General features: G+C 36.7%; 1 protein-coding gene across 1 annotated transcript; it reads left to right on the top strand.

The window, feature by feature from the left end:
* The first annotated feature begins 51,908 nt into the window (after positions 1-51,908).
* On the top strand, positions 51,909-141,049 carry Macc1 (MET transcriptional regulator MACC1). The gene is made up of 5 exons (XM_028773206.1): positions 51,909-51,996; positions 113,601-113,723; positions 115,457-117,498; positions 120,441-120,629; positions 139,407-141,049. Exons 2-5 carry the CDS (start codon positions 113,609-113,611, stop codon positions 139,617-139,619), a joined length of 2,559 nt encoding a protein of 852 aa, XP_028629039.1. The 5' UTR covers positions 51,909-51,996; positions 113,601-113,608; the 3' UTR covers positions 139,620-141,049.
* The last annotated feature ends 3,130 nt before the right edge of the window (positions 141,050-144,179 follow it).

Genomic DNA, 144,179 nt, shown 5'->3' with positions numbered 1-144,179 from the left:
TTCTGAAAATAAATAGAGAGGTCTGACAGGATAGGAAATCTGCTTTAATCTTTGCCTCCTTGCTTTTAGAATTGTACCTAGAACTTTAATGATTGTTCTTGCTGTTTGTTGAAGTATAACCTAATAATGGGAGTGAAGGAAAGTAGAATAAAGCAGCTGGAAAAAACAGTCCATTAAGGAGCAAGTGATGCATCTGAAAATAACCCAGACAGACACAACATTAAGCAAAAGCAGAGTATACACGTAAATTTTTTAGTGATAATCTAAGTGTATGCCTATCTGGGCAAATATTTCTTTATTTTATATCATGCCATAAGAGATGAGGTGGCTCCATAGATAAGAGCACCAGCTGCTCTTGTAAAGGTCTCAGGTTCCATTCACAACACCCATATGGAGGCACACTGCCATCTGTAATTCCAGTTCCCAAGGATCTCTTTTGGTCCACATTTGCACAAGGAACACTCATCGTGCATACACTTACATGTAAGTTAAAAAATCCCATGTGGATAAGATTAATGAATTGAGAAAAATACAATAATTTATTAGAATATTTTATGAAATATGTTTTGTTAACATGGAGTCACCAAATACAAAGCCCCAGATGACATGACATTTTTATTATTTATTTATTTATTTAACTTATTTATTTATTATTTTCTTTTATAGAAAATAAATTTTTTCCCACATAATATATCTTGATTATAGTTTCCCCTCCTTCTATGCCTCCCAGTTCCCCACCATCTCTTCTTTCATCCTGATCCACCCTCTTTCTGACTCTAATTAGAAAACAAACAGGCTTATGAGAAATAATAATAAAATAAAATGAAATATAACAAAATAAATATAATAATAATAATAATGATAAAGAACAAAAACTGACACATAAGAACTGGACAAAATTCACAGAAGAGGGCTCAAAAGAAGGCATGAGAATCAGAGAACTAGTTGCTCACACATTCATGAATCCCATACAGTAAACTGAAAACCATAATATTGATGCAAAGGACTTCTAGGGTAAAAAAGGAGAAGAAAAACTAAAAATAGAAGTATAAAGTTAGAAAAAAAAAGGAAAAGGAAAAGCCTCAACATGACTTTGTGAGACAAGGACCTCTGAAAATACCATTGAGTTTGTTTTTGTTGGATATCCACAGCTGGGCTAGCAGTCTACCCTTAATAGTAATGCCTTCCCTCCTGGAAATGGGCAAAGATACACCTTTTGGTGGTATTATTCTTATATCAGTTGGGAGCAGATCAGATGGCATCCTAGCTTGATGCCTGACTTGGTGGCCAAAGCTATTTTATGCTTTGGACTCAAAATAATTAAATAAAATTAAATCAAATCAAACCAAATTCAGACAGAACAGCGTGTAAAGAGGAAGACAGACAGAGACTTGTGGACTGCTATGCCACCCACAGACCAGCCCTCCGGCTCATGGCACAGACTATAGACACCCACTTGCTGTCATGACAAACAACTCAGACAAAGGATGTCACCCAAGGGCTCACCAGCCACATGGCTAGCTTGCACCAAGAGTGACCACAAGATAGGAGAGAAAGAGAAAAGGAACAGCTTAAGCATATGAAAAGAGACAGAATTGGAAACTCAAGTGTGGAAAAGAGTAGCCTGTTGTGGGTGGCCAGACCTGCTATCTGGGGCCATGGTGAGGTCCCAGCCTGAGCTGCCGCAGAAGACCATGTCTGGGTACATGGCTACACTGTAGCAGGGGTTGATGTTTGTGGCTATTACCACTAAAGAACATGGGGTTTGTCCCTAGTCAGAGCAGCTACCAGGGACTAAGTGGATGTTCAGGAGCTGAGCAGAATTGACTCTACTTCTCACCAAAGGCAGCACTCTAGAAAGCTGTCCCTGAGCTGCACCAAGACAGTGCAGTGGTAGGGATACAAGTCAACTAGCCCAGAGTGCCAGAATATGGGAGAACTGGCCCCACCACTTGTCTTGGGAGGTGGCATGGGTGTGGGGTGATGTCCCCACCATACCTTCAGTGGTCTGGAGAGCTGATGCTGGGGTCATGAGAGCAGAAGTGCAGGCCCTATACCTTGTCTGAGTGGCACAGTATGCAGGTGAGCCAGTGAGGGAGAGCTAACCCTGCCACTTATCTGCCATAGGTGGTGTGGGTGTAGGTGTGATGTCCTCACCCTCCCCAAGGTCCTGAGAACAGGAGATCTGACCCTGCCTGCTGCTGATGGCAGCAGTGGGTAGCTCATCCAAAGTAGTGCTAGAGAGCTAGTCCTGGTGGTGAGGATAAAGGAGAGCTGATAGGATGGCCAGTTCAGCTACAACTAAGGCCCAGATTCAAGGTTCTGAGTTGGCCTACCCCAAAATCTTTATCATTTGCACACTGTTGGGACTTGTGAAAGGGCCAGTTCTGCTGATCCAAAGCTGCAGGATCTCCATGACACAGGGCAACAACAGGATAACCAACAGTAGTTCCTATGAGGATCCAATGTTAATGGTGTCACAGAAGACAGAGATCTCCAGTCAGATCAATGACTCATTGCAATGAATATTTTTAAATGAAAAAGTGTGAACAGAGGAATATACTATGGGACACACTGTGGTATACTACAGCTTCCATGCTGAGATGTTTTCTATGTGGTATGTGGTGTGTGTGTGTGTGTGTGTGTGTGTGTGTGTGTGTTTGTGTATGTGTTGTTTTTGGGGGAGGTTGCAAGGGCAAAAGGTGGATATGAGGGGATGGGGAGATGGGTGGGACTGGAGTACACGAAGTAAAACTCAAAAAAAATCAACAGAAAGTTAACAAAATAGAGTAGTTCTCTACCTGTGAGACTCTCTTGGAGGAACCTAAGTTTTTATTTGCAAGTGATTATCAATGAGAGATTGCTTCTAGAATAGGCATGGGGGCGTGCATCCACTTCTTTCAGCTCTAGGGTCACACCTCTAGGGTCTTATGTATGCATCCTCAGTTTTATGAGTTTATGTGTTTGTTGACCATGTTGATATAGAGGGCCTTGTTTTCTTGGTGTTCTCCATGACTTCTGGCTCTAATACTCTTTCTGCCTCCTCTTCCACCAGTTTCCTTGAGCCCATGAGGGGAAAAAATTGATGGAGACATCCCATTTAGAGCTGAATGTTCCAAGGTCTGTCTCTCCTTCCCCCACCCCTCTTTCTCTTTGTGTCTGCAATAATTTCTGGTTGTGGATCTTTGTGTTTGTTACAATCATTTACAGGAGAAAGCTTCTCTGATGATGGTTGAACAAGACACCACTCTGCTTCTCTGGCTGGAATGTAGTGTCATTTATTATAGGACCTTATAAAACATTTATTATGGACAGTTTATCTTAAGAAATACATTTAGTATAGATAATGACACACACATGTTTATCTAATAAACTCACTTTCTAACTAAATAAATCATATTTTGGAACCTTTGGATAATTCTTTGAGACATCCAATTTAGTGTATGATAGCTGGGATAGAGGCCTATGTCATGTAGTAAATATTCTAATTGTGTCTTGGGTAGCATTTAACACCTGCCTGCGTTTGACTATGCTTCCAGCCTATAAATGAAAATAATCAAATTTGACCTCTGCCATCCTCTCAAGGGTTTAACTATAAGGGTTAAACTCTAAGGTTTAATAAAATGAGTAACAAACTTAAAAGAGAATGGTATCTTTTCTTCTATTGGATCTTTGAAGAGAAGAAGCTCCATAGTAGTCTTTCTCCTGTCACCTTTCAAATTACTAAAATACAAAATCAGAATCTGAGTCTATTTCAATGACTAGTGTGTTTTAAAATGAACTTTAGAGACCGGAGGCAGATGCACAAGTCCACCTGGAAGGAAAAAGCCAGAAGGAGAGACAGTACCAGTGTGGGTCATCCCTCTGGCCATTTCTTTCTAACCCTCCTGTTGTTTTCAACTTCAGTTTCTTTCAGAGATTGTCTGAGGACTGAAGCAAGGGGTCACCTTGAGTAACATTCTCCTGAAAGGAGAAAGCATCTTTCCCTGGGCCTCTCACGTCCTGCTGAGCCACTTTCTCTGAAGAGGCAGCTTTTCTATTATAAGCCTGTCTATTCACCAGTCAAGGGCTGAAGTACTGCTGAATTGAGTAGGAGTCAGACGCCACTAAATCCCCAGTAATGACAACTAAGCACAGAGTGTAAAGAATAAGGTTAGAACTGAAAGTACAGCACTTATTGGAATTGTACAGAGGGGTGGGGGGCATTTTTCTCAACCCTCCACATGAAGAGTTTGAAGCACTGCCATGAGCTTGCTTCAGTCACACATTGAGGGCATTTTTCATGTCAGCAATGAGGCCCATTGTAGCTCTGTTGGCAACTGAAAGTCTTTATCTTCTTGCCTTTAAAAATGGAGCTAGTGATTCATCCCTTGCAGAGCTGTGAAAACTAAAAGGGGGTAAAGATTAAAATAGGGTCATGCGGTGACGTTCCTTTTAGATTCCACAGAGGTTATCAGATAAAATACTTCTGCTACAACGCTTGTCACAGCTCTGAAATTAAATAGCTCTTTAACAAAAGAAAAATAGACTTCTGATCCTTTCAGGGATTGCCTGGAAATTTGTAGTAATTCTCTGGTGACTAGTACATTTTCTTTTTCCATAGAGTTAAGATTAATCTTATATGCTTATTGTACTCATTCTTGTAGTATGAGCTTTCCTTTTAGTCTATCATGTTTAGAAGTACAGCTTTTATTCAAGTTTTTATATTAATATTTATTAATTGTTTCATTGTAGTATTGTCCAGCTAAATTATGCTTTTACAATTGACAAAAACACATGTCTTACATGGAATAAAGGCTACATCTTGGGCCTCCAGAATCCTGCCATTCACTTGCTATGTGGAGGATCTTTAAGAGGTTAAAGTTAGATTTTGTTTTTTGTCTTCACCTTGAATGTTGAGTCTGTCCAGTGCATGTACTTCTGTGGAAGAAGACATGCACCACAAAGTGGTAAATGTGAGAGAGGAAGACATGCAGAGATTAGAGATAGTGAACCATTCCATCTTACTTCCAACTACCCTGTTTCTAATTCTCCAAACCACTTTGGTCAGCAGCATTCAGCAAAGGCAGGGACTTAGAATACATTGGCTTTAATTTAAAAACTGATTCCCTACCCCCTGTAGTCAGAAGCCCCTTTAAACAAAGAAAATGTTTGGCTTGACTGAGAACTGGATACTTGACTTCCTCATAGCTCCATAATCAGACATCCAACTTGAAGATCAGGTAATTCATCAGTGGAGCCATGGGAAAACACAGTGTAAAAGCAAGGTTCTTCTCAGAACCTGAAGGAAGAGAAAATCCCAACCCACCATAAATAGAGCCCAGAAAGAGAAAAATATTTATGTATGATCCACCAGAATCAAATCAATCAATCAATCAATCAATCAATCATCAAAGGAGACTTTGCAGTTCTAAGATCATCAAGCCTGTTTCTTTCTTTCCTAGGTAGAAACTAGGAAAATGACAGTTTTAGTAAGAGCCCTCACACCTCTGAAATGCCAGGTGATAAAGGATGCATGAGATTGAAGTTTAGAGACTTAACCCTTGAACCTCATCAGTGGTAATGGGATAAATTCTGAAAGCTAGGCAAGACGAGGGCATTCCCTGTTCACGCAGTCACATCTGTATAGAAGATATAATGGCAGAGGCTGTTACCCAGACAGCAAACATGATAGGATAGATTACCTGGAAACATGTGTCCCACCTGCAGGGGTGAGGACTTGCCAGCTTCATTCTACATACAGATACTGTATCTACATCAGCACAAGAAGTATTTTCAAGTAGTGAGAAAACTGTAGTGTAATATTAAAAGAATCTGCATTTGATCTTTCACAGAAAGAAGGGACTGTGGAATAGACAGAACCAAACATTAGCTATGAAATATACTAGCATTGGTAATATCTTTAATATGTACACACTAAATACATATGTGTCACACAATGAAAGAGATCCATGAAGTCTGGCCAGACTCTTAAAGATAAAATTCTTTGAAAAAATAGACTTTATTAGTACAGCATGAATGTCCTTGTGCCTACAGATCTCCAAGAAACCAGGAATGTTAAGTACACAGGATAGTCTTTCCAATGGAAAAGATATAAAACCTGTTTTTGAAAGAAATGACATGTAAACTGAGTCAAGTTTTGATGTAATTATGCGTCTCTGCAAGTATATGAATCCTAAAATATGGAATCTTAACTATACCAATGTTCAGATCTTTTATTGTTTTATTGTTTGATTTTATTGTTTGCCAGTGTAACACTCTAGAAGCCCTTTAGGGATCCTCCACCCACGGAATCTCCCAGACTTCTTTCTGCTCCATCTTTAAAAGAAGCCCATGCTTTTTACTCATGAGGGTCTTCATGTAACTATCCCTGTGACAGTGGTTAGGAGTGCCCTTTTGTGTTCTCTTGTCCAACCTTCTGAGTTATAGGATAGGAAAAATAAAGAGTGATTGTTAGCCTAATATGCAGTTGTCCCCAGGTCTGGGTTTTCAGAAAGAGCTAGGACCTATGGTCTAGTTAGGCTTAGAAAGTTTGGAATACAATGTACCTATGTATATAGACAGAGGTACATCAAGAGGGCCATGCTATAATGAGGTTAAATGACCAAGTATTAGGGAAGCATAACGCTTTTGGAGGAATGCTTTTGATCCACTTACTCTGAATTCATGTTACAATTTCTTCAATAGATTCTACTCTACATGAGTATTTTTGGACAGTGAGCATATGCTCAAATTTAGTACAAAGCAAAGGGTAACCTGAGGCAATGAACTTTAATTTGCTTCAGCAAATTGATTGACAATTTTCTACCTAGTTGCTCCCCTAACTCCCATTAAGAGTAGTTACCCATTTTATTTATCTTCTAGAGCTATTTTTTTTAAATGTCATTATTGGTGAATTCTCTCTGCAAATTCAGCCTAATCCTGTCCATGATCTGGTGGCAGCAGTGCCATTTAAACTAATGAGTGCTGCAGTATTCAAATTAAACTTTTAATGAAAGGAATAAAAAAAATCAATACATAAATTTGTAATTGCTATTACAGACAAAAATTAACAGTATTTTATTTTTCAAAATTTTATTTAAATGGTAGAAACAGATAAGCCAATGACTGAATGTCAATTACTTCAAACCCTTTACAGAGTGTGAACCCACCTCTGTTTTTCAGGAAGAGACTTTTTTATAAACACTGTGCTAGTTTGGTCACTTGTATTTTTTTTTTCCCTCATTGAGTATAGAAAACAAGAAGTCATAGTTCTGGTGCTTCCTTACAGGCTCCCATAGACCACACAGGAGTTATCTGACTTGCCAGAACAGCCAGTTGGAAAGAGAGACCTTTGGAGAAAGGGAGGGAGAGTGAAGCTGACAGTGGTGTCAGTCAGGAGAGAGGAGTGTTAATGGTCTGTGCTGCTAAATTCCTCACAGTCTGTAGTAGAAGCAGCTAGAAAGGGAATTGATTGGGTTAAGAAAGGAGGGAGGAAGGGAGGGAGAGGGAAATGAGAGAGGGAGGGAGACAGAGGAGGGAGGGAGGGGGTGAGGGAGGGAGGGAGGGAGGGAGGGAAAGAGGGAGGGAAGGGGAGGTTGGGAATGAGGGAGGGACGGACAGATAAAGGGATAGTCTTCTATTTGATGGTAGCGTAAGATAGCAGTTTTCATTCAAGCCATGGAGGAGAGTGAGGTATGATATTTATGACCTATCATAAGATGTTTTAAATATCCAATACCACTGCTTCCCAGGATCAAGACTATGTAAAATAGTGCTGTCTGCATACAGATCCAAATCAAGTCCCAGTTTAAAAATGAAACAAAGCAGCACTAGCTGCAAGAGAGCTGGATGTACAGATTTTTTTTTCCAGAGCAATGCTTTTGATCCACTTACTCTGAACTTATGTCACAATTTTAATATTATAATAAAGCTATTTTTCTGTTACCAGAGATGATTTAAAAGCATACCATTTTTACAATTGTTAGAAATAAAATTAATTTCGAATATGTCTTAATTGTGTGATGTATCAACATGTGCACATATCTCAATTCTTCAAACTCTATAAAATTAAACACACAATCCATTGTGTGACATTGTTTTAAGTTAGCATCAATAAGTAGAATGTTGATTCTTAACTTAATATATTGTATCTCTATGGGCTACTATCCTAATTTCTCAAGACCCTATGGAACCTTTCTGTCTGGAACTACATTTTTTGGTGTTATTGTAAATTCTAGATTGGATTCCTCTGAGGTTTCCTATTTTGATTTAAAGGGTCTTTCAACCTCTGTTTTATGGTCTCTACTCTAGTATCTAATTTCTCAGTCTCTTCTTTCTCCAAATCTGTCTTATTCTGATCTTTCCCAAAGAGGACTTACAAAACTGTAATTAAAAAAAATAACCATTCGTATGATGATACATGAAGCAAGATTATATGTAATCCAGACACAGTGTGTCTTTGTGCTTCCCTCCATTCCAAATAGGGAAAACATTTTTCCTTTTTAATTGAAACACTTCTCCCTAAGAACGTCATTTTTACCAATTTTAAATTTAATACTTTACCAGTTCAGGCACCTTTTGTTTTTATTTTGTACCTTGTTTTGTTGCTAGCCCAGCCTTAGCCATTCAGACAGCTCAGGGCTCCTGGTTTTGTCTTATGCTGGTCCTGGCCAGGCCTTTCCCAATTGTTGTGCTTCTGGGATTCTTTAGGCTGTCCAACTTTAGGCCTAGTTCTCTCTGCTGCAGTTGGTAGAAGTTGCAGCTACTGAGCCCTCAGAATTTGGTCTTGTTTTGTTTTTGTTTTTGTCTTTAAATAGACCAGACCTCTTGTTTGGGTAGCCTTACTTTTCCCTACCTTTCACTGGGCATTTTTAGGCTGTAAGCTTGGGTTCTAATTGCCCCAAGTTAGGTGCCATTTGTCTGATTCTTCCTCCCAGCCCCGTGTTCCTAGAAGTAAGTCTCAGACTCAAAATATATTTACAAATACCTTGGCCATATATATAGACTTTTCTCTTATTAGACAATAACTTAAATTATCCCATTTAATCTACATTCTATGATGTGGGTGATTACTTGTGCTCAGGGTTCATCTTGTCACATCTTCCCAGGCAAATCGCCCCCATCTGGCTCTATCTCAGAATTCTTTCTCCTCCTGCATGTCCCGCCTTCTATTCTACCCTTTCCTATAGGCCATAGGTTTTTGTAATTGATAGGTGGTGCATCCATTTAATGCATAAGATATTCTGTCTACATGAGGGGATATAAGTAAAAGTAAATAGATAAATTTATTGATAATAAAAAAATAGTATTTCTCTGATCCAGACTAAAGGCACAGTGATGGATCATGTTCATAACATGGTTAAAATGTTAAGAGACTGGCAATACTACTACATGCAATTAGAATGTGAGACAACAGTTGAGATTCACAAAAGAAGAGTCACAAAGCATCTATTGGCTTTGCAAGAAAAAAAGAATTAATTTCTTAATTAATATATAGATTCAACATTTGTATCAGTCTCCTTCTTATATCACTAAGACTTGAGGAGTATTGAGGCAACAGAGAGATTGTAAGAGCTGGAGAGAGAAGGTTGCTATGAAATGCTGTTCTCTGAACATGACATGACAGTAGTGCATATAAACTTACAGGAGCTAGGGATATCTGCATGAGACCTTTATAAGGTTACATCAGTTAAAAATTACAGTAGGAACTTGGGAGAGAGACTAATGCATCACTGGCAAATGGTAGCTGCTGAGAAAGTCAGAGTCTTCTCTGGGGCTTAGGGAGTGAGATGGAGTTCTTACCAGCTGCTCTGAGTGCAGTGGCTCCTCGATGACTCAGGATTCAGTTTCTTCACAGGACAGGAGCAGACCGACTCTGTGTCTGCTCCAGCCCAAAGGACCAGGCAGGGGCGGAAGGGCCAGAGTCCCTTTTCTTTGGGTGATGGCTACTGATAGTTGCCCAGGCCACAGTGGATAACCAAACACCCATGTATATACAAGCAGCATTGATTGGACTCAGGGAGCTGTAAAAAAAGAGAGGAAAAAAAAGTTGAGAAGAGTATGTTTGTTGGAGTACTTGAAGCAAATTAAAAGAAGGGAGTATAGGGAGAATATTATCAAGATATAATGTGTCAAACAATTTTAAGGCTGAGTATGACACACACAGAGGTTGTGCTAATATTCTCTGTATTAGTTCAAGTTTATGATTCAAAGTGAGCACTATATATTACTTTATCCAAGAAGTTTACCTACTTACAGCCCAAGTTACTGTAAAAAATTGAATTATATACATATCCCCCTTTAAGTGATTGGTTATGTTTGTCTATTTAGTTGTCTTTTTCTGAATGAGTCATTTTTATTATTGGTATTAATTTGACTATGTGACTATTTGTGTTTATTGTCTTGCTTGTCCCTTGACTATTTGCATATATTATATTGCTAGACCCTCAACCTAGAACTGACCTTAATACTTGCATGTAATTAAAATGGTATGAAAGCAAAAGGAGGAGGGGGATGGGATAGGGGGTCCTAGGGAAGGGAAATGGGGAAAGGGGATGACATCTGAAATGTAAATAAATAAAATATCTAATAAAAAATGAAAAAAAAATAGGAAAGACTATGTACCATGACAGAATTTTGAAAAATGTGTTATGTAACACAACTGTTTATGTATAAGCAAAATGAAATTTTAAAGGAGTGATTAATATTTACTATCTCTCTATTAACTAAAAGATCCTAAGACAGTCAGATATTTGAAACAGAGAGAGGTAAATCCTCAATCTAACCTTGAAGCATGACCTACAACATTTTTTTGTTATTTGTTTATTGAGACAGAGTCTTTCCATGTAGCCTAGTCTGTTTTGGAATTCATTGTGCAACCCAGGCTTCCCTGAAACTCATTATTTCCCTGCTTCTGCATCTGGAGTTTTAGGGCCACAGATATACCACCACACCTGTTTCAACTCTCAAAATGCTGTTTGTAATGCTCTAATAAATGATGAATTGTAGTTTTTGCAAGTTTTTGTCACAGTTGAAATTCAGTGTGCTATGATAGGAAGAAATTAACTGTTGAACTTAGATGGGCTGGCTTGAATTTAATTCAGAATTTTTCAACTTACTTCTTGGGTACCCCTTTTCCATTCTTGAACATTAATTTAGTTATAAAGAATAGAGATTACCTTATTGTCTTGAGATAATTAGGAAATTTACAAGGCATGTATAGAATGCTTAGTATCCAGTACCCATGATTCTTATCAGTCATTACATAATACGCAGCATAGTGAAAGAATACTGATGTTCACCTAGACTTTTGGGGTTGCATGTCTGCACAATATGCATTGGCTTAGTTCCTAAGGTAAGTAATTTTTTTTTTTTTGGCTTTTTCGAAACAGGGTTTCTCTGTGTTGCCCTGGCTGTCCTGGAACTCACTCTGTAGACCAGGTTGGCCTCGAACTCAGAAATCTGCCTGCCTCTGCCTCCCAAGTGCTGGGATTAAAGGCATGCGCCACTACTGCCCGGCGTGTCTAAATTTTTATAGACTCTTACAAATTTGTAAAATAGTAGTAACCTATTTGTTTTGAGGATTAAACTAGACAATATCTAGAACAATTGATGGTATGAGTCAGAACCCCATAAATATAGGGTTGAAATCTAATTTTTTTGGAACTCTAATGTAAGATACATGATATCACTAAAATTACTTCCCAGAGGGAGATATAACATTTGCCCCTTCTCCTAAGGTTCCAACAACAAAACAAGGCATGTTTCCTCTAAAGTTCACTGTAGGGAACCAATGAGTTTATTGGGCTTCCTACCAGAGCACAGCTAAGGGGTCGCTTAGAAGTATATGGATGTTCCTCCTTCAGTAGACCACAGCTGAAAAGCCTTTACACAGCAAAGATGAGGGCTTTCCTATAACCATCTAGAAGGAGCCCAATCCTGGACTATATAATCTATCACCTTCCCGAGGTCATGTGCAATTGAGGCAGAGCTACATACAGCAGGTGGTAGGAAGCAGCTGAATGTTCTCATGAGGTCTTGTGACCTTTTCTACCCCTCCATGAGAGGACGTAAACAGTCAACAAACCCAGCTGAAAAAAAGTGCCCAACAGAGTGATTGCTTGGTTCAAAAGACAGTCATGACAACTCTAAGTCATTAGAATTTCAATATATGTGTTTTACTTACCAATGTTTTAAAATACAAAGTTAGCTTAAGAAACAAGAAACAGCATGATCATATTTTAAACTTTTCTTATTTTATCCAGCTGCATTCACATCAAAAATACCCGATAACTAGTCAGATGGATATTCCAGGAGCTACTTCAGAATTCCACACCAAAAGCTTTATTATGCCTTATTAAATTTGTATGGCAGCCTGTAAGACAGGGAGACAGAAGGCAATGTGGGCAATGTATTGAAGAATCCTACCAGACTGATCACTTCTTTTGACAGCCACTCTTTCTTTGTAACTTTGATAGTAAGCAGCTGAATTAAGCAGATGTCAAAATAAACTTGAAGCTTGAGGAACTCTAGCTCTGTGAAAACATTCAAAATGCAAATTAAAATGACATTGTACATAATGGAAATATTTTTCCAATTTACATTTATTATCAAAGGCAATAAAGATATATTTATAGTCACACATAATAATGAAGTAAAATAAATAACAAAACAAATTCACAATAAATAAAATATTGTTTGGAAACTAGGAAGCAAACTATATGAAAATAATACATAATAATAAAGCCATATATTTCAAAGAAGTGCACATGAACATATTAACACTTTGCCTATGACAATGCTTCACATGTTCTAAACATTTGAATCAGAAAATAATATGTCACATGGTTTATTCATTTGTGGCTGAGACAAAATAGCACAGGTAGTATCAGTTGAGAGCTTACATTTCTACATAGGACTCTTTCTACCTGCAAATGTAATTTTTCCGATTTGAGGTTCTGTGGTTGGATGCCAAATGTGTTGGCCAAAATGTGTTGAACCATGTTGGAAGTGTGACATTTTTATTTGTGAGGTTTTATTTTATTACAGTTAATTTAGGAAGTATTTTTGTATGATTTTCCCCTTCTTGACTGGAAAATCATATTTGTTTAATACAAAAGAGCATTAGCTAGATAAAAATTATCAGATGAATAATGGAATTATAACTGTGTTATGCATCAACATGTTGGCAGCCAAAGTACATAACTTGAAACTGAAAATGGACCGCCAGACAGAGTTATTAATTTAACAGGCTGGCAAGCCAAAGGTGAGTAAGATTCTGTACAGAGCCTTATCAACATAAGACATAAGTGCATTACTTTTGATAATGCATATTCCAAGACGTGTAAGGAAGGCATTCTTGGCAGAACGACCTAAGACAGGCTCAGTCTTGTTTATGAAAAAGGGGAAGATATGGAGAGCTTTGGGGGCTGCTTCCCAAGAATCTGACATTGGCCAAGGGCAAGGAAATGGGCTCAGGTGGGAATCTGACATTAGGCTAGATCAAAGAAGTAATTTCAGGCAGGAATCTAAATCTTAGGCTAGAACAAAAAAGTTGGCTTCAGGCATGAAAATGACTTTGGGCTAGGACAGAGAAGTTTGCTCAGTTATTTTGGTCATCCTGATAAGTCCTTAGAAACAGTGATCATGGGAGTGATCATAGAACTTTGTTTATTGCCTTGCTTATTCTCTAACTATTTGTGTTTATTGTCTTGCTTGTTCCTTGACTATTTGCATCTATTGTATTTTTAGTACCTCAACCTAGGACTAATCTTAATACTTGCATGTAATTAAAATGGTATAAAAGCAAAAAGCAGGAGGAAGGATGGGATAGGGAGTTGGGGGAGGGGATGGGGAAAGGGAATAACATCTGAAATGTAAGTAAATGAAATATCCAATAAAAAAGAAAAATAATTACTGTTATGTAGTAGAAACCTTTGCATCATATGTATAGTTCCTAAGTTTTATAATTGCTTTCTATAGAAAACTTATTTTGATGGTTAGGCAATATTTCTAGAAGTGTTGCTAGTGTGGGATTGTATGGCAATAATATGACAAACTTTGACCATTTTAAGGCAGAAAATCTATACTCAAATCTTCTTTAGGTACAGATTTGCTAGAAACATGATTTGCATATGAACATCCATACATTCACATGCCAATCTGTTCTACAGATACATTCACATACCAATCTGTTCTATTTGATTCTAAGAAGAGAATTATCTTTGTCATGCTAATATTTTAAAAAGTGGAATTTTATTACTGAATTCAGTTAGTATGATGAATTCAGTTAGTTTTACACAAACATATGGAAAGCTTAGCTTCTCCTTTTTTGGTTCATTTCAATGACCACTTTTTGTGAACCAATTTAATCTTAAGTTCTCAAAAATGATGTATATCTATTTAAAACCTAAAGTTAATGAATTTATTGTAAAGCATCTGAATAAACTTTAATGATTCTGTCTCATTTCACAAGAATAAAATTTGGGTGTAGTCAGACATTGTAATGTGCTTTGTCTAGCCCAGTGTCCATGTTACTTTTTCTCTTGAAAAAAATAGAATCTTCACTTGCTTATGGACAGCCACCTTCTCTGTATAATTTCCAGAAGTGTGTGCTCCACAATTGGTTAAGATGCTGTTAAGAAAGAACTCTTATTTTGGCTTGGCTAAGGTAGAATAAGCCACACTTGAAAGTGCTGAGGTCATATCAATACTTATATAATAAGTATCCTTAGGAATAAATTCAACACAGAATAGGGAAGGCTAAAGGTAGGATTATACATATTCTCAGTATGAGTGCTTGACATCAATTGTGCCTGATTTTCTTCTGACTTTAACAATATGAGCCTATACATCACAGTTTTTTATGCATAAGTCTGTCTGAATTAGGTTTCTGGGTTTTGTCACCATAAAAATGTTAACAAAACAAGCAGGTGGATGATGAAATTTTCACTTTTTCAGTATCACTGCACTCAAAGTCAACAACCTTGGAAAATCTTTTTATAATTGTATTGAACCTCAAGTATGTACAAAGGGTTTAGTAGTTCTTGTGACATAATAATGACTCCATATTCAAGCCTATTTAACTAGATAACATGGATACTTACGTTGTGTGCTGTTTAGTGTCACAAAAAGAAAAATAAGACTGCATTCTCAATAATACTAAGCTCAAGGTCTTGCTTTGAACAAACCAATACAAAAAAAATATATTTCCATAAAGAGGTCCAGATTTGTACAAGACTTTATGAATTTCATTGTAAGCAATTAGAGTTATAGACTTAGACTTACTCCCCTCAAGCTGGCAGCCTTCATGTTCTGCCTCATAGCCTCTTCTTTCTTCTAGTCTACTGCCCACTTTCTCTCCATGAACCTTCTTGATAGCCCAGTTTGTGTTAGATACCAGGCCAAATGTACGAAGGTTGGGAGTAAACAAGTATCATGTGGGTTTAGAGATAATGCTAAGTTTTATTATAAAACAGTTATGAAAAAAAACTAGACAGCTATTTCAGGGTTTGGTTGCTGGATAAGAAATGTTCCTATAAGCTCATAGATTTGAACACTTGGTCCCTAGTTGTTGGTGCTGTTTTGGAAAGTTATGGAACCTTTAAAAGGTGGCATCTTGCTGGAGGAAGTATGTTACTAAGGTGGACTTTGAGGATTTAGAGCTCTCGCTCTCTCCTGTCTCTGTCTCTCTGTCCTCTCTGACTCTCTCTCCCCTCCCCATTTTTCAAGTATAGATGAAAATGCCATTGGCTAACTTCTTGTTCCTGCTGCCATGCCTTCCCTATTATTATAGACTATATCCTCCTGAAATAAAATTCTTTCTTCCCAAGTTGTTTTTTGTCAGAGTAGTCACAGAGAAAGAAAAGTCACTGATACACAGCCTCTTCCAATGTTATGTATAGTTCTTTTCTTCAGGAAAAACCATTTTGTAATTACTTTTTCCTAGATCATGAAGTAGACAATGAAAACTTGCACATTCATCTATGTCAGGTTAAGAAGTGGATCATTAGGGAATCTGTTTGCAATGAAGTGGGAATTTGTGTTATCTTCTGCTTCCTTTGGCACAAAGTAACACTTCAAACACTAGTCTCTGGTCCTTATCTCTGATTCATAAACTTCTCCTCCTACATGAACAGTTCTAGACCCTAGAATATACTACTGGGGCACATGTGAGAGTGAAAATCGATGGCCCTGAAAAAACACATGTGCAAACTTCCTCAAAGAGGAGTGCTGTTCTGACCTCTTTTACCATTCTTCTTTAGGTAGATATTTTTTTCTTTATGATAACATATCACTACCTACTTTACATAAATATCAGATACTGAAAAACAATATTCCCTCTGGCTTTTTAAAGGAAATTCAAAATGCAAACAAAGAGATATGAGCTGTCAAACAAAAAATAGTTATTATGTTGTGATTTTTTAAATTAATAATATATACTATTTTTAGAAAGAATCATAGTAGTTATCATGCTGTTTAAGAACCACACAGAGAAGTTATGGTTAGAATTCTCATTAGTTAATAGAATAAGTAGTCTCTCTCTCTGATTGTTTTCAGGTATTAAGTTTCTTATAAATCAGGCTCTCAAAGATTTCCTGTGGAAATTACAACCTCTTAGGAACTGATTTTATATACACTGGGCCAAAACTATACCAACTAACCTTCACCTAATCCTGAGTAAAAGAGCATTTGCTAATTGCCTTGTTTACATCAGGACTTCTTACCACATTAATCATGTGACTATAAACCACCAATATACAACAGGAACAGTATATAGCTTTTCCAAGCTTATTTGATCACTGATTGATTACTTCCATGGAATATCTTAAAATCAACATTTTGCATCCAGTTACTGTGACATTAATTGAATGAGCATTATATTTGCTGAAATAAGTCAACAAATTCCATAGCAAACAATAGCATCATGAGTACTACAATGATTAATTTGGAATAAGTAAAACCTCTATAAAAGAAGCAACCAGTTTCTTGAGCAAGGTAGACTGACTGAAATAACTGTTTATTTATTTTTTATTTGCGATCCATCTGGTGCCATCCCCCAGTTCCCCTCCCATAGTTTCTCATCCCATTCCTTCTCCCTCCTGTGAAATAACTGTTTATTAAGCTGAACAAACACTGATAGGGTCAGGGTTTGGTGCTTGCACATGGGATGGATCTCAAGTTGGGCCAGTCACTGGACGGCCTTTCCTTCTGTCTCTGCTTCATTTTTGTCCTTGCATTTCCTTTAGACAGGAACAATTCTGGGTCAAACATTTTGTTAAAGTTAAAGAACACATGTCATTTTATCATGATCTAGTGACATATGCCCTTCAGATTCTATGCTGAAGATATCTTAAGCTCCTTGAACAATGGCCTTAATTTTCAGCTATGTACACAATATTTACGATAGTGCCTACCACAGGGACACTGCTCAGTAAAGTTTTAATGATATTTTTTCTAGAATTACAGTTAATGGGTGACAGATTGACCTTTGACTACTCTGCTAAAGATCTCATCCGATTATGTTGAGTAACAACTCCTCATACACACATCTAAGCATAGTTATTAAAACCTTGCCTTGAGTTTATTGCATGGTACAAACTGACACTCCGTTAGGAAAAGATCCATAATGTAAAAAAAATAATGAGAAATCCTCTCATCAAAGGGTGACATAAGAGCATGGCATTAGGTATTTCTGCAGTGTGGTTTGGCCCAGGAATGGGCCTTGCTGCATTTCTCACTTGACAGAATTGCAGGAGTGCTTCAGATCCAGCCACATGGAGCCATCAAATCATGAGTAAGCTGCATATCCTTCTCTGCCCCCAATCTAACTATGTACTCCCCACAAACTGCATCTGAAACTTGGCAGCCTGTGCAACTGTGTTAGCATAAGTGAACTGTCATGTGCTGTTTCTGATAATGGAAAGAGTAGTGTGTTAGATCATTTCACTTCAGTATATTTTAACTGAATTTTCATTCTGGGATGTAGTCTGTAATGTATTTATGCTACAGGACAAGGGGCCTTTCAGGCTCAGCTGCATTGATGAATTATTCAAGAGTGTCTAAGAATTTTTTTTAAACTTCTTAATCATTTTGATGTTCAGTGATAGTCCTGGTAGAGAGATACAGCTGAGGGGAGACACAAAGAATATGACAATAGCTCTCACAGCTGTGCAGAAGGTTTGACAATCTTCTGGATTTTCACAGCTGCACAGATTTATTCTCTATGCTGTGCTGAAATGTGTTTGTAATTCTGATGACATGTAATTCTGCACACACACACACACACACACACACACACACACAGAGTCCATTTATTTTAATTGATTATTCCTTGTAATGGATTTCCTGTCTGTAAACCTTGCTGTTTTTAGGCTGTCAATCAAATGATATTTACAAAATAATTGAGTTAACATTTTAAGTGAAAGTTTTAGACTGAAAATCCATATATTTGATTTTTTAAAATTAGGTACTCTTTATGAGTTGCCTACGGAGTGCTGCTGCCTGCCTGCTCTATTGCTTATAAGGATCGTTGAGTCCTACACTACAGATTCCTCCTAATAGGTTCTCTTTCTGGTCCTTTCCCTCTGAGCTTTTGACATCTTGAGTAAAGTATTCTAATTTGTATACATAATGGTGAGTTTGTTAGAACCTCCAAAGAAAGTCTATTGTGTTTTTGTATTGAAAACAGAATTTCATGTGTCTCAGGCTGGCCATGAGTAGGTGCCATCACACCCAGCAGAGTCAGTGTTCAAGATCAATTAGCTGTTGAGGGTTTTAGTACAACTTTTTTAAGTGCTGGAGAATGTTATGTTTTATTCCAAAGTAGGGATATATAAGTGATCACATGAACAGTGCTATTTGCATGGTAATTGACTCAAAGCAATAAAAATTTATGAAGCCCTGTGCACAGTATCTGTTTTCAAGTAACTTAGGAACTTTATTTTGCTGTTATTCATCAACTCCGACAACCCATGGATAGCACTTTGGTTTGAAAGAGAGGAGAATCTAATCTTTATACAAAGCATTGGGAAAAGAAAATTAGAAGCTTGGGGTTGGAGAAATGGCTCAGCAGTCAATGGCATACCCTCTTCTTGCAGATAACCTGGGTTCAATTCCCAACACTCACATGACAGCTTATAAATGCCTAGCATTATAGTTTCAATAGATCCAATGCCATCTTCTGGAGATCATGGGGACCAAGCATGCATGTAGTATACATACATACATGTAGGTATTCACACATACACATAAAATAAAAATAAAATAAATCTTTAAAAATAAAATTAAGTGCCTAGTTAGAATTGTATTAGTTTGTACATAGATATGCTTCTCACCAGATTAAAAGATACTAGTTTTAAGAAATGTGTTCTGTGGGTAAACATTTTCTTCCTAGGAAAAAAGATCCTATGAAACACATGCTGGAGAGTTGCCCCAGCAGTTAAGAGTCTTTGTTGATCTTGCAGAGGACTCTAATTCTAATCCTAGCATCCACATCGTGGCTTGCAATCATTTATAACTCCAGTCCCAGAGGATCCTGAACCCTCTTCTGACCTCCTTGGGAAATAGACATGCAAGAGGTACACAGTCACATATGCCTACAGTACACTCATGCACATAAAATAAATACATCTAAAATTAAAAAGGAAAGAAAGGTTTACTTGTTCACATCTAAGCATAGCCATAGAAAATAGGTCATTTTTTTCCTTCAGCAAATTAACTAAATGTGTTGGCCCTTGAACGTTAACCACATTTGAATGCTAGAGTATCCATAGTATTCTATTTCTAGTTGGTAAATAGCTATTTCTATGGTTCTTTGTCCATTTTGTTGTTTTAAAAATGATACAGGACTTCTGCTTCAAAGACAGTGAGGAGATTGGCCCATCTTGGCTAAGATATGCATGTGGCACAGGGACTTCAAAATTTCTCATTCATCTGATCTCAGTTGCTACAAGGGTGCCACCATAAAAGATAAATCCAGATTTAAGTGAATAGACAAAGTTATAAATTGGTTATATCATACTTAAACTACATCTTTTTTTTCCCCACCACTCTGTTAAAGGCACCATCTTTGACTGAGGTCTCCAAAGAGGAACAGCATATTGCTGGATCCACAAGTTATTCCTCAGTCTTTGTCCTGCTTCATCTCCCTGTACTATGTGACCCTCTTATGGAAAGTTCTGTCATCCTGTACGATTCTCTCATAGTTTCACCTCCTTCCTACCCAGCATACCCAGTTTCTTTCACAGCATTCTCTTTCCCTGCATTGTTTTAAAAAATAAAACAAATCAATTATAGTGTGTTAATCCATTTCTTGAGTGATCTGCTTTTCACTTCCTGATGAAGACGCATTCCTGTGTGCCAAGCTCTCAAGGCACTGTCTTCACTCTAGATCTTTTCTTCTTAGTACACATAGGAAAGAAGCAACTGAGAGGAGAAGGTTTATTCTAGCTCACAACTCAAGGTAAAGTCATCATGGAGGAGAGTCAAATTGGAGGAGCTTAGAGCAGCTGGTCAAATGAGTCTGCAGTCAGAAGAGAGCAGAGTAAAATTAGTTTGTGCTATTGCTCAGCTTACTTTCCCCATCACTTGTACAGGGAATGTTCCTATCCATATTCAGTGTGGGTGTTTCTGTATCAGTTAACGTCATCAAGGCAGTCCCTTGCATGTATGTTCATAAGCCATTACACACATTGTAGATTCTGTCATGTCAACAATGCTAAACATCTCATCTCCATTAGTAAACAAGACATGGATAAGAGCAGACGTTCAAAGGGTAAAGCCTGCACTACTAATTTTGGCTTTCACAGTCTTGAGTCTAATGATTCATTACAGAAAAACAAAGATGAATTTCAAAGACCATCACCTTTTTGTTTCCGTAACAGTTATCTATCTCTTTACTGCATCATGGTGTAACCCTTTGAATCTTTTCCTTAGGTAAAGTAATGTTAGGGCATGATCTCAGGACCCTCCATTCTTGAAGAGCTAGCCAATAACTTCATTAAATGTCAATCTGTTCTTATCTGTGGCTCTGTATCTATATCAAAGTTTAGAAAAAATCTTTTCATAGAGAAAATATATCATATATAGGGTTGAGGCCTCTAGAGCTCTTTGGTGTGTTTATTGTTTTTGTCCTTGTTCAGCTCATGTATTGATACTCATGTTAGTGAAACTTTATGGGTGTCTCTTCTGATATTACTAGGAGACCCAGTCTCACAGCAAACTCCTTAATCCTCTGGCTCCTACAATCTTTCTTCTCCCTCCTCAGCAATGTTTTAGGTGGGGTAGTTGTTTTGTAGATATATCCATGGGGACGGCCTTATCTAATACCAAATGGTTAGCTCTGAAAATATGCACACAAGTAACATTGTACCAACTGAGAGGGCTACATTTAGACATATGAAATTAAATGAAAAAATGAAAAAGGAAGCCATGAATCTGAAGGCAAAGAGGGGCATATGAGAGAGTTTGAAGGGAAAATTGTAGAGCTATATTAATTTCAAAAATAAAAGAAATAATTAAAAATAAAATAAGATAGATAAAAATATTACATAAAAGTCTATGTAGATAAAGGCTAGGAAGCTTTTATTTCTCAGCATTCTCTGAAGCATCACTACTCTTTGTAATCTGAAGAACTGGCTTGTGTTATGGAATCTAATCCTTCCAGTCACCCAACAAGTTCAAGGCTATCTTAATAAAACCCTCCCTATTATAATCTGTTCCCTACCACATCAATATTCCTATCTTTCTCTAAACTGGTTTCTCTCAAAATGGCCCTTGCTACAACTCTATCCTTTTGTTGTCTGAATAGTGACTGGTTACATGTACACATAATTTAACTCATTGCTCAGAAACATAGCTCAAGGCTCTCTATACCTAAACACCATTCTCATAAAAATATTTGTTGTTCCTAATTTTGAAAACCACGGTCCTTTTATTCATTTACTTTATTTTAAAGATCTTGCAAATATAAAATAAGCCACAGCACTGGATTAAAATAGCCACTCAAGTTTTTTTGCAAACCAATAGTTCACACATCTCAATGAATGTCTGTATAGTTGGAATGGCCATTCTGAAGGCATGAAACTTCACTTTGGATTTTACAATTTCATTATCAATTATAGCTTTTATCCTAGATTTCTGACAAGAAATTGGCTGAGTCTGACTTAGAACTCATGGCTACAATGTTTGCCTAGAATCTTTCTAGCATATGTCAGTGTCTCTCATGCAAGTGGTCAAGGCCAGAAAGAAATAATGTCATCCAAGAGTCTAAATTTCTTTTCAATGATGCTTGCTTATACAGGATGCCCTCTTGTTATTTGTCTCACCATTATTGATAAGTATGAATCTCTATGGAAAAGTCATTTCCAGTTCCTTCTTAAGGTTGCAATCTTGTCATGCATGAATTTTGATGATGCAGTTTATAGCACAGCACTAGTATCATAAGTTACAGTTAAAGTTATTTTGACCAGTGTTATAACAAATAAGTATTTATTGTTTAAAACGAAGCATGAAATCTACACTACAATGTTAATTTCTACTTTGTTTTTCCCAAGTGAAATTAATCCTTAGGTTTTTTTCTTAATTATTTTAAGTCTTTGGTTATTAAGCATTTCAGAAATGTCATTTTCTTTTCTGCTGACCAAGTATACTGTGGTTCAATTTTGGTTCATCATAGGCATAGATCTGTGGCTAACTATGAGAAATTAGGATTCTAGTGAGGAAAACACACCAAGAACCAAGACAAAGTGAGGTCCTTTCTGATTGAGACTGGGGTATAATATTATAACTTTATTTCAAAGTATTGCAATTTTAGTTGATATTTCAGTATCAATATTCTGTGTAAATAGTTTTAAAGGATGCAACTAACATCAGATTTACAATTTTTCACTGTATAGTATTAATTAATGTTAGATCTCCAAATATTTGAATAACAACTGAATATGCATCATTAGCAATTAATCACAGTGACATTAATGACATACTTCTATTGTGGAAGAGAAATGGCTGCAATCAGTACATATATATACATGCACACGCACACTCTCACACACATATTCTCTCTCTCTCTCTCTCTCTCTCACACACACACACACACACACACACACACACACACACACACAGTTTTCATTGATCCTTTGAGTGAAGAAAGCCCATTATTAAAACCTATTATAATCTAAATTAATAAATAATGGAAGAAATTGAGTCTATCCTTGCCTATGGTTAAATTTATGTTTCAGTAAGGTTTAATAAGAAGCCTAACTCACAGCAGTTCAAATTAGAAACTGGCAATCAAGTTTTGAAAGACCTGAATTGTAAACAACAACTTTATTATTTCCTACAATTTTATTCACATTATGCCCTGAGCTATTATTACCAGTTTTATTTTGCAGAACAGAGAAAGAAAGAAAAATTATTTTTGTTACTGTTTCTTCATAACTAATATTATTGCCCACAGTCTCATGTTTAGAAGATGTATCTCTGGCTCAAGGGCTTTTGTGAAGGAATTGGATCTGAAGGGTTCTGATCTTATTAATGAATCCTTGTGCTCTTGGTGGGTTCATAATATGCTGGCATCATTGGAATTTGGTGAAATGTAGGAGGAATGGACTTAATGGAAGACATAAACTACTAAAGACATGCCCTGGAAATATATATCCAGTTGCCTATTAACTCTCATCCCTCTGCTTCCTGGCCACCATGGGTTAAACAGCCTCTCTTATCACATGACTTCCACCCCAGACTTTCTGACTCACAAATTCTTAGCAACAAAGCAAGCAAACAAAGGACTAAGAACTTAGAAACCATGGGCTAAAAGAAACCTTTCCACTCTGTAAAATGTTTCACTTAGGTATTGTGTCACCATTATGAAAAGTCCCATTACTCATGCCATTCCCAGTCCCCCAGAGTCCTTCCCACAAAACAAGTCTGCTAGTGTTAATTTTAGTGTACTAAATCAAGACTGGCAGGAAAACCTAACCTTAGCACAGTGTTGCTGATTGTATGAAAGTCATGCTCTTTCCAGGTAAATTTTCATGTTTCATTGCAAAACCAAGTCTGAAACCTAGGCTAAACTTTGTACCATGTAACTTTGTTGCTTATACTGAATTCCACCAGTGATTTCGCTAGAGTCTGTGCTGTGCATACAGATGTATGCTACCTAAGTATTTCTACAGGTACCAAGAGATATTGTTTCATTCCATGAATATTTATTAAGAAGCTAATATTTCCTGAAGATGTAGTTGTAAATGAAATTTACAATTTCTTTGCTTTCATGGTACTTAAGTTCTAGTAGGGGGGCCAGGCAACAATTAAGCTGACAGATCTATAATATGGTAGTTGATACTCAAAGTAGTTTCATGAGATAAAAAATTTTGGATAGTAACTATATGGATCTTCTGTATTAAGCTTTCACATGAAGACTGGATTGAGATATTAAAAAGAATATTGATAGTCCTATCTTTCATTATCTCTGGAAAGAATCTGTCTGTCTGATTTCACTTGTTATAGTGTCTTCCAGGCACATCCATGTTATGACAAATAGGATGATCTTGTGTGTACGTGTGTGTGTGTGTGTTTAAAGAATTAATAACATTCTATTGTAACTGTGTGTGTATATTTATATATTTATATATACATTATACACATAACATTTTTTTATCACTCATAAAATTAATTTTTAAAAATAACATAAATTCAGACAATTCTTGCCTTCACTTGGCAAGTCAGGCAGAGAAGAGATGGATGGGAGTTGCTGCTCAGAGGAAACAAAACAGTATGTCTGTAGGATGCATGGTTCAGGAGTTGTAATTACACATGAAAACTTAATGAAATTATGATGCCTCTAGGGTTTCGTTACTTGGGTAGATTTTAGCAGTTCTTGTGGTGAAATGATAAATAAGTTAATTTACCTCACCATAGAGATCACTTTATCATTTCTGTGTATCCCACAATGATGTATTGCAAACAAGAATTTTACACTATAAAATTTGTAGTTTAACTTAATAATGTGCTATTTAGAGCTTATGAATGGCTTCAAGTCACAATATCAATATCCCCTCTACCACACAGCCTTGCATCACATAATTCAGGGTTTTTCGCTAGAGTTGAAAAAAGACGATATCGCTAATAATAGATAAGAGCCAATGAATGTCAAAGATACTACAGTCTAGGTACCTTGGCTAAGTGTCTTGCATAAAATTATTAAATATTCGTTGAATTTTATTTAATAAAAATGTAAATATCATGAACTAAATATTATAATGTTTGTATTATGGACAGAAACTACAAAGATGTTAAATGTGTTACCTATGCTTACAAATGCATCAAGGAAGTTAGGAATGGGCTCAGGTCTCGCTTCTTTTTTTTTTTTTTCAACATTTTTTTATTGGTGATTTTATTTATTTACATTTCAAATGTTATCCTCTTCCTGGTTTCCCTTCAGCAAACTCCCTCCCCCTCCCTCTGCTTCTATGAGGATGCACCCCACCCACCCACTCAGACCTCACTGCCCTAGTATTCCTCTATGCTGGGGCATCTAGCCTCCATAGAACCCAGGGCCTCCCCTGCCACTGACACCAGATAAGAAAATTCTCTGCTAGATATGCAGCTAGAGCCATGGGTCCCTCCATGTGTACTCTGGTTGGTAGTTTAGTCCTTGGGAGCTCTGGTGGGTGAGGGTCTGGTTGGTTGATAATTCTTCCTATGAGGTTGCAAACTCCTCAGCTCCTTCAGCTCCTTCAGCAGCTTCAGTCCTTCCCCTAACTCCTCCATTGGGGTCACCATGCTCACTCTGATGGCTGGCTGTGAGCATCCGCATCTGTATTGGTCAGACTCTGGCAGATCCTCTTAGGAGACAGCTATATCAAGCTCCTGTCAATTTTTTGGCATCAGCAATAGTGTCTGGGTTTGGTGTCTGCATATGGGATGGTTCCCCGGGTTGGAAGTCTCTGGATGGCCTTTCCTTCAGTCTCTGTTTCACTCTTTGTCCCTGTATTTCCTTTAGACAGGAGCAATTCTGGGTTAATATTTTTGAGATGGGTGGGTAGACCCATCCCTCAACTGGGGGCCAGTGCCTAACTTGTAGGTATGGTCTCTATAGGTTCTCTCTCTCATTTGTTGGGTATTTCAGCTAATGTCATCCCCGTTGAGTCCTGGGAGCCGCTTGCTTTCCTGGCATCTGGCACTTTCTGGTGGCCACCCCCAGTTCCCCATCTCCCACTGTTAAACACCTCTATTCAATTTCCTAACCCTCTATACATATTCCTGGTCTCCACCCACACCTAATCCTTCCCCCCTTTCACCCTTCCCCTCCTTTTTCCTTCCCAAATCCCTCCCTCCTTCTACCACCTGTGATTATTTTGATTCCTCCTTCTAAGTAGGACTGAAGCATCCACACTTTGGCCTTCCTTCTTCTTAAGCTTCATTTGGTCTATGAGTTGTATCCTGGGTATTCTGAGCTTTTTGCCTAATATCCACTTATCAGTCAGTACATACCATGTGTGTTCTTTTGTGATTAGGTTACCTTACTCAGGATGATATTTTCTAGTTCCACCCGTTTGCCTGAAAGTTTCATGAAGTCATTGTTTTTAACAGCTGAGTAATACTCCATTGTGTAAATGTACCACATTTTCTGTATTCATTCCTCTGTTGAGGGACATCTGACTTGTTTCTAGCTTCTGGCTATTATAAATAAGGCTGCTATGAACATAGTAGAGCATGTGTCCTAGTTATATGTTGGAGCATCTTTTGAGTATATGCTCAGGAGTGGTATAGCTGAGTCCTCAGATAGTACTATGTCCAATTTTCTGAGGAATCACTAGACTGATTTCCAGAGTGGTTGTGCCAATTTTCAATCCTACCAGCAATGGAAGATTATTCCTCGTTCTTCACATTCTTGAGGAATTTTGAATGACTGAGAAGCACCTAAAGAAATGTTCCACATCCTTAGTCATCAGGGAAATGCAAATCAAAATGACTCTGAGTTTCTAACTCACATCAGTCAGAATGACTAAGATCAAAAACTCAGGTTTCATCTCTTCAACACATCCATCTATGCATCTATGAATAAAGTATACATTTTTACCACTTCTAAGTGGAAAGTAGTAAATTTTAGGCTAGAAGTCATGGACTATCTTTCTGAGTGTGGTTATTGGCCTTAATTAGTTAGAAAGAAGTCCAGTTGCTGAAAACAGTTCTCATGTCTGACTATTTTTCCTGAGAGTGATGGTAAAGGCCACAACAGAGAATCTATTGAACACACAGTATAGGCTGATACAAAGGAAAACTATGAGGAAAATGAAATAACTTTTCTCTGCCAGAGTATTTCAGTAGGACTCTTATTGAAGTATTTGTAAGGTGTTTTTGGGAAGACCAGGGAAAAGACTTTCAATATCACAGACTCAAAAAGGTACTTTTGGTTAGTGGATACCTGGACTTTACTGCTTTTGACTTTTGGGGACTTGATGCTTATCTGTCTTATGACTTTCTGTCTCTTTATGCATGTTAAAAGTAAAATTATGCTCAACCAATGACTGGCCCAACTTGAGACTCAACCCCTGCAATGCTTGCAGACAGGAATCTAGCATAACTGTTAAAAATGAAAGGTTTCATCTAGCCCCTGATGGAAATGGATGCAGTGACCCACAGCCATATATCAGGCAGAACTGGAAGAGTCTTGTGGAAGAGTGTGTGGCAGAATTGAGTGACACCACAAGAAGCCCTAAAGAGTCAACAAACCTGGGTCCATGGGGGCTCACAGAGACTTTACCATCAACCATAGAGCATGCAGAGGCTGGAGCTAGGGTCCCTGAATATTTGGAGCAGATATACAGCTTGGTTTTCATGGTTAGAGAACCCCAACAATTGGTCTGGGGTCTCTGACTCTATTGCCTGCCATTGGGCCCCCTCCCCATACCTGGACTGACTGGCTGGGCCTCAGTGCCAGAGGATATCCTTATTCTTGCTAGCACTGGATATTCCAAGGTGGGGTATTCCCAAGAGGGGCTTCCCCTTCTCTGAGGAGAATTGGAAAGGATAATGGAGGAGGAATTTGTAAGAGTAGAATGGAAGAGATGAGGAAGCAGAGCTGTGATTAGATATAAAGTGAATAAATACACACAGTAATGAAAACACTTTTTTAAACATGCAAAAAAGTAAAACTATTAACGTTTGCAATTACTTCTCTGATCACTCATAAATTCATCTAAGCAGTATTGATTGAGAATGCCTTTTTGTCAAGTACTGGTTAGAGAGTTGATGTATTGGTCTATTTATCTCACTAAAATGTGCTCTATTATTGTAGACTTTACTACCGTTAGTGTAACCAAAGGCTATGTAAATGTGTAAAGAAATTTGTAACTTTAAATTTTTCAAATCCTATTTTTAATGATGGTTCTTAAATGTTGTAATATCTCTTTTAGCCCACCACCCTCCAGAAAGAAAGGATATGAGGGAAGTGGACCTGTTTAGAAAGGTTCTTGGGAGCAACTTGCATCGGTGTTGTCTGGAAATTGCAGTTCAGTTCACAGGTCGGCAGCAGCAGCTCGATCCACTGGCAAACACTTCACAGAAAGACCAGAAATCGAGTTCCATAGAGTCAGGAATAGCAAACAGAAATCAGCAGCAATGGCACTACCTAACATAGACAGCCAGGCCTCAGCCTCGGCTCAAGTCAGCAGGAGGGACCAGGAGGAACATTTCTTCATGTGTTTGCCCCAGTGAAACACCATCCAAAACAACTTTCCAAAGACACCTTAAATTTCTATTTCAGAAATTTGTTTAGCTCTTAGCTTTAGAAGTCTAAGGATGAGGTGCTGTATTTGGCATTTACCTTACTGATCAAGCTCTAAAGTAGCATAGGGCACAATGTAGCAAAGAATGGAAGCTTGTATGTGTACAACGTGTTTACATGCACATATGTCCTGCAGTCAGTCTCCCACTCAAATCTGCTCAAATTGACCAGCTTTTTAAGATTGCAGAGAATAAATTTTAGTTCTAGGGAATTATTGACTCTTCATAGAATAATGTAGCAATATAAACATCTTAGGCCACAAAATGCAACAGAAAATAAGAGGCTGGTTTTCAACAGTAAATTGAAAATTGGGAACATTTTTATTTGATTTATTATGAATCATCAATTAAAATACTTTATTGAAAGTATGTGGTATGACAATACTCCTATTTATAGTTTCATAAAAGTCATTGCTGAGGTCAACATCTAGGAAAAAATGATATGATTTTGTGTCATGTCAAAAAATGCAGAAATAAGTATTTTACTAATAAAAATTTACTTCCTTGTTTTAATAAGGTACTTTTTAAACCCATTGTCACTCTACTGTCTCTACTGTCAGCTACTCCAGCATAGCTGACTGAATTCCTTGGATCAGCGGAGGGCTGAGGGCGAAAGAAAGGAAGATGAGGAGTCATCTGGTAAGGAACCAAATGCTATATTTTCAACTGCATAGCTCCCTTTTGTACTCCCCACAAGACAGGAACACAAACAAGAACAGGAATAAAAACAGGAACAAGGATCAAAACAGGAACAAGGAGATATACTCGGCAGCCTACCACCCAAGCTTGGATTTCTCCTTGAGCAGTCTTCTCAGGGAAATGCATAGAGATAGGGGAACGGGCACAACAGCACAGGTGCAGAGGATGGTGACTCACACTCTACAGTGCTGACACTTTATTACTTGGCAAATTTGTATGGTTTTCAAATCTCTAATCCATTCATTGTCATTCTTTCTAGGACTGCTTAAAAATTAAGTTGTGAAGGAATTGTTTCCATGTGACTGAAAGTCTGTGATTGGCAGCTAGGTGATCAAAGGTGGTTAGAAGAATCTAGTATCTCTTCCTTCCCACCCATCCCCAACCATGCTCTCATTAAGATCTCATTGGCAGAGCATTCTCCAGCTATTCAGCCATGTTTTGTGTCACTTATTCTAAGAATGAACACAACTGTTATACTTGAAAACTCTAGCAGGGGAGAAAGGAAGAATGCCAGGCTTAGCATCCTCAGATCATAATTGTTCTAAATAAACCCCAGGTCAGAATATTCTTCTCATTGAATTCAAAGAACATATTTTATCACTCTCGAGGGTTGCCTGGTATATCTGTGCTCCAAAATAGCTAGTTCCAGGAATCCAAAGTGGATAGCCACCTAGACAGGTCTTGTTCACTTGTACTTCAACTCTCTATGCCATATTGTCCATCACAACTTTTCAATTTGATGTTCCCATAGTCTTTGTTCTTAAGATGAGATCCTAAATCAGCAATTACTTGTTAGGAATGCAGATGTAAACACTCATCTCTAGGTGAATTATTATCCATGCTTTTTACCAGAAGCTTAACTTGTGTTGGGGTCTTCCATATCCATACATGGTCTGGTCTCCCCTCCTTATCAAACCTGTGACCACATGGCATATTTGTTTATTTGCTTTAATTGTAGGTTTATAATTTTTAGAGACAGGTTTTTCTATGATTAGTATATCTCAATTAATTTTTGGTTACCCTGAAATATATGCAGAATTTTAGTTTCACTTCTAGAGTGCATTCTTTCACTCCCACTATACCTGATGGATTGCCTCTTTTCCCTTCTTAGCCAAGACTGTTGGCAAAAGCACATGACCACAATAAATCAAATAGCCTATCACATTACTCCTGGCCATGATGACTAGAGACTACAAAAGGATGGGCTTGTGACCATGTTGATTAAATGAGAAATAAGCATATTGGTCTGGGATTTCTGGGGAGAAAAACTTCTTACTTTTATTTTTGAGGGGTTTCAAGATGATAGATTTTTGGGTTTTGGAGTACTTCTTACACTCATTTCTAACTTTAGACCCAGGCAGAAGTGACCTGGTGTTCTGTCATTTCCTCCAGCTATTCTACTTCTCATTGATGAAGAACCCCCCAAGGTCATAGGGAAAGTGGAATATGTGTACATCAAGTTTCCCCACTGACAGGGGGAAACTTTCTATAACTGTTGTGGTCTAAGCTCAAATCTGTAGAGTATACAAGACTCTGTCATTATCAGGATGTAACTGGGATGGAAGAGAAGTAGCCTCTACCGACCATTTTTCATTTGTTGTTCATAGCTCATGAAATGTAGCCTCTAAGTCAGTTAAAAGTTTGCTGTTAGCTATGCCCTACCACATAGACTGAGTTATTTCCTTTTCTGTGCTTCCTTTTTTCTACAAATTTTGTCTATACTTAATCATTATGGTATTATGATTCCTTAAAGAACATATTTATCACTTTATTTTTCCAGAGATCCATTCACATTATTCATCTGTCAATTCATGGACTCTTCAGAGGATCAATTCTATAATTCTTATAGATACCAAAGTCTGAATGTGCTCTTCTCTTGTATAACATGCCAGAATATTTGTGGAAGCCTTGAAGATATTCTCCTTAATACTTTAAACATTTCAGGGTTATTTAAATACCTTGAACAATGTCACTGTTGTATATATGAATAGCAGTCATACTATTTATGGGATGATAGTAAAAATGAAAATCTGCACATGTTCAGTTAAGACACAATTAAAAAATATGTCCTATCTTTGCCTAGTTGAATCCACAACTGACGAACCAGTAAGCAAGTAAGGCTATTACTTTATTGATAAATATTTAATACATAGATGAAGGAAACACTTGAAAATCTCACCATTTAATCTACCTTGTGGCTCTGTTCTTTTTATATTCTCCTTCTCTACTTCTTTCTCCTTCTCAAGGAGCTGTTTTCTCTCTTTTTCTCATCTACTGTTTTGTATTTACCACAGAATAATACTTTTATCTTCCTTTCAGAGAACACTTGAGTTTCTAGAACTTAATCCATTTCTCCATTAATGATTTAAAAAATATTTATTTTCAGGAATAACTTAGTGCTTTTCTCAAAAGGGTTCACTCAAGGTTAGTTAGTTGTTTCAAGTTCCTTGTTTATTGGCTTTGCGAGAATCTTACACAACATCGAGAGAGGAAGAAAAGAGGATCAAAGACTGTGTACATTTTCAAGTAAACCCTGGTACTTAATTATAGGGTGATTTTCAAATAGCTGTGAGTCAGAAATGCTTAGCCGTTTGCTAATGTTAGTTATTTTACCTTAGTAGGTGTTTTTCAAGGCAGGTAGATTTATTATTGCACGTTACAGATTAGTATCATGAGGCTTGGAGAGAGAATTTTCTCGCAGCTACTAGCTAAACCCAGAACCTGAATTCTATCATGTGTCCATCTTCTTCAACATGAATAAGCTAGAAGGATATATAGTGTTTGTCTTTAGCAATAAGCACTTTGTGACAACTCTATTTTTTATTCAGAGAAAGTTGGGCCTGCAATAGACTTTACCTTCCTATGGCCATTCAGTAACTTGGGCCATCTAGGAACTCTCATTGCCTCTTCAATAAGCTGATACTCATAAGAAAACCTTAATTCTAAATTTAACAATACTTTTGTCTTTCTTATATATACCAAAGCATTTTCTAAGTATAAAGATTTGTAGAAAAACAACTTATTAAATGTCATAGATAAAATTTTGTTATGTGATTCCAAGCAGGACAAGAAGTCTAGACTGGGCTCCTGTTAATGCTAAGATTCACAGGAGAGTAGCCAATGCCACCATTTTGGGCCAAATTTGAAGAAAGCCTTATTAAATATTAAATACTGACCAAGAGATAGACTTTGGTCAGGACCATTCCCTGGAATTTCCTAGCTGAGTGGCCCTGAGACATGTGTTGCAGGGGTTTATAAAAACAAACCACAGGTCACTGTATTTTCCCATGAGACTTTTGTTCCAAGAACTACAACTCCCAGTAGGTACCTGTACTTGGGCAACTGGGGCTTACAGGTTAATTTTGGGTATTACATTCTATAGCAGCCTTGCCTTGAAGAGAAGGTGAGCCAGAGATTACCTCATCATGTTGATAATTCTTACAGAAGAGAAACCTATGAACTGACTGTAAATTATACTCCTCAGAAAAAAGGGCAGAACTGTGACTTAAAGTAAATCATTCCATATACATTTCAAAGGCTTTGAATTAATAGTTTTGATCATCCATTTCCTTTTAATCTATTAAAGAAAAACCAACTGAATTTTGTAATGGGTTATGACTGAAAATGCCGGGGTGTGTTTGCACAACAATGGATTTGAGGGTGCCTTTGCCATGGGTATAGCAGAAGAAGCTGCTATATTGATTGTGTTTTACTAAATAAAGATACAAGCTATGCTCACTGCCAACTTTAGAGCTGGTTTTCTTACAAAGAGTTATATGTGAGTATTTATGTATATTTTGAAAAGTTCTGGAAATTAAAATACCAGAAGAATAATTTTGGCTCCTTGACTAGATGTGCAATCTTGGACAAATTTACTTTGTTTATATATGAGTGGAAGGTATCAGAAGTACCCTTTTGGTAGGATATTATGAGGATTAAATAAAAATATTCACGTAAAGTGGATGAAGGGGTCTCTCCAATGCAAAAGTGTCACTTGGTAGTACTGAGCAAGTTGTGCCCCTGAGATTGCACTGTCTAGGAAAATATAAGAGATCTGGAGCTTTGTCATGAGTCACATTTGATAATGATGAAGATATTGACTATATGAAATGTTAACCTTGCAATGGACTAGAGTACCAAGAGAAAGTAACTTGGACTCTGCTCCCATCACATAACTTTGCTCTGCATCATCTTTCTAACTTAACCTTTTTTTCTGATGGTCATAAAGGCCATCATAATAATCTCACATTTTTGAAACCAGATGGCTATTGTTCCTAAGATAAGGTAGGGTCTGGATTTAAGAGCACTTGTGGTTACCAATAGAAGCTGTACAGCTGATTCACAGGTTCTCTTATGTAACTGACTTCCAGAGGAAGAGGTTAGTGAGTGCTTACTTCTGAAAAGCAAAGTTAACAGCTCAAAGTCAAGTAAGACCTCAAGGCAGTGAAGCCAGAGCATAATTTCAGAAATGTTTTCAGTGTTGAAGTGATCACAGCTTCCTAAGGTGTTGTATTATAATTGGTTGTAGTTCCTAAAGGGCCAAAATTTCCTATTTAATTTCTTTCCTGGCTCACTAGGATAATGAATTTACAAACTCAATTGAGTTTGGTGAGAAAAGTCTGCATATCAGTTTATTTGATGCCTGTTAAGACTTAACAAGCAAACCTCTTATAATCCACTCTCCTATGTAATCTATTTTTCAGAATATTCAAAAAATAGGATCAGTTTTCTACTATTATTCCAAGAAGACTTTCTTGGTCATTTTTTATAGAGACAGAAGAAAATAGCCATCTTTTCCATAAAATATGCTTAACTAACATTATATCTTTAATGATACTAAATGATACTAGTGGGAGACAAAATCTCATTCATTTATTCACTAAATCTTTATCATCACTAAAGTGGTGTACTTAATATAATGGGTTCTGTAGCTTAGACAGGGTTCAAATTCTGCATATTCTCTTTTTTCTTGTGAGGTGATTATAAGCCAAGCAATGATTAAAAGTATCTATTATTTCAAATATTCTTTTAAATCCTAAAATGTAAGAAACTGAGACATAAATATTCAGTAATGTGCTGAATAGAGGAGGTAAAATCCAAAGCTATACTTGTTTTATTTTGAAGTTCAAGTCCTTTAACTGTTCTGTACAATCTCACAACCATGAAGTATGACAAAGCAGAGATCATACCCACTACCACCCAGAGAAAGCTTGGCTCAGATTAAATGTCTCAGATCGATGTTGTATAGTTTAACACCTGGAAAAGCTAGAGTAGGAATCCAGGTGCTTGAATTCTTGCTTCACTTGCTTTTTCGACTAGGCAGCATTGAAAACATTCTCAAGCACCTGAAGAATGGTTGGAAATATTGACTAATTGCTTAAACTATTTAAACTTACTGCCTTGTCTGGCCTTAGTGTGAAAGGATGTACCTAATCCTGTAGAGACTTGATGCCTCATGAAAAGAGGGTGGTGGGGGAGTGGGGGAGTTGGGGTAGATGGGTGAGGTGGGTAAGTGGGTGGGGGGAGCACCCTCTCAGAGGTAAAGGGGATAAGGGATTAAATGAAGAACTCTGGGAGTGGGGACAGGGAAGGGGGACAACATTTGGAATGTAAATAAATAAAATAATCTAATAATAAAAAATTAAATTAAAAAACTATTTAAACTTTACCTTATTACTCTATAACTAAGTTACATACGCTCTTAATGATCTGTATCACCTCTATGTGCTGATCAGTTCTTTTGGAAGTTAAATGCTGCATCCCAAAGAAAGAGTAGCTGAACTAGAGATTGGATTCATAGGATAGCTAACAAAATTTCAACCCTCAGGACATAGAAATTCAATTATAATGACTGCTTGGTTTTGTGGACTTATGTAAGGAGATTTTTCTTTCTGAGACAATCTCAATCAAATCAGTAAAAGTCATGTTCAGTTGGAAGAAGAAGGTAAATACAGAGAGGACCACATTGTTATTCAATGGATCATTCATTAGTCTATAAAGCTGATTTTTCATCCTCCTACAATAATTCCACAGCAATATAAGCATACAAGTATCTGACTTTTATATGAGAACAGTAGCTGTATTATCTAATGTTAGGTTATTGAGGTACCAGTCTGATTCTAAATCCTAAACACTTTAGATAGTGATTTTCTTGGAATTCACTTTTCTACCTTTTAAAATATAATAGTTCATTGTAGCCTCGACAGATACAATGATGTTGGGAAAGTCTGCCAGGAGAACGATCAAAGGGCAAATCAATATCAACAGCATAAATACGAAATGAAATTGTGTGGTGATACCACAACTACCTTTGTAAGAACCTTAAATTTGTAGCGAATTTTTTTTTATTATGTGGCTTACCTTTAGGCAAAACAATACATGCAAATGAATCCCAGGGCTCTCTCACATTTCAGAACTCTTACTTTCATCACCTCACTAGTAAAAATGAAAGGGACTTTTCTCAGTTTAATTTCTTCTTTGGAATCCTGAAATTTTTCCCTAAAATACTGTAAATATTTTTTTGTAATCAGCTTCACACTAAATGGTGCCTTTAAGCCATTTATACAAAATATTTATTTTAAAATATACAGAATAGCTCCTGGAGTGTTGAAACACTAGGGATTCCAGAAAGAAGGTGGTATCAAATATCACGGTAGTAAAGTTGACCAAATTAGGACCATGATAACATGTGTCTAGTTAATTGCACCTACTGCAATTAACCTCAAAAGACATATTGGGTTCTTTGAGTAGTAACAGAATATCTTTGCACCTTGATTGTTTCAGATCTCAGAATATCACACCTCAAAGCATGGGCCCTTTTCTTGCTGATTTCCAGGATGTAGTGGAAGGCAGCTCTCTTTGGCCTTCTCTCGCCCCTGTTTTCTCTCTTTCAGTTCTCTTTCAAGCAGACCAGAGAAACTAGAAGTTCAGTCCCCTAAAATGAATCACAAAAACTGAAATTCCTTTCTGAAGTACAATTTATAAAAGCTATACAGTTCACGTTCTGATTTTTCTCTGCCTTTAAGTATGAGACATGGTCATTAGAGAATTCACTTACCTACCCTGCCTGAAAGCATAGCCTCATTCCTGAAGAGTTCCGTAATAGACCCAGCAGGGAGGAAAAAGCTGCACAGAACGGCCAGAAAGAATCTGAGCAGACAGGAACTGCAGAGTTCCCCTAGGTGATTACCATGAGGTCATGTTTCCATTGTGTCTACTTACACTTCTGCATGACTGGGTATTCTTTACGGCTTCCAAGCAATGTTCTCTGAGCTTTGGGTCTATGATTTGGAAGAATTATGTATCAGACATGAGCTTTTATTGTCTCTTGTTTTACTCAGTGACCTGTACCAATCATGACCCTTGTCAATGTCTTCACTCCTACAAACTGACAAATACATGCTGTCCACATGTTAAAGGTAGTCTTCAGCACAAAGAATGTCTAGATAACCATTCAATCATAAGACTCTTCCTTTAAAAAAATGTTATAATTAAATTATATTCTGAAAAAGAAAAAATGAATTATACATTTTTGGAATGTTGCTGTTATGAGTTTAAAAATTAGTAATTAAAAGAAGTGAATGAAAAAAATCTTCCATTAAAGTCTCTATGCCAGTATTTCTAATTATCTTCATAATACATAGATATCTGTGAATGGCTCTGACACCATTAAAAATTAGTGACAAGACCAATTTCTAAGAAATTAATGTAGTTTTAGTACATTTTTGTAAGGGTGCATATGATAAGAGCAAGTCTGCTTTCTAGATTCAGATAATGTCTCCTTTATAGGTATAGATAATGGGAGCACATGACTTTCATATAGCAACAACAAAATTCATTCATTAGGTGTCTTCAAAAAGTTAATACCTTAAGAAGCTAAGGAGTGTTGAAAGAATTTAACTACTCAGAGAAGTTAACATAAATAATATTCTAAGTTTTAGTCTTAGACTTTGCTATTGGATCTTTCCTATAATGAAACTTTTAGTCACGTTATAAAAGTCCTGACAAATGATATATGTGCTTCAAACATTGATTTTGATCTTTAAATTTTTAAATGGGGGCTGGTGAAATGACTAGGTGTTAAAAGAACATGCTGAGAATCAGAGTTTGGTTGTTAGCACCTGTTTCTAGTGGCTTACAACCATCTGTAAGTCCAGGACTAAGGAATCAATGTCTTCTTTTGGTCTCTGCATACACCCATACACAAGTAGCATTCACTTACACAGAGACAGACAGAAACACACACACACACACACACACACACACACACACACACACACACACACACACTTTAAAATTTAAAATGTGCAATTCTTATATTACCATTGGGAAATTAATTGGTAAGTACTAGAATGTGAAGTATACCATTTATTAAGAAAAATATATTTGTTGATCAATGTTTTAAATGCATTCAAAGGAATCCGAGTAACTTAACTTGACATAATTCCAAATTTGAATGAGTTATTTCCTTCTTACTGGCAATATTAATCTGGGGTGTAACTATCTAAAATTCCCAGTTTGGAACTTACAATGATGTATTACCTCAATTGCTTGAGAGTAGGATTAGTTTATTTTATTTCCCAGAAGCTCAGTAAAATTTGAAAGATAGTATTTATTTAAGATGACTTTATACTCTGACTTAGGCAATGCATATATTTCTTCTGAACTATCAAGGGAGAAAATTTTGCAGCAAGATACCAGTTATCTTCTCTTTTTTTAATCAATGGCTACACACACTGGGAGGCATGTCCAATCATTACATTAAATGTCATGCATGAGGAATGCTCAAGAGATATGATAGGAAGATATGAGATGGCTGTGTTGTTTTGTTTATCACTTGGACCATACTTAACCTGTCATTAATAAGTGAATATTGACAAACCCTTATCTGTCTTGAAAATCATATTTATAATTTTCTCTGTAAATACCTAATATACATACTACTTTTTATTTTTAGAGCAGTTTCAACAAATATATCAATTTTATTCCCATAAAAATATAATAAAGAGAATGTGGTATCTGTCATTCAATAATATACTTAGATTATATTTAGTGGAGGTTCATTTTATCCTGATTCTGTCTTAACAACTGGAAAGATAATGATTAAGAAACATGATGACATCCTGGCTTCAGGGAACCAACCAAAAGTACAAATGAGTTTTTCACTAAATTTGTCATGAATTTTTAAACTTTACAAAATTTCCTGAGGGATAGACATAATCCAAAGAATAAGAAAAATATTTCAGTGAGAGAAAGAAATTTCTGGAATTGAAATAAGTGTCCTATGGGGCATCACAAATCATCAAGGTTGATATGTGAAGAGTGGAGGGATAGAGAGCAACTCGAAAGAACTTGGAAGGCCTCATTAGCCAAATAAGAATCACAGCCTTTCCTGAAAGCAAAGGAAAACTATTTGAGAATTTTAAAGTTGAAACAATGCTTTTTAAAACATTTACATTTTTGGAAACATAAAAATTGACTGAAGACCAGCACAAATGAGTTAAGGGTGCCCTGCTAGACAGTGCGGAGCAGGCTGGTAGCTATGGAAATAGAATGAAGAGTATGGAGTAAAATCTGTTTAGGAGATATATAACAGGAGCTGGAATAGTTACCAGGAGTTCTCTGATAGTTTGATTTTCAAAAATGAATGGCTTGTGGAGCTATCCCTTAAGATACAAGACAGACATAGCAAGTGTCCAGTCACATTTATGATGTAGTTTCATATTGAGGTACACAGGTGGAAATGAGAAAGGGTTTAGGGTCCAGAAAACAGGTTGGATATGAATGTAAAATCCTGAGTGTATGCAAGACAGCAGAAGCAATGCCAAGGATGATGTCTCCCAGAAAAGGACATGGGAAACCAGGGAAGAGTTCAGGGAAGAGTTTTCTTTCTGATTCTATCTGGTTGGTGCTCTGTGGACTTCTTGTGCCAAGATAGGAATATCTTTCCCTAGACTTAGAAATTTTTCTTTTATGACTTTGACCTGGATTAATTCAGGAGGGGGGGGGAGGAGGGAGGGAGGGAGGGAGGAAGAGGAAGAAGAAGAGGAAGAGGAAGAAGAGAGAGAGAGTTTTTTATAACCTTATCTTTTTTTAATAAATGATAAAAATCTTCTACCTTATTTTTAAGCCCAGATTTGGTCTTTTATGTGACCCATTTATATTAGTGAAGTTGTATACTGAGCTTTTTATTGGGATTATTGAGTTTTTTATTTCCTGCTTTCTTTCAGTTTCCTTTAGTCATTCTTTTATTTAATTCTATGTTCATATCCTAAGGTATCCTCTTTATTTGTCCAGCCATTTGTTTGGATTTTCTTGGACTTCAATTATTTTATTTCTTTCCCTTATTTCCAGGTGTTGGTGTCCTTTTGAATTCAATGAATTAAAAAATTCATTGAACTTGTTTACAATTTTTTAAGTTATTCATATTGAATTTAGCCTGTTATACTCCGTAGGGAATACTACTATGGGGTTGATGTGGTTTTTTTGTGTGTAGGGGGTGTGAATGTTGTCTTGGTTTATCTTATTGGTGTTTTGTGATAGGACAGAGACCATTGGATTTAGGAAGTTCAATCTTTTGGTATGGATTTTTAGCTCACTAGTCTAGAATTTCTAGGTTAGGTGGTTTAGGGGAACCTCCATGGGACAAACTCAGGTGAAGCTGAAGGAATCAAAGACCAGGGAGTAGGCAGGGACTTGAATTGAGCCCAGTAGTGACCAGAGCAATCAACTGATATAGTTGTGTTGGAAGACAGGAGGGGAGCAGGCTAAGGGCCAGGGAGGTGGTGGGAATCACTTGCAAGTCATCAAGAGATATCATAGAGGTGCCTCCATGAAACCACCTCAGCTTGCCAGCAGGACTATATGCAACGATCACAGTATATAGGACACAAGATAACATTTGCTTTGGGTCTTAAGTGGGAATGAAAGTTATTGTCTATCCTAGGCCTGAGCCTGAAGGATTTTTTGGATCAAATGTAGACCATGGGGCTGGAGACAGAGAGAGAGAGTAAAAGCCAGAATGCAAATGGGATCACTTTGAGTCTATTAATAAACAAAAACAAAAAAACCTGTAAATCAGTCTGTATCATTCTTACTAAAATTGCCTATATAATCTATTTGGGAAAGTAATGATCAAAACAATAGAGGTAATAACACTTTAGAGTTATTTTTTAAAATATGGCCTAAGAAAGCTTGATGGGCCATAAGGAAGGTCAAAAGCGATAAAGACTAAGATGAGGAAAGTGAGATGGCTAAGGAAAGAAACTTAATAATGAGTTGATGATGGGCCTGGGAAATTATTCAACAGTTAAGGGCATTTACCCTTAACCCCAGTGACCTGTATTCAATATCTGGAATTCATATGGCAGAAGTCATCTGACCTACACACACACACACACACACACACACACACACACACACACTTTTAAAGGTTGCTAAAATGCTGATTAGGTGTGATACTCAGCCTCAATGGATAAATCTAAAACAACTCCTGCATCCACAACTCAGGAAACATCCCAGAAGTGGTATGGAAATACAGTAAGAGCTGGAGAACCTAGAAGTCTGTTGTGAAATTACATCTCTTAGAAATGACAGGGAAGCTACGGTGATTATCTCAACAATATGACTGCTTAAACAAGACCTGAATAATGACCATATCAATAGACATGTTAACTCAGACAGTGGCAATCTCATGGGATACAACCCCCAAATAATCACAGGCAATAGCCAAGAAATGGAGAATTAGTCTTCCCCATGGATGAACACCTTAATTGGTTATCTAACACCAAGTGGCCAACCTTGATTTTAATCATATACATGATTTCATGATCTATGATATCTATCTATTTATCTATGTACCTATCTACTATCTATATGTCTATCTGTCTATCATCTATTTATCATCTATATATCTAATGTCTACCTATATATCACTAAATGGACTCAACAAATTGTGTGTATGTATGTGTACATGTGTGTAACAATAATAATTATTTTAAAAAGAGGCTTTGAATTTGAAAGGGAGAGAGGTTTGGGACATGAGAAAGGTTGAAGGAGAAGTAAAAAGGGAAGAAGTAATGTAATTATATTTTAATCAAAAATAAAACATACCTATGTAACTTTATGTTTTCAAAACCTAATTTTAATGATGGTTCTTAAACTCTTTAACCTCCCCTCTAGGCCATCACCCACCAGAGGTAAGAGAAAAGAAAGGAGAAGGATACAGGAGAAGTGAACCTGTTTAGAACATTATCTTTGGAGCAATTCCCATCTGCATTGTCAGGAAATCAGCAGTTCAGGTCACAGGTCAGCAGCAGCTCAATCTACTTGCAGATACTTCAGTATATATCAGCAGCCCAGTTCAGTAGTATTAGGATAGCAGCAGTGATGGCACAGCCTAGCAGGAACAGTCAGAAATTGTCATGAGTCAGCAGGAGGGATTCGGACCAACTGTGAAGCCAGGAGAAGTTCTGAAAACTGCAAAACTGCAAAGTGAAGATCTGAGAACTGCAAAAACATAAGACAAGGAAGCATTGCAGAGCTAACTCTATCACAAGCCCCTATCTGAGTTTGTTGAATCCTATGTATATACCCTCCAAACATCACGTATTCTCCATGAGTCTTGCCTCAGCATATGAGGCATACGTCAGAGACTTAGCAAAACTCTATATCAGCTGACATCACTTTGCCAATCAGCCCAAGTCCGAGGAAGTGGTAAGCATACCACTAGAAGTTTTTTTTTGGTGTAATTCTCTCTATAAAGTCACAACAAATGGAGCTCAAATATACAAAGTAAGGCTGACTAATTCATTCCTGTTGTTAGTGAAGAATCCTTCATCATATGTTCTTTCTGGTGCTTTCTTTAGCAAAACATCTTTTCACCTGTGTCTGCTTCAGCAAAACGTTCTTTCCCGTGTTTGTCCTAGCAAAACACCATCTTTCCAAAGAACCCAGAAGTTTCCACTTCATACCTATTGCTTTAAAAAGCTAATCAGGTGTTTTCACTTATCTCTATTTCTCTTTTGCTAATGTCACTTCACTTTTTAGATCCCGTATATGAGAGAAAATATATGATAGTTTTCTTTAATGTAATATTTATTATATGTTAATAACATCAAAGTATATTTTATATGCATGGATAAAAAGTCATAATAAAACTATTTAATAAAAATCATTTCATGGTAATTGTGATGACTAATCTGATTGTGAACTTGGTTACATCTGGAATTAACTAAACCTTAAGCAGCTGGGCACATCTGTGAAGAATTTTTCTTGGTTGGATCATTTGAGGTGGGAGACCCATGCTAAATCTGGGCCACATTTTCTGTTGTCAGTTCACACACACACACAAAAAATGATGCAGAAGAAGGAATCTTTTGCTTTTGCATTTCTTTTTGCTTTCTTGTCTTCACTCTCACTAGCAACTTCATCTATCCCTCTGCTGAGGCATTCCTTTGCTAGTAATAGAAATGATTTCTTTGGGATCCCAACATAGACTGAAGACAAGATGAGACTTATGCACTGAACAACTACCAGGAAACAGCCATTGTTGGGACTAACCAGACCCTAGGCTGTAAGTCACTCTAAAAAATCCTCCTTTATTATATGTAGATTACTTCTATCAGTTCTTTTCATTTAGAGACTCTGGACTTATAGACTGAATTTTTTAAAAAAGAAAAGAACCATTTAAAAAAAAGAGGACAAGAATGAGACACATAGATAATAAAGTTTACTTGAGAGGAATGTAAAAGTCGGCCTCCATACAGTGGAGTATGCAGAGATATGTGGCTGAGAAGGCCTCAGATGAAAAGATGTACAAAGAACACTGAACATTTCTTACAAGTCAGGAAGAACACAGCTGAGAACTGCTAACAAATTTGCTGGGGAATTTTGCCTTATATGTAATCCTTGGGTCTCCCTAAAGATAATTTATTTGGAGAATAAATGATACTTAAATGAACCTTACATTAAATAATGAAGATAGATTTACAAAGCTTTTGTGGTATTTAATTACAGTATGACCCTTCTTTGCTGGCCCCAGTGGTACTTCAAAGCAAAGACAAGGGCTTACTTCCTTTCCATCAAGATAAGACTTTTGTCTACTGAGAACCAAGGCTAGTCAAAACTCTATGAGATCAACTCTATTTTTGATGACATCAATTAAGTCTTTCATGGTACAAAAATACAGTGTTGAAGATGCATCAGGAAGACAGAAGTCAACATGTATAAGCATAGAATGTTACCCACCATATTTGTGTAGTCATCCAAAAAGAACTTCCTGTGGTTAAGGAAAGAGCACAGTCTTATAAAATGAAGAACCCTTAATGCCACTTTTTAAAATGTGTTTTCTCCACTTCAGTATGCTCTGCTCTTAGAACAATCACTTGTATGCTGTCAATAGCCAAGAAGTATTTGTTGAACACAAAAGTGTTCAACACTTACATTCAATACATTTTTGCCCTTGTAAATGAGTGTGCAGCAATCCTTTCTGTGGTTTTGCCATTCTTGTGACCAGCCTATCTCTCATTCTGTTTCATTGCTTTTTTGTAGTACTGCCAATTACTTACTTCCACTCTATTGCATTTTACTCCATAGTCTCTGAATGTTACTAAAGCTTTTAATGAGTTTGTAGTTTCTTTCATCTTGTTAAGTTGTTAGGGTTTTTCAGTGTTCAGTGTCTATACCTCTAATGGAAAACTTTCATTTATGTGCTAAAGAGAAATGATAGTGGATTATCACTTAATATTAACATGCTAACAGGGCAGAGTCCACATGTTAGACTATATGCTACTACTATCTAGCTATGTAGTTTTTCAGTTTCTCCATGAAAAGCCATTACTTATATAATTGGACAATGACCTAAGATTCTTTCACAGTATAAATAGTGGGTAATACATACACATGTCAACATTTCTGTATGTACTCTGAAATGAAGAGTCCATGGACCAAGACTGTTCTTTATTATTTCAATGCGTGTTGATCTTGTGGTATTTCTTCCATCATGTCCTTTCAGTTCCATTTTAATTCATTAAAATATTGATAAATTCATTTACATGCCATGCAGTTTAAAAGTAATTTCAATCTAGTTACCTCTGACCAGTCATGTGAGGAGTAATGTCATGTTTTGCATGTCCTGAAAATGTTTGCCTGTGGCTAGGGTTTTTTCAATAAGGAAATTGTGGTGTGTCAGGCAATCCTTATAGACTTTCAAGCACAGGCAAACTTCTGTTTCTTCATTTAGCCCACTCACTGCCACCTCCAGCTTTCTTCTTTTCATAACCTTATCTCCATTGAAATGTTAAGACTACTACAAGACTCCCCTAGAAGTCTTGGTCCTAATGCCTTATATGTACAAATATGCTTCTGACACTGAAAAAAGGGACTTTGTGGGTCTGTGTTTTGAGATGGGGGTGATAGGATTAGTCAGATTTGAATGTAATTACAGATCATTGAAGTCAGATAGCTTTTCCTCTGTTGTCACAGAGACTAGATGACAGAAGATAAGGCATAGAGACTCCATAAAATGCTTCCACCTGCTTTTTCTGGTCTTGAAGGCAAGAGAAGGCATTTGAGATAAGGAATGTGAATTCATGAGTGGTCTCTAGAATAGAGAAGAAAAGAAGGACCCTTGCAATATCCAACAAATGGATGTGATCATGCAGACACCTTGGCTTTGACTCAGTGAAACTTGTGCCAGTCTCTTTAAGTACAGAACTCAAAGATTTTTTTAAATTACATTTAGTATGGTTGGGGACACATGCATGTGGAGGTTAGGGGACAAATTGCAAGAGACGTTCCTCTTGTACAATATGGTCCTATTGATTGAACTCAGGTCCTCTGGCTTGGTGCTAGATGACTTTCCTTGTGAGCCATCTCACTGGTTCAGAAATTAAAATTTTAGTTTAAGCCATGAATTTTATAGTAATTTTATATTATAATAGTTGAAAATGAATATTCTATCAACGAGTATGTTAGCACTAGGAGAAGGTAACTTGATAGGTTAAACATTCTGGACAGAAATACTCATTATAGAGTATTAGATGGGTGATATATGCACCCATTGTCTTCTCTTCCACAGAGCTCTGAGATTTTGATTCATATAGATAGGTATACTGGGATATGTATCTGTAGAATTCTACCTTGCATCTTCAAATGATATTGTAGAGTTCATTGTGACCTAATACTAATTAGGAACATTAAATATATAAGATAGCATTCTTAGGGAATGAGAAGTTCCTCCTTCATTTCTTAAAAAATGTTCTATGTCTTGTGAAAGATTTAAAAATCTTCAAGAAATAGATGTATTGTTTTCCATTAGTCTGACAAACACCAGAAGTAGTCAGCTTATAAAGACAAAAGTCTTATGGTGGCTCACAGCTTTGTATATTTTAATCAATGCTAGGTTGTTCTTACTACTTTTGTATCTATAGAGGGGCAATATGTTACCCAGTGAAGCATAATGTTTACCTCAAGGACCAAAACTGAAGAGAAAGAAGGGTTCCCTTCAAGGGAATATTTCAAGGGGCTGAGAACCTCACACTAGATTTCACTTCTTAAAGATTACATCTTGTTCCAACATTACCACATTGGAAAACAGCCTTTGGGAAATATTTACACTCCAAACAAAGGCATATACCACCTGAACTATTTAGAGATATAAATTAGAGCTGTATTAATCCCTTCCCCGAAACTTCTAGATTGTGATTTTTGTAGAAAATGCAACTCTAAGATGACATTTTTTTCAAAAATAATCTAAAAACCTACCATTGATATACAAGAGATTGAAAATTTCCCCCCAAATAGCTGATATAGTTGATATTCTGTGTACAAACACACACAAATATATACATGTGCACACAAACACACACACAAAGAGAGACAGAGACAGAGAGAGACACAGAGAGATACACAGAGAGAAACACATGCATATGTGCATGCTTTTATTAATAATAGAGTGTGCAAATTTGTGTCTTCCTAGAACTTATTGACACAAACATGCTTTGGAAGTCCTATGAAAATCATCAACTCCAATTGATGTAAAAACACACAAGGGACTTTGTCCAAATGGTGATGTTTATCTGAGAGTGGCAATTATATCAATAAAATAGAGAAGAATCAGCACATGGATAAATTTTATATCTAACATATGAAACCAGTAATATATAGGCCTTCTGGTAAAACCTGCACAGAGCACTCTTTCCCCCTGAAGCTTAGCAACCAAAAGCTAGCCTGGGATATTCTGTAGTGTTGTCAAAAGCTGACCCCTTTCCTTGAGGATAATCTTGGAAGCAAATGAAAGGCAGCAGTAATGACTACTAACCTGTTACTTGCTGGGGGTCAGTTTATAGTTGATTCAGCTCATAATTGAGCCCAGACCCAGAAAGATGTAATGAAGAAAAATATGAAATTGTGAGAACTTGGCTCACTTTCTTATTCTAGGAAAATAAGACCAATTATTCCTAAATTAACTCTAATTCTAATATTTTATGATAACTGAACTATTCCCCACAATTAACTAGTAGTTGGCCATATCGTGAACTGATTTTGGAAATTTGCAGTGTGATCATGACTCAGGGAAAAAGTGACCCAGAAATGAAAGTTATAGCAAACCAGAGTCTGAGAGTCCATACATACTGAAACAAGATGAAGGAAAACTCCAAGGGTAATATTTTTCTAAGCTCCCAAATTTGCCTTCCTCTTTCCATGACAATCTATTAGTAAAAATGGACATTGGGGAATATACTGTTTTCTTACACTCTGGTGCAGCTGCAGTACAGGAACCAAACATATGTGCATTTAACATGTTACTAAGGGGCGTTTTTATTGGAAAAAAGTTTTATTTTTAAGTAGCAGTAAGCAATATCTTGAGAATATTCAAGCTTTCCATGTCTTTGATTTTTCTCTGGGATATAGAAAATTATCAGCTCTACTACTTTCTAGACATAGAGAGGGAAATTTATTCAAATTCTTAGCCATTTTCATCATTGGCTGGAAAAAAATTACCTCTGCATTAATAAGCAACTTGTCAAGCTCCATGTATTTAGACAATTTTTAAGTTAGAAGGATCTTAAAGTAAGACTTCCTCATTTACTTTGTGGTTCATTTTATATCAACAAATATGAACTATGACCAAGTACTTTGGAGCTTTTACAGTTTTAACTGTTTAGCAGTATGTAATATCTAGTCTTTGATTTAGGTTCTAAATATGGTGGAATACACAGAGCAGAGGTGATACCTATGACAATGTGATACAAGATGTGACTGATAAGAATAAATACTTGAAGCTGATCTAAATTAAAAACCAGCATACAAAACTCCAGTCCCAGGTTTCTGAAAGGGCTGGGAAATCATGAACATAGCTTAAGAAGCTACAGAAGCAACTCAAACAATGTGTCTTGATAGGTTTATTATTTTTGTTAAACCCTAGAAACCACAGTTTGCATGAATCACCAATATCATGAATCCCAGCTCTGCCCTCCTTGGTGACCATAATCACAATCACATCCAAAGTGAGATGCTGTTTGCACAGCTGCCTTTGTTCACTGAGAGTGGATTGTCTTCTGTGCCTGTTTCTTTGTATTGCCAGTTGCTAATTTTATCTCTGATAGCTGTATCTGATCCACTATATTAAGAGCTTTCTTTCTTTCTTATCTTCAAGACTAAACAAGATAGCAAGTCACCAGAAATTTACCTTCATTACTGGAGTTTATAGATAAAGGGAAAGAGTAGAATTTAAACTTTAGTGAAGTACATCAGTGTCTTTAGGCTAAGATGTTCTTTTGAGGGACTCTTGTTTTATTCTTACTCTTACACACACGCACACGCACACGCACACGCACACGCACACACAGGGGAATGAACATCACATTACAGTGAGGGAAAGAGGCCTGAAGTCCATGTTGTGGGTGCACATCATATCTGGCTCAGTCTGTAAAGAACTAGATTGTTTGTTGATCAGAAGACCTTTTGAACTCTAAACAGTATGATGCCCTTTGGTGAGTGGTTCTTATCACTTATTTTGGGTGCTGAAGAAACTGCAGTCTCTTTGTCTTCCTCTTGACCCCTGCCAATCTATTGGCCCACTTGGCACCTTCATATCCTACACTGAAGAATATGGGATATTGGCCCTTCCAAATGTCCCTGCAAAGAATAGGTACACACTCTGTAGCTAACCACAAAAGGACTACACTTGACACAAGTTAATCTCCTGTGTATCCTGGTGTATTTCCAAGAATCATGAACCAGTTAAAGTTCTTCCAATCTCTGGTTTCCTCCTCCAACCCACTGGGATGGAAAAGGGCTGACTTCCCTATTTTTCCACAAACCTGTGAATACATAAGGAAGTAGTATTTGTGGATATTTTAAATTTCTTTTAAGGATAATACATTCTAAGGTTGAATGAACATGGTCATGATTTTAGTAGAAAATTGAAAGCAGCTTGGAGAAGCATGTATAAGGCATCAACTCACAGTCCATGTCAATATAAGGAGATGAGAAGGAAGCATGGAAGGAGTAAAATGTTGAAAGAGATTTCCTTAAAGAAGCAACTCTAATCCTTATGTGAAGACTAGTGGTGGGCCTAACTTAAACAGCTTTAATTATTGTCACACAAGCAGCCTTCTGAGCCAAAAACTGTAGAATGCTATTAGAAACAGGGAGGAGAATGATTTCATTACAGCCAGACAGCACTCACCTTTATCAGATAGCCTTTGTGTCTGATGGCCCACAGAAATGTCACTGAGTGAGTCAGCAGCAGGATCTGACTCACTTCCTCCACCACTGTTGACAGCTAGAAGACAGCTGAGCATGTGAAGACTCAGAATAACTCTGAGACTGATGTGCACAACTAACAAGTGCTCAGAATGGCTTTCTCTGGGTGAGGGAAATCAGTGATTAAGGACTGTTTTAAAGAGCCTATAATGTTTTAGGTTCAGACCCAGGAGATTAGGTTTTGGGGGGAGGAAAGCCAGAAATGTGGGAGCCAAGAATCAAAGATCAAAGTTGAAGGCAAGAACAGAGCTCAAGAAAGCAGTCATGGGGTAGAAAACTAGTCTTTAGGATTTAGAGAGTCAAGTAAGTACACTGCAGGAACTGGAGATGAAGAAAGAGAGATGATCTACAAGAGCTTTCAATTCAGGTACTGTTAGGGGCAGTATTTCTTTATTTAATACTGTGACAATCTGTAAATAAGTGCTGTGCAGGTTGGTGTGATGGTGCGCTCCTATTGTCCCGAAAGACTAAAAAGAATCATGTTGCCAAGTAAACCTGGATTACATAGTAAGACTCTTATCTTAAAAAGCAAGGCTAGAGTCTGGGGAAATGATTTTGTTGGAAAAGTCCTTGCTACACAAGCCTGAGGACCTGACTTAAATATCAAACTCCCATGTAAAAATCCAGGTGTGGTGTTGTGTATCTGTAATCCTAACACAAGAGATAAGACAAAAAGATTCCTGGAACTGCTGATCAGCTTAAAAAATAAGTTGGAGAGTAAGTAAGACAACAAGAAGAAGACACAGACATTGATTTGTGATCTCTGTGTATGAATACACAAACACACACACACACACACACAAACACACAAACACACACACACAAACACACACACACAAACACACACACACAAACACACACACACAAACACACACACACAAACACACACACACAAACACACACACACACAAACACACAAACACACACACACACAAACACACACACACACACACACACACAGAGAGGTATGGGGATGTCGCTCAATGGTAGATTTTCTTGCCTCCTATGTGATAGTTTCTTGGTTTGATCTCCAGCATAATGAGAAAGAAAAATATAAGTAAAAGGTGTGGGAGCCTCAGTACATATTAGCCAGCACAGGGTTCTGATAGCAGTATTCTTTGTAAAAATCCACTGGGTGGGATAGAGATAACGGTAAACATTAAAATCCAACTTAGGTTAATATTGATATTATTTCCTGCATTGGGATTTGCTTATCAGAAATATTTTGTATATATTACTGAGTCAATAAGGTGGGGATAAAAAAAAGTTCAGCCTTTAAATAATGATAAGGGTGTTTTATATGTACAAACATATAAAATAAGAACGCATGGTATGAGAGTATATCAGGAAATTTATTGTGAGAAGGACTAATTCTGATGAAGCCAGATGATGCAAGAAAGCATTTTTTCTTAATCAGTGAAAGGAAGAATCTTACCTACTTGAAGTAAAGGAATAGCTTGTAGAACAAAATGGATAGGATTGGGGAAATAGCCATTATTTAGGGAAGCAATATAAATAAAACATAAGAAACTTAGGTTCTAGTCAGAAGTTCAGGGATGATTAGATTGCTATGAGATGACTCAAAGAGGAGCTTCAGCAGGATTCTGGCTGGACTAGGTTACTTTGACAGTACAGTTACAGAGGCAGAGGATTGAAGAATTCTGAGACAGAGAGAGAGCAGGAAATGGAAGATTCTCTTTTTGGTCATCTCTCTGCTGTCTCCTTGGTTTGATGAACCCTGTGTTATGCTTTTAAACCCAGACCAAGACAAGGTTCATTACTTTCTGGGTTGTGTATTACAGGAAATACAAGGTTTAGATAGAGAGGCTGTATGGAAAAAAATGAGTAAAACACATTTCTTTGTTTTAGATTCTTAAAAACTTTCCTGTTGCTAATACTGCATAGTAAAATAGTTAATACACTGTTTTATTAACTTATATTTTTCCTGTTCATTTTCTTTCTCCTGAATTCTAAGCAACTGGGAATAATGCTGGAATTTACAGAAGGGAAAAAATAGACCCAGAATAGAAAGGGGGGAGGGGATTCATTTCGCTCATAGTTTTTAAAGCCTATTATAAGTGTAGTGAGGTTTTTTGTTTGTTTGCTTTTGTTTTTGTTTGTTTTTTTTAACTAAGAAAGGTTTGGAAAATAAAGGAAGAAAACACCCCCACATGTCTGCACATCTCCAAGTGATAAGGAAAGTGCTGATACAGGAGAAACTGAAGCTGTCTGGCCTCACCTCTGCTTTTCAGTCTACCTGCCTCTCCAGCCACAGAGGTGCCCACACCCTGAATCACCGAAAGAGAATCTGGCCAGGCAGGTTCCACAGCTGCAAGAACATTTGTTTGCACAAAGAATTTTCATTTCCTGCCAAAGGAGTTCTTGAGGTTTTTGGCAAACATCACACCACTTCAATTTCCTTTTATGGAAAAAGGTCTAGTCTGGTCTTAGATGTACCTTCTTCTTCCCAACTCCATCCCCCATCTTCATCCAACCCCACATGACATTCTAAACAGTTTCCATTTTCTTAGAGTGAAATAGTAGCCATCTCCCTGATTTGATAGTTTCGGGTATGGAGCCTGAATTGTGGGTATTGTAGTTCTCTTGCCTTCCAGGGTTTCTGGTTGGGCAGCATCTGTGTCACGTTGGTAGGTATTTGAATCCCAGGTAGCTCTGTCAGGAGGAGTGCTGGTGCTCCTGGATCACCAAGACAGGCGTGTGCCTAAACTGAAGAAACCTGGACTCATTTCCACAGATGTAAGTGCTTTTTTAAAAACGTAATATTCCTCTTATTGTAGATGTATGCTACACACTGGGAAGTTCAGGATTTTCAGAAGCATTAACTAATGGACTGGTTCTTCTTTTCTAAGCCATGCTTGAAAAAAACTGGGAGGAAACTTATTCAAAAAAACTTGTGGAACAGAGTTAGAACAACACTTTGAGGTATGGTTTAAAATGGTTTATTTTTAAAAGAAGGAACATGTGTAACATGAAAATCAAGTTGTAAAACAAAAACAAACAACAAAACCTCATTAACCTGGATCAAAACTTGGTTAAAAGCCTCTGAAAGTACTGTTTCAAAGGGCATCTGATTTGGACGTGTTGAAAAGACTGAGCTTTGGAATCGGGTGGAGGTGAATTGATCCGATATAATGGGGTATTTCACCCTAAGAATCCTCAGTTTCCACATCTGTAAAGTACACTTAGTCTATCACATAGCATAATATTGTTCTTAACACATGTTAGGCAGTACCTGAGGTAGAGAGGTGACTTAACCTCATCAAACTTAAGTGTTACTTAAGTTTCAGGAACTGATCAAAGAGGCAAATATATATAATTTTTCACTCACATAAGATATCTAGATCAGTCAGTTTCAGAAACACAGAAAGTAGAATGGTGGTTGCTAGTGTCTGGGAGAAAGAGGAAGCAGGCATTCTTTTATGGGTGTAAAGTATTAGTCTTGCACAATGATACCATTCTGAAGATGATTTCTATAACTGGCATTTACTTGATGTTACTGTACTTTATATATAAATAATTAGAATGGTGTTGTTATATTATGATTTTCCACAATGAAATGACCAAAAGGAATGTAGTAAAAATCATGATGCTATTCATTTACTAAGGTTTATTGATTCTTTAATAAAGCACATCTGAATCTGTATTCATTGTGCCCAATTTCAGGGTAATAGTGAGTTGCTCATGCTAGGGTATTGTGTCTCCATCAGAATAGTTAAGAGCTGATGGTGATGTACTTTAGCCATGTTTTTAATGTTATTTGGATCTCAGTGATGATCTTTTTATGCCTTCCTTTACATAACTACATTATTTCCTTTAACTCATAATGATGATTTTTTTCAGAATTTCCTAGGTAGTGTATAGAACACACAAATTATGAAGGTCTGGTAATTAGTACAATGGACTTGGAAGCTGTAGTTACAATTCATTCATAACACTTAAATCAAATGCATTGTTTATTTCTGTTTCTCACACTCCCTGTAGCTAATTTTTAAGCATAATATTTTACCTATCTATGCCCTAGAAATAATTAAGACTATTAAGTCACAGCTTGTTAAAAATCATCTTGTCTTACATGTACTAAGTTGAAAGATAAAATATAGTTTGAAATTATATTGAAATTGAATATGTGATTATTTAATTTTTAGTAAGCCCTTTCTCAAAAGACCCAGATATGCCCTCCTATATGTGAACAGATTTCCCTAGGGTATTTGGTGACCATTGAAGGTAACAGCTAGTATTTTGTATAAGGTTTGTCATACAGATGTGAACTCTTTTGGACCTATGACAGTACAGAATGAAAATGAAGCTGGTTTGAAGTACTGGATATATGGTGCACAGTTACTAATAGAAGTGACCTATGGTTTGGTTTCTGGAAAAAGTCTCATTTATTTGTTTAATAAATTTATCTAGAACTGTTTCAGTGCTTTCCAGCAGGGCTAGGCATGGAGGCCATAAGAATGTCTTAGGTCAACTTCATCTATTCCAAAGGACTCTACTCAAAATAGTTAGCTGGAAGGGGTCTCACCTATTAGTTACCTGGGGATACTCAGGGAGTCACTGCTGCTAATTTCACACCATAGAAAGTGTGATGTTGAGAATCATGGGATTATGAAGCAGCCTTTCTAAGTCTTTATTTTGAATTGAAGACACTGGAGGCTAGAAAAGTGAATATGTGCAGGAGTCTTTCAAAAGCAGAATGAGAAGATGCTTATCCAGGATGCCATTAGAAGTGGCAGTAACAGTGTAATAAACTTTCAGAGGGCACTGAGGGAAGTGGTGGACCTTTAGCTGGGTTAGAAGAATGGACAAAGTTGACCTCTCCAGAGAAAGATGGTGAGATTATTGCATGCACAGTAGCAGTTTTCAGACTTTGTATACATGAAATTATTTTAGGCAACATATAGGCTACAGAATTGTCACCATTGAAATATCAGACTTAGAAAGCTGCTATTTTCTAACATATCATCCTATAATAAATTTTTGATTTGAAAATTCTTTTAGCACTTTGATTTGATTTGATCTTTCTTCATATCACCACCAGAATAAGCAGTAGATTTTATCAGGTGAAAGGTAGTTCAATTACTCTTTTTAAATAATATTAGGTTATAGGTGTTGATTATTTATTGCACATATATATTTAAAAACATAACATTACTTTAATGTTATAAGTTAATCTTTAAAGCATTTATCTGAGTTAAAAATAATAGTGGATTTAAAGGCATATTAAATGAAAAATATTGTTTCTATGATGATTGGCCACAAGTCGTGAACAAGGAATACTAAGCTCATTGAATTCTGAAATAGGAAAAATGTTAAACCTAAAAATATGACAGTTTCTATATATTTTAAGGAAGAAGGGATGTTGAGTATTCTATGGAGAGATCAGTGGTAGATTTGGGACAATAGCTCTGAAATTGGATTGACTATGGAAACTTCAAAGAGATTTGGGCTTCTAGATAACAGTATTCAAAAGTGTTCTGACTCAGCAACTTAGGAGCCTTGTCTTAGGAGTATCTTAGGAGCCTTGCACTCCTCAGCAGATGTATCCAGGAGATAGCATGCAGGTGAGCTGGGGAATAGACAGCAGAGATATAAGGGAACTCATAAAAACAGACTGACACTTTAAGCATGGATAAAGAGGAGTCCAACAGAAAAGGAGAGTGGCATTGGTGTGTGTATATACATGTATGTTAAAATGTACACACATGTGAAGGTCAGGCGTTGATAGTAGTTTTCTGCCTTTATCACACTTTCTGCATTATTTTTTGACAATAAATTTCTTATTAAACCTGGTGTTCACTGATTTGGGTCTAATAGGTAAAGTGCTTAACGTACAAGCACAAAACCTGTTTCTCAGTAAAGTTTGGGATGCAGAGACATGCAGATCCCCAAAACTTATTGGCAAACAATCTACACAAATCAGTACACACAGGTACCTGTGCACATCACCTCCCCCCAACACACATTCATGGAGTATTGAGGCTATAATCATTCCATAAGAATGTTGAACAATAATGACAACGTTTTCAAGCTTGATAGCGTAAAAAAGAATGACAGGAACACTGTAGGCCATTGGAAATTAAGAGAAGTAAATCTGTAAGCTGAAAGGGAAACTACAATGTTCATCAGGAGAAAAAGTAGTTACAGGGTAGCCAGAGCGTAGCAGGAACAGTGAGTGCCATCCACAAGAACGAGACCTAGCATACTCTTCATCCAATCCCCCTCAGGCTTTTGGGGAGGAAAACTGGGGAATAAAAAGCCTCCAGGTGTACAGTGATATAAGAAGCCTGTTGAAAGACATGACGACGTTATCTAATGACTGACTTTCTCTTGGGTTTCTTTCTTGATTACTCTGACCACCTTGCTCAGAGGTATATGATGCTTCAATATCCAGGATAAAGATTTATTTCTCAGAACAAATAGGAGAGTTTTCATCTCTAACCAAGAGATGGGGTGGGTTCTGTTGTTGGCAGTGGTAGTAGGTTTTTGGTTTTTTGTTTTGGTTTGGTTTTTGTTTTTTTAGGACCAATAGTGGAATTTTGTATATTTCTTTTTTCAAATAGAGAAAAAAATTAATTCGAATGTTTATCTAAAATACAGGCTATTTGAAGATAGCCATCACAAAGACTTGTATATTTAAGTACCAGATTCAGAAAAGAATAACATTAAAGATAAAAGAAAATATTTCTTACGCTTGATTCTCCTCCAAACTCAAATATCCTACTGTACTGTGTGTAGACCCTGCAGAGTGTATATGTATGAATATATTTTCACTAGTTAATTCATTTATTTAATTTATATCCAGATTGCAACTTCTCCTCACTCCTTCCCATCCAGTCCCTCCCTCTTCTATTTCCCCTCCCCTTTTCCTTATAGAAGGAAAGGATATCAACCCACCTTGGCATACCAAGTTTCATTTTCTTTTATTGAGGCTAGACAAGGCAGCCCACATTCTCTACCACATTCTCTTACAAACTTCAGAATTAGCCTAGATAGTTTCTAGGAATGGATTTGTTGCACTAGAGGTATATTTGTCTCTTTTTATGAGATACTGAAAAACTGTTCCAACATGCTTACACCATAGTTTCCCCAGCCAAAATCAGACTTTCTGTTTATGCTCATTATAGACAAGTTTGTTGATAAAATTGGGACATTTGTCTCAGTTATCTTTCTGTATATAAAGAAAAGTGAAGCATTCCTGTTATATTGGAGATTCTGATAATTTTGAAACATTCCAATCTCTAAAATATGGTGAACAATTTTATATTAAGTTAGCTCCTTTCTTAGCTGATGGTGCAAGACATTGTCTGACTTTTCCTTTAAATAGCATTTAGTTTTGTTGTAATTCAATTAATAGTAATTGTGATATTGATAATAAGGCCTAAGAGTACTAGAATATTTTCACATGCTAAATAGTGTATTAAATGCTTTACTTCACTTACATGAATTTTTCAGGATTAGATGGCAGGCTTTGTTTAGATAAAATCAAGAGGACATTCTTTTTATGCATATATTTACTTTTAATTTTTTTAATTGGCTATTTTATTTATTTACATATCAAATGTTATCCCCCTCCTGGTTTCCCCTCCAAAAACACCCTATTTCACCCCCAAACCCTGCTTCTATGAGGGTGCTCCCCTACCCATCTACCCACTCTCACCTCACCACCCTAGCATTCCCCTATGCTGGGACAGCAAGCCTTCACAGGACCAAGGGCCTTTCAAAATAAGTGAAACTGTTGTTTTTTTTTTTAATTTTTTTTTAACCAAATAGAGTTTAAGTTTGCTTTCATGTGGATCCCCCAACAACTAGAACAAGGGCTATAGCTAAAGCTGTTGCCTGTCTGTGAAATATGCTTTCCTAACTGGGCTGCCTTGTCAGGTCTCAGTGGGAAAAAATGTGCCAGGGTTTGGGGATACCCATAGGAACCTCCACCCTCTCAGAGGAGAAGGGGAGGATGTGTGTGAGGGAGGCTTGTTAAGGAGGCCAGCAATGGATGTTAAGCAAGTAAATACATTCATTAATTTAAAAAAGTTTGTCTAGTAAATACCAGATCGCATGTTTACAGTTTGACCAAACTTTACAAAACTTTGTATACCTGAGAGAGGAAATTAAAGGGGTAAAACTTGGATGGAATAGCTTTTAGACAATATGGACAAAGTATCTCTAGCTGGAAAAGTTAAGTAATTTATTCAAACATTAATTCAACAAATAATTTTTAACATATACTATATGAGAGCTGAGCTATTTTGAAATATAGCAGTTATTAAGAAATATGGAACCACTCCTCACTGATAAATAAGCTTGAGATGGAGTATTTGGGAAGAAAAAAAAAACAAAAGAACAAAGGAAAATGATGGAAAAGGTGGGTGGACTGTAAATGTGAAGGCTTTTCAGAGTCATGATGTGCACCTTTCACTAAGGCCTGAAAAAAATCCCTGTAAGTCACTATTAGGCAAATGGCAGCAACCATTATTTATTCGTTCAATATTTATTCTACCTGTAGTCTGCTTAGTACTGAGGATGGAGGAAGTAAGGCACTTATCACGAAGTAGAAGAGACAAACAAAGTATACAATTTATAATGAAATATGAAAATGAATTCATGGGTTTGCATCAGAGGAATGTCTAGCTCTGGCTGTGGACAGTAGAGGGAAGAGCAGGTAGGAAATATACCAAGGTATATTTGTGGGGGGTGATTGGATATCTTTTTAAGATTTTAAAATTTTAATATACAAATGGTCCATTTGGATCCTTGCATGAGTATGATTGCAGGGTGACCACTTGGTATTGGTTAACCAATTAAGTCATTCATCCCTAGGGAAACTTTCTTTAGCCCTCAGCATTCCTTAGTTGTCTGTAGTTCTTTGTTTATCAGTGGGGCCTTGTGAGATTTCTTTGCTCCTATGTTAATAGGTATTTTTCTTGTTCAGGACAGTTTAGTCAGTCATACTTTTGAAGTATTGTGGATGAAGTTTCCCTGCCATTTTTAGGGCCACATTTTCACAGAAGATTTCTTGGCCCCTGACTTTTATAATGTTTTTATCTCCTCTTCTGAGATGTTCTCTGAACCTTAGAATTTTGTTGTAGAGGCACCAAATGGGGTAAGGAACTCCTTGATCAATTGTGTTCTTCATTTTGGACAATAGTGGTTTTGTTTTTTTGTTTTTGTTTGTTGTTGTTGTTGTTTTTTGTAATGATCTCTATTTATAGCAAAAAGAAGTTTCTTGCCAGTCAGTAGTGGTGCACACCTTTAATCCCAGCACTTGGGAGGCAGAGGCAGGCAGATTTCTGAGTTCAAGGCCAGCCTAGTCTACGAAGTGAATTCCAGGACAGCTAGGGCTACACAGGGAAACCCTGTCTTGAAAAACCAAAAAACAAACAAAAAACAAAAAAACAAAAACAAAAAAAGGAGTTTTTTTGATGAGTACATTTATTTGTGGATATATGGATAAGTATTTAGAATGCAATTAGGAATTATACTGGTTTAGTAAAGTGGTGATAACAGGTTCTCCATAAGACCAATGATTTCAGTATCCCTAGATAGTAGGCTAGAGTACCAGGTATGATTTCCCCCCTATTGAGAAAGTCTTAAATCCAGTTAGAGAGCTGTTGGTTACTATCAAGGTAAGAGCACCACTATAAGAGGTCTTTGTTGTGGTTCACAGGTATCAGGCCTGGGTGGAACTATTGGTACTATTGGTTGTTTTCCTTCCTTGAAACCACTTCAGGTAATATAAAAACTAGTCCTCAGTTTTCCAGTTCAGATCTGTCTCAGATTCTCCAAGTCCTTTGTCCAAAGGACATAGTATCTTTATCAATAGGGACTTATCTTCAACATCTGGGAGGCAACCAAAGGCAACAGTGTTGCCTATAGTGTTTTAGAAGTCTGATAAACTCCCCTGACCAAGATATTGGATAATCTTAAAGAAGATAGATTTAGCACTTTATAAAAATATGTGGATTTTTTCTTTCTGATTTAAAGGTATTTTCTGCTTACTGCAATAAATTTCAGAGTCATATTAGTATTACCTTTAAGTTTGTGTGTCTGTGTCTTAGTCTGTTTGTATCTAAAATAGATATTCAGAAACCTAATTGACGAAAAGTTTGTATGGCCTTTCCATCTCACTTTACTACACATTATTAACTGTTATATCACCATTACATGTTATTCTAGTACAAAATTCAGATTAAGGGCAGTGGAGGATTTATTGCAATGATTTCTTAAGAATGATGTAGAACCTTCCCAAAAGATGAAAAACTAATGATGGAATATGATGGGTGTGATACTAACTACTTAGAAATTAGTAGATTGAGAACAATGCCTGAAGGACAGGGAGGGGTCAGATTGATTCTGAATGACCTCATGCTTTCCCATATTGGTATCTTACTGGGTGGGTAATAGTGTGTTTGTTTCTTTAGATAGGAAGACAGGAGCAACAGGTTTTTGGGGAAGGACTATAAGTGATTTGAGTTGAGGCTGGTAGACTTTGACATTCTGTGGTTTTCCACACAAGGAAGTAACTCGGCAGATCTTTGAGTCAGCAGTGTAAATGGGTTAGGGATGGATATAGAATCAGCAGATCCTAAGTATAACTGCCATCATTGATATGATTGTCTTTTCTAGTTGGTGCCTCTGACAAAGCAACAGCCAAAGTTAAGAATTAATAAGAAAGGCCAAAGAAATAGGGGAAATCCCACTTAGAAGAGAGTCAGTGAACAGAACAGGGGAACTTTTCAAGAATGGAGAAGTTGGAAGTGTGTGTCACAGAGAGGTCAATGGAGAATGAATGATGCCCTATTAAGTATCATTGCCAATCTTATCCAGAGTCACTTTTCCAGTGTTTCAGGAACAGGCATCAGATGACACGGGACTTGTGTTTCAGGAAAATTACATTCTGGGAGTGGGTAGAATGCCTTACAAAATTAAAAAAAAACCAATAAAGTGACAAACTAATTTAACTGGGAGATGATTCTAGAAGGAAAAATAAAAACTAACCCAGAACAGAGGTCAGGACATTAATAGAAAGAGACTAAGGCAGTTGGATATGATAACTTTATGTCTTTGATATATGAAGAAAAAGGCTGAGGTTAAGGGAGCTCTAAGATTTTATCTGGAAATACATGAGAAGATTGTAAAATAGTCAACAAAAGCAGTGTGTTGGTGGACATGTGATAGGGAGAGCTATGGTCTAAAGTTTATTTGGAGGTGAGAGCACTAGTCTCAGAGAGACACCTTGCAGGTGAATGTCAAGGTTCTGCAGCTCAGGAAGGGTATTTAGGTGAGATTCAAATATTAATAAACTTTTCCTGTAAAAGCTGAAATTTGGAAGGAGGAAACAGTCTGGAATACTTCAAGGATATTGATGGACATGAGACAAGAAGAAATAAGACAACCTTTAGAAATAACTAAATAATTATGTAATAGAGAAGAACTTACTGGAGGAAGCAGCAAAGGAATGACCAAGTAACAGCAGACAAATCATGAGAACTTTAGTTCGAGAAAAGAGAAGATGAGAGAGAATTAGAAAACTAAGGTTAAGGCCAAATCAAACAATCTCAGAGAAGCAGGAAGAGAACCAAGCAGATAATCTGGGCTTCTTCCAATTCTTCTATCTTCTTGGGAAAGCTATGTGATATTCTTATTTACATATTCTCCAAGTAAATTTTTTCAATTTCTCCTTTTTTTGTACATGCTATTAAGTATCTACTGTAGATTTTGTAAAATGGCTTTAAATTTCTTATTAAATGAATCCATAGGAAATGTTTTATTTTAAAATGACCCGCTTTGACACCTGTGGGGCAAATTAGTGGCCACAGCTGTGGGGTCCCAGTGGGTTTCCATGCTGCGGCTGGTCCCACATTCAGGAGGAATGTCTATGGTTCCAGCGGCCTGGAGGCTTTGGCGGCAGCAGGCCCCAATGACACGAGGAAGTCCTTGGTTCCAGAAAGGTTTATTGTCATAGCGGATGGTGGATGGATCTAGGCGTACCCCCCTAAAACTAAGGGCAGTCCTGAGTTATATAGAGAGGGAGAAAAGGGGAGGATCAGGGGAGGATCTGGGGAGGCATGCTTAATTTGCTCCGCCCTCTGGCCTTCATTAGTATGTAAATCCCTAGGCCCTGAGGTCTCTAGTCATGCCCTCCACACGTGCACTTTGGGAGGGGCTCTCTGGCCTTCATTAGCATGTAAATCCCTAGGGCCTGAGACCTATAGTCTGGCCTATGTGACTGAACAATTTAATTCTATGGAGACTGGACTGCTTTTCAGGACCCTGGGTTCGAACTCCTGCTGGTTCTCACGCAGAGTCTCGAGGTTCTAGGCAACTGCTCAGCCATGACCCAGGATACCCTTCCGCAGTCCCACAGACACCATGAAAATTTATGACAGATAAAGTTTATATACTTTCATTCATATATTTTTTTTATAATTTTCAAGAAAATAAACTTCATTGTTGTTAGAAGTGGCATTGATGCATATATTAAAAATTCATTTGATGAAAATTGCCCCTTAATAAGCCTAGCATAAATTGAATTATAGATCTACATATTAGGATGATGGGGAGAACCTCTTAACCCTTCTCTGATTAGAAATAAGGAATTTTAACCAGTGCTTGCACTCTTACTAAGTTGGTCATTCTCTTTTTGGATAATTTTTATAAGCAAGAGAAAAATAGCAGCTATTATTTGCTGTTAATATAAATAATGCAATCTAATTTTTAAGTAAAATGGTTAAACTTTCTTATTGTCACAGTACTTATTAAGTTATATGATACAAAGTTTGTGTTAGAATATTGCTCATGTTTCAACCTATTTTCTTTATTTTGTGTATTAAAAAAAGTGTTACAGATCATGTTTACTGGAAAACACCAACTCCCTTGTTCACTCAGGGTTTTAGAGGTTGGTGTAATTAACTAATTGGCTGATTATGTGTTTTCTACTTAGACTTGAGTTGAAGTTCCAATGTCTTAGGCTGCCGGAACTGAAAAACAAATGCTGGTAGTACTGTGCAACAATAAAGACTTTTAAAAAAATCACAACAAGCAAATGTAGGCTTCAATATATTTCCCAGTATCCATGTAAGGACAATAAAAGTATGTTGTCGGGCCAGTGAGATGGCTCAGGAGGTAAGGGTGCTTTTTTTTTTTTTGTCAAGCCTTACAATCTGAGATCAATTGTCAAGGCCTACATGGTAGAAAGAGAACCAATTGCAGTAAGTTGTCTTCTGAATGTGGGTAGTGGCATTTATGCATTCACACGTGTATATACATACCACATAAACAGACATAGACACAAAATCAATAAATAAAATGTGAAAAAAAGTTTAATGTTGTTTTGTATTCTTAGGTGTTAAACCCAAGCCACTGCACATACCAGGCAGGAACTCTACCAATCATCCCTGAGTATAAAGTAATTCTTACAAACAAAGCAATTCCATAGAGTATAGAAGTGCATACATGTTCATATTTTATGTTTTAATATACAAAGGCAGCATATCTAGCTTCCAATATTTTACTCATTATATTTAGTGATGAAATTCTACTGCTTATGAGATATATCCTTTTTAAACCATGGTGGCCATGAATTTTCCCGTATCTGATGATAATTACCAGAGAGCCAGTTTTGATCCACAGTGATCAGTTTTGCACAGTAACACAATGAAAAGGGGTGGGGGTGGGGTGGTGGATTATCTCAGGGTCCAGGAAAATTAATTTCAGATACCTTAAAGAGATCTGGCAAAAATCCCAGCTGTGAACATTTTCATAACATTTAAACTGAATTCTACCTGCACCTAACCCACAAGTGTGAACAGACGTGAGGAATTTGTGATAGTGATTTTAGAAGGTTATTCCAGTCCTGACAGAGATTAAAAAAAAAAAAAATCTGTTCTCATGCCAACCTAGAGGATGAGGCTTCCTGTGTTTCTCTGCTACCAGTCAGGAGGCATGGCTCATTTAAGAACTAAATGCCTCAGCTACTTCACAAGCATGGCTGAAAAGTTTCTGTGGGTCTCTCAGATGTGAGTATGGGGACATATAGGACACACACCACCACCACCACCACCATACCACATCAGCGACAACACTAGCAGTGATAAACATCAGCCAAGTCCATAATAGATAATCAAAGGCAACTTTGGTTTTTTGGTTGGGACAGGGTCTCTCGAGTAGTCCTGGCTGTCCTGGAACTCACTATAGAGCCCAGGCTGGCCTTGAACTTAGAGTGCATCTGCCTCTGCCTTGTGCTGGAATTAAAGGTATTTGCCACTATGTTTGGCCTCAAAGACAACTTGAAATTATACAAATGTTCTGTTATGCTTCTTTTCCACCTTTCTTACACTCAGACTGGAGCCATCAATACTCCAGCAGCTAGAGGCTGGGTGATAGGAAAGGTGTGGCAGGCAAGAGAAGAAGGCTATACCCTCTTCCCAGCTCCCCAAAGGCTATAGACCCATATTGATGGGGAGGCTGATCTACACCAGGAACCTAAACTGGTTTCTACACTGATGGAAACTTCTATGAATGACAGACACATAAAGATAAAAAAAAAATCTACATTAGTCTTCTTGCAAATTGGAAAGGAAAATACTTTTTTGTCTAGAAGTTCCTAACTTGTTTATATTTATCAGATGATATTTATCAGATAGAACTTTATCCTGTCCACTATCCAATAATTCTAATTTCAGAAACATGCTATAAGCTCAATGTCTAAGCAGGTAGGCATGGCCATCTTCTTTGTCAAGGAGATTGGCTTTGGAATTCCATGGGAGCTGGTGAGGTAAACCTCTGCTGTTGTTTGTAAAAGTGTTATTTGTTGTTTGTTTGTCTTTTCAGAGAGCTAAACCCTTTCTTCCTTCACAAAAGTTGTTTTTGTGAGTGTACTTTAATACAGAAACAGAAAAAGAAACAAGACAGTTATCCTTTACAAATGAAATTCATCATGAAAAAATGCTGTTTCATATTAAGTATCCCACACTGTGAAGTAAACTTCTTCATTTAATGGGAAGGGAAAGTAGTACAGGAGTCATTGGGAAGAAAGTAAAAGCCAGACATGGGGTACTAAAATCCCAGCAATAGAGAGGCTGAGGTAATAAAAATAAATGAGTGCCAGTCATGACTACATGTTGAATTTAAGGTTCTCCTTGGTTGGTGAGATTCTTTCACAGGTAAAGGTCGTTAATTTACTGTACTTGAGATGTAAAACCTGCTTGCTGTCCAAGTTGAGTATACCTTATCAATTTCCCCATATGAGTCTACAGCCTTTTTGGAGTTGAGGGTACTGCCTGCTTCTTCTCTTGCCTATCACACCTCTCCTATCACCCAGCCTCTAGCTGCTGGAATATTGATGGCTCCATAGTCTGAGGATAAAGAAGGTGAAGGAAAATAGAACACTTTTATTCTACTTGAATGTTTGGAAGTTGCCTTTGGCCCTTAGTTAGGTAGGTAGGCATAAGTTAGCTTTTTTGAATGCACAATGTTAGTGAAAATACAGTGGTGTGGACTGGCCGCTGGACTGATCAGAATGGATGCTGGGTAGAATATGGCATGTGATTATTCCTACTGGGCATTGGTCTTGCATAAAAACAAAAAATAGACAGGAAATTATTTCCTGGATCTTGTGAAATTCCATTAGTGTACTATACCCATGTTTCCTAGGTTGGGTTGGCCAGAGGTGGCTTAAGAGTCTGATGCTGTGCTCATGGAAATGTTTTCCCTGGATCAAGCAAAAAGAAAATTCACTTCTGAGTGTTGATGCATTGCTTCAGCTCCCCTCTTATGCAACAGCACTGCTTGATTTCTTACATCTTGGGCTAAATCTGGGTGTTTGCTAAACTCAAAATTCCCTGTAATTAACCTATGCTCTCTTGCCTGTTGCAATTTGACAACAATTTCCTTTCTCTTCCAGGATTTGTTGTTGTGAGCTGTAAGTTGGTCGAGACAACCAATATAAAAGGTCTTTTGGTAACCTCTCAGTTCTTTGGATGTCTTGGGGTGTTTTCTTCAGTGTTTATTATTTTGCACTGTAACTTCACACTCTTTGCTAATGGGAGAGGCGTTTCCTCTGTAGCTACTTCTTATAAACTATTAAATAAGAATGTAGCATGTGTAGCTGCATGTGTGTTTGCATATGTAGGATGTGGGCACTGGGTTTTCTTTGTTTCTTTTGTTGCACAGGCAAACTCATTGTATTTTTAAAGCAAAGTTTGCATGGGTCTCTTTCTTTTATGGAAATGTATCCAACTCATTACTTTCTTCTTGATTCATCTTCTAGAACGTTTAGTTTGAGTTGCATTTGTCTTATAAAGCTTAGAAATGTCTATTTTAATTTTTTAAAACAAAGCAAGGAGCCAGATTGAAAGCAGATCCCCTGGTATAATTGCTGAGTGACTCTTTGTGCTATGTCTCATCTGTGTGAATGAGCATCTTTTAATCAGTGCTGGGGTTTAGTTCTCATAGTACTAAAAGGTCTGTTTTCTCCCCTACTTAATTTGAGGAATTTTACTTACTCTGTTATTTTCACATCATAGCTATGAAGAAATTCTTTCTTAATAATTATGGAATGATCTCTCTGGTGTTGTCACATGTATAGTTAGAACAAGGTGGTTCAGGAATGGAGGGCTGACATCAGACTAAGTGGATACCAAAGTGTCCATTTTGCCAACAAGGCCAAGGGTGGCCTTCTGGGATCTCCCTGGCATCATCTAAGCTGAGTTTCTGCCTCACACATTGTCCTCACTCTCCCAGTGCACTGTCTTTTGTTTCAGATAACTGCTCTGATGGTACCTACTTTTTCCATGAGAAGTAGCCAGGAGAAGGTCACTTTTTGCCAGTTGTTTATATGTAAACCTATTTTCTCCTTTAGCAACTAATTATTTTCCCTTCTACTCACAGCTTTTTTGTACAAGCCTTATACAAGCTGTATAATATTTCAACATCTCAATGTTTTAGGTGCACATGGTGCAAATAACATTGGCTGCTTCTCTTTAAGATACTCTTGAGGATTAATAAGCACAAGTGTAACATAACAGACCCTACTTAAATTCAAATTACTATGATTAGCCACCCTTCCTTTCTACTGCCATCCAAGTAGTAACCCTGACAGAGAATTTGGCATTGATAGTGAGCTTTGCAATGACAAAGTATTCTACCGTGCCTGCTCATTTAGACAGCTTCTTTTTCTGGACAGTCTCAATATTACATTTATGTGAAGAAAGGACTTATTAAATGCTCTTTTGCATTGACTCTTCATTGTTTTACCTGTTCAAACATTGTTATTTTACTCTTGTTGAGTCTTCAACTAAAAGAGTTCATCCTGTGACAAGTGTAACAGGATTCTTGGGATTTATTATTTTGACTGAATTAATTGAGTAGAATGTTTGTAATTTGCCTATGTATATTGATATCCTAAAAGAAAGTTAGGACTGGAGACCATGTAGTGGAGGATGTGTGAAATTTAACCTGCAAGCCAGCTTTAGAAGCTTATCAAGACACAACTGGGCAATCAAACGGTGGAGTTTATACAGGATATTTAATGATCTGGATAAACCTGAAATGTCTAAGTTGGCCTATGTGTCACCTTTCTTCCCTTTCACCCACTAGGTGACTGACTGCCTTTAAGCTCTCTTCCCGGGGCTGTGCTGCTCTCTTTATTGTTTACATTATGAGCAAGCATAATAGGCTTGGCTCTTTATCCTTCTGAAGGTCTCATGCTGCCTTTGCATTTGATGCCTAGTGCTGTTCAGAAAGCTCTTGGGACTTTACTCAAACACTAGTTTAATTAGTGCAGAGTTTCTCTAGCCTCAGAGAAAAGGACTCATACATTGCTTTGATAGGTATCTCTAAAGCAGTCTTATACCTTCTGTTCTTCCTACTCTTATTCTTCCCTGGAGGATCAGTTCTTCTCAGGAAATCCAGATGCTGTGGTCTTCATGAGATTGTTAAATCACATCTAATACTAAGCCTTCTCCCTATTCTCTTTTTCACCTGGGTTAGCCAGGAGGCAGGCTGCCTCAGGATTTTGTAGCTTAAGGGTTTCCCCACACTAGAGGGTAATGTTTTCCATTTGTGGTCTTCGAGACTGTTGAATACACTCAAATAAATCCTTCTCCAGTGATGTACGTATGTTTCCAGAGGATAAACAAGCAAGTAAACAAACAAAAGTAAAAATGAGAGGATCAGTGGTCGCTTTAGAAACATTTTTTCCTGAAAGCTATGATGCTAAATATACTATTAAATGCCAAAGAATCCTTTAAAACTTTTCTGTTCTTTTCAAAATTCAGGTGTAGGGTCAGGTCTTTAAAATTTAAAGTTTAAATGAAGCTTCTTAAGTTTTTCCTGGCCTGCTTAAATCTTGTCAAGAATCGCTATTCATTATCCACAGGTGCTTTCATGTTTAATTCCCCCTGGAAGTATTTATAAAGTGAAGTACACCTTTAGGCTATTTCAATTGCAGTTTATTGACAACAGGACCTCGACAAAATGCTCAAGTTTTAGTTAATAGTTAAAGAAGTTCCCATGGATATGTCAAAAAGTAAAGATAGGCCAACATTTAAAAATTCCGGAGGATAGGAGCAGTGAGAAGGTTCAGTGAGTGAAAGTGCCTGTCACAAAGCCTGATCCTGGTCAAGCATCATAGAGGAAAACTGACTCCTATATGTTATTCTCTGACCTCCAAACACATTCTGTGGCAAATTACATTTATGCACAAATATATTATTATATAAATATAATTTTAAAGTTTGATTTATTTTTACACATGTGTATAAGTATGTGTGTATGTGTATCTGTATGTACCCAATGTGTGCTGGTGCCCACAGAAGCCAAAAGAGAGTGTTGGATCCCTTGGAGCTGGATTTACAGGTGATTTTGAGCCACCAAATGTGGGTACTAACAAAACTCAAGTCCTCTTGAAGAGTAGTAAGTGTGTTTATCCATTGAGTCATTTCCAGCCCTATATAAATACAATTTAAAAGTCAACATTACAACATAGATGATTGAACAGGTCCAAGGCCCTGCTCCCAATTGTGGAGCAATAGATAGTCCAGAGATTCTGGGAAAGTATAAAAGCAACAGTAAAAACTCTAACAAAACTGAAAACAGAAATGCACAGTTGTACTACAATAGCTGGAAATTTCATCCTAAGACCATCTGGTTCCAAAGATTTTGCTTATAATCATACTAACTGAACACTGAATTCAAAAGCATGAACATAATTATGATCCTCTGGGCCAGTTTTAACTTTAGATCAATATTTGTATAGATCTTTCTATGTTAGCAAAATGCATACTTGGGTATCATGGGATTTAGTTTTGGAGGAGACCTGGATATTGGGTAGACAAGTTCTTACAGATAAGTCACAGCTGTGCTGTACTTCATTTTTCATATTGAAACTCAAACAAGTATTCAGATCTTTGCCTTGGGGAAACTTTGAGTCCTTTAGGTGACCAGAGAGCTCTCACTGTAATGAAACAGGGAAGGTCCCAGGTGACAAGGATAAGCTTTTCTCCTCTTACCTTTCTTACTTGTTTATCTTTTCAATGTATTCTTTAATTTCTGGGAAATATTAAATTTGAAGAAACAGGTTCTTCATGTATTATAGATGTATGTTTAAATCATTCTCTTAAGCTATTAAGCCCTTTTCAGTCTTGAAGATAGACATTTCTGTGACTATTAACAATGGAATATTTTATATAGTTAAAATACACATGTCTAAGTTGTTTGAATGTAGCAGTCTATAGAGGGATTTTAATCCAGCAACATAGCTACTCTATGTTGGAATACAGACATGCCTTAGTACACACCTTTAATCCAAAACAATGAAGATAAAATTAGTTTTAGAAGAAAGCACTTACGTTTGAAAGTGATGTTAGAGAAGCAAAGTGACAAATCAATTACATTGGTTTACATGCATGTACTGTTCTCCCCCATATGGCTTGATGTATGTCTTCACAAAAATATATAATCAATAGAACTGGATCTCAGTATAAACAAAAATCAAACCATACACAATATTAACCAAAGATGGCAGGCTGAGAAATACAATTATATATGTATTTTTAAAAATTAGGTATAAAGAAAGTTACTTATCTGGACAGAAACCTAAGTTAAGTTGCCTTTGTAGCCCTGGCAAACTCTGAAAATTTTCAAATGAATGTTTTATTGAATGACTTAAATAAGACTTAGCAATTGCTTTGTCATGAATCACCATCCAGACTTTTAGGAAATGTGTATAGACAGTTCTGAATTCCCAATGTGAGCATTTTGAATTCACACTGTGAGCATTTATGAGAAATTTAGACTCTGCTATTGCTGCCTGAAGATAGCAACATGGATGTTTTGCGTGAAAATAAAATTTTTGACATGGTTTTTGTTGCCCATGTGACTTCTGTAAGATAGGACCTGAGATCAGGCTGGATTTTGTTTCAGAATGAGTTAGGTGTTAAGGGTACAATGAAAACAACAAGGCTTACTTAAGTAAGGCTCTTCATACACTGCCACATGAGCTGAAATAAATGCTTTCTCTTAGTCTCCTTATTTTTCAATATTTAGAAGCTTCTATATTCAATTTTTGAATGTAATATTTTTATTAATTCCTTGAGATTTTGATACAATGTATTTTGATCATATTTACTTATTAATCCCCCACAACTCCTCCCAGATAAACCCCTACTTTCCAAATCTCTCCTAGCTTTGTATATTTTTAAAAAACAAATAACCCACCAAGTCTAATTTATGCTCTCATATATATATTCATGGATGTAGAGCCTTCCTCTGAAACTTGGTTGACCTACCAGGAGCCACACTCTTAAACAAAACTGACCTTTCTTCCTCCAAGAAGCCACCAACTGTCAACAGCTTCTCATTTAGGGTTTTTTGTGAGCCCCTCCATTCTCCATGTTAGAATGTTGACTGGCTTCATCTTGTTCAGCTCTTGTGCAGCTACCCACAAATGCTCTGAGTTCTTTGAATGTAGCAGTTTGTAGAGGGATTTTAATCCAGCAACAAGACTACTCTAGCTGGAATATAGAAACATTATTAGCACACACCTTTAATCCCTCTGGCTGGAATACAAATATGCCCTTAATCCCAAACAATGAATGTAAAGTTAATTTTAGAAGGAAGCAATAATGTTTGAAAATGATGTTTAATTGAATGGCAGAAAAAGTGACGGATCCAAGAAATATTTGACAAAATGGGATATGCCCAACTCACACAAGAAGAGAAAGGAGAGAGAGCAGCTTAGAGAGGGAGAATAAAGTAGTTTTGCTGAGAGAGTTTCGCAGACACAGGTTGAAGAGAGCTAGACACAGACAATGACAGAACAAGCTAGAAAATGAGAAGAAGCCAAAAATTATAACACAGTGCCAAAGTTATTGTGAAGCCAAGTGGAACAATTCAGTCAGAAACTGAGAGAAGCTAATTTAAATCAGCCAGTTTGAGAAGAATTTTGAGCCAGAAAGCTGAGTTGAACTGCCAGCCAGATTACAAAAAGAACAATAAAGGGCAAGTTTATTCAGCAGTAAATCTCAGAGGCTGAAAACATTCTAGGCCTCTCATTGGATTGTACAGAGGCTAGGAGCTTCCAAGACTAGACCTAGGTTAGCAGACAGAGGCAGTAAGCCTCAGAAATGACAGTTACATCAGGCATATAAAGGTTACTTTTACAGCAGTAAGATCATATCCAGAAGATATTACTATTTCTTTCTGGTCCTCTCTGATCTCTCACTCTTATCTTTCCATTTCCTCATCTAAGATGGTATTCGAGCTTTGGGAGATGTCTTACTTAGGGTTTTACTGCTGTGAACAGACACTATGACCAAGGCAACTCTTATAAGGACAACATTTAATTGGAGCTGGATTACTTGTTTAGAGGTTCAGTCCATTATCATCAAGGCAGGAACATTGCAGCATCCTGGCAGACGTGGTACAGGAGGAGCTGAGTTCTACATCTTCACCTGAAGGCTGCTAGCAGAATACTGACTTTCAGGCAGCTATAATGAGGATCTCAAAAGCACATGCCCACAGTGGCACACCTATTCCAACAGAGGAATACTTCCAAATAGTGCTACTCCCTGAGCTAAGCATGTTCAAACCATGCCAGAAGATGATGATGCAGATGCTCTGTTTGTAGTTGAAAATTTCACTGATAGTTATTTTCTGCAGTTTGATCAATTATGAGTTTCTGCATTCATCACCTTCTACTACACAAAGAAATTTTCAGATGAGGACTATCTGATATATTAACCTATAGTCATAGAGATATTTTATAGAGGGAAATTTGATACTATATTCACTCAGCAAAATAATAGGAGTAGGTTCACCTCCAGGGTCCATGAGCTTCCCAAACATGAATTATTGACTGGATTTATGGCACTAGGCATGCTTCCTCTTATAGAGAAAATCGTAATACGTTCATAAAGCAATTGTTACCCGCATATTTGTGCCTCTATTGTACCCATGGCATAACTTGCTATACTGGAATATTATTATACTTCACAGGGTTCCTAGCTTTTAATGACTTTCCCCCATAGCAACCCATATAACACCTTTTAGTACCATGGAAGATAGCCAGCAGGGAAGAACTTTCTGGTCAGCATCAACTTGATTTCTTTATGCCCTATGGCAAAGTATATGGGGTCTACAGGAGTTTGTTTTACTGAGTACTGGTGGGCAACTAAGAACAATGACAATAGCCTGTATTGTGTTACTGGTCTTTGGGATAGCTCAGATGAACAACAGGTAGCTTATGTTTGGCACCAGGCTTTTCATTTGGCAACTTATGTCTTCTGAGAGGAGCATTATATCTTTTATAGGGAAATTCCAATTAAAGCCACTTATATGGTTTGTATGTGTTTGTGTTTATATATATAATATTTTATGACTGTATTATATGAATATATTATATGAAGCTTATAATATATACAGATACATACATATATATTATATGACGCTTATAAAATAGTATGTTTTTACATGGCATTTTCAAACATCTTAATGTTAGCTGTGCCTCCTGTAGCTCCATCCTCTGGAATATGAATAATAACTGCCACTTTTCTCTGCTGTGCTCAACATTTGGAAAAAGAATAAAAGCTCAACTTTCTCCTTCTGGCATTACTGAGCTATACATCAGAATCTGACTTATCCAGCAACTGTTTTGTCTTATCTAAATTTATTTCTATCACTTAAAATGTTATCTTTTAAGCCTTTAGGAGTGACTTATAATTGAAATATAAACATGAGTACAGAGGTTTAAAAATACTCAGGAAAGTGTAATTGCACATTTAATTTTTTTTTTTGACAAGGTCTCAATCACGCTGTAGCTTAGGCTGGCCTGGAGCTCTCAGCCTTCTGTGTATTAAGAGTACAGTTGTATGCTACCATGCGTGGTAACTATATTCTCTTGTTTTAAAATGGAACCGTCTTTTATGCATAGAAAGTGTAAATGAGAACTTCTTACTTCACAGATGGTAACATGGAGGCTCCCAGAAGTCAAGGAATGACTGTAGGTATTGAGAATCACTTTTCACAAACCTTATTTGACTTTGATCCTGCTGGACAGGATCATTCCTCAAGTATCCAAAATTTTGTCTTAAATAGTGTATTTTTTTCTTTAAAAAATACTTATTGGAGGGGGGGTGGGAAGGGCAGGGAGGGAGAAACAGAGGGAGAGAGAGAGAAAGTACACATGTTGGCTTTTTATTTCCTGGTTCCTAAAGGTTTTACTTTGCCCCTGGTGAGGCAAAAGGAGAACAGAAAGGCGCCAAACTTCTCTCAGATTCTGAGTTTATCTTCCTAATGATAGTTTGGGTTTTCCACATTAGACACAACATTACATACAAGAAAGCAGGAAGTGGTACTTTACAGCCAGACATGCCTTGTTAGCTTGGCTATTAAATAGTTCCCTTGGTCTAGCTGCAACTTTTGCAGGATGTATCTTACAAACATCAGAAACTGGTTTGTATCACTTTCTACTGGCTGTAACAGGCTGTAACTAGATCAGAAATGAGAATTAGAAAGAAGTAAAAAGCAAAGTTGCATCTCATGACTGTTACCTCAGCCTAACAGTTTTCCCTTCTCCAAAATCCCCTTCCAGTTCTTATCTTTAATAAGTGCATTGCATGCTTGCAAGTATGTATTATGTAGCCTTTCAGCATAATCTTTTCTATTACAGTCTCTTGTGTAGTTAAAGACTTTGTGACTTCTTTTCAAAAGATGACATTATGCCCTAAATTAATAACTCACAATGTATTTAATTATTCCTCTTTTGTAGAACATTTGGGATTTTCAGTTTACTTTTCAATCTTATGTAAAATGTTCTGACAAAAGAGGTATTTATAAAAACACAGCTGTCCCTCTTCAAAATTATGTTTTTGGAGAAAACACTGATAACCAAGAATGTCCAAAAGAACTTTATGATTACTGATGTATATTCTTAAGGAATAAATTTTATATAAGGTCTGAAATTTATACAGCTTGTGGTAAATGTATCTCCTCAGAACAAGAAAAAGAAATTATAAACATAGAATTCTAGGTAATGTCACATCTTGAGATGACTCCACAGAGAAAAGCCATAAGTTCAGCACTATGCATTTGCATTGTCACATAGGCTTCAGGTACCATAATACTTCTACTTCACCAGTAGGAAGTGAGAATTTGTTACCTTTGAAGCTTTGTAAGTATTCTGTGTTGTAACTTAAATATGTAAGTTAATTTAATCATATTCAACATAACATCTATTTTAGTACGCACTTTTCTATATTGTTGGGATGACATATTTCATTCTCTGTTGTTACTCAATAGCAAAATACCCCAAAGCTCCCAGCTTAAAACATCCTTAATGTGTTTTGCAATTTGGTGACCAAAATCAAAAGTGGGTTGGCTGCATTGTTCTGCTTACCTCTGATTGAAGAAGCTACCATCTCCATCTTCTTCAGGTTACAAGATGTTTTCACAGTCATGTCTAATATTTAGAAGGGAATGAATAAAAGACAGTATTCAGTTGAAACTGGCCATAAGATCATTTTATAAGATTTCTTCTACATGGTGGTCTTTGGGCAATTTCGCTTCTTACTTGACAGCTCTTGGGCAGCTGTTTCTGAGTACGCCAAAGTTTCAAGAATCTTTGAGCAAAAGATAAAGGAATTTTTAATCCTCTAGATTTAGAAACCCCTGAATCCTTTATTTGTAACTAATATACCTTTATTAAGTTTCTATAGCCAATCCAGACACAAAGAAAATCTCAATGAAAAGAGGAAAGAATCAAAGGCAATCTGTAACCTAGCACAAGCTGATAATGTTTCCCTGGGTACTTGCAATTTGTATAATTTTCATAACATCATGTACTAGATTTGGAAGAGAATAATATGCAAGCAGAATATTTATGTGTTTTTATAAGAATAACAAAAATAGATTTGGCATTATTTTGTATCTTGTATAAGTCTATTATATGCTTTTTTAAAAAGTGATTTTTTTTCAACAGTAAACCTAAATAATGTCACTAGTTTATATTTTACATTACTTTGTCTTTATTGTGCATTTACATAGCTTATTTGTCTTTTCTACTAAAATTTTAATTAAATTTAGTTTGTATGTGTTGGGGGTATGTGCATATATATGCACAGTGCACACATAGACTTTTAAGAGTTAGTTCTCATTTCATTATGTGAATTTCTGGGATAGAATCATATTGTCAGTCTTGGAAGCAAACATTTTTTGTGCTAAGCCATCTTGTTTTCCTTGGAAATAAAAATAATATATCAAAATTTTAAAATGATTATTATAGAAAAAACAAACAAATAAAACCTGTATAAAAGTTACCACTACAATGTTATTTCTTGCCTCAGGCATTCACTTCCTTCCTTTCCATTTTTCTGTGTATTATAAATTTCTGAGTTCCTCCAGTTTACCCTTCCAAGTTTCTATTGCAAGATTTCAGTTGGATTTTGCTCAGAAGAGTCCTGGAAAAAGACTGAGAATATAAAAATGAATCACCTTCTGTTCCCAGCTTCTGGCATTCTTGAGTGTCTTCAGGAAGCTATGGACCCCGGTCTTTGGTTCTAGAACTGGTGTATAGCCATCAATGCTTCTCTGCTCTATGGTGCTTCCCTGACTTAACTTGGGACCTGCAAGCAGAGCCTGTATATCAGCTCAGCCATGTTATGTTTTATATTGGCATGAAACACACCCCACCCTTGGCTGTCCCAGAACCTCTTCCAGGCACCTCATTCATGCTTCCAATTCTTTTTTGTATTCCTAAGATGTCTTGAGTTAATGGCTCAATAAGTAGACCCAGGCGTCTCTCATCACCTCTTCCTTTTGTTTCTTAGGGATAGTAGCTGCTTTTTGTTGTTATTAATATATCTTGGCAAGCTCATATGCTGTTTTTTTGTTTTGTTTTTTACTTTTTTAAGACTTCTAAACACCTTTTAAACTAGTTCTTTCTGCTAGAAGTATCTCACACCATTTCTTACCAAACTCTTGACAATATGGTAGGTCAGGTGTTACTGCCAGTGATTTGTAGATAGGAGTGGCATATCCATTAAAGAAGAATACACATATTAGTATAGCTGGAATGGCAAAAAGATGATTATATGAACAAGTCATTTATCAAATACACTTGCATTACTTTTCCATGCTTTTTAGGTCATTTCTTATTTATGGGCTCTGTGTACAGAGAACCAATTGTTCTTCTCAAGGAAGCAAACATTCTCAGGTGCACTATTTATTTTTTCTTGTCAATGCCTAATTCAATTTTGTAGAAGTTCAAGTCACAGAAATATGTCTTCTGATTATTCTGTCATTAACAATTATGTGCATACTCACATCAAAAAGTGGGTCATTATTAGGAAAAGACATTTCAGTGAAAACACTTCTATTTTTCTTGATTTGAAAAATAGAAGTAAAATTCCATGAGTTGCCCCTTTGAAGCCATGAACTGCTCCATTATTTTCAGTCTTTATTACTAGCTGTGTAGCTATTAAGAATAGCAAAAGGTACTGGCTGATTCCTTTGAACAAATGAATTAGCAAAGAGGGATCTTTTTTTAATTATACCTTGGTTTTTATGTTAATTTCCAGTTCAATACAATTTATATTGAGAAAAATTATTTAGTATCATCAGATGATAGTTTATTAAATAATATCTGGCCATCAAATATTATAAGTATGCTAAGTCATTTAAAATAAAAATGTTTAAGCTAAAGAAGAGACTGTTCTAAATTAGATATTTATTTATGAAGGATAACAATAATTATTTCTATATTGAGCAGATAAAAATGGTATAATGTGTTTGAACAAACACATAAAATCAGTTTTTTAAATTTTTATGCCTAATCCTGTGGTTCTAATAGATACATTCTCATGTTAGATTTGATCATTATCTTTTTATCTTCGCAGGACTACTTATAAGTAATCATTCATATCTTAAGTGTGTTTCTTTATTATTAAGTAAATCTTGTTTTACTTAATTTGAAAGACGGGACTTAACAAAAGTAGAACTTTGTTCATTGAAGTCAGTCGTGACTGATTTAAACTGTTATTTCATGTGACTGCCTTTGTCAGCTGACGTCAAGGACTGGGACTTGATTTACAAGCTAGGTCAAGAATTACTATTATAATCTTTTGAGTGAGCCTTATGAAAACAAACAGACTAGAAAATCATAAGTTACTGAGTCTCAAAATCATTAAAGCAAGAAAGTGCCTGCGCACTTCCCTGAGCACTTTTAACACAAACATCACATTCAACCCAGAGTTAAGTGGCACAAGCTTTAGATACTATATACATTGTAAGTGAACTTTGCATGTGTTTCTTTTCAAGTGATGTTACCTGTATGTCATCCTTGTTTACCACCATTTAAGGATTTGCAGATACATACGGCTTAGTGGGCATTCACAAATAGCACTCTGTGTCTCAGAATGAACTAATAAGACAGGGTCACACTGTCACAAACTCATGCATTTGAGTCATTTAAATGTTATATAATATCACAATGTATTACAAAAGGAACATATTTGTAGGGGATTTATTGTAGGATTGTATGTGAAAATGACTCATGTGACATTTGTTAGTTATTAATACATTGGGCTCAAAGGACATTGAGTTATGTTGATATGCTATGTATGATCTCGTGGTAGTTTAGTTTCAGCAATCAATATTCTCCATGACATTAAATTAATATGCTTATTTTGAAAGTTAATTTGTAGCTTATGAATTAGAAATTTTGCTTTTTTGCCTGTTGAAAAGTTGACATAAGTGTATTGAATTTAAGAAATTGCAATGCAGCTGTATTAAAGTGTATACATTTAATCTCATCATTTATACTTTCTTTTTTTGCAGAAAGAAACTTTTATTGGATATTTTCTTTATTTATATTTCAAATGTTATCCCCTTTCCCATTCCCCTACTCCACTCCCCTGTAAACCTCTATCCCATTCACCCTCCCCCTGCTTCTATGAGGATGTTCCGCCATCCACCCATGCACTCCTGCCTCTGCCTCCCCACCCTGGCATTCCCCTACACTGGGGCATTGAGCCTTCACAGGACCAAGGGCCTCTCCTCCCATTGATGCCTGACAAGGCCATCCTCTGCTACATCTGCAGCTGGAGCTATGAATCCCTTCATGTGTACACTTTAGTTGGTGGTTTAGTTCCTGGGAGCTCTGGGAGGGGGGAGGGTCTGGTTGGTTGATACTGTTGTTCTTCCTTTACTTTCAAAATTTATATATTATTTCAAATTGAGAAATTTGCAAACTAGGGCAGGCCATGGAGCAAATGTGAAGTCATTAAGCCTTTTATACTATAGTAAAAATGAGTTCCCTGTAAACCTGTGACTTAGTTTATTGTTACTTAGTTCCATCTTTAAAAGTAGTTTTATTGGAAGGTGTGGTGTTAGAACTTGTGTTTGTCACCTATAAGAGCCTAGAATGATCAAATAGCATGAATTTTTAATGTTACCAATTCCAGGACAAAATGTCAGCCAGCCAGCCTGTTCCCAGGCTGAATATATAACAGAATAACATACCTCATATCTACTAACATGTCTGTGGCTAGAAATAATGACAAGGTCCTAGCTAGCTGCTACAGTGGGTAGAAAGAGAACTTCTTTTTCTTTTTTTCTTTTTTTTATATAATTTATTTATTTTTTCGAATTGTAATTTATACTCATTCACACAGGGATTATAAACACAAAAAGGTAGGACATGAAGAAGGGGATGACACTGGAGCGTGGGTGTTCAGGGGGAATAAAGATGTCTTTCAGAACAGGGTGCTGGGTGAGGGTTCAGCGGACAGGTCGCTATGGCTCTGCCTATGATTCTCTTGTCCTTATCTAAGTTGTTATTATCTGCCAAGGCTACCTATTTACAAGGCCTATGACTACTCAGGCTGGTAAATTGTCACAAAAGCTGCCTGTTTACAGTAGCTTATAGCCATCTGTTTCAGTGTTTATCCACTGAGACCCAAGACTTGGTGTTAGTATACATGTATGACAGGCCTATTGCTGATTTTAGGACTATGACTGATTTTAGGCCTTCAGTGTATAAGCAGGAATGCCCCTGCCATCTTCTCCCTTCTCTAAGTATAGAAGGGCTACGGCGAATCTAGTCTTACGAAGGCGAGGATAGAGGCCTGACCTCCAGTAATTGATGGAGACCTTGTAGTGGCTCCGGTCCCCCTGTCATTGTCCAGTGAGGCATGAGGGCCATACCCATCCCGGTGTCTTTTTCCTGGAGAGGGGATACTTTTGACATCAACCCCTGTGCAGTCAGGCTTGTCCCTCAGGGAACCCAGAGAGATATTTTTAACTTTTATTGGTCTTCCCTTGCAGTGCTTAGCCTCGCAGCCTAAGCGAGAATTCAGGTCGCCTGTCAGAGTGGACTCTGGGTGGCCCCTCTCTGCTTGGTCTAGGGGCAGAAGTTCCCTCTTTTAGGTTGGGTAGAGATGGGTTTTGGGAACACCCTGGATAAAGTAACAACCTCATCTTGAGTCTCGTGGTCCTCTATAGCTAACTTATGATAATGTATCTGAATAGGTTTTGCTACCAGATTATTTATCTGTTGTTTCACAGAGTTAGTCAGCCTATTGAGGGCCAGGGACCAGAAGAAATATGCAAAAATAACCCAAATAATGGTCTCAAGATGAGAGGAGGTAGGGTTGACAACCTTGGAGAGGCTGAAAACCAATGAAAGAGAACTTCTAACTGTGTCCAAAAGAGCATAGAGGTGGAAATGTTTGCTAAAAGGCATGGGTGACTGTCACAAGTTTAGACACACAAATTATGTGGAGGTATACATCTTTATGTAATTTTTTAAAATTCTTTAAAAATCTTCCCTAAGGAATCCTCACTAAATTCATTCTTCCTTTTTTTTCTTCAAACATAACAATTCAAGTTCCTCAAACCAATTATTTGACATTTTTGTTTTTGTCATATGAATTCTCCCAAAGTTTCCACATAGTATTTAAATAATATTCCCAGTGGAATTAAGAATAATAGACCCATCTTCAATTTTCAGTATGTTTGACTTTTGTTATTTATTACTTTACCAGTTTTTTTCCATATGATGCTGCAGTTTTTATATGTGTGCCCTCTCCTGACCACAGCCACAACTTCATAATCTGACTATTGTTGTGTTGGTTAAATAATAGTTTATCTTAATTTTTAATTACCTTGTATAGTTTACTAAACATCTTGTTCTTCTCGATCATTTTTTTTTTCTGCTGAAAGATCCCTGGACCCTTTATGATGTCACTGGTAGTAAAATCATATACTTTATTGAAACTCTCACAAAATGTATGAAACATTCTTTTCTACTTTATGTCTATCAAAAATATTCTCAGCTTATAAGAGTTTATGGAAAGCCCACACAAGGAAAATAAATGATGTGAGAGGACAAAGGTTTTACTGAGCATCCTAGGTTCGGCAGTGCCTGAATCAACTTGGAGGAAACTCAGAGGTCCCTTTTCCCAGAAGACTCAGGACTGTCTGCAGGAGGGTTCAAGAACTCACTGACTTTGTATGTGTTGTTGAGAATGTGGACTGAGGACAAGAGCTTTAGGGTTTGGCTCCACTGCTATTCTTTTTGGCAGAATGATGCTGGGTAAGAACTGGTCCTTTTTTGCTACAGTTTTCCCAACTAGAGAATATTTACAACAATGTCTCTGATTAGTCCCACACAGTTATGGTGAGAGTAAGAATTAATGCAAATGATAGAAAACTGCATCCAACCTTTCCCAGCAGAACAGCTATGAGCTACTGCAGGCTGGAAGTAACATGATTAGACAGCTTTTTCCTTACTTTTGCTTTTATTTACAGTCTAATCTCCATTATCTTATTTTACTAAATATGCTTTAAAATGCTGAAGCTTTTAGTTTTTACTTTATTGTTTACTTTAATTCTACATCATTTACATAAAGATGGACCCCTTTCATTTTTTTTCATAATGTCTGTCTGGAAAAATACTTCTGCTTTCTTCTGAGAATTTTGTAAGCACCAATTTTTCCTGGTAGAATAATCCAGCCTAGTTGAGGGGCCTTACTTAGTTCTGTCTCCCTTTTCATGGTTTCATGCCACTTTCACTCAGCTTATGTTTCCCCCATTTACTTTAATTTGAAGTGTTTTTTTTTATATGGTTCAAATGCCAGAAGCTATATATTTGAGAATAACATTTGTAATATGGTCCTTTAAACTGTCTAATGGATATTTCCCCAGGATATTTATAGAAATGCAATGAGTGACTTCCTTGTGTTCTCACAATAGCAAATGGTAGGCCTTTGCTCAAAAAAATCAATTCTTCATGATTCAGATTTAGTTTTTTTCTATTTCTTAATACCAATACTAATTAATGATCTTTCATAATCTTGGCAGAAGATTGAAGAATGATGTGTGTTGTATACTTCAGAGTAGGGAGCACAATGTCTACTGATCATATTTGAAAGGCTTTCCCCTGCAGATCTTTACATTTTAAATTGATGACATTCTGATCCTAAGACTATGCAACTAAATATTGGACATCATTATTAATGCTGATTGTCATATGAAGAGAATAAGAAAGATGATGAAATATTAGTTAAGATATTTAATTTTCTTTGTTTGACTGCTTTCCTTTGATTGACCTTGGTAGTCATTCACAAAGTAATTTGTGTTGTTTTAGAAAATAATAAAGTCATTTTCTCAAAACTTAATCAATATTTCTAGAACTACATTCCATATGGAAAGAAAAGTATTTTTTTGTTGAGAGAAAGCATGTTGATGAACCTGTAAAAATATTGTGCTGTAAGCCACAGATGTCTCCTATGCCTCAAACATCTCTAATGTGTGAGGAAAGGTCTATTTTCCCCTCTGTGCTAATTATTCTTGTAAACAGATATTCAAGAAAAGGCATGGGCATAATTATATAGACAGATTGCCATAAGCTAGGCAGATTGAGTTAGAAGCTTACAAGCACTTTCTGCTTGTTCCTATCCTATTTTTTAAAGCAAAATAAGTGTCAGGGTATTATCTAAGAGTAGAAAAAGAAAAATGGTAGCTGCAGAGATGGCTCCATGGGTAAGAGCACTGACTGCTCTTCTAGAGGACCCAGGGTCAATTCCTAGCATCCACATGAGAACTCACAACTTTCTGTAACTCCAGTTCCAGGGGATCTGACACCCTCACACATACACACATAAACAGGCAGAACACCAGTGTACATAGAATACAAATAAATGTTATAAAAAAAAGTAAAAGAAGATGTGTGATAAATGGAAAGAGAAGTAGAAGTAAATGTGCTTCTACTGTTCTGATAAGACGCAAATGCACGACTATGTTATGTTATGTGGCAGATGCAAATCTTTATGGGGCATATGTAACTCAAGTGCGTAGAGAATGAGGACATGGCTATGTGGAAAGATCTGGAGTTTGGTATGCCCTTCCTAGAGCATAATGGAAGATATAGCCTCATAAAGATGTAGTCAATTTTAGCATTAGGCAAAGGGCTAGATGCTGTCAATTTTTTTTTTTAAAACTAGGTTTGTATACTAGAGCAAAAGTGAGCTTGCAATTTGAGAGCAACTGTGTACACTGCTGGATGATAAAAATCAAAGCTGGGAAGGGTGCAAATGAGGACATTTAGGAGATAGAAAGTGGTGCTGGAAGTTGGAACCAAGTATTTAAAGCCTCAGACTTGAGTAATTGTTGGCACCACTGGAATATTACATGAAGTCAGGGTTGATATGAGGCTGAAGGAAGGCTAAAAAGAAGCTGTAGAGAATTTCTCCTTTGCATGAATTTTACAGTCATTTATTACTCCAAGACAAATTACAAATTTAGGTGCTTAAATGAACAACCACCTGTCAGTTCACTGTTCTATATAGTAAGTCTAGCACAATCAGGTGGGTCATCTGTCTCAAAGATATCTTGAAACTTAATCTAAATTTTCACTTCCACTAAATTCTCCTGAGAGTTTTGGTGAAGAAACTTTACTGCACAGAGTTAGTTTGAAGGAACATAAAGATGACTGGAATATTTGGTCTTTTGATGTTTAGTTTTTTGAGTTATTTACATGTTCTAGATATTAGTTCTCTGTTAAATAGTGTTGACACAGTTTTCTCCATTCTGTAAGCTGCCTCTTTACTTGATCGAGCTGTATGACATGATGGTTGTAATCATGAACACACAGTGGCTATAACTATCAGAATGGGGCCTTGGGGGAAAAAAGGACAAAAGGAAAACAAGGACATGAGGAAAATGGGGGACTAGTTGGAAGGAAGAATAGGGTCAGCATGGATATGGGAGAGTAGTGAGTTCCTGTGCAAATGTTCAGGGTATACAAGTGAAACACTCAGAAACAAAGGAAAGAGTATCAGCCGGTTATAGGAAGGGGCCACACACAGTTTCTCCTCGATTCTGCTGCCAGTTAGAGAACTTTCTGCTTTTCAGTGGCTCACTTGAGTTACATATGCCCCATAACGATTTGCATTTGCTACATAATATAACATAGTCATGCATTTGCATCTTATCAGAACAGAAGATGAACTCTCAGTCAAGGGAAGACATCAGACAGTGGTGTAAGTCACTGGGATAAAACCATCTTAGAACTCAGCCTCCTACACAAGTCACATCACACTTAGTTAAATATTTTTCTCTAGTGTAGAGGAGCTGACAACTTCACTTAATACAAGCTTTATAATGGTTCTGTGCAATTTGTTTCCTAGATTCATATCATTTGCTTTTACAGTTGCTCTCTTTTATGGGTATTTTTAGTTGTTAATGGAAATTGCCCCAGGAATTTATTGTTATTTGATTCATGAGTATATATTTATTTTATATTTGACTGCCTAGACTTCTCATTAATTCTAATAATGCCATCTTCTCTCTTGCCTTTGTTGGAAGCGTCATCACAGTTTTATAGATGATAATTTTTCTCTTTTCAAATGTTTATATTTTAATTTCCTTTTCCTTTTCACTGTCTTGGTTATAAAATCTAGTGTGTTAGAGAGTAGCAGTAATGTGATTTCCTTGCCTCATGCCTCTAGACTCAGGACTTTTTAACATTTTCATAACTATGAGTGCAGAACAGGCTTGAGGCAGGTAGTAAACATTAGAGAAAATATCCCATCATGTTCTTAGGTTGTTGATGTATTTTGTATCATGTAAAGAATAGACTTTTAGAAAATGATATTCACAAGGCAGTAAAAGGGAAATTTTCACCTATTAAATTAGTTGTATTGCTATTAATATGCTATAAAAATGCAAGCTGGCTGAATCAGCATGTATCACTCACTCTTTAACAGCAGCAGGAAAGAGTTAAATAAATACTACCCACAACACTCACTCAATGCTCTTTATGGATCTCATTTGTTTATATTTTCACTGTAATTATGCATTTAATAGTTATTAAAAACAATAATTATTTATGATTTGGGGTATTTATATGAGACTTTATAACTAAAACTTGCTGTAGCCATAGTTTATTCAACTATAAATCTAGTGAATTACAGAAAAGTTCACATCAGAATAAGGCTGAGCACAGAGTTTATAAAATATTGACATAATTTTAATCAATTATTGACTATGTGTTTCTATAATAAAATTAACATACAGGCCAATAACAATATACCTTTTCAGTAGGAACAGATCTTATGTTCAGTTTTGGTTTTAGAATAGTAAGAAATATTTAGACATTAATATTTGTTATAATCTGAGGAATTAAAATGCAACAGAGAATAAAAATAAGAAGTACTTAGAAATCTGAACTAGAGGACAAAATAGGATATTGAAACCTTTCTTAATGAAGTAAAAGAAAGAGATTAACAAAAGCAAATAAGCAAGCAAAAACTCGTGGTAAAAATAAAGTCCATAGTTTTAAAGATGATAAGAATAGTAGAACTCAGTTATTTAAACACAGCCTCTCTTAGCCACTATGACTTATTCGGGATCTTAACATTGTCTGCTAAGGTAAGGGAGATAACATCCAGTCATTTAATTAAAATAAAGACGTAAAATAAGGTAATGCTCAATAAATATCTTAGTTACTTTAAGATACAATCCATTTAAGATACCATTTTTCACATAACACACACAAAGAAGGAAAGAAAGAAAGAAAGAAAGAAAGAAAGAAAGAAAGAAAAAGAAAGAAAGGAAAAGAAAATTTCAGCATAGTGACGATACCAAACCCTGACATCGATTGCCTGCATTTCTTTTTCTTTTCTATATTTTTTTCAGAGTTGTTGAACCATGAGAATGAATGTTCACAAAATTATGAAGTGTGACAATCCAAACAAGATTGGTATGTTAGTGTCGATATCACAAGAAATATAAATTACTTTAGATTCGTGTCAGAGAAAAAGAGCAATTGAAAGAGATAAGGACCCTTCCCACCATTATTGCATAAAGGGCACATATTTCTATGCAGTTCAGTACTGCAGCATGCAGGGCTCACAGTTGGATGTGATTACTGATGGCTTTTTTCCCATAATGTATTCAGTCATGATAACACAGTCTCTCTGACTGGCTGATTGGTGCCTGAAAAAAAAGTGAGGCACATGAGAATCGTGTTGGGAGGATAGGAGTCAGTGTGAGTAGGAGGGAGGAGAGAGGGTAATCGATAGAAATGATCACAGTGCATTGTATACAGTTATGATACTGGCAGAAATAAGATGACAATTTCAAGATCATGATACAAATTTATTCCACCTCTAACAGAAAGAGAAATTACACATGCATAAATTAGCTAGTGAGGGCTTGTGAATAGCATAGTTTACAAACCTGTTAGATATTAGAGCTACAAATGGACAAAAATGTTCCACCATATGATAATTTATTGTTCAATTTTGGATATTCTGCTTGTATTTTTTTAATATTTAAAGTATTTTATATTAAAATAATGAGGTATTCACAGTGAGTTAGAAAGATAATAGGTGTCTCATCCAGCCTTTTATGGTACAATGTAAGAATGACTACATAATATCCAAACCAGGAAGCTAGTATTGGTATAATAGGGTCACATGGCTCTAACGTCACTGTAGCTTACACACAGATTTATATAAGTACCAAGACCCAAAGCTTCATCACAGAACCCTTTTTAAAGCTAGCCTACTATAGCTCCATATGCTTCTCTTCCTTCTACCTCCCTTACCCCCTAACAATCACTAATTTTTCATTTAGAGTATACCCTGTGGAATAAATCATAGTGTATACCTTTGAACATATAGCTTGCCTCATATAGTATAACTCGAGATATATACAAGTTGTACTTTACTGCTCATTAATATTCCATTGTAGTTTAATCATGTACCCATTAAAGGGCATTTGGGTTATTTTTAGATTTGAGTTAGCTATTAAAAACAAACCTGTTATAACAGTTGTGTCAAGATTTTTTGCATGAAGATAAGTTTTCATTTGTCTTGGATAAATGCCTAGGAATATTGGCATTGGGCTACATAGCAAGTATATATTTGGCATTGTAAAGGAAATTTAATGAAATTAATCTTTTAAGGTGAGAATTAGTTGTCCAAATTTGTAAAGTAATAGATAAAAATCATAATGACTCCAGCCTGGGATTTGGAAATAAGTGGACATTGTGTTAAATCTGCACTACCATTCTAAATTGTGTGATTAGGCAAATTATTTTAATCCCACTATATAGTTTTATGCTGTTTTATTTCATATAGATTTCTCTAACTCTTCTTTTTAAATTTAACTTTCATTTTCACAATTCTGTTAAGGTATAATTGTCAAAGATTCTTCACACTTAATCTGTATCATCTATTTTCATATATGAATACACGATGAAATGAAGTCATAATCTTTATATAATAAGATAATACTCCCCGTATAATTAGGAATGAATAACATAAATCTTTGTTTTAAAAAAACACCAGACCTTTATAATTTCATTTATAGTTTATATATAGTTGACCATATTTGACATCTGATTTTATTTCTAAATCTGCCTTGTGAACCATGGCATGCATGACTCTCTGCCCTAAATGAATAAATATAATATTTTTTTCTTAAAATAATCAGTGATACAATAAATTGTTCTTGATACACCAGGTGAAAAGACCAAATGGGTGGATATTAGCACCATGGTTGTTTGAATGAGCTGTTCCCCATAGTCTGAGACAATTTTGGAGGTGTAGCCTTGCCAGAGGAAGCACATCACTGGGGGTGATCCTTAAGATTAAAAGACCTCCTACCAGTGCTAATTTATTCTCTTTGATTTGTGCTTATGCCTCAAGATGTGAATTCTCAGCATTCTGTTCCAGATGCCATGCCTTTTGTTTGTTGCCATGGCTCCCTGCCATGACAGACTCTTATTGTCTTGGAACCATAAGCCCATATAAACACTTCTGTAAGATGCTTTGGTTAAAGTGTTTTATTGCAGCAACAGAAAAGCAACTAATGAAGAAGTTATGATTGATTATTCTTAAAGGAATGTGAATACTAATTCACATATGTAGATATACAGTAATTAATTTTAACTTTATTTGAACTCAAATGTTCTTGTTTTAGCCTCCTCAGTGCTGGGATCCCAAGCATCCATCAATGTGTCTGGCCATATACATTCCTTTAATGGATGATTTACATTTTTATGAAAATATTTTGTATGTATAAATGAGAAAATGGCATTTGAAATGATATAAATTAAATGTCAAAAGTGTATTTTGTCAAGATGAGAATTTTATTGTACCTTTCTGTATTCAATGTATTTGCACGCACACAGGACATCAGATTATAATACATATCTTGCTTTTATTTCATTTTATTATTTTTAAGTATGTATGTTTGTTTGTATGTATGTATGTATGTACGTACGTACGTATGTGTACCTATCTCCACAAGCCTGTAGGTGCCAGTAAAGGCCGGAGGTGTTTAATCCTTCTGGAGCTAGAGTTACAGGTGGTTGTGAGCTTCCTAACGCAGGTACTGAGAATTGAACTCAGGTCCACTGGAAGAGCTTTACATCTCTCCAAAAGATATATTGCTTTTGAACAAAAATATTATTACACATTTTAGTAATTTCCTGTATCACTATGTATTTGCTAACCTTTTTTATGATATAAAAATTATATAACCATTCTAAAATGTTGTCCTCTCACATGAGTTCTAGCAGGCAGTTTCACTGTCTTTTAATCTAAAAGGTTTGGAATGATTTTCTCACATTTCTTCCTTGAACTACAATGAGCTCTGTGCATTTTAGATAGGAAAGTCTGTCTCACCATGATAATTATAGATGAGCAGCCACCTAGCTCTCTGGCAAGTCCCATTTAATAGTCTTCTATCTTTTGACATATATTGCAAATGTACATTATTTACTTTGAACCATATACTGCTAAGAGCTTACTTACTTCATGTGTCCTGGCACGTGTTGGAATCCAAAGAAGTCACAGTACACTGCTCAGTTTATGCCACACTTCCCTTTTTTTTTGGGGGGGGGGGAGAGGTGTTGGGTTTTTTCCCTTTTTTTATCCTTATTTTATTTATTTACATTTCAGATGCCATCCCCTTTCCCCATTTCCCCTCTCTAGAATCCCCTATCCTATCCCCCCTCCTCCTTTTTGCTTTTATACCATTTTAATTACATGCATGTATTAAGGTCAGCTCTAGGTTGAGGGACTAGCAATACAATAGATGCAAATAGTCAAGGAACAAGCAAGACAATAAACATAAATAGTCAAAGAACAAGCAAGGCAATGAACAAAGTTCCGTGATCACTCCAATGATCACTGTTTCTAAGGGCTTATCAGGAAGACCAAAATATCTGAGCCAACTTCCCTGTCCTGGCCCAAAGTTATTTTCATGTCTGAAGCCTACTTCCTTGTTCTAGTCTAAAATTTAGATTCCTGTCTGAAATTACTTCTTTGTTCTGGCTTAAGATTTAGATTCCTGCCTGAGATTACTTCTTTGTTCTGGCCTAAGATTTAGATTCCTGCCTGAGATTACTTCTTTGCTCTAGCCTAATGTCAGATTCCTGCCTGAAGTCTACTTCCTTGTCCTTGGCCCATGTCAGATTCTTGCCTAGCAGCCCCAAAGGCTCTCCACCTCTCCCCCTTTTTTATTTCATTAACAAGACTGAGCCTGTCTTAGGTCGATCTGTCAAGAATGCCTTCCTTATCCATCATGGAATATACATTATCAAAATCAATGCACTTATGTCTTAGGTTGGTAAGGTTCTGTTATGCCACACTTTTATTCCCGTGATCATCTGTCCACTCACCCAATTCCTTGAGTCTGTTATTTTCTAAAAGTCACATTGGTACCTGTGTTTTAAAAAGGAGTCAACTATCCATTTTATACATTTTCAGGTGACATAATTACTCTTTAAAAGATAATAGAAAAAAATAAAAGATAATAGAGTTTATTTATCCCCACATTCAGAGCTGATTTCTTCAACAAAACCCAAAGTGCTAATCTCACCTGTCCTTGTCAGCCCTAAAGCAGGCTAACAGCAGGCTAACTCTGGTATCACCTGAGTGATGGCATGGGCTAAGATGACATGTAGCCAGGATGAATCAGATTGTCTTTGTGTCAGAGGATTTTAAATGAGTAATGGTGGGTAAATACACATTCATATGAGTAGCTAATCTCAGTCTTCATCATCTATTTACTTTGGTGCTGAGCTATAAAATTCTACCTGAACCATAAGAAATAATGTTACCTGAATTATTTTTGTAAACTAATGCTTTGTGGAAAAGCACACTTTATATTTCTGTATAGATTGTACAGTTCTAAGTCTGAAAAAAAAAAACAAGGTGACACCAGATCTCAAAATACCATTCTTAAGGACAAAGTAATTGTCCTTAAAGCTTAGAGCAGAAATCATGAGCATCTGATGTTCAGGTCATACAGGATTCAGGATTTTCCGTTGCAGTATTTAAATGCTATGTCTATAACATGGTCCCAATAGGTATCTTGGCCAGTGGACTATTGTCTTGAAATAATATTATCCATTTGAACTGTCATTTATTTTATATACCCAGCAATGCACTTATATAAGACAAAACAAATGAAACATCCATATTCTCAACACCTCATATTATGATTTACTGCCCCTTAGTATTCTTTGTGTAATAGAACCTCCACAGATGTGTGTGTGTGTGTGTGTGTGTATGTGTGTGTGTGTGTGTGCATATATGTATGTATGTAAGTATGAACTCTGTCTCAGACTCTCAGGCTGGTTTTTTGCCTTCTGTAATTTTTGAAGCTCCAAGTTTGATTTTTATGCAGAGGGATGGTTGAGAGTCACTGTTTTATACAATGGTGTTCCGAGAGGCCAGGGATCAACCAAGTATTGAATAGCACTGCTTTCTAGAAAGACCTTGAGCTGGCACCAGGTGGTGCTATGCACAAAACTCTAGGCATTCCTCCAGTAGTCCCTGATTTGGTGACTGACTATCAGATCCTCAGAATAGCAAAGGATCTCAGCAGAGAGAAAAGTCCATTTGCCTTGGAGTAAAGACTGTATGGACAGATGGATGCTCCCACTTACAAAGACTCAAAATGGCTTTGGGCTGCTTAGTAACTTTAAGTTTTAAGTTGATTTTATGAAAGAAAAATATTGAATGATGATTCTGATAATCGAGTTCTGAGAATTTCCTTTGCATTTGTTTTTCCATTTCTCTTATAAATATATTATAATTATATAATATGTGTGTGTGCATATATGTATGTATGTAAGTATGAACTCTGTCTTATAATTATATAAATATAATTTAGTTATAATTAAACTATAATTAAACTATAACTATAATTTAGTTATAGTTTAGTTATATACTTGTATATTCAAAAATTCATTACATTTAGAAGTGAGTATATGCAAAATGTTGATCTGAAAGTATATTTCTGTGGTTATTGGGACTCATGATTAATTCTATACATTAACAATGGAGCAAGAATAGGCTGAAAGCCATTAAATTTTATTGCAAAAATACTGATAAAATCTAATTGTAACAGTATTTTCAGTTATCTTTTCCAATGAGATGCAAGGGCTGCGGTCAGATTGAACAATAGGTTTAACTAGAATGACTCTTAAATCTACATAGTGTTTCTCCTTTTTTCTACTTTCTAATATTTTTTCATGGTACTAGGGACTGGACTCTGAGCCTTTATCATGTTGGTAAGCACTTTACTTCTGAGCTACATGTTCAGGCCCCTCCTTTCCTATGTTCTTTTAGTACATTGTTTGTAACCTTTTATTATTCTTGTTCAAAACCATCACAATTAAGATCAGGTATGATAGTACATAGCTGAAATTCTAAGACTTGGGAGGCAGAGGCAGGAGAACCATAAGTTAAAGGTCATACTTTTCTACATAGAAAATTTTAGGCCTGCCTGGACTGTAAGAATCCAAACACAAAACACACAATTAAAGTTGGCACAGATGTGCTTAGTTTTAAGCAGTGCCTGTTTTTTTATTGAAAGTTCGTAATATTTAATTTTTATTTAAAAATTTAAGTTGCAGTTTAAAGTATTATTTTGTCTTCCTTTTGTAGATGAGAAAATTGGTGCTGAGGCTAGTAAATTCATTTCTAGGTTTTGACTCAAAACTATACCTTTAATTACAATGGCAATTTCCCTTCTACTTCAGCCCACTATATATACCTCTGCTGTCATGAGACAAGGCTTCTTTTTGGCAGAAATAATGACAATAGATAGTAAAACTGTATATGAGTATGGAGAAGAGATAATATAGGGTTCCAAGACATTACTAGTTGGCAAGTGTTTCTGTTTCTTAGTGAAGGATAGAGGGTGGAGGAGGGATAGATTCTCAAGCCACCTCTGTCAGAAGCCACTGTTAGAGCTGACCCCTTCTACAAGTTCTTTCTAACTTTTCTCTCTTAATAATTCAGAGAAGCAGAGGAAAAGAAGATGAATTCTCTAGCCCAGCTATTTTAATGTAACATTTCATTTAATCCCTGAGGTAACCTTTCAAAAACTATGAAATGATTAACATTTAATAAAAGTAGTAGTTTATCTTTTTACAGGCAATACACAGAACCCAGCAATGTTTATTGTTTTACAAATGTAAATATGTAAAGATCTGAAACAAGAGAATTCTGACTCCAAAGACTTTGTAATTTTTCAAAATGGATTTGGGTGTAAAAACAGAATACCAAAAACGTGGCTCATGGGTATCCAGGAAGAGCTTGTGTTTTACTGGCAAAAATGTATTGAAGAAAATAAGAAAACAATCTCTGACACAGGTTCAATTCCTTGGAATTTGAGGGCCTGCAGCTTCAGCTTCATTAGTAACATTGTAAATCTCACTTTGGGTTCAGCCCTTTTGAGTCAGGAGTTTATCTGTGTACCTTTAGAAAAATGCAACCCAGAATATTTCTCTTGAATGTTAGGTGTGAGGGTGGGGTGCAGTGCAGAAGAGTTGTGTCTTAAGATCAACAATTATGTCATAGAAGTCACAGCTGACAACTTAAGCAGCATTTCAATTCTCCCAGTTCTGGACTAATTCATTCCCAAGAGCTTATTAGGAATATCTAATATTAATCTAACAGTGTTGAGCAATAGGGTGGTGGAAATGTCCTATGTTAATGTAATAAACTCATTAACAATTTTTCACAATTGCTCACTGTGTAGCTTAGAAAAACTGCAGCCTGTTTTCTAAGATAGTGTTCAAATATAGAGACACCGTATGCTCAAGTCTGTACTTTAGCTCCTCGATGAGTATCTAACTTTTACAGTCTCAGAAGAAAGCTGCTCAGCATATGGGAATCAGAGTTTGTCTGTTTAACCTGAAACCTGTCAACAGAAATTCAGGTGAGAAATGCTGTGTCCCCTAGGTCTCACTAGGTAGGCACATTGCAATCCGAGGCAGAGAGCTGGTTGGCTAGATACAGTTTCTGTCTGACTTGACAGACTTGGCCTGGGGTAAGATGACAGCATTGACATATATCAAGAGAGTTCAGGGAAGTGGATTTGTTGTTGACATGGCTCTGAGAAGTTCCGATTAACGATGCTTCTCACTCCTCTTGCTTCCCAATAATGCTGTGCCTCTGCTAAGTCTTTGATTTGTAACATATGCTCACTGAAAAGCTTGGACATAATAGTGTTTTTCTAATGTAGTCACTTTTAAAAGGAAAGTCCCATTTCTAGATCATTGCTACTATGTAAACTAAAGAGTTTGAAAATATTTGTATTTTGATCTTTTGACTAACTTCCTGCAAATGTTACCCCTAATTTATTCTTGTATTCTTTTTTGTTTTAATCTGTTACCCAAGAATAATATACACAACTATGTTTAAAATTGTGTTATTTGAATATTTGTAAGTATTCTCAAAATATTCTTTGAACCAAAGAATGGTGTATGAGTATGTGTGCATATCCATACCCATATAAAATGAACCTACTTGAATATAGATAAAATTAAAATAACAAATATCCTTAAACAATTATATTCTTAATGTAATCTTAGGATATTACTGTTTTATAATGTATATTTTATCAGTTGTCTGCAACACTACATTGACTACTTCTTTCTTCATGCTCCATGCTCTGAACTTTCAAACCATGTCATGTTTTATTAATTTGCTTGTTATTCATTTATTTATTTATTTGCTTCAGTAAACCTTTGATATTTCCACCTAAGATGTGGTAAAGCTGATAATAAAGGAGTCCAACCTCAGTGGCTTCCAAACCTGCTTATACCTAACTAGTTACATAATAAATCTTTTTGCCATGTTTGCCATTCATCTTAAAGTCTAAGCCATGATGTTTGCTGATATATAACGATAATTTTCTACGCTGGTGGAGTTAATGGAAATAAATAGCACTGTTCCCACAACTCTTTTCTTGTAGTGCAATTCACAGCCAGTCAGTAGTTGCTTTTTTACTAAACCTACCAATGAAAAACTAAAACTTTAGCAGTATACTCATACTTTACTTCTCTGCAACTAATTTCATTGATAGTTAAACATGTTTTTTTTTCATTTAAACCAATGCTTTCCCCACATTTTTGGGGCTACTTTTAAATTCAGCTATATATTTGGTTCTAAAGAATAAACACTGCCTGGCTTGTGGACCAGGATGATTACATAGTTGACAATGTTTTATGAAAATATAGAGCCTTCTTATGATCTGAATATCAAATACCTTCCCAAGGGCTCATGTGTTAAATAAAGGCCCAGTTTCTACCTGATGGACTTTCAACATGTGATTGGATCATGAGAGTTCTGTCCTAACCAAATAGGACTACTGGGGCGTGGGAATAGGAAGTAGGCTATCAAGAGAGTATCTTTGAAGACTATGTTTTTCTGCGACCCTTCCTCTCTATCTTTGTCTGCTTCCTGGTTGCCATGATGTGAGAAAGTTCTTATACCATGTCCTTCCACTATGATGCTTCTGCCTGTCACAGGCCTAAGAGCTATGAAACAAGCTAATCATGGGTTGAAACCTCCGAATTCATGAGGCAAAATAAGTATTTCTTTAAGTTGTTTTTCATATGGTTAGTCACTGCGATGATCTCTTATCCAAAATATAATAAATCTTCCAGCAGATACTTATATTAAGCAAAGAGCCTTCTGAGAACAGAGTCTGATGTAACTGGACAAGAAGTCACATACCTATGAGCACTCTTTAAAATTTTTTAGATATTTCGTTTGTGTATCTGTTCAGAGTCCTTGATAATCTACCTACAGAAGTGAAGATTATGGAGCTGTTTCTTGGCTATATCATTAAGCTGGAGGCACTTAGACTTAAACCAACTTAAGACTGTTGGTTCTCAGTATCTGACATATACAGATAGGATATTATGTTGAAGAATTTTTATAACTTTTCTGAACTTAAGTTCTGCCAATGAAGGAAATTTAATAAAATGTAAACAAGTGGTCAATGCCATACCTTGCCTAGTGATATCAACAAGATAATATATTGATGAAGTGATTTGAGCTACTAGTGCTAGAGGCATTGTAGAACTTACTATCTTTTATTAAACCACCTAAGACAGGCTTTCTGCTGCCTTCCCCTCAGAATCATCTAAAGTGACTGCTGGAATTTTCGCTCAGGCTGTCAACCTATAAAATATTTGCTTAGAGTGATCAGAGGTAACAAATACTGGAGCTATTCCATAGCTAGTGTTGGGGTATATACATCTCCATCAGAATGTTCCCTAAGGTGACATTCTAGAAGGCCACATTTTCATCAGCATACAGACAATTAACATGCTGCTCAGTGTCTTCAGTGACATTGATTCCTTTGTGTGCCAGTCAGGTCCTCTATACCAATTGCATTTGCATGGTAATGTAATATTATTTGGACAGGTTTGACATTTAAAAGTAAAAAAAACAAAGTCTATTAGTCCATCAGATTCTTTCCTGACATTTTAGTGTTTGTTGCCATTTATAAAAGTAGTAGCTGACATGGACATATTTATATTTTAATGCCACATAACACACCATGGAAAGAACTAAATACAATACAGGTCTTTGGAAATCAAAGGGACCCCAGATATTCAGACTATTGAAAATACCTGGAGTCTTCTGGTTCCTATATTACTGATTTTCACTATATAAAGACCACATAATTATTTTCACTATGTAAAGACCACTGTAAACATTTCAAAGAGCAGAGATTAGCTTAGTGTAAGAGTACTTCTAGGATGTGCAAGGACTCTGGTTCCATCTCCAGCATCTTGTTTTAGATGGATGTTAAGGGGAAGGTCCAGCCAGGGTGTCAGCCTCCCTCTAACAACCTTCCTCCAACACACACATCAAGTTGCTCTGGAACTAGGCACATCCTCTCCCACTTAGGCCTGACAATGCTGTACATTTAGAGGCATGGGGTTGGGGTCCACAGGCAGGCAGGCAGGCAACAGGCTCAGGGACAGCCCCTGCACCAATCGTTGGGGGATCTGCATGAAGACCAAGCTGCTCATCTGCTACCTATGTGCGGGGACCTAGGTCTACCCTGTGCTCACTTTGTGGCTGGTGATTTAGTCTCTGGGTGCTCCCAAGTGTCCAGGTTATTTGACTCTGTGGAGTCCCTGTCATCTTCGGGTGTCTCATTCCCAACCCTTCCATAAAACTCCCTGAGTTCCATCTAATGTTTGGATGTGAGTCTCTGCATCTCTTTCCATTGGTTGTTGGGTGGAGCCTTTCAGAGGACAGTTATGCTAGGTTCTTGTCTGCAAGCATAAAGAGTAGCATTAAGTGTGTCGGGGATCAGTTCTTGCCCGTGGGATAAGTCTCAGTTTGGGGCAGTTATTCCTTTGCATCCCCTCAGTCTCTGCTCTATCTTTGTCCCTGCACATCTTATAGGCAGAACACACCTTGGGTGGAATGTTTTGTGGATAGGTTTCTGTCCTTATCCCTCCACTGGGAGTGCTGCCTGGCTATAGCTAGTAGTCTCAGCTAGAGTCATCCCCACAGACCCTCTGAAGTCTTTCTGCATCTCAGGTCTCTGGAAAGTCCTAGAGAATCCCAACTCTCCACCACCTATCAATCTCTCTTCTCTCTGCTTTCCCTAAATAAGCTTTGCTCCCCCGACCTCCATCCCTTCCTCCTTCTTCCCCTCTTCTTCTACTCATTTCCCTCCTTCCATCTACCTCTAATACTTTGCATCCATTCTTTCTACAGTTTTTTTTTAAATCTTGACTTGTGCTAGATTTTATCAAATATTTTTTTTTCTGGCATCTAGTGATATGATCATATGGTTTTGTTCTTTCAGTTGGTTTTTATAGTAAATTATGTTAACGGATTTTCACATATTGAATCACCCCTGCATCCTGACAATGAAGCCTACTTGATGGTGGTGAATAATGTTTTTAATGTATTCCTGGGTTCTGTTTGTGAGTATTTTATTGAATACTTTTGTATCAATGTTCATAAGGAAATTGGCCTGAAATTCTCTTTCTTTGTTGATTTTTTGTGTGGTTTAAATATCTGGGTGACTATGGCCTCATAGAATGAGTTTGGCCGTGTTCCTTCTATTTCTATTTTGTGAAATAATTTGAGGAATGTTAGTGTTAGTTATTCTTTGAAAGTCAGGTAGAATTGTGCCCTAAAACCACCTGCCCCATGGCTTTTTTGGCTGGAAAACTTTTTTTTTCTTTTTATTTATTTATTTTTGGTATTTTTTTTATTGGATATTTTATTTACATTTCATATGTTATCCCCTTACCCCATCCCCCACTCACCCAGGAATCCCCTATCCCCTCACCCCTCCTCCTGCTTCTCTGTCGATGTACCCCAACCTACCCACCCCAACCTACCCACCCCAACCTTCCCACCCCACTCCCACCCCCCACCCTCAAATTCCCACCCTCTGGTGCATCCAGCCTTCATGAGACCAAGGATCTCTTCTCCCACCTATGCCCAGCAGGGCCCTCCACTCTTACATATACAGCTGAAGCCATGGATCCCTCCCTAAGTGCTCCCAGGCTGGTGGTTTAGACCCTGGAAGCTCTGGTTGGTTGGTATTGTTGCTCTCCTCATGGGGCCACAAACCCTTTCAGCTCCTACAGTCTTCACCCTGACTCCTCCACTGGGAACCCCGTGATCAGTTCAAAGGTTAGCTGTGAGCATCTGCCTCTGAATATGTCAGACTCCTGCATACCTCTGAGGAAACATCTATATCAGGCTATTATCAGCATGCACTTCCTGACTTCCACATCACCATCTACCTTTGGTGACTGCACATGGGATGGATACTCAGGTGGAATGGTCTTCAGACGGCCCCTCCTACCGTTTCTGTCCCTCACTTTGTCTCCATATTTGCTCCCTTGAGTATTTTATTGCTCCTTCTAAGAAGAACCGAATCACCCGACTTGGTCTTCCTTCTTCATGAGCTTCATGTGGCCTGTGAGTTGAATCTTGGGTATTTCAAGGTTCTGGGCTAATATCCAGTAATCAGTGAGTGAAGGCCATCTGTGTTCTTTTGTGATTGGCTTACCTCACTCAGGATGATATTTTCTAGTTCCATCCATTTACCTAGGAATTTCTTAAATTGATTGTTTTTAATAGCTGAATAATACTCCATTGTGTAAATGTACCACATTTTTTGAATCCATTCCTCAGTTGAAGGACATCTGGGTTCTTTCCAGCTTCTGGCTATTATAAATAAGGCTGCTATGAACATAGTTGAGCATGTGTCCTTGTTATATGTTAGAGCATCTTCTGGATATATGCCTATATAACTGGATCCTCAGGTAATGCTATGTCTAATTTTCTGAGGAGCCGCCAGACTGATTTCCAAAGTGGTTGCACCATCTTGCAGTCCCACCAACAATGGAGGAGTGTTCCTCTTTCTCCACACCCTCGCCAGCATCTACTATCACCTGAGTCTGTCAATAGGACAAAACGACAACCAACAAATTGGGAAAAAACCTTTACCAATCCTTCATCTGATAGAGGGCTAATATTTAATATGAACAAAGAACTCAAGAATTTAGACTCCAGTCAACCAAATAACCCTATTAAAAAATGGAGTATAGAGCTTAAAAAAGAATTTTCAATTTAGGAAACTCGAATGGCCGAGAAGCACCTAAAGAAATGTTCAGTATCCTTAGTCATCAGGGAAATGCAAATCAAAACAACCCTGGGATTCCATCTCATACCAGTCAGAATGGCTAAGATTAAAAACTCAGGTTGGAAAACTTTTAATGACTGCTTCTATTTCCTTAGGGGTTATAGGAATATTCAGTTAGTTTACCTGATCTTAATTTAGCTTTGGTAATTGATATCTATCTAGAAAATCATTCATTTAATTTAGGTTTTCTGATTTTGTGGATTATAGACTTTTGAAATAAGAATAATGATTCTTTAAATTTTTGCAATGTCTCCTGTTATTTCTCCATTTTTATTTCTGACTTTGTTAATATTGGTACTGTCTCACTGCATTTTAGTTAGTTTTCCTAAAGGTTTGTTTATCTTTTTTATTTTCATTAAAAAAAACCTAGCTCTTGGTTTCACTAACTCTTTGTATTGTTTTCTTTGTTTCTAATTGATTGATTTCTTTCACTAACTCTTTGTATTGTTTTCTTTGTTTCTAATTGATTGATTTCAGCCTTGAGTTTGATTATTTCCTGCCATCTACCCCTTCCAGGGTGTATGTGCATCTTTTTTTTCCTAGATTCTTCAGATATACTTTTAACTTGTTAGTATCAGAACTCTCCCATTTCTTTATGGGAGCACTTAGTGTTATGAATTTTCCTCTTAGCACTGCTTTCATAGTGTTCCATAAGTTTGCATATATTGTACCCTCATTTTCATTGAATTCTAGAAAGCCTTTAATTTCTTCTTTTTTTTATTTATTCCTTGACCCAGTGATCATTCAATAGAGAGTTTTTCAGTTTCCATAAACATGTGGGCTTTCTGTTGTTTCTGTTGTTGTTGAAGTCTACCTTTAATCTATGGTGCTCTGATAAATTGCATGGGGTTATTTCAATATTGTATCTGTTGAGGCTTGGTTTGTGACCAATATATGGTCAACTTTAGAGAAGGTTCCTTGAGGTGCTGAGAAGAAGGTATATTCTTTTGTGTTTGGGTGAAATGTTCTATTTGGTTTATAACCTCTGTCAATTTCATTGTTTCTCTGTTTAGTTTCTGTCCTGATGATCTGTTCAGTGATTGGAGTGGAGTATTGAGGTTTCCCACTATTAATATGTGGGTTTCAATGTATGACTTTATCTTCAATAGTGTTTCTTTTAGGTATCCTTGCATTTGGGGCATAGTTGTTCAAAATTGAGATGTTCTGTTGGTGGATTTTAACTTTGATGAATATAAAGTATCCTTCCCTGTCTCTTTTGATTATGTTTGTTTGAGAGTTTATTATATTAGATATTAGAATGGCTACTCCAGCTTGTTTCTTGAGTCTTCTTGGAAAACCTTTTTCTAGCCCCTTCTATTTAGATAATGTCTATCTTTGTTGCAGAGGTATGTTTCTTATTTGCAGAAGAATTATAATTCTGTTTATGAATCCATTCTGCTAGCCTGTGTCTTTTTTACTGGGAAATTAAGTCCATTGATGTTGAGAGATATTAATGACCAATGATTTTTACTTCCTTCCTCTTATTTCTATGTTGGTAGTTGTTGATTGTGTGTGTGTGGGGGGCTATGTGTATTCCATTGGTTTTAATGGTGTGAAAATATTTATTTCTTATGTTTTTTAGATTATAGTTAGCCTCATTGAGTTGAAGTTATCTTTCCAGTATCTTTTGTAAGGGCTGGATTAATGGAAAGGTATTGTTTTAGTTTGGTTTTGTCTTGAAATAACTTAGTTTCTTCATCTATTGTCGTTGAACATTTTGCTGGGTATAGTCTAGGCTGACACCTGAGGTCTCCTAGGGTCTGCAAGACCTCTGTCCAGGCCTTTCTAGCTTTATCTCAGATAAAAAGAATTGGGTGTAATTCTGATAGGTCTGCCTTTAGATGTTCCTTGGCCTTTCCTCTTGCTGCTTTTAAAATTCTGTCTTTGTTCCATATATTTAATGTTTTAATTATTATGTGGTGGGTGGGTTTTCTTTTCTGATCCAGTTTGGTGATCTGTAAGCTTCCTGTACCTTTTTAGGCATCTCTTTCTTTAGGTTAGGGAAATTTTCTTCTATGATTTTGTTGAAGATATTTTCTGGACCTTTGAGCTGGGAATCTCCTTTTTCTACTCCTATTATTCTTAAGTTTGGAATTTTCATAGTGTCCCAGATTTTCTGGATGTTTTGTGCCATGAGCTTTTTAGATTTTGCATTTTCTTTGACTGATATATGGATTTATTCTATCGTATCTTCTATAGCTGATATGTTTGCTTCCATCTCCTATATTCTGTTGGTGATGTTTATGTCTGTAGTTTCAGTCCTCTTTCCTAAGTTTTCCATCTCCAGAATTGTCTTGGTTTGTGTTTCTTTACTGCTTCTACTTCCCTTTTCATGTCTTGAATAGTTTCATTTATATCATTCACCTGTTTTGTTGTGTTTTCTTGTGTGTTTTATATTTACTTAATTCTTCTTTTAATCTCTCTACCTGATTGAATGTATTTTCCTCTATTTCCTCAAGAGATTTATTCATGTCCGCTTTAAAGGCCTCTATCATCTTTATAAGATCGGATATGAGATCCTCTTCTTGTGCTTCAGTTTCATTAGGAAATCCACGGTTTGATGTAGTAGGATAGTTAGGCTCTGGTGGCACCATACTGCCCTAGGTCTTGTTGATTGTGTTCTTACTCTATCATTTAGGAATCTATTTTTCCCTGGTGTTGGTTGGATAATCCTAATGGCAGCAGGACTTCTTGGGAAGGTGAGGAGAGCAGTGGGTCAGACAGTGAAGGTCAAGATACTGGACTCTGCTGGCTATGCCTCAGGCAGACCCCACTTTGCAGTCTGTGTCCTGGGCAGACCATACATTTCAGGCTGTGTCCCAGTGAGGCCCAACTGGGAAGACTGGCAAATCTGACTGGGATAGTATTGGTGGAGCAGGGTTCCAAGCTAGTTAGTCTTGGGGGTCCCAAAAGTTTTCCACTGGGAAACACTGCAGTGCAATCCCAGAGCTAGACACTGGGTCTCAGAGTACTGTGAGCAGCACAGCTCTGCAAGTTGTGTACCAGGTGGAATGATGAACTGATCTGACTAGGATGGAATTAGTCAGGCAGGGCTCCAAGCTGGTTAGTTTTGAGGCTCCTGAGGGTTTCCTTGGGGAAGTAGGATGCTCTTGGAGTCCTGCAAGGCTCCTCTGGACCAAACAGCAAGCCCAGAGCTAGACAATAGAACTCAGGGCACCAAGCCCCACTTACCTCTACAGGCTGTCCCAGGAGGACCAAATGGGGAGATGGGAAAGAAATTTTTTTGGGGGGGTATTTTATTTACATTTCAGATGTTGTCCCCTTTCCCAATTTCCCTCCCCCACCCAGAAACTCCCTATACCATCCCCCTCCTTCTGCTTTATGAGGATGTGCCCCCACCCACAGGGCCACAAACCCCTTCAGCTCCTTCAGTCTTCTCTCTAACTTCTTCATTTAGAACCTCATGCTCAGTTCAATGGTTAGCTTTGGCATCGGCCTCTGTATATGTCAGGCTCTGTCAGACCTCTAAGGACACAGTGATATCAGGTTCCTGTCAGCAAGTACTTCTTGGCATCCACATCAGCTTCTGCCTTTGGTGACTGTATATCAGATGGATATGCAGGTGGAACAGTCCCCAGACAACCCCTGCTTCAGTTTCTGTCCCACACTTTGTCTCCATATTTGTTCCCAAGAGTATTTTGTTATTCCTTCTAAGAAAGACCAAGCACCCACAATTTGATCTTCCTTCTTCATGATCTTCATGTGGTCACTGAGTTGTATCTTGGGTATTGCCAGCTTTTGGGCTAATATTTACTTCTCAGTGAGTGCATGCCATGGTGTGTTTTTTTTTTTTTTTTGTGATTGGGTTACCTCACTCAGGATGATATTTTCTAGTTCCATCCATTTGCCTAAGAATTTCATAAATTCATTGTTTTAATAGTTGAGTAGTACTCCATTGAGTAAATGTACCACATTTTCTGTATTCATTCCTCTGTTGAAGGACATCTGGGTTCTTTCCAGCTTCTGGCCATTATAAATAAGACTGCTATGAACATAGTGGAGCATGTGTCTTTATTATATGTTGGAGCATCTTCTAGGTATATGCCCAGGAGTGGTATAGCTGGGTCCTCAGGTAATGCTAAGTCTAATTTTCTGAGGAAGTGACAGACTGATTTCCAGAGTGGTTATACCAGCTTGCAATGCAACCAATAATGGAGGAGTTTTCCTCTTTCTCCATATCCTTACCAGCATCTGCTATCACCTGAGTTTTTTATCTTAGTCATTCTGAATGGTGTGAGGTGGAATCTCAGGGTACTTTTGATTTGCATTTCTGGGTGACTAAGGATGTTGAACATCTTTTTAGGTGCTTCTTGGCCACTTGACTTTCCTCAGTTGAGAATTATTTGTTTAGCTCTGTACCCCATTTTTTAAATAGGGTTATTTGGTTGTCTGGAGTCTAATTTCTTGAGCTCTTTGTATATATTAGATATTAGTCAACTATCGCATGTGGGATTGGTAAAGATCTTTCCCAATCTGTTGGTTGTCATTTTGTCCTATTGACAGTGTCCTTTTTTTACAGAAGCTTTGCAATTTTATGAGGTCCCATTTGTCAATTCTTGATCTTAGAGCATAAGCCATTGATGTTAGGTTCAGGAACTTTCCCTCTGTGTCGAAGTATTTGAGGCTCTTCCCCACCTTCTCTTCTATTAGTTTCAATGTATCTAGTTTTATGTGAAGGTCCTTTATCCACTAGGACTTGAGGTTTGTACAAGGAGATAAGAATGGATCAATTTGCATTCTTCTACATGCTGACCTCCAGTTGAACCATTTGTTGAAAATTCTGTCCTTTTTCCACTGGACAGTTTTAACTCCTTTGTCAAAGATCAAGAGACCATAGGTGTGTGGGTTCATTTCTGGGTCTTCAATTCTATTCTATTGATCTTCTTTCCTGTCTCTGTATCAATACCATGCAGTTGTTCTTGTTTTGTTTTTTATTATTACTATTGCTCTGTAGTACAGCTTGAGGTCAGGGATAGTGATTCCCCTAGAAGTTCTTGTTTTATTGTTGACAAATACTTTTTGCTATCCTGGGTTCTTTGTTATTTCAAATGAATTTGCAAATTGCTATTTCTATCTCTATGAAGAATTGAGTTGGAATTTTGATCGGGATTGCATTGAATCTATAGATTGCTTTTGGCAAGATGGCCATTTTTACTATATTAATCCTGCAAAAGCATGAGCACAGGAGATATTTCCATCTTCTGAGATCTTCAATTTCTTTCTTCAGAGACTTGAAGTTCTTGTCATTCAGACCTTTCTCTTGCGTGGTTAGATTCACACTAAGATATTTTATATTATTTGTTACTATTGTTAAGGATGCCATTTCCCTAATTTCTTTCTCAGGCCATTTATCCTTTGAGTAGAGGAAAACTACTGATTTGTTAAAGGTAATTTTATATTTAGCCACTTTGCTGAAGTTGTTTTTCAGGTTTAAGAGCTCTCTGGTGTACACTTTGGAGTAACTTAAGTATACTATCATACCATCTGCAAATAGTGATATTTTGACTTCTTCCTTTCCTATTTGTATCCCTTTGACTTCCTTTTGTTATCTAATTGCTCTGGCCAGAACTTCCAATACTATATTGAATACAATATAGAACTTCCAGTACTATATTGAATAGGTAGGGAAAGAGTGGGCAGCCTTGTCTAGTCCCTGATTTTAGTGGGATTCCTTCAAGTTTCTCTCCATTTAGTTTCATGTTGGCTACTGGCTTGCAGTATATTGCTTTTGCTAGGTTTAGGTATGGGCCTTGAATTTCTGATATTTCTAGTACTTTTACCATGAAAGGATGTTGAATTTTTGTCAAATGCTTTCTCAGCATCTAATGAGATGAATATGTGTGTTTTTTTCCCCTTTGAGTTTGTTTATATAGTGGATTACATCGATGGATTTCCAAATTTTGATCCATCCTTGCATTCCTGGGATAAAGCCTACTTGATCATGATGGTTGATTGTTTTGATGTGTTCTTGGTTTTGGTTTGTGAGAATTTTATTGAGTAATTTTGCATCAATGTTCATAAGGGAGATTGGTCTGAAGTTCTCTTTCTTTGTTGGGTCTTTGTGTGGTTTAGGTATGAGCGTAATTGTGGCTTCATAGAACGAATTGGGTAGTGTTCCTTCTGTTTCTATTTTGTGGAATAGTTTGAAGAGAATTGGTATTAGGTCTTCCTTGAAGGTTTGATAGAATTTTGCACTAAAACCATCTGGTCCTGGGCTTTTTTTTTGATGGGGAGTCTTTTAATGACTGCTGCTATTACTTTAGAGGTTATGGGACTATTTATATGGTTTATCTGTTCCTGATTTAACTTTGGTACCTGGTATCTGTCTAGAGAATTGTGCATTTCATCCAGATTTTCCAGTTTTGTTGAGTATAGGCCTTTGTAGTAGGATCTGATGTTTTTTTTTTTTTAATTTCCTCAGTTTCTTTTATTATGTCTCCCTTTTCAGTTCTGATTTTATTAATTTGGATACTGTCTCTGTTCCCTCTGGTTAGTCTGGCTAAGGGATTTTCTATCTTGTTGATTTTGTCAAAGAACCAGCTCCAGGTTTTGTTGATACTTTGTGTAGCTCTTTTTGTTTCTACTTGGTTGATTTCAGCCCTGAGTTTGATTATTTTCTTCATTTTGGATGTATTTGCTTCTCTATGTTCCAGAGCTTTCAGGTGTGCTATCAAGTTGCTAATGTGCGCTCTCTCCAGTTTCTTTTTGTAGGCACTTAGAGCTATGAGTTTTCCTCTTAGCATGCTTTCATTGCATCCCATAAGTTTTGGTATGAGATCCTTCATTTTCATTAAATTCTAAAAGTCTTTTATTTCTTTCTTTATTTCTTCCTTGGCCATGTTATCATTGAGTAGAGCGTTGTTCAGTTTCCACGTGTATGTGGGCTTTCCCTAGTTTCTGTTATTATTGAAGACCAGCCTTAGTTGGTGGTGATCTGACAGGATGCAAGGGATTATTTCTATCTTTTTTTATCTTTTGAGGCCTGTTTTGTGACCAATGATACAGTCTATTTTGGAGAAGGTATCATGAGGTGCTGAGAAAAAGATATATTCTTTTTTTTTTTTTAGGATGAAATATTCTATAGATATCTGTTAACTCCATTTGGTTCATAACTTCTGTTAGTTTCACTGTATCTCTGTTTAGTTTCTGTTTCTATGATCACTGCACTGCTGAGAGTTGGGTGTTGAAGTCACTATTATTGTGTGAGGTGCAATGTGTGCTTTGAGCTTTAGTAAAGTTTTTTCTTTTTGTGAATGTGGGTGCCCATACATTTGTAGCATAGATGTTCAGGATTGAAAGTTCATCTTGGTAGATTTTTTTCTTTGATGTATATGAAGTATCCATCCTTGTCTTTTTTAATAACTTTTGGTTGAAAGTCGATTTTATTCAATATTAGAATGGCTACTCCAGCTTGTTTCTTAGGATCATTTGCTTGGAACATTTTTTTCCCAGCCTTTTACTCTGAGGTAGTGTATGTCTTTGTCACTGAGGTCCATTTTCTGTATGCAGCAAAATTCTGGGTCCTGTTTAGCTATCCAATCTGATAGTCTATGTCTTTTTATTGGGGAATTGAGTCCATTGATGTTGAGATATTAAGGAAAAATGATTGTTGCTTTGTGTTATTTTTGTTATTAGAGGTTGAATTATGCTGGTGTAGCTATCTTCTTTTGAGTTCCTTGGAAGATTACTTTCTTGATTTTTCTAGGTTGTAGTTTCCCTCCTTGTGTTGCAGTTTTTCATCTGTTATCCTTCATAGAGCTGGATTTGTGGAAAGATATTGTATAAACTTGGTTTTGTCATGGAATATCTTGGTTTCTGCATCTATAGTAATTGAGAATTTTGCTGGTTGTAGTAGTCTGGGCTGGCATTTGTGTTCTCTTAGAGTCTGTATTATATCAGTCCAGGATCTTCTGGCTTTTATAGTCTCTCGTGAGAAGTATGGTATAATTCTTATAGGTCTGACTTTATGTTACTTGACCTTGTTCCCTTACTTCTTTTAATATTTTTCTTTGTTTTGTGCATTTGATGTTTTGATTATTATATGACAGGAGAAATTTTTTTTCTGGTCCTGTCTATTTGGAGTTCTGAAGGCTTCTTTTATGTTCATAGGCATCTCTTTCTTTAAGTTAGGGAAGTTTTCTTCTATAATTTTGTTGAAGATATTTACTGGCCCTTTAAGTTGGGAATCTTCACTCTCATCTATACCTATTACGCTTAGGTTTGGTCTTCTCAATGTATCCTGGATTTCCTGGATATTTTGAGTTAGTAGCTTTTTTCATTTTGCATTTTCTTTGACAGTTCTGTCAGTGTTTTCTGTTGTGTCCTTTACACATGAGATTCTCTCTTTTATCTCTTGTATTCTGTTGCTGATGCTTACATCTATGATTCCTGATCTCTTTCCTAGGTTTTCTATCTCCAGAGTGGTCTGCCTTTGCGATTTCTTTATTGTTTCTACTTCCATTTTTAGATCCTGGATGGTTTTGTTTAATTCCTTCACCTGTTTTGTTGTGTTTTCTTGCAATTCTTTAAGGAATTTTTGTATTTCCTCTTTAAATGCTTCTACCTTTTTACCTGTGTTCTCCTGTATTTCTTTAAGGGGGTTACTCATGTCCTTCTTAAAGTCCTCTAACATCATCATAAGAAGTGATTTTTAAGTCTGAATCCTTCTTTTCCGGTGTGATGGGGAATCCAGGACTTACCATGGTAGGAGAACTGGGTTCTGATGCTGTCAGGTAACCTTGGTTTCTGTTGTTTATGTTCTTGCCCTTGCCTTTGGCCATCTGGTTATCTCTAGTGCTACCTGCACTCATTGTCTCTGACTGGGACCTTTCTCTCCTGTTATCTTGCTTATGTCAGAACTCCTCAGAGTCCAGTTGACTCTGTGATTCTGTGATCCTGAGTTTCTGGGTGGAAGAGTTCCTGGGACAGAGGCTGCTTGGGGATCCTGAAATCCTATGATCCTGGGCATAGAACTCCTGAGAATCCAGCTTCCTCAACTGCTCTGAGTGCAGTGATTCTTCTGCTGCTCTCAGTGCAGTGGCTCCTCTGGGATGGGTTAGGATGTACTATTAGTAAAACCCCAGCGTGGAGGCTGGGGTTTAAAAATTTAGAATAAAGAAAAGTCACATCAGAAGGCCTGTGCTCCAAATAAAGGGGATAGTGGATGAAATTTTTGATATCTGCTTGTAGGAGGAGCTAAGATGGGAGGAGTAAGGAGAGGAAAAGGAGGAGTGAAGGAAAAGGAAGAAAAAACGAGGGAGAAAGAGTGAGATGTAGGAGGCGCCATGGATGACCACTCATGTACCATATACTGGGAGCAGTCCTGGGTAACAACTTATATCTAGGTTAGTTATTTGGAAACATGTGTAATTATGTGGGCATACTGCTATTGAGCATTACCAAATATATAAAACTTTTGATCAATATTTAAACATTAGAGTCTCATTTCCTACCTGGCCCGCGTGGATGGTGGGATGGTCTGGACAAAGCACAGCCTTGTGGAGACAGCGTGGAAGATTGGAAGAGCCATGTCCCACACTGGCATCTCGTGGGTGGCAGGGGCAGTGTCTCTGGCCACCTGAGCCAGCGGTCTGAGCCGAACGAAAATACACAGCCGCTGCTCATGGCCACAGGCCTTGCCTAGTCAGGAACATGGCAGCCCCGATTCACAAGACAGATCTGGTGCCACTGTTTTAAAATATCTCCCGCAACATCTGCTCATTCTAGAAAACACAGATTCATGCTTCTCTAGACAGTGTTTAGTGACAAATGCTGCTTTGGATAGCAGCTGCCTTAAGTAAGGCAGCAAGAAAACACAAGGTAGTCAAAAGTGTGGCTGTGCTCTTTGCCATCCTGGATAAACAAGTCTTGTTCTCTGCAATGGGCACACTCTTACCTTTGCCACTCCAGTCCAGACTGTTTGTCATATCCCACCTCTCCCCTTGTCCAAGTTCTAATCCAGATTTAGGGTCTAGTACTGTGGTGAATTTTGTGTACTGAAGGATTGGGATAGGAAGAATTTCAGGAGGCTGTTGGAAGCAGCTTGGAGCCCAGATGGGAAAGCACTGGAGTTTTCGGGTGTGTCTCTCAGCATGAGCCTCCCACAAACACATCATCATTGGGCAACTTTGTTTCAGATTCTTGGCTACAACTCCAGACTTTCTACTGCAGAAACACTGAGGTGAGCCCAGCAGGCTGTATTTGATTAGGCCAGCAGGTGAATCTGGGACAGGGCTTTAAAAGAAACAGGTTGAGGGACAGGTGATGACTGGGGGGACTATACTGAAGGGTGGTGAATCTATGGAGAACTACAAGTAATAACCCAGTGCCTGTGTTCCCAAGATGCTATAATCCTTCCTCAAGGGGCTTGTGCTGGCCTTCTTGAAGTGTCATGGTCCTTCCATAGTAATATTAATTGCCGAAGGTCCAACAAGTGCTCTCCCTGTGAGTAAGGGTTTCTTGTTTTATTTAAATGGGTTAGATTTTTTTTTTTTTTACTTAAAAGGGTATTCATTTCAAAGGAGTCTTGGAATGTAAATTGTTCTTTGTTGTTCTTTTCCCTCCACAAGAAATGAAAGAGTTCAAGCAGATGGTTAAATTGGCTTTTCATTTAAAATGTACTTTATCTCGCTGAAAATGCTTTTCTACTGAAAGACCTGTTTTTCTTTGTTAATTAGAGTTTTCTAAACTTTGTTATAGGACTTGAGCTCAGTCAAAGTGTGGTGTGCTAAGGACTTTTAACTTTGGACATCATACTTGGTAAAATCCAACCATGGAATTTTTAAAGAGCTGCCAGGAAACTTGAGGACCCAAATACATTTGCATATTGCATAATTCAATTTTTAATTCAGCTTTTCAATGTAATTTCCCCTATCAGAGGAAAACTTGCTATTGGATCATTTAGGTTTTTTGTATGCTACCTTTTAAGATATTTTTACCAGTATCTTAGAAAATGCTAATCCTTTCTTTCCTTCTTTCTGTGCTCTTCATTTCTTTCTCCTTTCTTTTTCTATTTTCTCTTTCTAAAGCCAGAAAAGGTTTTTAGTTTCTTTCTAATTTTTTTTTTCTGCCTGTGAGTGATATCTTTCTTGGTACCTCACTCTGACTTGTAACTCACTGTGTAGTTCAGGCTGGCCTTGATCTCACAGCAATCTCACTGCCTCAACTTTCCAAGACCTGGTATAAAAGGCATGAATCACCATTTCTGTGAAAACAACACCCAAAAACACTTCTTTTGAAAAGAAGCCAATGATGGTTAACTTGAAGGAGTTATAGCCAACACATTAGTCAGAAGAAGAAAGACTGTTGCTGGAATGTGGGCAGGAATGTTGGCCAGCCTTAGGAGGCAACATTGGGAACTTTAAGACAGAGAAGAAAGAATTTTGTGTAACCAGGTATATGTGCTGGCTCTAACATTAGGAAGAAAGTTTTTCTATGTCAGTGTCACTTCCTTTTCAAGTTAGTCATGTCCTGTTACTTGGGATTGAAAAGGTTTTCTTTTGTATGTATGGGTGCCTGGCCTGTATGTGTCTTTGTACCAACCTTGTGCATGCTGTACCTTCAGAATCCAGAAGACCGTGTTGGATGCACAGGTACTAAAGTGGGGAGCCACTACAAGGGAATAGAAGCTATGTCTTCTGGAAGAGCAGCAAGTGTTTTAAATATAGCCATTTCTCTAGCCCCTTGAGGCTTATTTCCACTGAAAATCAGATTTTTAAACATTTTCAGTGCTGTCTAGGAGCAAAGAGAAATCTATATGTAACACCAACTAAATCTCACTCAGAAAATGAGAATCCTAAATATAATATTTACACTTTTAACTATAATTCATCTGTATTAACTATGTGGTATTTATATTAAAATACCACAATTTATTTATCTATTTATATGGTAAAAGATATTTTGTTTAAATTCGGTTTGTATTTACATAATTAATGAACATTATATATAACGTCCTTTTAAAATTACTTTTTTTTCCTTTTTTTTATTGGATATTTTATTTACATTTCATATGTTGTCCCCTTACCCCATCCCCCACCCACCCGGGAACCCCCTATCCCCTTACCCCTCCTCCTTCTTCTCTGTGGATGTAACCTCTATCTACCCCCCCACTCCCACTTTCCCACCCTCAAAATTCCCACCCCCTGGGGCGTCCAGGCTTCATGAAGTCAAGGATCTCATCTTCCACCTATGCCCAGCAGGGCCCTCCACTCTTACATATTCAGCTGAAGCCCTGGATCCCTCCCTAAGTGCTCCCAGGCTGTTGGTTTAGACCCTGGGAGCTGTGGTTGGTTGGTATTGTTGCTCTCCTCATGGTGCCACAAACCCTTTCAGCTCCTTCAGTCCTCACTCTAACTCCTCCATTGAGAACCCCATGATCAGTTCAATGGCTAGTTGTGAGCATCTGCCTCTGAATATGTCAGACTCTTGAAGGCCTCTGAGGAGACATCCATATCAGGCTCTTATCAGCATGCACTTCCTGACTTCCACATCAGCATCTACCTTTGGTGACTGCACATGGGATGGATACTCAGGTGGAAAGGTCTTCAGACGGCCCCTCCTTCAGTTTTTGTCCCTCGCTTTGTACTTTTTGTATTTTTGAGATTATTATATAATTACATTTCTTTCTTCCTTTTCCTCCTTTCAAGCCCTCTTCTATATCCCTCTTTGCTCCCTTTCAAATTCATGGCCTCTTGTTTTCATTCATTGTTTTTACATATATATGCATATACATATGTATTCAAAATGTAATAATATACCTTGCTAAGTCTGTATAATGCTACTGCATATATGTTTTCAGGGCTGAACATTTGATACTGGATAACCAATTGGAGTGTTCCTCCTAGGGAAGACTTCTCCAGACCTCATCATTCTTTAGTTACCTACATAGTTTTGGAAGAGCAACTGAGTAAAATTGGAATCCCTGGGTACCAGTCTGTGAATGTCCTCACAGATCTAGCCAGATGGATTTGCAAGTGGTTGTGTTGTATCTATTAATACTTCTACTAGAATATATATAATTTTCCTTTGTATTAGGTATTCTGTTTAGGATACCATATTGGTGAGATTTCACAAGTAAAGCTTTCCTGTCATAAACAAGACACTATCTCAAAGCATATTTCCTGGTCTTCTGGCTCTATAATCTCCTACCCTGAAATGTTTTCTGAGCCTTAGGTGTAGGGGTTGTGTTGTAGATATCTATTGGGGAGTGGGTACCCATAGTCAGTTGTTCTCTGTAATTGTCTCTTTCTGCTGCAGAAAAAAGCATCTTTGATAAAGAGTAAGAGCTCACCTATCTGTGAGTAAAGAATGAGTATTTAGAATGCAGTTAGAAATTATGCTTTTTAGGAAAGTAACAGTAATAGACCCTCCTCAGTTGGCTAGGTTTACAGTGTCTGGCATGAATTTCTTTCTATTAAGCAGCCTTAAGTTCAGTTGGATGACTGTTGGTTACTTTCAGTGCCACTATTACACCTTTTGGAATATCTATACTGGTTCTAGTGATTGTTGTGTTATGTAGGTGTTCAGCTGGGAAAGACTATTGATTGCTTTTTTTCCCTTGGCAGCTTGCACAGTTCCTTATAGTACTATAGGTACTCAGAGAGGAGGCTTCCAGGTCAGATCCAGCTCAATTTTTCCTGTCTGAAGTGTCTGATGGTTTTAGCAATAAGATCTTATCTTCTGTTTCTAGGAAGCAACCAAGGGCAACAGCAGTAGTTTATATTTTTAGGGTATTTTTGGTCTCCTCTGACCAACAACTCAAAAGGAGGTTTTCCATGCTTAGCACTGAGATTTTGCTAGCTAGTTTATAGCTTTGAGTGGCATAACTTTATTTAAACTATGTACATATATAATTTATATACAAAATATTAAGCAAACATAAAATAATATGATTCCCTATGTTCTTGTCAAACAACTTTAGTATTATTTATTCCTCCTTCTTTTTCTGTATTGCCTTCCCTCTCTAACCCCTCAGATATCCTCCCCCTCCACCCCTGCCTTTTGCCCATTTCCCACTACAGCATCTGTGGTGCATGCCTTTAATCCCAGTGCTTGGGAGGTAGAGGCAGGTGGATCTCTTTGAGTACAAGGCCAGTCTTGTTTGTGTAATGAGTTTTAGGCCAGACAGAGTTACACTGGAAAACATCGAAGACATGGAGTAGATATTACTGTTTTTTGATATGAACAACCAATAATTCATGATTTCTACATTGCTCTTCATGGCTGCCTCAGTCAGGTGAATATTAAGATTTCATGAGTGTGAGATTCCTTTTGGGGTCTCAATTCTGCCTCCTTGGTATATTTCTGTTCTGTTTTCACATTTTATTACTTAGGACACATTTATAATAAATGCTAATAGCTGGTAGGGAGTGAGCATTATCATGTTCCTCTTCTGGATTATCATTAACATTTGTCTTAAGGATTTGCAAAGATTAAGAACTTGTTTTAAAATGACATGCTTCCAAAAACAGCATATTGTGAATAATAGCTGTTAGAACTAAGTGACGAGTCCCAAACAAATCACGCTATGCATCAGGTCTCACATGGGAGGTTTATTGGGAGGGGAAGTAGAGGCAGCCTCTGGGAGAGGGAGGAGAGAAGGGGGGAGCAGGGAGAACAAGACTTTTATTAAGTCTGTGGTGCATGAGCAAAGTGATATGCGACAGGGCCCATGGTATATGTGCAAAGGGATAGACACAGAAGAAACACTGTTGCCTCTTGGGCCGCTAAAGATAATGTGTCTTGACGCTGGGTCCCTCGAGAGCTGGCTATAAAGATGCCTGAGTGTCATGAAGTCACTTCTAGCTGTCCATGGATGTGCCTGATTGCCAACATTAGCTTATAACAGTTTTGATTTTTCAATTAAAAATAAAAGAGGAAAGATGTGTGTGTGTGTGTGTGTGTGTGTGTGTGTGTATAATTTTCTTGGGATTGCATTAGTGTGTAGAAGAATTTGAAAGAAAAATTTCAGATTTGTTATATGTAATTTATTAGTAGTCAGATATTCTCTGTTTATTAATGTGTCAATTTATTATTCTTTGTCTTATCTTTGAGGTGTTTGCTGATTATTTTATACTGACTTACTAATGAATGCTTTATCAGGGTAAATTATTTGTTTGTGATTATTCCAGAATTATCATAAAAGAAAATGCTAACACACATTTCAGGATATCTACCAGAATGAGAGACATATTTAGATATTGCTACATGAAGTTTTCTCTTAAAATATGAATGAGCATTTTTTTAGATTGTTTCCTCTGCCAACTTACTTATATGTGCTTACAATAAATATGCCTCTATTTGCTTTGTAGGTGACAAAATGCTAATCAGTGAAAGAGCCTATTGTTGGCCACGAGGAATTGGTCGAAGTAGATCTGAAGGAAATTTGGTTGATATGGAAGCCTTGAAACTCTCAAAAAATCACAATACTACAGGTATGGGAATTTATAATATGATGTTTCTATGTGAATAAATCAAATAATTTCCAGTCTATATGGAATGTTTGCCTCTAAAAAGTGCTATGGAAGATGTACAAAATTATCAAGTACAAGTGCTATCACAGAATAGAATATCATTAAAAATAAATGTTTTCTTAAGAAAGTACACTAGTATGGGCTAGACAGATGCCTCAGTGGATAAAATGATTGCCATGTAACCATGAGAACAAGGCTTTGTTTTTCCAGTATACATTAAAAGCCATGCATGGTTGTGCATCTGTAGTCCCAGCACTAGGAATCAAAGATCCCTAACTAATCAAGTGTAACTAATCAGTGAACTCAACTTCAATGCTGTCCCAAAGATAAGGTGGCATATCATAAAGGAAGACACCTGATGTTGACTTCTGGTGACTTCTGGCCTTCACATGTAGACATATACAACACACAAACACACACACACACACACACACACACACAGAGAGAGAGAGAGAGAGAAAGAGAGAGAGAGAGAGAGAGAGAGAGAGAGAGCTCACAGATTAAAACAGATATCAAAAGAGGCACAAATTAGCAAATGAATAGTATATCCTGCAATTGCAAACTTGGGGGGGGGTGATGAAGATAACTAGGGACTGAGAAGCCTAATAATCTTCATAGAGCAAAATCCAATTGACCTGATACAGAGAGAGAGAGAGAGAGAGAGAGAGAGAGAGAGAGAGAGAGAGAGAGAGAGAGAAATAAGTTTTGAAAGAGTGGGAATTTGTGGTAATAAGGAAAATATTATTTTTGTTTTTCAAAACCCATCTTATTAATTCTATTGTGTATGATGGCTTTCATTGTCCCTAAAGCAGTATCAAATGCACAGAGTCCTCATGTTTGTAATTAGTTTTTCTATGAAAGAGCCAAACAAATTCTACTCTAAACATGAAATTATCCTGATGCTATGGGATGTATTATAAATGTTTTCTGTGTTCTTCTATCCATTTCCAAGGATGTAATAACGTGTTTCTGTCTAGTGACATCCTATCCTTTACCAAATATGACCTCTCAAAAGTCCAGTAAATTACTTCAGTCAATAAATTCACAGGAAATCTGTGTTTTCAGTGTGTCTTTTATACACACATGTACAAAATAATATTGTTAAATCTATTAATAAAATGTTACAAAAAATGAATAAATAATAGTGATGTTAACTTAGAAGTCTACTTTGAAAATTCTTTCAATTGTGTATGGATATGTTTGACATTTCATAGATATCATTTGAAAAGAAACACATCAAATTAATCTTGTGGATATAGTGAGATTACAGCTCAATGTTTAAAAAAATCTTGTTGTTGCCTGTTTTTTCAGGAGTTTACTTTGGGTAAATGAAACATAAGATAATAAGGTATAATTTTATGCTAGCATAAGTAAATGTATTAAATACATTATTATTGTATTGTAATATGTAACTATATACTGTACTCAACATTCTTTTACTTTATATTTTATGATACCTTAAGATAAAATTAATATACTTCTACTCAAAACAACTTTGTATAAAATGCCCCTTTCCTCATTAAAAACAAATTGATACAAGTTACTCCTGAGCTTGTAGTAGACATCAACCTGGGGATCAAAAGTGAAAACCTAAGGTAAGTTTTGAGTTTTTAAGGTATGAAGAAATTAATCATTCTCGTATCTTAGACTCTTACTTCATTTTATCTTTGCTTTGTTTTTGTTTAAATAACAAGCACGGCAAGGACTAGGCTTGCCTCACAACTGGCCAGATGCTTCTACTCTCCATGGTAATAGAGATGCCAAAGCTACAAATCCATTCTGGAGTGAACTGTCTGCCTCAAACCCATTTCTGGAAGACATTACACAGCTAAGAGATAACAAAAAGAGAAATAATGTGTCTATCTTGAAGGAAGATCCTTTTCTTTTTTTAAGACAAATAGAAACAGAAAATTCTTTTGATTCCTCTGGTGATGAACTTGACATGGATCAGGGGCTTAAGTCATCTTCCTCAAGGATGTCAGGAAGGTCTAAGAGTGTTTCAGAACTCTTAGATGTCTTAGGTGATACAACACACATTCATCAAAGTACACATAGCTCTGACCAAATCCTAGAACAAGACTTAGAATGGCTTCAAAATGACCGAGAAGCATATAAAATGGCTTGGCTAAGTCAACGTCAGCTTGCCCGCTCTTGCCTAGATCTGAATACAATTAATAAGAGTCCTGGGTGGGCGCAAACACAAATTGCAGAGACTGTTGCAGTTTGTAAATTAAATCACCAAGGAGGGTCAATCCAATTACCTGACTCAGACATCACTATTCACGTACCCCAAGGACACGTAGCTGTCGGAGAATTCCAGGAGTTATCTCTGAGAGCATTTCTGGATCCTCCACCAAAGCTGAACCATGATCTCTCCTGTACTGTAAGCCCTCTCTTGGAAATCAAGTTAAGCAACCTGAATACCATGGAAGCTATTTTGTTGGAGATGAAAACTGGAGCAGAAGTGAAAACAGATCCTTTGAGCCAAGTCATGACAAAAATAGTGTGCTTGCACAGCCTGGACCAAGAAGGGCCTTTCCAAGTGCTAAACAACTGCTATATCTACAAAGATACCATCCAAGCTAAGCTTCTTGATCTTAGCCATGTAATGTATATAGTCATAGCTGCACAAGCTACAATCATTCAGCCACCAGCTGCTACTATTTGGGATTATATCCACAAAACCACCTCCATTGGAATATATGGACCCAAATATCTCCATCCAAGCTTTACTGCTGTTTTCACTGTTTGTGGCCACAACTATGTGCCAGGAAAGTTTACAGTCTCTGACATTAAAAAGGGTGGAAAAAACACATCTCCAGTTGTATTTCACCTCTGGGGGAAGCATTCATTTTCACTTGACAAGCCACAAGATTTAATTATTTCAGCTTTTTCATGTGATCCTGATTTTGAAGTAAAGGAAGAGGGAGAAAGAAAAGTAATTGCACAAAGGCAATTGGAAACAGGTGTGGTAGTACATCAACAAGTTTTCTTTTCTTCAGTTGACCACAGAGAGCTGCACTTGTTTGTTTTCCGGGTTCAGGTAAATCCCCCCAGTGGAAAACCAGTCACACAGTTCTTTGTCACTTCACCTGATCCAGCCCCAAATCTAAAAAGGTTCTCACATCTGCCAGGCTTCTTCCAGAAGGAGAGAAAAGACAGGAGAGTGCCTTTATTGTCATCGGGACTTGTTAAGTATCCCACTTTCCAAGACAAAAAATTGAATTTTACCAATTATGGCGTCACACTGAAGACAGTACTGAGGCAAAGTAAGATTGACTATTTGCTTGAGTATTTAAAAGGGGACACAATTGCCCTTCTTGGAGAAGGTACAGTAACAGCCATTGGACAGTCCAAAGTGAAAGAGTGGTACGTAGGAGTCCTTCGAGGTAAGATTGGACTCGTCCATTGCAAAAATGTCAAGGTGATTTCCAAAGAACAAGTGATGTCAATGTCTGATGGAATTTTGACAACCAAGAATCTTCTGGAACAAATTGCTTTGCCATTTAAAAATCTTACTTATATATACTCAGTTGTATTGACCTTGGTGTCAGAAAAAGTTCATGACTGGAAAGTTTTAGCTAATGTCCTGGGTTACTCACATCTGGCACAGGAAGATTTTGATAGAATTCAAGCTGATAAGGAACCAGAAAGGGTTTCTTACATTGTCAAGAAGTTAAAGGAAGATTGCCATGAAGACAGAAATACCAGGAAGTTTCTTTATGAACTGATTGTGGTGAGTATTGGTTGATAATTAATAATTAATAATAATAAATTCATCTTAGAGAATTTGATAAACTTGATGATGTTATAACAAAAATGAGAGGTGAGATGAAAAACTAGAGGTCTCAAATACATTAAAGCCATTGAATACCAAATAGGGAACTTTTTCTATGGGGTCATAGCTTTGGATTCATGATCTGAGAGTTAATGGTGATTTTTCTCAGAAAATTGATCTATAAGGATAATCTAAAGTTTGTGTTTGTGTTGAGACTTTTTATTTAAACTCAAGAAAATATTTCTTCTTTTGTCAAATATTTAGACAGCCCTTCAAATGTCATAGGAGCTCCATAACATGAAAGTAAAGAAGAAAAATAAACAAAACTACTCAGACTTACCAGAGGCTGATTTTTGAGTGTTTGTTTTCTTCAAACACATAAGTATTATCTATTACTTTATCAGCTTGATATTCTTTTGTATATAATAATACTTCATGACTCTAGTAATGATTCTTCTAATACTGTATTTAGTATTTAGTAGAATACTCAAGGGTCAACTCCTTACAGCATATATTGACCCAACTTAAAAGCCTTGTGGAGAGTTATAAACAATTGGTTTTAAAACAGAAATTCAAAGTTATAGTAATAAAATATCAAAATGATATTTCTAAAGAACATTAAAATATGGCTGTATATATATAGACAATAATTTCTAAGTGCTAAATGTTAATACATTCTTCAAATAGTGTGTATATATATGTGTTGGGGGGGCTTAAAATGCTTTGTAAGTACATTTTAGTAAATGTACTGAATAACTATGAAAACAGTGCTCCTAAGTCCTTAATTGATGAATCAGACAGTGAGCAGAGACACGTAAAAAAAGTAAATTTTAATAAATCTGGAAGCAGCAGAGGAAAAATTGGTGAGCAAATTCAATCTGTGACATTAATAATAATTTTCATGTTAAAGAAATATATTAACAATCAAGAGTAGTTAAAACAACCAGAGCTCCCAGACTCTAAACCACCAGCCTGGGAGCACATAGGGAGGGACTCATGGCTTCAGCTGTATATGTAGGGGAGGATGGCCTTGTCGGACATAAGTGGGAGAGGAAGTCCTTGGTCTCATGAAGGCTGGATGTCCCAGTGTGGGGTAATTCAAGAGTGGGGAGGTGGGAGTGGGTGGGTGGGGACACATCCTCATAGAAGCAAGAGGAGGGGGGATGCATTGGGGGTTCCTGGGTCGAAGCGTAATGGGGAAATGGAACTAAAATATCCAATAAAAAATAGTTTAAAAAATTTTAGAGTTATAACCTCTAGTTGGCTAGTGGACATTTTAGTATGTTATGCTATGTTCTCAGTGACTATGGGCCAAGTGACTGAATAGTAGTGACTTCCCTGCCCAGTATAAGCCACACATTCATTTTATAATAGCTTCTTTTTGTAACTTGGTATTCAGCAGACTCACAGAACTACAAACAAAAAGTTATTTTCTTTTCTTAGCAGCTGAAAATAAGTTATCTTGGCCTAATGACCTGGATGTTTATGTCTGATCATACCAGAAGGTTGGGGATGAGATAATACATCATAGAATAACCTGATTAAACAATCTGGTGGAGACCCATTCAACTAATGCTAAGCCTCATTGGTGCCATTAAGACTCCCTTCTGGAAGAGGCTTAGGCATGGCCACCTGTTAGCAAAGCAATTGATCCCTCTGTGGTATAGAGTTGAATATTCAAACATTCATTATGTAAGTGTAAGTTTTTCTTGTTCTGTGTCTTGATGGGCCATATTGAGAAGTTAAGAGTGGTTGTTTTTATACCTTCAGCATGTGATTTTATCTTAATTCTAGAAGACTAGACAGAATGTTATTGTCACCATATCCATTATGAAAAGCATTGCAGAGATATAGAAAATATTTCTTATGAAATTGTTCTTTGCCATGGTAAAGCCATGCCACAAAAACTCAAGTGTATTTGGAGGCCTGCTAACTTGGTATTGCTTCTTACTGGGGACACCACTTATCAGTATAAATAAAGGGGTCAATAGAACTTCTGTCTCCAGTTTATGAACTGTACTTTTACCTATAGATCTCATGGGGATATACATGGTACATTTTAATTGGTGCATTTTTTATTAATTTAGTTTTATTTACTATTTCATATGGGTAGATAAAACCCCTGGGTATCCTTACATAATGAGGAAGTGCCAAGCATGTTTACAGACTTATTTGGATATGGATATGGATATGGATATGGAGATGTATATATATATATATATATATATTCCTCAAATCATAAAGGAAACTCTTAGACTTGCCTGAAACAAGGTAAAGATGTGAGCAATAAATGAAGAAATAGTCTAATAGCATTCCACTTTCTTGTTATATGAGAATATTCACCTTTATTAACTTTGGTTTATATTAACAGAATCACATTAGCAGTGATTTAAATTCAGAAACTTCTGTAACTTTGTTCAAAATTAAAGGAGTATCATATGCGTATTCAATAAACATGATTCTAGAAAAATTTAAATTACATTTTGTTGAAATAGATTCTCTATTAATCCTCTGGTAAGGCAAGGAATAAGTTTCTTTGAAAATTAGTAACTACCTCTAGATTCGGAAATTATTCATTGTTGGACTCATGGGTACTGATGAAAGGGTGAATATTGTTCCATTAAGAGATTAAGTCATGTGTAAATAAAGTGATTTATCCATGATCCCATGGTTTGCTACTGAGGCTGTAAAAACATTCCTCTAACTCTAGCATAGTCATGATCACTGTAGTTGCTTGTTGAATTTTCTTAAATGTGAATCAGCATTCTGAGTTTAAAAACCTCAACTATATGTGTGGTTGGGAAAGGGATTCCAATTTCTAGAATACATAATGCAAATTATAGTTTAGAGGGAAAAATCAGTGAGTTGTTTCTAAATATGATACATACTTGCTGCCCCAGGCTCTGCTAAAAATGGATTGCCAAGGGTTAGTGGCGCGTCTTATCCAAGAGGCTGTTATTCTGACTTCAGCTGTAAAGCTTGGAAGAAACTGGAGGGAACTTGCTGAGAAGTCTGCAGGACTCACTAAGCATCAGATGCAGGCATATGAAAATCCTCACAGAGGAAAATCTGGAGATGTTTCAGCAGAGGTAAGATTTTCATATATTCCATTTAATCGTGACAGACTACAGGCAAGTAAAGAAAATGAGAGTTAGTCTTCTCCATATTCATGAATTAATTGAAAGAACATTCAGGGGACCTACTAACTGAAGTTACCATCTAGGTAACCCTGTTGGAAGTGTCTGAAATATATGGTCCTCATTCATAAAAAGCACATTCATATTTCTCTTGTTGGAGTTCATATTAACATGGCTTTTGATTAAATTAATCTATTACATGAGGATGCTGAGGACACATGGCCAAAAGAATGGAAGTCATAGAGTAGGTATATTTTGGAGTCAAGCAATAATATCAATCAAGTCAACCCACTAAGATATACTAATCAATACCAGTATACAAACTTAATCATTCATGACAAAAAATAAATGTTTGATGATGAATATGAGGAGAGTGCATGATTTGGGGCCACTGGAAATGACTGACAAGCGATTTCAAAGAGCCATGTCACCTCTTGGAATTCTATACATAATGAGAACTATAAATGCCATACACAGAACAAAAGCATTTAATACAAAGATATTCATCAGAAAACTTGCTGTAGCAGCAGTATTATTACATGGATTCTGCTATGCATATAGCATGTACATATTTCTTCAGGCTTCCATAAAAGCAATGTGATCCAATTTTCATTGAATTAAATAAAAATATTTACAGTGATAAAACATTTTTGAAGTTAAAATATATATTTAAAATGTTAAAACTTTTTCAAGATATTTTGTTAAGGCTACTATTCTGTTTTGAGATGGTGATATTAGAAGCGCCTGCTATATGTTCTTTAATCATTTTGAGTAATACAGGTGGATATTTACTTTTGAGATTCTTCTTCTTTCTGTGAAGCAACAATTCTGTTAGGTGACCAGGTTGCAGACTTTCCATGAGGTGTTCATTCAGTTAATGCCTTCCAGCAGGTGTCAGCTGGACAGCTACTAAGTCCCTGAAGCCCAGCCCACGGGCAAGGACTCTATCCAGGAGCATCTACCAAACAAAACTTTATCCAGGAGCACTGGACACATACGTCCTACTTATCAGCTACATGTATGTCTGTAACCCTGGAAAGGAATTATAGACTATTAATGAGCAGACTCTAGCATGAGCATAGCACACAAGATGAATACAAATGTTTGATAAGTGGGTTGAAAAATCAGGTTGAGAAAAGAGTATTATGAGAATTATGCTGCTCTGGTCCTGGCATTTCAGATAACCAATTACAAAGCTAGTTGAAAGCTTCACTTCTTTTGTCTGCAATAGGGCCTTGTTTTTTAAGAGTTTTGTTTAGACTTAACAGAGGATTGTTTACCCTGCCAGCCCTCCTAAGCATCTGGATTCTCTCTAATTGTGTTTATTGTTTGTGTTCCTAAAATCTTGATGCAGGCCTATTTTCCATTATTTACTTTCACACAGCCCAAATCATAAGTGCTTAAGTCTATGTCTGAGACTGATAAAATCTCAGAAGCAGTAGAAAAAGCCCCTAGATGTTTTTTAGAGGCAACAGTTCAATTCCTTGTAGCTAATACTAACAGCTAGTATCTGATCCATGCTATCACCTAGGTAAACTCCAAGGCATTTTAGCCTGAAGCCATTCTAAATGTCCTATAGCAAATTTTACTTGTTAGGCCACTTAAAGGGACAATGTATGCTAATTTCCATATCCTTAAAATGTCCCTGAAGAGTTTTATTCTCCTTGAAAAGAGATGGATCTTAAACATGATCAATTTGACAATTCAGGTAGTTGATTTATAAATAGTTCCGAGTGAAAGTGCTGTGGGTGAATTGACTTTGGGGTGAGGAAACACCAGTTTAGTGTTCCTTTGCTGCTTTATTTTTTTCCTGTAATTCATTCTGGCATGAGATCTCCTGGGATGTCAATACCCACAATTCCCTGTTTCCCTCCTTTTCAACTTGTTTTTCTTCAATTTGTTTACTTTTAATATACTCCACAATTACTTGGCACTTACCTGGACTGGGCACTGCTTTAGGAATACTATAAAAAGTATGATATCTAAACTAAAACAAAACAAAACAAAAAAAACATATGAGGGCCAAAAAAATTTCACCTAGCATGTTAGCAAATTAGTAAGTCCTAAAGGTAACTGTGCAACAAAGACCTTTTACTTCCAGACTAAGCATTCAACTCTGCACACCACTTGGAATCCATAGGTATGTTCAGGGCTGGAGGTTAAAGCTACTCACTTTCTATTTCCTTTTTTATTTTCCTCTTTTCAAGTGATTAATTTAAAAAGAGGATTAACTTAGAAACTCGTAAAATTAGCATATGAAAGAAACCAGTTGATAGAAGCACTGGAAGACCCTCCTCCTGGCCACAGAACTTGTGTGAGGGGAAAGACAGAGTGTTCAGAAGTTGGAAGAAGGTGTTACTTCACTGATTCTCATGACCTAGGGCTATGGCTTTTCCCAGTCCTCTGGCCTACTTCTCTTCTTAGTAATCTCTATTTCTACCACTATGCCTGTGCCCCTGGTACAGTTCTTTCTCTGCAATACAAGAACCTGGAAACCTCAGCCTGTTCTCCCAGGACTCAGTTGGGCAATAATGGCATTATGTTGCTTCCAAAATTAACCTGATCTTTTTAATCAAGCCTCAAGCTCTGGTTGGTTGGTATTGTTGTTCTTCCCATGGGGCCACAAACCCTTTCAGCTCCTTCAGTCTTCTCTCTAACTCCTCCATTGAGAACCCCATGATTAGTTCAGTGGTTAGCTGTGAGCATCTGCCTCTGTACATGTCAGGCTCTGGCAGACCTCTAAGGAGACAGCTATATCAGGCTCCTGTCAGCATGCATTTTCTGGTATTCATATCAGTGTCTACCTTTGGTGACTGGTGAAACAGCCTCCAGACGACTCCTCCTTCAGTTTCTATCCTACACTTTGTCTTCATATTTGTTTCCATTAGTATTTTCTTACTCCTTCTAAGAAGAACCGAAGCACCCATAATTTGGTCTTCCTTCTTCATGAGCTATGTGTGGTCTCTGAGTTGTATCTCGGGTATTGCAAGCTTTTGGGCTAATATCCACTTATCAGTGAGTGCATACCATGGTGTGTTCTTTTGTGATTGAATTACCTCACTCAGGATATTTTCTAGTTCCATCCATTTGCCTAAGAATTTCTCAAATTCATTGTTTTTAATAGCTGAGTAATATTCCATTGTGTAAATGTACCACATTTTCTGTATTCATTCTTCTGTTGAATGACATCTGAGTTCTTTCCAGCTTTTGGCTATTATAAATAAGGCTGCTATGAACATAGTGGAGCATGTGTCCTTGTTATATGTTGGAGCATCTTCTGAGTATATGCCCAGGAGTGGTATAGCTGGATCATCAGGTAATGCTGTGTCCAATTTTCTGAGGAACCACCAGACTGATTTCCAGAGGGGTTGTATGAGCTTGCAATCCTCTTTTTCCACATCTTTGCCAGCATCTGCTATCACCTGAGTTTTTTATCTTAGCCATTCTGACTGCTGTGAGGTGGAATCTCAGGGTTGTTTTGATTTGCATTTCCCTGATGACTAAGGATATTGAACATTTCTTTAGGTGCTTTTTGGCCATTCAAGTTTTCTCAGTTGAGAATTCCTTTCTTAGCTCTGTTCACCAGTTTTTAATGTGGTTATTTGGTTGTCTGGAGAAGAAATTAGGGAAATGACACCATTCACAATAGTCTCAAATAATATAAAATACCTTGGTGTGAATCTAATCAAGCAAGTGAAAGATCTGTATGACAAGAATTTTAATTCTCTGAAGAAAGAAATCGAAGAAGATCTCAGAAGATGGAAAGATCTCCCATGCTCATGGATTGGCAGGATTAATATAGTAAAAATGGCCATCTTGCCAAAAGCAATCTACAGATTCAATTCAATCCCCATCAAAATTCCAATACAATTCTTCATAGAGATAGAAAGAGCAATTTGAAAATTCATTTGGAATAACAAAAAACCCAGGATAGCGAAAACTATTCTCAAGAATAAAAGAACTTCTGGGGGAATCACCATCCCTGACCTCAAGCTGTACTACAGAGCAATAGTGATAAACATTAAAAACTGCACGGTATTGGTAAAGAGACAGGAAGGTAGATCAATGGAATAGAATTGAAGACCCAGAAATGAGCCCACACACCTATGGCCACTTGACCTTTGACAAAGGAGTTAAAACTGTCCAGTGGAAAAAGGACAGCATTTCCAACAAATGGTGCTGGTTCATCTGGAGGTCAGCATGTAGAAGAATGCAAATCGATCCATTCTTATCTCCTTGTACAAAGCTCAATTCTGAGTGGATAAAGGACCTTCAGATAAAACCAGATACACTAAAACTGATAGAAGAAAAGGTGGGGAAGAACCCCGAATATCTGGGCACAGGGGAAAAGTTCCTGAACAGAACACCAATGGCTTAGTCTCTAAGATCAAGAATTGACAAATGGGACCTCATAAAATTGAAAAGCTTCTGTAAGTAAGAAAAAGGATGCTGTCAATAGGACAAAATGACAACCAACAGATTGGGAAAAGATCTTCACCAATCCAGCCTGCGAAAGAGGACTAATATTCAATATATACAAAGAAGAATATCACTTTTTCAAATAAATAACGACTCAAATTATCTTCTAACTTACTACAACTACTTTACTAAAGCAAAACCATAATGTTTAGAACCAATCAAGTGTATATAAGCAAAACACATTTTAAAAATTATTTTGTAGGTTTTTAAAAGACTTAGTTTTATATTATGCATATGGATGAATGTTTTGCCTGCATATTTGTTTATACACCAAATGCATGTCTGGTGCCCGTATAAGCCATATTTGGTATCAGATTTCCTAAAACTGACCTTATAGATTGTTGTCAATCTCCATGTGAGTTCTGGGAATTGAACTTGCATCCTCTGTAAGAGAGATCAGTCATCTTAACTGCTGAACCTTCTTTTTAGCCCATGGGAAACACAATTTCTTTCAGAAAATATATTTACACTATACAAAGATGTAAGTAATGCCAACTATTTTCTGCAAAAGTTAATATTAACTAGTTAGTATTGTCTGCTTCTGGGACCCTTATTCTCCTACTGGGTTTCCTATCCAGCTTTAATATGAGGGGAGGTGCCTAATCTTATTACAACTTGATTTGCCATATTTGGTTGATAATTCCTGGGAGGCCTGCCCTTTTCTGAAGAAAAATGGAAGAGAAGTGGATGAAACAGAGGGGTCCACAAGGAGAGGAGGGAGGGGAAACTGAGATCAGGTTGTAATATGTGAGAGAATAAATTATATAATAAACAATTTTTTGTAGTTTTTCTGTGGATATTTGAATTTTTAATTTTAAAATACTAGAAAAAAAGCACAATTTTAAAAGTCTGATTTTACAGAAAGAAGATCAGCAGATTTCAAAGCTCATACATTCATAGGCCTGAGGCAGATCCTCAACCAGCCTTCTGGATTTTATTAACAAATGTGACATTAAATTCTCTGTAACTCTCTTCTATGGACTCTGTAACAATAAACACCAGATTCCTCTTTTACTATTCACTAAACACCCTGAAGTTTCATTTTATACTTTAAATTGCCTCTGCCCACTCACCTCTTCTCTATACAGGCACCAGCAGGCCTTTGGAGGGGTAGTTCCTTTGGCATGTCACACTGGGACACTGTCTCCATGGAGACTCAGTAAAGCTAAGATGTTTAATCACCATCTGTTTTTCATCTCTGAAACTGTTCACATGGAGAACAGTATAGCCAGCCAGGTATAATTCTTTTTGCAGTCACTTCTTAGTGCAAGTTTAATTCCCTCTTGTATTTTCTAGAAGCAATCTTTGTTTTCCCTCCCTTTCTGATGTATATCTGGAGTGCTCAAAAATTTTTGTCCTATATGTTGATTAAAAATGAGAATGTAGAAACTTTTGTGATTTCTCGTTAGTTCAAATACTTATTATGGAACATAAGGACCCTAGTTAGATTTTTGTAGCCCATTTTATTATTTTTTAATTTATATATATATATATATGCACATAATTTATTTTTTTCAAATTGTAATTTATACTCATTCACACAGGGGTTATAAACACAAAAAGGCAGGACGTGGGGAAGGGGATGACACTGGAGCGTGGGTGTTCGGGGGAATACAGATATTTTTCAGAACAAGGTATCGGCTGGGTGAGGGTTCAGGGGATAGGTCACTATGACTCTGCCTATGATTCACTTATCCTTATCTAAGTTGGTATTATCTGCCAAGGCTACCTATTTACAGGGTCTATGACTACTCAGGCTGGTAAATTGTCACAAAAACTGCCTGTTTACAATAGTTTATAGCCATCTGTTTCAGTGTTTATCCACAGAGACCCAAGCCTTGGTGTTAATATACATGTATGACAGGCCTATTGCTGATTTTAGGCCTAGGGCTGATTTTAGGCCTTCAGTGTGTAAGCAGGGATGTCCCTGACATCTCCTCCCTTCTCTAAGTATAGACGGGCTGTGGCGAATCTAATCTTGTGAAGGCAGGGATAGAGGCCTGACCTCCAGTAATTGAAGGGGACCTTGTAATGGCTCTGGTCCCCCTGTCGTTGTCCAGCGAGGCATGAGGGCCATACCGGTCCCGATGTCTTTTTCCTGGAGAGGTGTAGCCCATTTTAAAGTCAAGGATGAAGATGGAGATAGGTAGATCTCTAGAGCCTCTTCGACAGCTTGCCCAAACCTAGTTGGTGTGCTCAACCAATGACAGTTTCTCAAAAACCAAGATTAGGGAATTGGAGAGATGGCTCAGTGTGTTAAGAGTGATTACTGTATAGGTATGAGATTCTAAGTTTAAATCTCAGCACTCATATGAAAAACCAAATATGGACAGGCAGCTTCATCTGCTTGTAATCCCAGAGGAGTAAGGTGCAGAGACAGGAGAATCATTGGTACTGGCTGACTGTCAGTCAACCTCCAGGTTTAGTGAAAGACTTTCTTTTAAGGGAATAAGTAAAAGAGTGTGTATGGGCATACAGTTGTAGAGGGAAATTTTCTCCACAAGTTGGGAAGAGTTAAGGTAGGAGGAGTAAGGAGAGGAAGAGGGGGAGTAAGGGGAAGAGGAGGAGAAGGACAAGGAGGAGGGAGGGGAGAGAGGAGAGAGAGAGGGAAAATGTCAGTGGATGTTCGAGTGTCTCTAGCAGTCAAAGGCAGTTGATATATCTAGGTTGGGTATTGGGTTACACCTCTAATTGTGTGGCATCTTGTTATTGAGCATTACCAAACATATAAAGCCTTTGGTTAATCATTAAGCATTTGAGTCTAATTTCTACTGGATACCACGTGGATGGCGGGATGGTCTGGGCTCAGCCCAACCTTGTGGAGAGAGCATAGAAGATTGGCAGAGCCATCTCCCATGCTGCTGTCTTATGGGTGGCAGGGCCAGTGCTTCTGGCCTGCCTGCACGGCCGCTCAGGCCTAGGCTAGTCAGGAATGTGGCTGCTTCATAACTACAAGCCAGAATCGGTGTAGTCATTTTAAGTATCTCCTGCAACATACAGCCTCTCTATCCAAGTGTTTTAAACTATAGTCAGACAGACAGACAAATTGTCTGTCTATATGAAAAAAGTCAGTTTTTTATATGTAAATGAAGGTTTTATATAGAATTTACTCTTGTTTTGTATTTATCCCAATTATCTTTTTCTTTAGTGTTTTCTTCATCTTTGCTCCTATACTCTTAATAGACGTTCTGAATCAATCAGTTCTTACTTAGCATTGGCTCAGAAACTGCAAAGCACAAAGAATGAAGTAAAATAAGACTTTTTTTTCTTTTTAGGATAAACTTAATTTTTAAATGGAAAAAAAATTAAAGAAGCTCTACTATTGAGCTATATCTCCACTGGGAAGTACATGATACCATAAAAATGAAAATAACTGTGTCAGTCATATGAGAATCTTCTTCACATATTTCATTAATCTCTGCAAATAAGTAAGACATTAGAATCAACCTTTTTCTTACACACATGTTCTCTGAGTATTAGTGAATTTATGTAACATCCAGAGTGACATGGTGACAGAGGTCTGAACCCTGTCTCTCTCACTCGTGGTCCCATCCACTAATCTAGACAGAAGATGAATTTTTACAGAGTTGACTGATTAAGCAAAACTCAAAATGATCAGAAGAAGTTGGGAGGCACCTCCTGATACCAAAGAATCACTAGCCTTTCAGTTACTGAGAGGACCTGGTCTCCTGTTAGCAATAAGGTCTAGGAGTGCACTGACAAAAAGTCATTTGTAGAAGAGAGCGATGTGGTGTTTTCCCTGCAAATAGGCAAGAGTCTTCTGGTAAAGCTACCTATCCTGGATTCCTGGTCCATTAGTCTGTTCGTTAGCCCCTAACTTTGGAAAAATTTTTGAGTTTTTTTTTTAACTGAGTCATATAGCACTATCTTTTCAGGTGCTTAGATGATCAGATGACAAATATAAAATATTTGTGATATTTGATGACAATTGTCATCATGAAACATATAGTATCTATTGTTTTGTTGAAGAGAAAGAGTGGATTTGACAAGCTATGACCTTGAGTGATTTTTCTAGAAAAGGAAACAAATGCAGCCACTTTTAGTGACATGATTGAGAAAGAATGTAGGTAAGGAAAATGTCAGAGTGATTTCAGGGTCTTGGTACTGAAAAATTGGCAGGCTGTTAACATATGGGAAAAAATGAGGAAAAGTTTTAGCAGATCTGCTTTCCTTATGGGCTTAACATTTAATTTCCTTGGAAAATATTTCTGACAAAAGATACAAGGGTTGTTCTTGGACCATTGGAATTATCTGGTTAATAGATAACTCTGAAAGTGTTTATTTGGGTATTCTGTTGTCTCTTTATTTATCTAAATCTGGAGCTGTTGCAACCTTGCTACGTAAACCTTTGTTGTTGTGCAGTTAGACACACATTTATTTAAAGAGGAAAGTATTCTGTGGAAAGTCACCTACTAGTGACAGAGTATATAGAATATTCTCTCAGACTTTGGGCGTTTGAATTAGAAACTTGTCACAGTCATATTTGTATTTTATAAATATTTTGGAGATAGGGTGTCACATAGAAATTGGTCAGGAACTCTCTGTGCAGCTAAAAGTAACTTGAACTTATTTTTTTTCCAAGTTTTTCACTGTAGGCATGTGCCGTATACATGTTTATGTGATAGTAAAGACTGAACTCAGAGGTTGATAGCTAAGCATTCTCTAAATTAAGATACATTTCACAGACCTGATTTCAAGTTTTCTTTATCAAATCTGTTATTAGAGTGAAAGGGTTCTGTGGTTTTAAAAAACCAAATCCAGCTAAGTGTAAGACTCAACAGAAATGTTTTTAAAAGCTACTTGATAATAAAATAAATTTGTTGTGATCCTTTAGTGAAATGAAGGTGGATTTATGATTTATAATTCAGGGACCTGGATTCTTGCCTGGATATGTGACTGTGATTTTGTTACTAAGCCTCAAACTCAACAGTAATTACCTGTGATCAAGTACCTAATATATATGAGAAATTTTTACTTCTTTTGCTTTATGTGCCTAATGATGCTTTCATGGCACTTGTAAGATACAGTTTCTTTGACAGCAGGAAAAAGTAAAAATTTTATCCAGAGAAAAATTTATAGCTTATCAAATATACTGGTGCTACACAGCCAAGAGGCTAACTTCCAACACAGCATGTGCACTTTTAAACCCTTGGCATCATATTTCCCAGAACCTGCTTTACTATTTACATAGGAAAGAATGGATTAGAGAAACTTAATTTTTCCAAACTTTGACACTCAGATGTGTCTTCAAGGAATGAGTGTACCTATTAGGAAAAAGGCAATAAGGAGTCTCCCTAACTAGGAATTTCACAAGAATGGTTTACCTAGCAGGTTTCTATCTCCTGATAGACTAATTTGAGTAAATGACTTGCAAGAAATGGGTACTCCATCATTGTCTAGTTCACTATTAATCCAAGAAGGGTATTCTTTACTGCAAACAGGCTGGCTACTCCAAGACCAGTATTTTTCTGCTTTTCAAGAGAATCTTAGTTCAGATTTTAACCAAACAGTATCTGTCTGGAAAAAGTAAGATGCCCCAGAGGAGTTAGCTTGCTCTCTCTCTTGCTCTCTTCTCTCCTTTTTTACATTTTATTGGATATTTTATTTATTTACATTTCAGATGCCATCCCCTTTCCTCATTTCCCCTCTCTAGAGAACCCCTATCCCATCCCCCCTCCTACTTTTTGTTTTTATACTATTTTAATTACGTGCAAGTATTCAGGTCAGCTCTAGGTTGAGGGACTAGCAATACAATAGATGCAAATAGTCATGGAATAAGCAAGACAATAACCACAAATAGTCAAAGAACAAGCAAGGCAATGAACAAAGTTCAGTGATCACTCCCATGATCACTGTTTCTAAGGGCTTATCAGGATGACCAAAATATCTGAGCCAACTTCCCTGTCCTAGCCCAAAGTCATTTTCATGTCTGAAGCCTACTTCCTTTTTCTAGCTTAAAATATAGATTCCTGACTGAAATTACTTTTTTGTTCTAGCCTAATATTTAGATTCCTGCCTGAGATTATTTGTTTGTTCTAGCCTGTTATGTTAGCAAGAGATAAAGTTAGGGCAGGATCTGGATTTCAAACAAGTATTAGTACATGTATTAAGGCTCTTTTAATTGTCAAGTTAAAATTACTTTTGTTTCTTCTACAGTATTTAATGTAAGTTGCATTGATTGTACACCACTTTCTTATTGTGTTTGTGTATTGAAATCTGGCATGTCAGTTACAGAGGCTTATCAACCAGCTTTTTTTTCCCCCCTGAGTATCATAGGACCTTGGTCTTCTGAAAAAAAAAAGCTTGCAAGTACTGGAAGAAGTGAGTCAGGCTTTAAGCAGAAGCAAGAGTGTAGTGGGCTTGATTATTGCTGGTATAACAGCTTTAATTCATTAATTGCTGGCACCAATGCTTCTGCAATCGCTTTGCCACAGGAAGTTAAGACAGCTACTTTTTTAACCATTTAGCAAAAAAAATGTTACTAATGTGTTGAATATAGGAGAGGATTTAGATAGGCATTAGGAACAACAGATTGATGCTCTTTATGCTATTCAAATTATTGGAGGGAGGTTCAGAGTTTAAGAGTAAAAAGCCATCTCGAATGTCATGCCAAATACCATTGGATTTGTGTTAGTTTTAAAATTTACAGTGGTAGTCATTATAATTAGGAAAAAGTTTGAAGACACTTGCAGTGTGTTTGCCATAATTCTAACACCTCTTTGGATGTTTTAACTTTGCATAGTGAGCTTATGAATTTAAAGAATGCTGCTCTGCTGAACATTGATGCAGCAGATACTACTTATAAAATTATCCATGGCCTGAGGTCAGTATTTCTATTTTGGTCAAGGATGGAATATATATCTTGATCAAGCTAGCTCTTTGTGTCCTGGAAATACTTTTATTCCTGCCCATTGTGTTAAAGCTTGTCTTTAACAACATCAACATGTTGGCAGCAAACATACATGGCTTGAAACTGAAAATGGAACCCCCAGACAGAGTTATTAAATTAACAGGCTGGCTAGCCAAGGATGAGTAAGATTCTGCAAAGAGCCTTACCAACCTAAGACATAAATGCATTGCTTTGGATACTGCATGTTCCATGATGGGTAAGGAAGGTATTCTTATCAGAATGACCTAAGTAAGACAGGCTCAGTCTTGTTTATGAAATAAAAAGGGGGTTGAGACAGAGAGCTTTTGAGGTTGCTTGGCAAGAATCTGATATGGGCCAAGGACAAGGAAATGGGCTGCTTGGCAGGAATATGACATTGTCCAAGGACAAGGAAGTGGGTTTCAGGTAGGAATCTGACATTAGGCTACAACAAAGAAGTAATTTCAGGCAGGAATCTAGCTTTCTTTCTCTTTCAAAGACAACAACCACCTCCTTTTAACAGCATTTACATATTAAATAATCAGAGATGGCATAAGGCCTACCTGGATATTGAAAATGATGTTCTGAACTGAGAAGACATATAATAATCATTAGGAAGGCAAACATGCCTCAATACTCCTGCAGCTAATGGTACTTAAAATGAAATGCTGCTCCTATAATTTTATGAGTAGGTGGATTATTAATCCTCTAGTGTGGCAAAATGCAATTATCCAAATGTAATTAAAATCCATTACATTCTTTATGTTATTTATATTTTACGAGCTAAAAAGACAGACTGGAATGCTCAGTTCTGAATTGCTCCTATTCTTGCTGTATTTTATCATCTGGTGCATTATCTAATGAGTCGCACTGGGTTCAAGGAATAAGCAACTTTATTGTTCTTGTCTCTATTTTTGTTTCATTTCATCCCACATATTATGTCCTCATTGCTCTCTTACTTTTGCTGTATCCACTAATGCTGAGAAGATAAACCAAGGGAAAGACATTATTTCTCCCAAACATATACTGCTGCTTTAGAAAACCACCTAATTTAATAGACTAAATCTTTTGATGCTGCTCTGTGTGTAAAGAGAAGGGAGAACATGGATGAACAATGAAGAGTGTTGTGCCTCCATTAACCTCATGTTTCCAACTCCAGGATGAGCCCATACTGCCAGGAAATTAACATTAAGAAATCTAAAGAGCCGGGGAAATAGCTCAGTGGGTAAAGACTTTAACAATTAGCCTGAGAACCAAAATTCTTAACTGAACCTCAGCTTCCATACAAATGCCAGGTGGGCATGGCAGCTGCCTACAACCTTAGCAGTTACAATGTAGAAAAGGAGAATCATTGAAGCAAGCTGATTAGCTAAACTAGGGGAGTGTGTGAAAAAAACTCTGTCTTAATATACAATGTTGGATATTATCTATTGATCTCAACTTCTGGGTTTCACACACAAGTGTACCTGTATTGCATACTCACACACATATGGATATATATATATATATATAAATGCACACCATATATACATGCACACAAAAAAGGAAATCTGAGAGCAGAGGAGGAGTATGGGTGGAGCTGTGCATCCAATGTTTGTGACAGAGATGAAAAGGCTAAGGAAATTTGCTCTGTGGTTAAGACTGACTCAGCAAAACCAAAGCCCCAGTTTTCCTTTTGATTTCTAGAGCACAAGAACAGTGTTTGATATCTTAACTTAGTCATAACATTAAACTTGGAAAATTATTTTTAAAATTTGGATAAGATATATGGTAAGAGAAATGTGGAGGTCATGTTAATCTACAACCCATCTTTGGTGTTTAACTTAGGTTGATATAAAATAAAAATTATTGATTCAACACATGTCCCTTCCATCATTTTCTGGGATGAAGGCCTTATTTTCCCTGTAATTTCTCAGAAAATGTGAACCTTTTGTGAACTTCCTGGGGCTGTATTATATTTTAATATAGAATTTCACACAATTGATACATGTAAGTCATCTGCACTTTTGACTTTATATTTTTTTCATTTTCTGGAGGCAAGTATAAATAAAGTATAAATTCTGAAATTTAAATGTGGACATTTAATATTAATATCAAAGGATTTGGATCCAAGTCTCATACATCTTCTCCATAAGAGACAAGAACTGAATAGACCATTCTGAGATGGCTTTGTGAAAGAAAAGCTTAATACAGAAAAGTTAGACACTGCTGTTATTTCTTTACTAAGGAATGACATAGTTCTTAAATTCCAGTGTTTCTCTTACTATATCCAGTTTATAGCTGTTGGCAGAACTGTGTGCTTTCTCATCTTCACGATTAATTGTCCCTTTAATTATGGTAGTGGTTTAGATGGGGACTTTCCCCATAGGCTCATATATTCATTCACTATGGTTCCCAGTTGCTGATGCTATTGTGTCTGTGTGGCAGGGAGGCGAGGATAGAACTTTTAGGACATGGAGCCTTGCTGGAGGAAGTTCATCATCCAGGGCAGTTTGAGAATGTATAGCCTTGTTGCATTCCAAGTTTGCTTTCCCCTTCTTCCCATGTGAAGTTGTGCTGTGATCTCTTAGCTTCTTGTTCCAGATGCCTGCTGTCATACCTCCACAACTATTATGGATATCTAGCCCTCTGGAATCTTATGTAAAATAAACTATTTTTTCTTAAATTGTTTTTGGCCATGCATTTTATCACATGAAAAACATGTGATACAGAAAAAGTAACTAGTACAATTACTGATCTTCTTTTCAAAATGATTCAAGCAGCCTTTTGCTTTATGTTTCTGGCTAATGAATATTATCCTTTCTTCTTGAATTTCTTTTTATATGCTATCTCCTTAGTCCTCAATAATCTTAAATTATCTGGAAAAGGTAGGATTTAAACTACAAATTGTTTTTCTTTATAGAATGCTTATTTTTATTCTTTTCTTTAAAAAATTTCACTCACTTTCTGCTGACTATTCCTCTGGTTACATTTCTCTTCTTCCCACACTCGAATTACATATGTGATCTATTTGTTTGGTAGTTTCTGTTTCTTTGTACTTTTTTATAGCCAAAGCATGTTCCCCTTTATGCACTTCACACTGATATCTCAGGGTTACCACAGATGGGCCAAGTGTCCAAATCCCTACTTGCCTGGGTTACATGTTTCATTATATTACTTGATGTTTTAAGATGTGAGAGAGGAGACAGAAAAGTTTGCCCTCTGTGTCATGGTGGTGAAATTTAACAGCCAGCTTTGTAAGAGGGGAAACCTGTCAATCACTGCATTTGCTAGTTTCCACAATATAGATACTCTCAGATTGGGCAATTTTAATTTACCAATTTAATACTAAGTACAAACACACACATGTACACACACAGCCTGCTATGTGGGGCTGGGGCTGTGGAACTGACTCCAGACAAGCCACTAGATATCCTTTTGAGACAGCTGTGAACTTGCTTTTTTGAAACATTATTACTGTTCTGCACTCTGACTCTACTCTTTCTCTAGCCTTTGCTTCTTTATCTTACTGGTATCTACTATAGTGTACTTTAAAGTATAAATTTCCACACACTGCCTTCTCTTCTTTGATATTTTCTTCTACTCACCTTTTTTGATCACCACAAAGTGGATGATGTTCAACCATTGATGTCTTTCAGGTAATCTGTCCATTGTAAGTTCTTATCAGATAGCCCCTGTCTGTTAGCTCACATTCCATAGGGCTAAAAGGAGTGTCTTTATCCTGCCCCTATTAAAAGTTTACCTATTCTCCTTTATATATAATAAAAAGTATTAAATGTAAATTATAATATGGGTACTTTTTGAGATTCCTTAGTGAAGAAACAAGACTTGGGAATTATTGTACATATTTTATAGCTTTAAAAATTTAAAGCTCAAACTGAACTATCAAATAAACAATGGAACTTGGATGTGACCATAAGATTCTGGCAGCAAAGCTCACTTTCCTTACAGTGTATCACTCCCTATTTAATGGCAAGGTCATCCCTTATGACAGAAGGAGTGGCTCATCAGATAAAAGTGTTGGCTGTTCTTGCAGAGTACTGTATTTGTTTCCCAGAACCCACACTGTGGCTCCCAACAATTTGTAACTCCAGTTCCAGAAGATTCAAAATCCTTTAATGTCCTCTGTGGGTACCAGTCATACACATAGTCCATATACATACATACAGGAAGAACTCTCATACACAAAAAAGCAAAATAAAACCTTTTGAAAAGAAAGTCGTGTCTTTTTCACATTGATTATTGCAAGTCAATTGATAGACACTTTTTTAAATTATTAATTACAAGTCATGTCTATTCACCTATTTTGTGCTAATGTTGTACAACTAGTAGCCTTGTTCCTATCTGTAAGCTTCTAAAAAGCAAGAAGCATGCTTATTCTTCATTTTATGCCTTGTCATAACAAAAATTCTTGAAGGGATATGTACCTGGCGAATCTTGACTTACTAAGTAAATAATTAGGGGACAAAGATGTATTTACCATATTTACACTGTGTATGATTGTACTTTTCTTCCAACTGGGTTGAAAGCCACTAGTGATTTTGTGTATAGCAAATCAGATTTTATACTGAAGACAGATGCAGGCTTAGTTTCCTGCATGGAAAATCCCATTCATATTTTAGTTCAAATCAGAAAGGTTATCTATGTCCTGTTGTTTCCATCCTAAGACTATTATACCCGTTTCTGTCTGAGTATGATTTAGACTTCAGGGGCTCTCAGATGAGTTTAAGGCAATATCCTCCCTTACATTTCTGATTAACTTAGGTACTCTTGGGAGCTTTCTTTGTATTTTCAAAAGGCTTACATAGAGATCATACCTCAATAATCAATCCATGTTTCTCTGAATTTCTAGGGCTGGCTGCCATGTTTTGTGCTCTGTACAAACTGGCAAATGTGAGGGGTTTATGTTGCACTCTGTACAAATGTATGGAGAGATGTAGGTTCTAATTCATGTGTCATCTAATTTATGTATTGATTCATATGTACCTCAGGGCTTTTCTGTATATACTAATATACTGTGTTTGAGAAAGACAAGGCATGCAGAACTTGTCTGCCTCAGAAAGTCAGTGGCAGAAAGTTAACTGCCCATTAGTATGTGCATCATAGTAAACAATGTCAAAATTACTCATTTGAAATCTCCAACAAATACCTGCTTTCTATAGTATTCTATGCTAATCTGTGCTGTATCACATGTTACTCATCACTGCCAACTACTGCCTGTTGAAAATATTTCCAAATATATTTCCTTAACTCGGTCATAAAGAATCTTAGAACTGTCTGAGGGTCCATTAAATATGCATACCATTATGTTAAACAGTACATGAAAAATTGAAAAGTATTATCTCAGCTAGTTGAGTATTAGTGACTGAGTGGATTCAATGTAGAATATAAGTTCAGAACATGTATAGACCATATAAATCCACAGAGATTAATCTCCTGTTTAGTACATCTCTCATCTAAGTGACAATTGAGATAGAGCCTGACATAAGCCTCTATTAATATGGCTTAATTTACCTTTCTTGATGAACTAATACTAGTAACAGTAAGTGTAGGTAGTTTGTGTTCAACAAAAACTTTCAGAAAAGAGGATACTGAATTGTCCTTATTTAAGTGGCAGAAGATACAAATACTCATAAGCAGGATTGGTGAGGGTAAAGCTTTTATACAAAACTCTGAGGAAGTGGTTCTCAACTTTTCTAAGGCTGCAGCCCCTTAATACAGTTCTTTATGTTGTGGTGACATCAAGGCATAAAATTATTTCATCACTTTCATCATTACATCAAAACTGTAATTTTATTTCTGCTAATAATTATAATGTAAATATTAGTGTTTTCTGATGGTCTTTTGGGGGTAGTGACCCACATGTTGAGAACCACTGGTCTAAGATGACTTCTGTTTCTTTATCTTATACCTTACCATGTCATGTCTTTGATAATTACATTTCATTCTCTATTTTTCAGAATTGTCCTTTGCAAGAGAAGTAAGGGAATGGGTGTTTATGTCTCCTCAGAAATGTCACCTTGAACAAATAACATCATATTTCCCCCTTGAGCTTTTTTTAATGTGGACTGGAACAAAATATAATAGTATCTTATAGAGATTTAATTCTTTCCACTTCAATTATAGACTAGATAGATGATAGTGAAGACAAGTGAAAAATTATATTCAATTACATGGAATATTAATGTTAATGGAGGTAACAGTTTAAGAAAGCAATCCTATCCAATATTTAGCTCAAAGGTGGTACTCTTAACATTTTACAAGTGGTAGAATTACAAAGAAGTCAATTTGATGAGCCCAAATAAGTAATGAGTTCTAAAGTTTACATTGCAAATATTCTAATTATACGTGTATGGTTTGTTATTTTCTTAAAATAAATTCATGTTGACCTGTATATGTGTCTGTATTCTTCCATTTGTCTTATTTGGCTTGCCTTTGTCTTCATTCCCTCTGAGCCTGTTGCCTTGGTAACCATCACTGTGTGCTTGTATGTGAAGCTTTCCTTTGACGTACATTTATTTCTATGGAAACAGTGATGTCATTGGTGTGGGCAGGTGCTCAGGGGAAGCAAAGTAAAGAAACATAGAATGTTGGCCTTTCTTTGGGTCATAAATGTACCATAAAAGTAAGTATTCAAGGTAATGAACTATGATTTTGCCTTTATTTTGAATTGATCATCAAGTTACACTTTTGCTTGTGTACACATTTGCTGAAATAGAATGAATTAAAAGTGCAAAGCATATTTGATAGCACATTGTCATGTTATGTAATACCATTAAACTCAACACAAATACATATTTGTAACAACCTTTAACCTTAGAAGTTGGAGAGTTAAAGGTTTATTTCAATTGTATTTGTCATTATAAAAGATTATGGTGTTGATACGATGGCTTGGTAGGTAAAGGTTTGCCATGAAGCTTGACAACTGAGTTTGATCTCTGGTACTCACATGGTAGCAGAGAACTGACTTCAGAAAATTATCTTCTGACTTCCATATGCATCTGTGGCATGCATTCACTACCACCACCATCACCATCACCACCACCACCACCACCAAAGACAATGAACACATACATAATAAAATTTTAATCATGCAAAGAATTTTATATTGACATGTATACTAGATAGTAGATCAAGAGAAAAAATTCACACTTAAGCTGCTTTTATATTAAAAAAAGAAACACAGGACATAGAAAATGGTTATTTTTTACAACATCAAAATTTCACATAAAAGGCATTTCATTTTATTTTAAGTCTTTAAAAAATCTGTCTCTGTTCTCTCTCTCTCTCTCTCTCTCTCTCTCTCTCTCTCTCTGCTATTTGTCTGTTATTCACTTAAATCTATTTTCTTTTCTTTATAGACGATGTGGAAACCTGCCTATGATTTTCTCTATGCATGGAGTTCTCACTATGGAAATAGCTACAGAGATGTGTTACAAGACCTTCAATCAGCTTTGGACAGAATGAAAAACCCTGTCACTAAACGGTGGAGAGATTTAACTGGAACTTTAATACTTGTAAATTCTTTAGAGATTTTAAGAGTAACTGCTTTCTCTACCTCTCAGGAAATATAGAATGAAGTGAACTTGGGGAGCAAGAAGAATGGTAAGGAGAAGTGTGTGTGTGTGTGGGGGGGTGTGACAGAGAAGGAGAATGAACTCATAAAAATCTCTTATATTTGGAAAATTGAGTGCACAAATCAAAGGTGGAAGACTACCCATGAGACTAGCGTAAAGTAAATTTTCTGCCTTAAAAAAACGGTTCTAATTTTTGAAAAACCATACCACATAGCAGAATAGTGAAAAGGACAAATAATAAAAATGCATACTGAAAAACATGTTCCTCTTTTTGAAAATCTGAAAAGCATGTTCCTCTTTTTGAACATCTTTTAACTAATTACCAGAAGGAACTATGACACCATCAGAAAAAATGTCTTCAAACATGCATTAAGAATTCTTGTCAGCTACTTTCTGCATCTTGGGACTATATCTAATCTAAAGTTTTCTCCCATCACCAGAATGCAAAATAATCCTTTAGCCATCAGGGTATTTAATAGTGTTATTACAAACAATTACTATCACCAAAACACATTCAATCCTAAGATACTGACATCTTTGTGTATGTGCTGACATGAAGACATGCTGTGTGTGTGTGTGTGTGTGTGTACAAAGTGCATTACAAAACTTGTGCAAAACAAGGCTAAGGTGAGACCTTGAGTCAGTATAGATGTTAATGATTGGCAGAGTTGACACAAAAATCGTCTCTGTCCAATCATTGCATGGCTGCCAGTGTCTTTGTTATTTGAGCCTTCCTTTACTTATCATAGTTCTCTTAAAAGAGACTGAATATAATGATTGGCATACAGATATTTGAGATATAAGATATAATGAGGAAGAATGTATGATTTATGGCTTCAGTGCTATTAATGATAGGGATGGGCAATTAAAAAATGATAACATTAAATGTAAAATGACATCTACTATGACAGCTGCAATGGAGGAGTTGTGAGCCTGGAGTAGAAGATATCATATGAATGGGGAAGAGAATGGATTCAGCGGGATTTTCTGAGAAGCAAGTGATAACCCTGTAGAGGCTTAAGCATTGCACTTGTTGTTGGCAGAGTAGGAGGGGTGGGAGCTAGAAATCATTGGATCCTTCAGAAGATGGACAGAAAGCTCAGGGTTAGGGATAGAGGGACAGGGGTAAAATAAAGATGTAAAGGTAAAAGGACAAGACTGAAAGTAGTTGGAAAGGAGGCTATATTCAGGTCACTAAAACCTTTAGCACTTAGAAAGGAATAATATGCCTCAAGGTAATTTGGATAGGCTGAATAAAGTATTATTTGTGGATTTCTGAATAAAACATGTTTCTTTTTTTGTAAAAACTAAAAGCACAATCATTTTACAGCTTTTAGTATTCATACTGTAAGGTATTCTGCATGCTGAGAAAAGTATTTTGAGCTAGTGTTTAGAACAATCTTAATGACATTCACTATCTATTTGAAGATGACACAGTCTGACCAAGGGCTTATAGTTCAAGGACAAAATTTATTTTAGTTGAAAATATATTCAGAAAGAAAAGGAAAAAATCAGCCAATTTGTTAGCCTAGGGCACAGTGACTTGAAATAGTGACTTTGCTTTCTTTAGAACATTGTTGGAATCTTATTAGTGTGTCAGCAAACTTGAGAAGTTTAGAAAGGGATAGCAAGAATTTAGTATCTGGATTTTTCCAGGCTGCAAGATCTAAGAACACAGAGACCTTGTTAGCTGATCAGTGTAGTAAGAACAAACAAACAAACAAACAAACAAAAAACCCACCACCAACAAAAAAATTTAGATTTGTACCTTGTGACATCTGAAGGTTGTGGTTGGGAATTTTAAGCAGTTTTAAAAAAATAAAAATCATTTTGGTAATTCAAGGATGGAACAGTGGTTTAAATATCAACACACAAATAAACCTCATGATCTCCCCTCCCTACCTCTCACATGGGGTGGGGAGGGCTATGATTAGAATGTAAAGTGAACACATAAAGAAGTGGGGAAAAGGAAAACCTCATGATTTCTTTTTCTATTTATTCAGGGTAATTTTAAAAACACTTTCAGTCTGTCCTTTAAATTTGTTTTTATGTATTTTTATAAATTGTTCCTTCTTTTCTGCATTTTATAATATCCTTGCTGTGATGCATTTTCCTAATCAGAATAGATTAATTCAGTAATCACAAACTGACTTTCCTACTTGGCAGGAAGTCAATAGAATTAATAAGGCACTTACAGTCTCTCTTTGACATCATTAAAGCATCAAAAACTATTAATCTAAAACTTCTCCACGCTTTACAAAAGTGGAAAGAGATTAGATGGTCCTTTTAGTTCCTCAGGCTTTTCATTTGATGATGCACAAATTAGTTCAGTCCCTAGCTTGGAATGTGGCAATTGTTCATTGAAATTCCCAAATTCTTGCCTTCTTTTTTCAGAGGGCTTCACATGAGTCCACCAGAGAATTCCTTCTAGTGTACCACTAACTGTTTATACCAATCACAGACACAGCATACTTTTATGTGATATAGATAACACTGCATAAGTTGTGAACTTGTACGTAGCTAAGTTTGCAGAATGAATAAATAGATGCCATTGAACTGAAAATGGACTGATGGTAAACAGCTTTAAATATGTGACATGAGTTTCTAAATTTGAATTTTAGGCTATATTACTATATATAAAATATTTGGTATTTTTTAATGCCTAAGGAATATTTGAGATAATATAGAAGTCAAAACTTACATCAGTTTAGGTTTTTGAAATTGAAATGGATTTTCTACTGTTTATACAAACGCAATTAGAACCTCTTCCTATATGAACCATGTACCCATGTGGTTCTGTATAGAACATTGGGAAGGGATATATAGCCATAAGACAAAGTCTACACATCACTATCATGCTGAGTAGGAAAAATACATAGACAGTGATTAGAATAAAATAACATCAAAGTCTGGTTTCTTGCATGCATGTTTAACTGGTTTACAGAATATGAAGTGACTATTTATACACAAAATCTTGAGTTTGCACATGTTTAGCACAGGTTTAACCGCAGGTTTAGCACAGGTTTGCATAGGTTATACACATCTGATATCTAATGTGTGTTAATATCAATTTCATTCACTGGATATTGCTGCAGAACACATATACACAATACATTTCACATTGATTTTTATATGCATATATTAATTTTACATTTAATGAGTAGTTTTTCAACTTTTAATAATAGTGTCAGCTTAATAGAAAGGGGAATAGGGTGAAAATATCAGAACTGAATAATAATTAGTAAAATCAAAGAGAAAACTTTGGCATGGAAAGCTTCCTCTTCAAGTTGACAGTCCAGAAGTAGAGGGTTGTGGCTTCTAATCTTTGCCTAATAATCTAAACAAACCTTTAGAGCAGTCACTCAGCTTTCTGGACTTAGGTTTCTCAGTAGTAAAAGAACTTAAAACCAGGTAACTCTGAAAGCTCTCCTTGCAGTTAAGTGTTTAAAAGTATATAATAGGCTGAACACATTGTGGTTTTATGTGTTTTGTTAGTAAGGCGAATGTTAATAACAATAATTTGAATATAAAACATCCAAATCAAAATGATAACCAGTATGGATGATATATAGCACATACATAACATACTATATTGCACTTTATATCTCTGAAGTAAATAATTAATAAGGAAACCCTGAGAAAGAAAAATTATGTTTTGACTCACAGGTCATAAGTTTCAGACCAACATTTCATGGCTTTGTGTTATTACGCCTGTGTTGAGGCAGAGCACCATGGTGGATCAATGTGGTGGAGGAAAGTCCTTCACTAAATGATAGATGAGAGAGAAGCAGAGGCTGGAGGCCAGGTATAACCTTCAAAGATACGCTGCCAGTAGTTCACTATCTCCATGAATTAAGTTTCTGGAATTAATCTCCAGAATCACAAAAACGAATTTCTCATAATTACTTATTTTGTATAGTCCACACTGTCTTATTAGTTTTTTTTTTTTTTGAGCTGATTAGTCTACAATCTCTTATTCTCTGCACCTTGACTGAGTTTAGGTTTCTGTGTAAATTACCGTTTACTTTAAAAAGAAGCTTCTCTCATGGAGTTCGAAAGATATACTGATCTATGGGGATAATAATAAGCCAGTAGAAGTCAATTTAATATTAGGTTCATTTAGTACAATAATAATAAAAGTTTTATTACCAGGATTTGTTTATCCACAGGTTCTTGGCCCATCAGTGGTCTACATATGGGTATTCTCTCATGAAATGGGACTTAAATACAACCAGAAAGTGATTGTTTACTTGCATGATGCTTGTGCCACTATTATACTAATTTGACATGGATTTACAGGGTTAACATCTGGTTAAGACTCATGATTAATTTTCTCCACTGGTAGTGTGCATGGGTGCCTATCAGCATTATGATAACTACATAGTAGGGATGAAACCTCCAGGTCAGTATGAGTCTTGAAATCTATGACTATATTACATTAGTATGTGGTGTCTTCAGTAATATGATTTTACCTCAAGCTCTGGAGAGTAACCTAGAACATTGGCCAAATAACCTGTAACATTGTGAGGTCTATGGGACCTCACTGGCTCTTGTGGT

The sequence above is a fragment of the Grammomys surdaster genome, unplaced genomic scaffold, assembly GCF_004785775.1.
Source record: "Grammomys surdaster isolate TR1022 unplaced genomic scaffold, NIH_TR_1.0 223, whole genome shotgun sequence".
NCBI classification, from domain to species: Eukaryota; Metazoa; Chordata; class Mammalia; order Rodentia; family Muridae; genus Grammomys; species Grammomys surdaster.
Note: the sequence above shows the minus strand (reverse complement) of the source record. Positions and strands in the feature narration are given on the sequence as shown.

What these genes read in the sequence shown, in the direction of transcription:
- Macc1 (XM_028773206.1), top strand. Translation starts at nt 113,609, where the DNA reads ATGCTAATCAGTGAAAGAGCCTATTGTTGGCCACGAGGAATTGGTCGA. An exon ending in AAAAAATCACAATACTACAG is followed by an intron (nt 113,724 to 115,456) that starts GTATGGGAATTT and finishes TTAAATAACAAG; the next exon opens with CACGGCAAGGACTAGGCTTG. An exon ending in CTGGAGATGTTTCAGCAGAG is followed by an intron (nt 120,630 to 139,406) that starts GTAAGATTTTCA and finishes TTTTCTTTATAG; the next exon opens with ACGATGTGGAAACCTGCCTA.